At 44.0% G+C, this 144,179-nt stretch overlaps 4 protein-coding genes across 12 annotated transcripts; 3 read left to right on the forward strand and 1 right to left on the reverse strand.

Annotated features, from left to right (window-relative positions):
- Nucleotides 1-19,387: 19,387 nt before the first annotated feature.
- LOC142498850 (uncharacterized) lies at nt 19,388-40,060 on the forward strand. Of its 5 annotated transcripts, XM_075607442.1 has the most exons (8): nt 19,396-19,440; nt 19,727-19,778; nt 21,630-21,803; nt 24,992-25,048; nt 25,283-25,417; nt 30,212-30,369; nt 35,270-35,377; nt 36,281-40,060. In XM_075607442.1, exons 6-8 carry the CDS (start codon nt 30,216-30,218, stop codon nt 37,513-37,515), a joined length of 1,497 nt encoding a protein of 498 aa, XP_075463557.1. In that variant the 5' UTR covers nt 19,396-19,440; nt 19,727-19,778; nt 21,630-21,803; nt 24,992-25,048; nt 25,283-25,417; nt 30,212-30,215; the 3' UTR covers nt 37,516-40,060. The 5 variants fall into 5 exon arrangements, with proteins under 5 accessions (XP_075463553.1, XP_075463557.1, XP_075463554.1 ...); XM_075607439.1 differs by lacking the exon at nt 24,992-25,048 and having other exon boundaries at nt 30,243-30,369; nt 36,281-40,053; XM_075607438.1 differs by lacking the exons at nt 19,727-19,778; nt 24,992-25,048 and having other exon boundaries at nt 19,388-19,440; nt 30,243-30,369; nt 36,281-40,053.
- A 2,197-nt stretch (nt 40,061-42,257) lies between these two features.
- LOC142498847 (embryonic protein UVS.2-like) lies at nt 42,258-117,749 on the forward strand. 3 transcript variants are annotated; one of them, XM_075607436.1, is made up of 18 exons: nt 42,258-42,498; nt 44,972-45,080; nt 45,257-45,443; nt 46,894-47,007; nt 83,834-83,861; nt 84,402-84,461; nt 84,762-84,821; nt 102,124-102,183; nt 104,435-104,569; nt 104,671-104,788; nt 105,444-105,622; nt 106,255-106,336; nt 106,536-106,663; nt 106,845-106,960; nt 111,173-111,398; nt 112,652-112,770; nt 116,345-116,567; nt 117,363-117,749. In XM_075607436.1, exons 3-18 carry the CDS (start codon nt 45,339-45,341, stop codon nt 117,374-117,376), a joined length of 1,767 nt encoding a protein of 588 aa, XP_075463551.1. In that variant the 5' UTR covers nt 42,258-42,498; nt 44,972-45,080; nt 45,257-45,338; the 3' UTR covers nt 117,377-117,749. The 3 variants fall into 3 exon arrangements, with proteins under 3 accessions (XP_075463551.1, XP_075463550.1, XP_075463549.1); XM_075607435.1 differs by lacking the exon at nt 44,972-45,080; XM_075607434.1 differs by lacking the exons at nt 42,258-42,498; nt 44,972-45,080 and adding an exon at nt 42,737-42,803.
- Nucleotides 54,365-66,761, reverse strand: LOC142498592 (taste receptor type 2 member 4-like). The gene is made up of 3 exons (XM_075606800.1): nt 66,010-66,761; nt 57,151-57,307; nt 54,365-54,424 (listed from the first exon to the last, which is right to left on the reverse strand). The coding sequence occupies exons 1-3, from the start codon at nt 66,759-66,761 to the stop codon at nt 54,365-54,367; spliced, it is 969 nt and encodes a 322-aa protein (XP_075462915.1).
- An 11,316-nt stretch (nt 117,750-129,065) lies between the features above and the next one.
- LOC142498852 (cholinesterase-like) lies at nt 129,066-142,227 on the forward strand. Of its 3 annotated transcripts, none has more exons than XM_075607450.1 (5): nt 129,066-129,412; nt 131,089-131,268; nt 135,983-137,498; nt 139,829-139,992; nt 142,076-142,227. In XM_075607450.1, exons 3-5 carry the CDS (start codon nt 135,988-135,990, stop codon nt 142,084-142,086), a joined length of 1,686 nt encoding a protein of 561 aa, XP_075463565.1. In that variant the 5' UTR covers nt 129,066-129,412; nt 131,089-131,268; nt 135,983-135,987; the 3' UTR covers nt 142,087-142,227. The 3 variants fall into 3 exon arrangements, with proteins under 3 accessions (XP_075463565.1, XP_075463566.1, XP_075463567.1); XM_075607452.1 differs by lacking the exon at nt 129,066-129,412 and adding an exon at nt 133,183-133,242 and having other exon boundaries at nt 131,239-131,268; XM_075607451.1 differs by lacking the exons at nt 129,066-129,412; nt 131,089-131,268 and adding an exon at nt 130,104-130,205.
- The last annotated feature ends 1,952 nt before the right edge of the window (nt 142,228-144,179 follow it).

A 144,179-nucleotide genomic window follows, 5' to 3' on the forward strand; every position in this document is an offset into this window, starting at 1 on the left:
GGGCGGGGAGCTAGGGAAATAAGCCCCTGATTAGAATAATATCCACCCAATGGGCAGGTATTATGGTGCCCCTCAGGTGAGGTGGCAAGGAGAGATTGGGTGCAGGTCATTGTTCTCCAATGACCTGCACTCAAGGATAAGGTATAGGACTGGAATTACATATAAACCAGTGTCAGTCCTATACTCAGGGTCCTTGTGTCTTTTTTTTTATTATATCTAAGTCGTGTTCAATTTAACCCAGATATTTTGGTGTGTATTAGTATAATCTATCACTAGCTACCGTGACAGGGGGGAGTCTTTTTTTTAATTTGTATTAAGGGTCTTGGGGGTATTGTTATATGTATTGGGGGGCTTGGGGGAATTTGTAAATGTATTGGGGAGGGCTGTTTCTTTTTATGTGTGTATGTATATATGTATATATATATATACACACAGTATATGTATGTATATATATATATATATATATATATATATATATATATACAGTATGTGTGTGTATATATATATATATATATATATATATATATATATATAGTCAGATAAGGCAGTTGGCACTCCAATAGGTGCTGGTAAGCCACAGGTGCACGTCCCATATAGAGAATGTAGTTATACGTTACCGTTCCAAGGATTGGTAAACAAGAGACAGCACTCAAAGTTGAAAATCAAAGTGTATTAGTGAAAGCAAAAATACATCCAGAAACCCAACGTTTCGGTCCTACAGAATGGGACCTTCCTCAGGGGAATACAAAGGTATTCCCCTGAGGAAGGTCCCATTCTGTAGGACCGAAACGTTGGGTTTCTGGATGTATTTTTGCTTTCACTAATACACTTTGATTTTCAACTTTGAGTGCTGTCTCTTGTTTACCAATCCTTGGAACGGTAACGTATAACTATATATATATATATATGAACAACAAGAAAAGAAAGCGCCCGATCCTAGTGCAGCATGAAAAAATACAATTTAATAAAAATGAATAAAACCAACAAATGCGAACTCACAAACACAGGATAAATAAAAGCATATAATGAGTATACTCATTCGCCAACCGCCCACGATGTGCCTTGGATGGCGCGCCCTCTCTTTGTCTAGGTTTTCTCAGCTCTTCTGAACCGACATCCAGCAGGGGATACAGGAAACAGCTCAGCTCACTTTTTATATTTGTATTGTTCACTGGCATATATTTGTGTTCACAGCAGCTTTTTAAACATTGGCACTCAGCATTTTATTATAACATATTGCATGTATTTTTATTAGTGTGAGTCAATCATCCATATTATTGTTGCATTCACCCTTGCCATTTACCTTTGCTATATCCACTTAATACAATCAATTGGTAATCAGTCTGAGTTTACACCTGAGGAGCGCAGTCTATTCTTTGTTTGTTATATATATATATATATATATATATATATATATAGTAAAACACACAGAAATATCGCTCAACACTGTAGGTCAAAGGTGTCCAAAACAACTGTTAATACGTAATGTAAATCATACTCAAACAGTGGTGCTAAAGGTTGAAATAATATTTGAACCACAGAGAAAGCAACCTTATAAGCAACCTTATAGTGTGTTTTACTATATACCCTCTTTTGCTTTCTCTGTATTGCAAATTCTTAATATCAGCTCCACTTTTTATTATATATCCCTTGTTTTCCTGAACCCATAACCTAGCTAGCATGAATTTTAGCGCTCAAGATGAGCAGAGAATTGCGAGTGCCAGAGCAGCATTTTCTATTTCACGCTCAGATTTGGTTGAGACGAAGACTGACATCTCTACCTCTGGGGTTCCAGAAACAGACGTATTGAATGCATTTAAACATCTGTCACCGAGGAGGTTACGTAGTTGGTGGAACCGGACTGCATTAGATAATTACCTCTCCCGTAAAATTATTCCCAGAGGCTTGAGAATAAAACTCTTTCCTGCCTTTGAATTTACTGACAATTCCCTCAAAGACCGTTGGGAAGCAACGTTAACTGCATGCTGTTTGGAATTAATTACAATTCTTATTGAACATGACAAACAAATGCTAACAGAACTTACTGACAAAATTGAGACGGCTAAAAAAGAACTTAATAGTGTGACATCCACGCTTATTGATAAAGTGGAAAGTGAGCTGGTCAAGTATGAGGAGGGTCTAATTGACTATAAAAAGAAAAAATTTGACAGAGACATCACTGACTTTGATAGAAAACAGGTGTACAGGTGGAACAGAGGCAAGGGTTCTAAAAGGGCAAGACAACAGGCCCGAGATGTCTCTCTGTCCTCTGATGCTCTCACAACCGATATAGACTCGTCTGACGTTGATGCGCCACGTGCCATAACCTCTACAGCCAATACTACCGGTCCCTCGTATACCTCTTTTTTAGACAGGGGCTCACGCCCGAAAAGAGGAAGAGGAAGACAAGGCGGGGAAGGAAGACAGTTAAGAGACAGAGAGACATTCGGTTACAAACCACAATACCAGAAACGGCGGGCCTGGTAAGCGAGGAACTAAATATCATCAATCTCTCTGATACCATTCTTTCAGAAGCCCAAATTAGAGTCCTGAAAAAGGGCTTATCCTTCTCGCCCACAAGCCACATGGATAAATTTGAAGTCATTAAAGACTTAAATCTCTTTTGCCGCAAATTATTACTCCATAAACATTTTTCCAAAACCCATGATTTACCTTTGGACTCCTCTATATCTGCGATGTGGGATAAAGAAGAATTACAGACTTTAGACAATGTGGATGCACTCTTAGAAGAACAAGAACTCATTAACATCTCTACAAAGGACATTCTGTTGCGTACAAAACCCACATCAACATTTTGCCCTCCTATTCAGAGTTGCTCATCAGTCGAAGTGTTTGCCGCAGCAGTTACTGAGGAGGTTCTGAGGTTACCAACATGTCTTGGGCCAAAGAATTTGGGTAAGGATGAATGGCTCTCCATCAAAGAGTTACAACAGATCCCCTCTGTGGTCATTAAACAATCTGATAAGGGGGGTAATGTTGTTATATGGCCTCAGAGTATGTATGAACGTGAGGCGTACAGACAGCTACACGACACTTCGTGCTATTCTGAGCTTGCTTGTGACCCTACATTGAGATTTAAGACTGACTTAGAACGCATATTGCATAACGCGCTAGACAATAAGACTATTACTAAACACAACTATGATGGCCTGTTGCCCAAATTCCCCGTGATCCCCACTTTCTATTTACTCCCCAAAGTTCACAAGAATGCTTCCCGCCAACCAGGTCGTCCAATTGTTTCAGGCATAGGGGATTTATGTGAACCCGCCTGTCGCTTCCTTGATTCATTCCTGTGCCTCGCTGTTATTAATTTACCCTCCCACTTACGTGACACGATGGAGGTGCTGTCCAGGGTCGACTGCATCACTGTTGACAGGGATACCATCCTTGCGACCTGTGATGTGGAGTCCCTGTACACTTGCATCCCCCATCGTGAGGGTCTCCTAGCATCCACATTTTATCTGTCTATGCAAGACATCTCGGGAGACCTTCTTGATTTTCTAATGGATTTATTACAATTCATACTCACCCATAATTATTTTATTTTCAAAAATAAATTTTACTTACAAGCGAGAGGCACGGCAATGGGAGCGGCGTGCGCACCCTCCTATGCCAATTTGTTTCTGGGCTGGTGGGAAAGGGAGGTAGTCTTTTCAGACCTTCACCGCCATTTCAGTGACTTGGATTTATTGTGGCTGAGATACATCAATGACATCCTGGTAGTGTGGCATGGCACCAGTGATGCATTTGCAGATTTCATCGACGCACTCAATCACAATGAACTCAACATCAAACTCACTCACCTCTGCAGCCCCATATCCGTAGTGTTCTTGGATGTCAGGATCAGCATTAACTCGTCAGGTATGATTGAGACGGATATCCACCGCAAAACCACCGCGACCAACTCCATCCTTCATGCTTCTAGCTCTCACCCCCAGCACCAGATATCAGGGATTCCACGTAGTGAATTTTTGAGATTAAAAAGAAACTGTTCTTCTGATGATATATTTCAAATGAGAGCAGCAGAATTTAAAACCAGGTTCTCTAATCGTGGATACACCAAATCACAGATTCAAAAAGGTTATAACAATTCTCTCAAAGTAGCCCGTGAGAGTTTATTACAAGCCAGACCCAAATACAAAGGTAGGAAGCAAATAAGATTTGTCAGCACCTTCAATCAGCAGTGGTCAGACCTAATGGGCATCCTTCAAAAACATTGGGGGATCCTTATGATTGACCCTGAACTAAGGAATGCACTTGGCGATCATGCCAGTTTGGCAAGTCGCAGAACTCCTAATTTAGGGGATAAGTTAACTCGCAGTCATTATGCCCCCTAGGCCAATCCTACCTTTCTGTCCCAGAAACGCAAGCTGGGTTTTTACAAATGTGGCATGTGTTCTGCTTGCAGATACATGCATCAAACGTCTACATTTGACAATTCCAATAAAACACACATGTACAAGATACTCTCTTTCTTAAATTGCAAGAGCAAGGGAGTGGTATACCATCTTGCATGCCCTTGTGGCCTTGCCTATGTGGGAGTTTCGCTTCCGTGTACTAGAACACACTCGCAATATCAAAAATGCACAAAGAGATGTAGATTCTTGCAAAAAGATCAGTTCAGTCGCACGCCACTTTTTGCGCTACCATGGGTCCGGCAGTGCGGTCCTTTCTGCGTTTGCCTTCGACAGGGTCTCTCTCGGTGCACGGGGTGGTGACCTTGAGAAGGCTCTGTTGAGGAGGGAATGCAGATGGATCGTACAACTGGGTACGATGATACCACGTGGTCTGAACGATTATTTGGGCTACGCCATGTTCTTATAAACATTGACCCTCTGTATTGATTTGTTTTTCCATATCTGGTCTGAAATGCTCTAATTTTTGGACTTTTCATTTTTGTCTTTTTTCTACATGTTTATGCTGTGGACCAGCATTCATGTTCAGGTCTGCTGACCTGCGATTACCTGTGGAAGAATTCAACTTCATCTTCAAAAAATTTATCACAAATTTTGAAGAGCGATTTCCTCTAGTCGGGGCCTCGTTGTCTTTACAAGGACCATCTACATATCAAAACTCTTAAAAGGATCTCCATAATTGGATTACATCTATGCTACTACACCATTCTGCGAGTACAGTTGGTACAGATGACATCTCTATCATGGCTTTTCCAGTCCACATTTGGAACATTCCATGTACTGTAGAACACTTTCAAGTTTGGATTCTGTATTATGGCCACTCCTATGATATTGTAGCTTCTGGGTACAGTTGTATGATTTTTTGGCCTCTCCTAGGCTAGTCCACACGCTGCGTTACCATGCAGGTTCTTGTCAGTGTACGATTGCCTTATTTAGATGTAACAGGCATAGGATTCGCAGACTTCTATGCGACAAACATGGCCCTTCAAGATTTGCATATTTAAGACAGCACAATCATTGAATTTGTGATTGTGCTGTCTTAAATATTGAGACTACCTGTGCTTTAGCATTTTCACTGTACTGACAATTTGTATAGAATGTACATTTTGAATATTAGCATATGTATATTTGTTGACTTATTATTAGAGATTTATACCATGCTTTCATTCATAGCCTTGCCGTGGTTATAATCTGCACAAGGGATGGACTATTGATTTACCTATGCATACGTCAGCAGTTATTATCTATGGCTCAACAATTATATTTTATCTCGCTAACTGCTTATATGTACATAATACTGCTTCCTCTGTTACATTATGTCCTTACAGTCACCAGTCACCTTGGTCATATGTATATGATTCTACTGATTATTTTCAGTTATGGTATCCATGGTGTTACGACGTCACCTGTGTCATTTCTAGACTGCATACTATATTAATATGTATGCTTTATTGGGGCTAAGGACTGTTACAGGACCGATATAGCCCATTATTTCAATCAAAATCTCCGTGGTAGCCTCCTGCGATCAGGGCTGGTGCCCGATTGACAATATAGCTTTGTGGTTCCCTTGGCAACAGTGCGTCATGATGAGTTACGCACGATGACGTCATCACGTCTCATTGCGCTTGCTATACGGCTTGCTGTGTGCTCTAATATACCTATATGAACGTTTTATCGGGGCAAAGTACACTTACAGGACTGTTATGGCCCTCTAGCTTTATTATCAACCATCGTGGTAACCCATTACGATCTGGGCTGGTGCACGATTGACAACTATGACTCGTGGTTCCCATAGCAACAGTGCGCCATGAGGAGCCACGCATGATGACGTCATTACGTCACACTGCGCTTCTAATACGGCTGTCCCTGTGTATATCACCTGACTTGACAGACCAATCAGGTCTCTTACTCTGTTTTCCCAGTAACCGGGCTGCAGTGTTTTAATGATTGTACGCCCAGCTGTCCCAGCTGTTCGGTGTTCTAACTTATTTTGGTGCCATTTCTACTCCTCCTCTATCTACTATAAATGCTAGCCCATTTCTCCCCTCACCACTCCCCGAAGACGGTTTCTAGTCGAAACGCGTTGGAGTGGGAGTCTGCTGAGGGGGGCCCTACCTTCAACCCCTGGACATAAGGCTCTGACTTGCTTTTTCACTCGTGATACCCCTACACTGAGTGGTGATGTATATCTCACATGGCTACTTGTTTTATTTGTGTTTCCACTCCATGCAAACTTTCATGATGATTGTACAGTATGGTGACTGTTCTAATTGTGGACACATCTATTGTTAGTGTGGGTCCTCACTTTACAACTGTGCTTATACAGAGCTCCCTGTGTTATGTATATGTCAGATGTGGTTTCATGTTTAGACCCTTGCCTTCAGGTTTACTTTGTGTGGTAGAGGGAGCCCCCCTCATCTTTTTAAACCTCATCGCCTGTTTTAACTCACTTTAATAAATATCTTTTGTTACACTTTACAGGTATGTCTGTGTGCTTCTTATAAGGTTGCTTTCTCTGTGGTTCAAATATATATATACACATATACTGTATATATATATATATATATATATATATATATATATATATATATATATATATATACACAGTATGATGTTTGTGTGTATATATATATACAGAAAATGTGATGTGTGTGTATATGTATATATATAGCAACTGTAAATATTACTGTATGTTCATTTGCATGTCTTAGACAGGTCTGCAACCCTGTCTTTCCCCATTATCGCCCAGCATACAGCGCTTCCACTGCAGCAAGGGATTCTGGGAAATGACATGCAAATGAGCACTCAGTGCCACCTTTTGTCTCAAGCTCGTATTACACAAGCAAATCCTCAAGCCAATGCATGCTGTTTTAAACACAGCTTTTAGACAGAGGCTGGGATGAGATACAAAGCAATTGAACCCACTCACAGACATTATTAATGTTATGGTGGGTAAAAAAAGTGACAAAAACCCTCCACAGCCACCATAACCTTAATAATAGTGGTGATTACCTAGTCTAGTCTCAAACCCGCTTAGCCATTAAGACCAACCTCACACTGATGATACCCATCAAGGTTGAAACATGTCTGTGAGTGGGTTCAATGGCTTTGCATCTCATCCCAGCCTCTGTCTAAAAGCTGTGTTTAAAACAGCATGCATTGGCTTGGGGGTCGTGGAAGGCTGAAACTTGGCCACTATTGCAAAGGTCCACCGGCATGAGGACCTGGCAAATTTCAGCCCGCTCAGAAATATATATATATATACTCCCAGTAAGATATATATGTATGGGGGGTTATAGGTATTGTTTTTTTTTTTATATGTATTGGGGTTTATTGTATGCATTTGGGGGCGGGGGTTATATATATTTGGGGGTGGGGAGTGAGAAGCAGGGGAGAGAAATACATGCAAGGCAGGAGAGTGAAACGGAAGGGAGATAAATACGTGGGAAGGGGTGGGGGAAAGGGGGCTCGTGAGGTGTGAAATGGGGGGGGTGGCGGGCAATACCGCCGACATGGGGGGCCCTGCTTAAAATGTTTGTCCCGGGCCCCACGATTTCTGTTGGCGGCCCTGATTAACACTATATAAGAAGCACACTGTAGACAATCGCTGATGGTAACTAAATTGATGTCACTGTACTATGTCAACAAGTACCAGGCACACAACGGGGGGCTCATGTTCATTAAACAAGAAATAGGAGTTTTTCCTTCATACTGTAGCTCGTTAATGTGTTAAACTGTTGTAATCTAATCGGAAACACTGAACTCAAACTTCATAGTAATGTTAAAGTATAGTTCGAAGCTTGTGTTCCTCCTTCTGCTGAAACGCACCCTCAAACACGAGAACGCCGGGTTTTTTTCAAATTAGTTTTTTCCAGTTCTCCTAGTGACCATCCTTAATCAGGAAACATGTTATGTCTCAAGCACTTTATAACGGGCTTATCTTCTCCACTAAACACCATGTTGTAACTATGCGCTTGATGAGGTCATCGCGCCGTCACCAATTCCAAAGGATATTTATTAGATTATCAAATAATTCTATAATTGTAATAATCTATCGTGACAGACGTGTAAGTGCAAAAAATGTAATGAAAATGTAGTGAGTTTTTTCTGCAAGATATGATGAGAAAGGAAAAGGGTCCATTTTTTTCTGAACACAATGTATATGTGTGTACACACACACACACACACACACACACACACACACACACACACACACACACACACACACACACACACACACACACACACACACACACACACACACACACACACACACACACTGCCTCTTCTGTAAAAAAAAATAGGTACACACACACACACACACACACAGCCTCTTCTGTAAAAACAAATAGGTACACACACACACACAGCCTCTTCTGTAAAAAAAAATAGGTGCGGGTACCCGGCTGAGAGCTTGGCGGGGGATTGGTACCCAGGAGAAAGTGTGGGGCTTCTTACCTTCTGCACCTCATCTCCTCCAGCGATGTCGCAGCATCAGGTGACGTCACATTGTCATGGCGACCCGTCGTCACAAGCAGAAGATGAGGAGAAGGTATGAGAAAAAGGTCGCCGTACGTCACAAAAAAAGCTATATACTGTATACACAATTAATTTATTTTGTATGTTCTTAAGAATGAAATACTGTACCCTCAGGGTGTTACAGACACCTCTGTTCTCTAGTATAATTTTGTAACAGATAAACCAGTTATTAGGTGTGAAGAAATACTGTACATAGAGAGCCTCAGGAAACTAGAAACACCCTTCTTGTTTTGTTACAGGTAATGCCACGCTACATAACATAGACACCAGCTGTTGAATTCTACGTGACAAAGAGCCATACTTTCATCTGCACAAATCCAGATCAGAAGACAGAATCATGGCCATGGGAGTCAAACATGGAGATTGATTGCAAGGTCAAAACCATTAGTTTAAACCTCTACTAATGTGTGGACCAACAAGGATTGAAGAGATTAAACCAGCATACATACAGTACCTGTATTCATTGTTTATAGGAATAATTTATTTTAGAAGCCATTAACTTTATGATGTATTACTGTTTACCCACTCCCAAAATAGAAGCCATTATCTTTATGATATTTATGATGGATTACTGTTAACTATATTTCCGGGAATATTGGAGCACCCATTCAGTCTACATATTCTATATTGTAGGAAACGTGTTAGTATGTGGGTGCCAATGAATGGTTAGAATTAAGGCATTGTGCAAATGAAAATTCTTATTGTAATAATATTTATGTATGTGCATGTGTATATCCTCTGCACTACATGCATTGTATACAGTATATACAGTACCGTATATATTTGTCACACATATTATATATATTATACAAATATAGAGAGTTAGATATCTACTGTAGATCTATATATATTTAGATAGAGATATAAAGAGAAAATGATTGCTTGATATATAGCCAGACAAATACATTGATATGCAGTTAGACATGTAAGTGATAATGATTATTGATACTTTTTAAAGAAATAGTACAAGTGATTATATATAGTACAGAGGATTACTGATAAATTATATCTGTGTATGCTATATATTCACTTAACATTTTATGTAATGTATTTAGGCTGCGCTTATACAGTAGTGCCAGCAACAGCGACGCGACGTCGCGTCAAAACAAATGTCGCGTGCGTTTATAGTAGGCGAAAACGGCTTGGTCGCGATTGCTGGAAGTCACTTCAATTTGATTTTTCCAGTGACCGCAGCGTGACGTCAGCATCGCTGTCACAATAAGCGCGGCCTTAGGCTGAGTCCCCGCTGGCGCCGAGCGCGCTTATCTCCTTAAATCTTTACCTTCCCGTCCAGCCTCACACGGCGCTCTTGGTGCTTGGGGAGACAACGGAGTTTGGAGCTCAGAGCAGGGTTACATGACCCTGCTCTGACCAATGGGGAGAGAGAGGCAGTGCTGAGCGGTGAGATGCAAAGGGGGGTTGGGGGGGGAGCGGAGAGATGCAAAGGGGGGGTGGGGGGGGAGCGGAGAGATGCAATGGGGGGGAGGGGAGAGATGCAAAGGGGGGTGGGGAGAGGAGTGAAGAGATGTGAAGGGGGGGGCGGAGAGATGTGAAGGGGGGAGCGGAAAGATGCGAAGGAAGGGGAGCGGAGAGATGCAAAGGGGGGAGGGAGCGGAGAGATGAGAAGAGGGGGGGAGCGGAGAGATGCGAAGGTGGGGGAGCGGACGGATGCGAAGGTGGGGGAGCGGAGAGATGCGAAGGGGGGGGGGAGCAAAGAGATGCAAAGGGGGGAAGCGGAGAGATGAGAAAGGGGGGAGCGGAGAGATGCGAAGGGGGAAGAAGCGGGGTGTGGGAGAGGGGAAAAGGGGGGAAGGAGAGAAGGGGGGAGAGAGGGAGGGGGAGAGAGAAAGGGGGAGAGGGAGGGGTTGAGAGAGAGGGGGGAGGGATAGAGGGGGGAGAGAAGGGGGGAAGGAGAGAGGGGGTAGAGGGAGAGAGGGGGAGGGAGAGAGGTGGGAGAGGGAGGTAGAGAGAGGGGGGATGGAGACAGGTGGGAAGTGGGGAGAGAGAGGAGGGGAGGGGGAAAGAAAGGAGGGAAGGGGAAAGAGAGGAGGGAAGGTGGGAGGGAGAGAATGGACACACAGAGACAAACACACAGAGACAGAGACACACACACAGCCCCGATCCAGCCAATGACACGACCCCCTTCATAGCCATGACCCCCCCCCCCCTCCCCCTCCTGCTCTAAAATTATTTCAGGACAGCCGTACGCTCATGGTTGGAGAGTTGGTGACGTCACCGCTCTCAAGCATGAGCGCGCTCAGCTCCAGCAGGGTCTCAGCCTAACAACAGTGACCAATGACTTACTCACAGCAAAGTCTAAGGCTGGGGCCATGGTGCCTTCGCCCGCGCGGAGACTGGTCAGTGAGCGGGTGCTTACCTGGCCATGGTGGACGGGCCGTGGAAGGCGTGCCTGGGTGCGTGCTGAGGGGCGTCACGGAGCTGGTTCTCCCTCATTGGGCGAACCGCTCATGTGACGGGCCTGTCGCGCCAAGAAATCAGTTTGAACTGATTTCTTGCGCAATGCGCGCCCCCTCCCACTTTTGCGCGCACGCCGCATGGACGCGAACACTGGCTTAAGGCAGCCTGTTCACTTAGCATGTCTGCAGTACCATGGCCCCAGCCCTAGGGTAATTTCTCACTTATTCACCTGAATCTCTCTGCTGCCTGACACTGTTGAGCACCCCTTCTCCTGCACACTCTTCACACTCTTTTCACTCGCTTTGCATTCTTGACACTATCTAACTGCAGTGTTTCCTCCCCTGGTACCTCCTCCTCTCCACTATTACTTTCTGTTGAAGTCTCACAAGGCTCTGTCCTAGGCCCTCAGCTTTTCTCACTCTATAGCTCTTCTCTTGGGGAAATAATACACCTGTATGCTCACAACACCCAAATCAACCTCTCCCCTTAAACTCAGTCTTGTGTCACTAGCTGTCTCTGGCTCCTTCTTCCTGGATGTCCCGCTGCTACCTAAATCTTAACATAACAAGTACAGAACTCCTACTCTTCCACTGTCACCCCTACCCCCAAATTCTCCCTCAACGTAAAGAACGGCGTCAACAACCCAAGCCAGATAGGTGTCATCTTTGACTCAGTCTTTGTTTTAACCTCTCATTCGATTGACGCCACTCCAATCCATCCAAAATGCTGCTGCCAGATTCATTGACCTCACTCACCCAATCTTCATTTGTTGCTCTACAATGCAAACCCCTACACTGTCTCTCCATATCCAGTGACATTAAATCTTAGCTATGCCATACAAAGCCCTAAACAATGCTGCCCCCTTTCACATCTCGGCCTTCGTCTCCAAATACTCCTCTCATAGGACTTTCCATCTGTCCATGACATACAGTATGCCTCTTCCCTCACCCCCGCATACAAGACTTCTCATGTGCTGCACTCTATTTCTGTAATTCCCGACCAAGCTCAATCAAACTCTTCCCCAGCGTTCAGAAAACTACACTCCTTATGGTATCTCCCTTTCGCTGTACCACAAAAATAAGATGTTCAGGGGAAAAAGGGACCCCTTTCCTTTTTCTTTTTGCTCAATCCACATGACAATGTGTACAATTGTAGGACTGTTGTATAGATTAACACTATATAAGAAGCATTGAACATATGTCCCCTGCACTCATAAGTAAAGAAATGTAAAAGACACTAGTATGCATCCACTGCTTATAAGGTAGAAAAATATGCAACAAGGTAGAAAAACTAACCAGACTAAGCTGCGCAAAGAGTAATAACACCACGGAAAACAGGTATCTTAGAAAAACGTTTCTTTCTTTCCAGGAAGGTAAGTCAGATGTCCAGAAAAAGGAAACTATGGGGAAAAAAAAAAGAACTAGGAAGAGGAAAAATCTATTGGCAGTATGCCAGAAATATAGTCCATGACAGTGGGGCGCACATAAAAAAATCGTCAGCAGGTACTAAGCATTAAGCAAATTATCAGTCAAATAAATGGGGACAACATTCAGGATACAAGATCCTTTCTTCTGGCCCATTTCCACGCATAGTGAAAATAAATCCGTTATGTCCCTCCTCAAAAAGTAGTGTAGTGGAAGACAGTCACTGTGTATATGTCTGGATATCTCATTCCCATGTACTGAGATTGGTGATGCTGGTTGTCACTCTATATATACTGTACTATATAGCAGGGGTGCGCAAACGTTCTGCGCTGCGCCCCCCCCCTTACCTTTAATCCGGCGTCATGGGTCATGTGACGTCACGTCATTTGATGCCGCATTGCCATGTCGACGTGTCACCCGTTCGCTGAATTCAGGTAAGTGAGTTACAGAGGGTTCCAAAAAAGTTTGCGCACCCCTGCTATATACTGTAGGAAGCACAATGTAGACAATCACTGATGTTAACTACATTGATTTCTTCGTAGCTCGTAAATGTGTTAAACTAATCTAATCTGAAACACTTAACTCTAACTTTGTAGCAATGTTAAAGTATCGTTCAATGTATGTGTTCAAAATGTCCTACTACTGAAATGCACCCTCGAAGACAAGAACTCTTTTGTTTTACAGTTGTTGTTTTTTTTAAGTCCTCCTAGCGAACGCCCTTTATCAGGATGATTTCTATGTGACGGGTTTTGGATCATAATTCCTGCTCTGTCTCAAGCACTTTATAACGCGCTTATCTTCTTCGCTAGATACCATTTTGTAACGATGCTCTTGATGAGGTCATCATGTCGTCATCAATTCCAAAGAATATTTATTAGATTATCAAATAATTCTTAAATGTAATAATCTATTGTGACCGATTTATAATTGCAAATATTTTTATGATTTTCATGATTTTTCTGCAAGATATGATGAAAAGTGAAAATAGTCCTGTTTTTTCTGAACATATATATATATATATATATATATATATATATATATATATATATATATATATATATATATATATATATATACTGTATATAGATGATATATAAACATTCAGCGCAACACAGGATTAAAAATTCTAATGGTGGTCTCGGTGTGAGAGGAATGAAAGCACTGCAATTAGGTAGGCAAATGAACCCTACGCGTTTCGTCTCTACCGAGACTTCCTGAGGGATATAGCCATGAGGAAGTCTCGGTAGAGACAAAACGCGTAGGGTTCATTTGCCTACCTAATTCTATGAATAGCTACCCTGCCATAAAGACCATAAAGACCACACTTTATTAGTGCCAATAGTTCTTACAGAGCATAGCGAAAAGTGATCCACCAGCTGTAAAAAATAACAGCTTCTGACCAAAATCTCCTGCATTGCATTGAGGTCACTACCAGCTGATGAGGGAGCAGAAACAGCGCAAAAATTCGATCTACGGACCAAGACAGCTGATCCGCAGCGTTCCCACGAAGAGGCAGAGACGCCGGGACTCGCGGCTCCAAAGTAGAGCTGGGATTGTTATCCGATATGCCTGTAACTTCTGCTACATTGTAAGTAGCTTTACACCTTTGCATGACACATTATATTAAACAGTACTTCACTATATTGGCCTCTTTTCGTTATTTACAGAATCTACGTCAGGATCCTCCATTCTGGTGATTCTTTATTGCAGTGCTTTCATTCCTCTCACAGAGACCACCATTAGAACTTGTAATCCGTGGTGGGGAATCAGCCTGTCGGCGTATCTCTCACTGCTCCTAAAACGCCTGCAGTGAGAGACACGCCGACAGGCTGATTCCCCCCCACGGAGCCAAAGCAGTGTATCTTCAACATCTGAGACGAGATCTCGTGAGAGCCGAGGCCACGTGATGCGGAAGTGACCGCGCGAGGGAACTGTACTGGTAACCGGCGTCCTTCTATCACCGAGTGTGAGAGACTCGTTATTACTCTCAACTGCTTATATGTAACTCACGGAATGTGAGTTGGATACCTATTTTGTTATTTTATTAACATTTTATTAAAAGGTTTTACACTATCCTTGTTTCTCCTTTTTATCCCCTACCTATTCTCTTCATGAGATCTATCTGTCAGGTACATTCTGAAATACAGGTACACCGCGATTGCTGTGGAACATTGTGCAATCAGCGACCTTGAAGAAAGAAAGATCCCAGGCAGAAACATACAAGTTCTGAAAGCAGAGTTCCTGATCCCAGAGTGGATAAAAGGCTGTTACTTACTTTATTAAGTGTAAGTGCATATCTCACCAATTAATCATCTGAATTGTATAGATATACTGCCCTATGATGTTTCTTTTTCTCTTTCCCTATTTATTTGCGCCTAGGTCACTTTCCAATACAATTTCCAGGCGGCAATTGTGGAGCCGTGGACCAAAGTGGCAGCAGTCTGTAGGGTTAGTTGGTTTTAAAGGGTTAATACCTCTCGTATATTGATTGAGTTGGGCGTGGTTTTTATTTATTACTGCATTAACAATTTGTTGAGAGTTGCGCTGTTTGTATCTTGTTTATATATATATATATATATATATATATATATATACACATATATATATATATATATATATATATATATACACACATACAGAAAGAAGAGTAGCGCTATCAGTGTGTTTGGTGCGTTCTAAAATAGTGCAATAAAAATTTGTGTTATGTAAATCGGTGATAACGTGAAAAGTAAAATGAAAATAAAATAGCAATTAGAAATAATAATAATATATATATATATATATATATATATATAACAATTTAAGTTATATATAAATAACACAAAAAAAGTAGAGATGGATGAAACAGTGTCCAATATAAAAATAAAAATAGAACAGACCAGTCCAATGTGTGAGATGAAAAAACAAGTCCAGAAAAGTTTATTCCAGTCACTGTATGGGGAGGCAGCTTCAATATGATCTAGCCAGATCAAGGGAATCTACAATAACAAAAGAGAGAAGCGCCAGCTCCCTAGCCTAATACTGTATGTAAAAGACACAAATGTATTCAAATTCAAGAGGGGCCGCCAGGACATGCACTCTCTTCAAATATATAAAAAACATTCATGGGAGACAATCTGTAAAATTCCAAAACCATGGAAGAGGAAGGTGCAGCCTTGAAGTCAGAGCAATGATGTAGATATGCAGGCATATATTTATCAGTATAGATGTCATCAGATGAGAGGGGGGAGGGATGGTGCTCTTCACTACAGTGGTGGTGTAACTGTATCCACAGAATCACCCCTCGTAGCACTTGGAAGGGACTCTCAGCGTCACAGCAGGAAATCCACACTGTGTATCCAATGATCGGAGTGCCGCCCCAGCCGTGTAGATTGCATAACCTCTCTCCTTTCACTCTGTGCCAAGCAAAATCGCCAGCTCTAACCCACGTATGGCTGCTACAGTGTCCACATACACTCTTCCTGGTTTGCGGATGACGTCAGTGCATCATGCGTCACGACGTCCGACGCGTTTCGTCACCTGAGTGACTTCTTCAAGGGATGATTGGCTGACAGCCTCTCTGTATATTTATACCTGACCAGTGATAATGCCGGATTGCTACCCTGAGGAAGGTCCCTGTTGAGATACCGAAACGTTGGTTTTGGTGTCTTGCGTTATCTTTAATGCAGTTTTTTCTATACCACTGTGTGCTGTCTCTCTGTCACCGGACCACCGGACCAGTTCTGGCTACTCTGGTAACTATACAAGTTTATTATCTGCTTTATGGGACAAGCATCAGCATTTTGAGAAGGCCTGTGTGCAACACTGTTATGCTATGGACTATATATATATATATACATATATACACACACATATATATATATATATATATATATATACATATATATATATATATAAATACACACAATGTATTTATTTTGTATGTTCTTAAGAATGAAATACTGTATCCTCAGGGTTTTACAGACACCTCTAGTCTCTAGGATAATTTTGTAACAGATAAACCAGTTATTAAGTGTGAAGAAATACTGTACATAGAGAGCCTCAGGAAACTAGAAACGCCCTTGGTTTGTTGCAGTTAATGCCACGCATTATAACTATTGAATGCTACGTGACAACAAGGCATGCTTTCACCTGTGTCATCTAATCCAGATCAGGAGACAGAATCATGACTGAGACACTGATGGAGATCATAATAACTGAGCCCCCTGTGCTAAGCAGTGATATCCGGAAAACCTGACCTGTTGGTGGCCCTTGAGGACTGGATTTGGCCACTCGTGAGTTAACTCATGTAGTGCAGGAGGGGCCTACAAGCACTGAAGGGGTTAAACCAACAAACATATTAATTGTTTATTGGAATAACTTACGTTGTAGGATACATTTTAGTATGTGGATGGAAATGACTGGCTAGAATTATTAAGGCATAGTGCAAATGAAAATCCTTATTTTAATGACATTTAAGTAGGCATGTGTATATACTCCCTGTACTGTATGCATAGTATACAATACATACTGTACTGTATACATTTTTCATATATTTAATATATATTACACATTCAGTGGTTTACAGAAGTATTCCCCCCCCCACCAATAATGTCGTTGTTGAATGACAAATAATGTATGCCCATTTTTTAAACTATCTATTTTTATTCAAAGCTACAAAGCTGTAATTGTTAAACTGAACACTGTTATAGGAGGAGGTTAAATGTCAGCAAAGTAAAAGAAAACTGAAATTTACTGTTTGCATTAGTATTCAGCCCCTTAAGTCAGGGGGTGCAAACTTTTTTCCCTGCGCCCCCCTTCCAGCAGTTCCCCTCTCTCCACACCCACCACCCCATCCACCCCCCACCCTCGCTTACCTCGGCTCAGGCGTTGGCTTCCGCGTCATGACGTCACATGACCTTGCAGCGTCATTTGACGCCGCGTTGCCATGGCGACGCGTCTAAGAAGCCGCCGTAGCCAAGGTAAGGTTTAGAGAGGCCTTTGCTGCTCCCCCGTCCCTTAATTTAAGTGCCTTCGGGAAGTGCGCGGGGGGCCTCTGAGACCCCCCATGTTGGCGGGCCTGGTCATCAGCTGTCTCTCTGCTGCTTCTTCCTGGATGTCCCACTGCTACCTAAATCTTAACATAACCAAAACCCAACTCTTACTCTTCCACTGTCACCCCTACCCCCAAATTCTCTCTCAACGTAAAGAACGGCGTCAACAACCCAAGCCCACAAGGTGCCATCTTTGTCTCTGCCTTTGTCTTAATTCCTAAATTCAGTCCTGCTGCCTTTACCTACAAAATATTGTTAGAATACAATTTTTTCTTACTCGGTTTCACTTACAATTTGTATTCACTCATCATGTCCCGCCTCGGCTACTGAAATCTCCTTCTAGTTGGCTAAAATGCCATTCAACTGTCGCCACTCCAATCCATCCAAAATGCTGCTGCCAGATTCATCTACCTCACTCACCTGCTCTTCATTTGCCGTTCCACAATGCAAACCCTTACACTGGCTCTCCATATCCAGTGACATTAATTCCTAGCTCTGACATACAAAGTCCTAAACCAAGGGTGCCCAAACTTTCTGCACTGCGCCCTCCTGCCAGCTCAGTCCCATTGCTCGTGCTCACCCTTACCTAGGAAACGGCGTCAAATGACACGAGGGATCATGTGATGACATGTGATGCCGCAGTGTCATTTGACGTGCGTTATGGCGACACGTTGCCAAAGACAAGGTAAGTTACAGAGGCCTCGCGTGCTCCCCGGTATTTAATTGAAATGCTTTGGGGAAGAGCGCGGGGCCTCTGTAACAGCTGCGCCCCCCAAAAAAAATCCAGTTTGCGCACCCCTGTCCTAAACAATGCTGCCCCCTTTTACATTTCAGCCTTTGTCTCCAAATACTCACCTAATAGGTGTCTCCATTTTGTTCATGGCCTATGCCTCTCCTCTCACTCCCGCCTACAAGACTTCCTACGCGCTGCACCCTATGTCTGGAATTCCCTACCAAGCTCAAACTCTTCCCCAGCATTCAGAAAACTCCACTGCTTATGGTATCTCCCTACCGCAGTACCGCAAGGACAAATCCTCCATCATATCCGTATTAAAGCAATGGGTCGCACCAATATATTGTATATTTACTGCAGACTGCTGTCGTAAATGGCTATGTGTGCTTAGTAAGTGTTCTTCAGACCTTACTCTTAGTATTAGAGGAGGTTGGGAATGAATAGACAGGTGTCAGACACAACATCTTACATATTGAATAAATAGCACAAATATTCTTGAAATTGTGGTGTGAAAAACTGGCTTCAGCTGGTTATTTTAATGTGGGTCAGAGAGAAAGTCCCGGTGGGATCTCTATGACATCTAACACATCCCTGCTAAAGTCATTCATCTAATAGGGAGGAGGAGTCCATGTGACAGCCAAACGCTGTGCGCTGATTGGATGAGGGCCGTGTCATGTTAGCTGCAGCTGTCCCACCAGGGCATGCTGGGAGTAGTAGTTCTGCTAGTAATGCCCTGCCATACTGCTCTAGGCAGCTAGGACTACATGTACCAGAAACCCTCGAGCCCAGAGCCCTGCATTGGCTAGTGGGCCCCTCCATTCACATGCACTCACACACAAAGGGCTCAGGAGCTGCAGGTAGGAGCTGCTTTTCTGCCCTTTTACATATATAGATTACAGCAGCTGATCTAATTTGGGTTTATTTAATATATTTTATATAATGAGTGTTAACCTCTCAGCTGCCAGAGGGCCCTAAAACACACAATGTGTGTATGAAGCAGTTGCTTTGCAGTATTAGCACACAAAGGGATTATAATGTACATAATGAAAATTAAAATGTAATCTATGGGACGTGAATGGTAGGATAGGGACCCCTGTCCTGCAGAGTTCACTGTCTAATCTTGATATCACATTTATCATATAGGCTTCCCTCATGAAGACATTGAAATATATGGACTTATATACAATTAATGAAGGTAAATGTTATACATAGAGTGGGGGTGCCTGATCTGCAGAGCTTGCAATCTAATCTTTATATAGTATTTATCATGTAATCAGCACTTTGCAGGTTTAGCACAGACAGGGATTATAATAGGAATTATAATATAAATAGTTATATATTGGATTAGAACGTCAAAAGTGTGTGTGTGTGTGTGTGTGTGTGTGTGTGTGTATCACAGTGTAGGCTTAGCACACAAAAGAATGATTATATTGTGTCTTGAGATTTCAAGGGATCAGAAGCAGATCCAGGTCTAGAAGAGCAGGAGATGATTCGGGCAGCAGCATTTTGAAAGGATTGTAAAGGAGAGCGGTGGGAAGCCAGATAAAATAATGTTGCAGTTATCAATATGGGAGCGAATGAGGGCATGCATTAGTGCTTGTGGTTGAGGAACAGGAAGGGGCGTATCTTTGCAATGTTTGCTAAGTAAGTATTGGCAGTATTTAGTAACAGCGTTAATATGAGGGGAGAAAAGGAGGAGTCGAATGTAACCCTTGGCAGTGCACGTGGGACATTTGGTGTGGATGGAAGTGTTATTGACTCTAAAGGAGTAAGGAACAACGGGGCATGTTTTGGAAGAGATAATGTGGAGCTCGGAGCTTAGACATACTGTATTAAGTTGGAGGTGATGGAGGACCATCCAGGCACAGAGATTGCTGATAGGCAGTCTGTAATTTGTGATGACTATGCAAGTGTAAGGCCAGGTGCAGATATAGTTGCGTGTCATCAGCATAGAGATGATGGCTGAAACCAAAAGAGAGAAGAGTAGGGGGCCTAAAACAGAGCCTTAAGGTACACCAGCAGAGAGATCCATAGAGATAAAGGAGGAGTTAGCAAAAGAGATGCTGAAGCAGCAAGTAGGAGGAAAACCAGGGCAGTCAGGCGAGGGATGCCAAGAGAGTGAAGACTATAGAGGAGAGGTGTGGTCAACAGTATCAAGAGGAGAGGGAAGAAAAGAGTTGTTTTCTTGAGATTTTGTAATATGGAGGTAAATAGCTACTTTGGTAATTGTGGTTTCAGTTGTGTGCAGTGCGGAAGCCCAATTAGAGAGGGTCTGGTAGGTTATGGGAGTTGAGAAAATGAAGTATGCGTAAACAAACAAGACGTTCCAGAAGTTTAGAGGCAAAAGAGAGACAGAGCAAGTAAAGAAAGGGAGGTAGGGGTGTCAACAACAATGCTATTCTTTAATATTAAACAAGAGCGCGCAGACAATAGGTTGATCTAGAACAGAGTAAAACTATATGTAGATCGGGTGCACGGGAACAGTGGGCTTTCCCTTAAAAAGTCCCAAATAATCTACGAGAAACTGCATTCCCAGCACTCCCTTGTTATAAATGCAAGCAGTCATTAGTGCGTTTAATAAGGTCATTATCTTTAATCGCAAAGGACCACAGAAATGGTCATATCCCACAGCCAAAAATCAATAAATGATATATATAATTTGCTGAGAGTTCCTATCAGCCGATGGATCAAACTCACAGATGCAGAAAGTAACTGGCAGATGCAGGAAAGAGTCATGAAATCGTCTTAAAGAATATAGTACTTATCATGAGTAGCAGAAACCCAAAAATAGTGGTGGGTTAAAAACAAAAATACATTCTTTTAACAAACAAACAAAAACAAAAAAACCCCAGTAAGAGTCTCCAAAGAGATATAATTTGAATTAATTACCAAACGAAACAAAAGCATCCAAATCCTTGATTTTTTTAGCATGGTTACATTTGTTTTAAGGAAGAGCCCATTCTTTACAAAATGTTGGTTCGAGGTCCGCTATCGAGATTGCACCTTTAATGTCTAGTAAGTTTAGAATGGCTCTTTCTCCATATAGGATTATAACACAGCAAAGGAGATTGCTGTATCCGTTTTCCGTCGCCTAGGTTGAGTTTCCCGTGCTAGAACATCTGCTCCGGTGACAATGCAGAGTGCAAGCAGTCAGATGGAGCTGCTGGCAGAGAGGATTGTGAAACACGCAGTCGCGATCATCCACTTAATGACTGGAGAGGTGAGGCTCATGGGAAAATTGTTGTGTAACTTAGTTGGTATATTATTAAACTTGATCAGGGATGGAAAAGTGCTGAGCAGGGCCAGCTTTAGGGTAGATAGATAGGCGCGGTCGATTAGGGCACCAAGCAATTGGGGGCATGCTGAAGGACCGCACCTATTAACCTATCGATCTACCCAGGACCGGTTTAACCATTAGGCAAACTAGGCGGCCGCCTAGGGTGACAGAACGGGGGGTGGTCTCCATCTAGTTCACCTGATGCAATGTTCTAACAGGCAGGGGATTTCCCAGAGCAGGGAGAGATGGGCGGAAGCTGGGCAGATTCCTCCATCCTGATTGGCTGCTGTTGGGTAATGCAGCCAATCCGGAGGAGCTCTCAGGAGCCTGAGGGTGGCGGCAAAAAGAAGGAAGCAGCATGGGCGGGGGAGAGAGGTGTGCCCGTGTGTGTCAGTGGCGGGGAAGGTAAGAGATTGTCAGAGAGAGTGCAGTGGGGGGGTGGGGGGTGGAGGGAGATGCGTTAGTGGGGGGTGGAGAGAGCATCAGTGGGGGGTGGGGAGAGAGCATCAGTGGGGGGTGGGGAGAGAGCATCAGTGGGGGGTGGGGAGAGAGCATCGGTGGGGTGGGGGGAGAGCGTAAGTAGTGGGGGGGAGAGAGCGTCAGTGGGGGGAGAGCGTCAGTGGGGGGGAGGATTGAGAGCGTTTGTGGGGGGGATTGAGAGCGTCGGTGCGGGGGGAGAGATTGTCGGGGGGAGAGGTGGAGAGAGCGTCGAGGGGGAAAGGTGGAGAGAGCGTCGGGGGGGGGGAGAGCATCAGTGTGGCGGGGGGGGTGGGAAGGTAGTGTCAGTGGGGGAGCACCCTAAGGATGGGGGTGGGGAAGGGTACTAAATGATTTTACACAGGGCGCCTAAATAGCTAAGCCCGGCCCTGGACTCACCTAAAAATATCATCCTGGCTCCTATGTTGCGGCGTTAGCTTAGATTGCAGGGCTGTTGAACGCGGCAGTCACTGACAGATCAGTCAGCACTGCGCTGCTTAGCCCTGCGGTGGTGGGGGAGGGTAGTAACGCTCTGTTACTATGCCCCCACTGCTTTAATTTTTTACAACAAGCTAACTTGTGGGGACTGTGGGTGTGTCCCAGATGCATACTGGCACGCACGCTGACACGGAGGGGTTGTTACAGTACTTCGCCCCTCTAACACACTCTGGCGCCTAACAATTGTCTGGCTCCTAAGTTCACCCATGTATACAATCCTGTGGGTTCAACTCCTGCCTGGGCCACTATTTTCCTATGCCCAGGACATACTTGCAATGAATTAAAATATTGAAATACAATTTCTTGACCCCTACGCTGCCAGTGCGTTGTGGCCTCTGGCAATGGAGGGGTTAAAAATAAATAATGGTACTACTTAAAAGATTTCTGCTCAATTAGTGATGGAGTAATGCGACCTTGTTCAAACAAGCCAGGGGTTCAGTGGAGATCCTGAGACAGGTTGTTACATTTGAATGCAGCATTATTTTCTGTAATTGTGTCTGCCCCTTTTGCCCATAACAGAGTAACATGCCAAAGAACCCCATTTCTGAAGCAATCCCTACCTTAGAAAGAGGGGGGGTCTGTTGCTTATCACTTGTATTCATCTTATCTATAGTTATCGAGACAGAATTGAAGTATGACACGCGAAAGGAGAATTCCCCCCAAATTGACCTATTTTGAAAGTGAGCCTAATGTCCTTTCAATTATATTTTAAACATTATTTATATTTTTTCCTTAGCTGTTGTTTTTTAATATAATTTTTATTTATTCACATTTTAATCGGGTCTGTAACTGTGTCATACACCTAAAAGATAAAAATATGTTAAGCTGTTCATGCACTGTCTTTATACATAACTAGCTTTTGTGCCCGGGGAATGTAATATTGAATACATGTCCCACCCCCCCCTGCTGCCGGCACATCTCCCCGGCCTAGAACCCACCCCCCCCTCCTGCCGGCACATCTCCCCGGGCCTGGATGTAGTGCGGGGTGAGATTTGTGTCTGTCTGTGTGTGTGTCTCCACCCGCTGCCGGAACATGTCCCCGGCCCAGCCCCCACCCCCCTGTATGCGGCATATATCCCGCGCTGCTGTAGCATGTCCCCTCGCTGCCGGCACATCTCCCCGCCTCCCTCCCCCCCCCCCGTTGGTACATCTCCCCTCACTGGTGGCACATTTTCCTGCCCCCCCCCCCCCCCGTTGGTACATCTCCCCCCGCTGCCGGCACATGTCCCCGTCCCCTCCCAGAGCCCCGCTGGCAGATCTCCCCTCGCTAGCTGGCAGATCTCCCGCCCCGCTGGCACATCTCACCCGCACATCTCACACCACACACAGAGACACACACACACAGCCCCGATCCAGGCAAGGACACGCCCCCTCCCTTAGTAGCCACGCCCCCGCCCCCCGCTCCTGCTCTAACAGATTTGGTGGACAGACGAGGGAAACTTAGAATGTCCATAATTTGGGAGGTGAGTCACATTGGAATCTCAAAATAGTTACGTTGACCTACAAATCCACAGCAGAATGTCCAGTGAAAGTTTTGTTGTGCTACGTGGTGCCGTTTCTGAGATTTCGATGCTTCTGACATACAAACAAACAAACGGAATCCAACTTAGAATTATAGTATAGATGTATAACCCTGTTCACCTAATATCCATGTATTTGTAACCATGTATCTGTCATCTTAACTCTGTGCCCAGGACATACTTGAAAACGAGCGGTAACTCTCAATGTATTGCTTCCTGGTAAAACATTTTATAAATACATTTAAACAGGCCCATTGCTACATGGCAAACTCTGTCGCATTTTGTAACTTGCTCCAACCTCTCAGGCAGCACAAAGCTGTTTCCCAGGAATAATGCAAATATGTGTTCTTATCAGGAGCTTCTCCGAGAAGGATGTTTGCTGTCCAGTAATGTCACAAAGTGAGAGGGGATTCATTTCAGTTTGGGGCTCATTTTTAGGAACAAAACACGTTGTTTAAAAATTAGTGCTTAGAGGAAAAATCTAGGAGTAGAAACAGACCCTCGGTTATACAAGTGTAATAAAGATATCTTTAACAAATACAATTCAACTTCCTTTTCAAGTCTCTATCCCTCTGTGTAGGACGAGACGGAATGTAATTATAGGCTACTAATTTATACGTTATGTGGCCCATGCAGGTAAGGAGAAAAGTCTGGAGCGATTGCTGACAAGAGTGAACAGGGGAGCCCGACTTAGTAAGAAAAATATTACATAGTTTATTGAATCATAGAACAAAAATGAGATAACGTCCAAAGCGACTTCTCACGTGTTGCACACCGACCATGGTGCTTTTTTAAGGAGGGTCCATGTAGTCTATCTCTCATCATAGTCATGATTGTTACAGTGAGATAAGAGATATGGGTGGATGTTTACAGTTTGAAACACAAAGAAGTGATCTGCGTACATTGAGTCTTTCTTTTGCACTATAGGGAGACACAGAAGACATCAGTGGTACATCAAGCCTGTCCGTTTCATCAAAGGACAACAGGAGAAATAACGACAAGCTGGTCATAGAGAGGATTGTAGAACATGCTTCACAGATCATCCATCTGCTGACCAGCAAGGTGAGCGCTGGTAGACTATAGGTAATACTAGGCTTTTCTCTACTGGGTATGTATGGGATAGGAACATCTGCTTTTAGATGATGGGCTCTTACTTGAGTCTCTGATAAGGACAGATCCGATGTCTAGAAAGGGAGGATTTGTGGCAATGGAAGACCTAGGCCAAGAAGACTTGGTTAGAATAGACCTGGTTTGAGTAGTGTGGATGGCGATTTCCTATTGAGTATAAAACATAGTTTGTATAAAGAAGTGTTGAGTACAGTGCTTCTTGGTCAGAGCACATTCTGGATCAAAGAGTTGAAGACTCTGAAGGTCGTTATACCTTTTAATGGACCAACATGATATTATAGTTCTTGATAAAATAAATTATAGTGTACAGAGCATTTGGAACATCACAGGTCTCTTAACCCATACAGCAAGTGGAACCATTCGATTCGTTAATACAATTAGTTTAGAGAGAGAAATAAAGCTGATATATAAAATTAATTGTATATGAACTGAAGTGGAATTAAAGAAAGTTGAAAATGTTCATGAATTTTTTATTTTAATGAAAAATCTTTACGTAATATAGAAATAAACAGTTAACAGACTGTTGTACAATTTGCGAAGGCAAACACGATCTTAGCTTGCATTAAATGGGTAATGGATGGAAGGGAAGTAAACATAATCATGCCCCTTTATACAGCATTAGTATGTACTGTATGTATACAGCGCCATTTAATGTACATAGCGCTTCACAGTAGTAATACACTGACAATCATAGAAATAACAAATAATACAAATAACAGATCATGGGAATAAGTTCTTCAGACATAAAAGTAACATTTCGGAAGAGGAAGTCCCTGCTCCGAAGGGCTTACAATCTAATTGGTAGTAGGAAGAACGTACAGACAGTAGGAAGGAATTCTGGTAAGTGTGTCTGTAGGAGGCCAAGCTTTATGTATCATGTGTATAGTATTAGCCACAGTGCTACTCATATGCTTCTCTAAGCAAGTGTGTCTTAAGGTGGGTCTTAAAGGTGGATAGAGAGGGTGCTAGTCGGGTATTGAGGGAAAGGGCATTCCAAAGGTGTGGGACAGTCAGTGATAAAGGTTTAAGGCAGGAGAGGGCTTTAGATACAAAGGGGTTAGAGAGAAGACATCCTTGAGCAGAACGCAAGAGTCAAGATGGTGTATAGCGAGAAATTAGGGCTGAGATGTAAGGAGGGGCATAAGAGTGTAAAGCTTTAAAAGTGAGGAGAAGAATGGAGTGTGAGATGCAGGATTTGATCGGAAGCCAGGAGAGAGATTTCAGGAGGGGAGACGCTGAGACAGATTTGGGAAAGAGTAGAGTGATTCTGGCAGCAGCGTTTAGGATAGATTGTAGTGGAGAAAGGTGATAGGCAGGAAGGCCGGACAGCAGGAGGTTACAGTAATCGAGACGGGAGAGAATGAGGGCCTGAGTCAGAGTTTTAGCAGTCGAGAGCAACAGAGTAAAGGGCGTATATCTGTAATATTGCGGAGGAAAAAGCGACAGGTTTTAGATACGTTTTGAATGTGAGAACGTTTTGAATGTGAGAGGAGAATGTGAGAGAGGGCGTCGCCCCTGAGACAGCAGCATCAGCAGCAGACTCCGCTCCCGGCTTTGATACTAACAGACTGCTGCTGCTCTTAGTCAGTGCCTACTGTGCTGAGCTCACTCAGCAACGAATCAGAGGGCTGGTTCTTGCAGCAGCTTCTGCTGCTGTACTCCTCAGCTATTGGCTGCTCTCCCTTTATATGCTCAGCTATTGCTGCTGAAAGTTGGCTGAGCATAGAGACTGTTTCCTTGTGACGTCGTGCTAGACGCAACCACCTTGTATTCTCCTGTCTTGCCTGCTGCGCTATCCTTATCTTGCAGTACTATGGAAACCTCGGCTTACCTCTCAACGATCTTGTCTATCTCCAACCCTCGACCACAGCTAGTGACCCCAATGATCCATACCTCCTCCGACCAACGACCATGGCAAGTAATAAGACGATCCTCCCTTCTCCAACCCTGACCCGGCTACCCATGACCACGACTCTGCATTCCAGACGCGATCTCGAGGCCTTAGGTCGGTGTTTCTGTATCCCCACCTCAAAACCAGAAAAAAGAAAAAGTGCCGGAAAAAGCGCTTACATATAATGCATAAAATATATGTGTATACTCAATGTGTTAAAAATAAAATTAATCTTAAACAAGAGTACAAAGAAGCTCACATGTATGTGTGAGGTAGGCAGCCTGGCAACGCTGACTGAACAAAGTCAGGAAACATACAGGGAAAACAAATACAGACTGGCGCCTTGGAGAATAAAGTCCAACAAATATCCAGATACACTGGCAAGAGCTATGCTCCTTGTGGGACAGTCCTGTTCATCCGGGTCAACCTTGTAACTTCGAAATATATGGAATAAAGCACAAAGATATTACATAGTGTATACTGCTGTAAATATAGGACAAACTAACATATAACACTAATGAACAACACTGACTGACAAAGACAGAAAACAAACATTTAACATACAAACACAAGGCATAAACACAATTTTAACTATTTTATTAAAATATAAAATGGACACAATATATCCATAAAAAGAAGAAAGTTCTCTGTTGAAGGCGATCTGGTGGTTAAAACCAGAATCCTACTTGCAACAGGACAAGTTAAAGCTTGCATGTGTGTCCAAATCTTTAGCAAGGCAGCTGCTATTCTCCGCACAGGCGTCTGCAGCTCCTGTGGCAATGCTGTTTGTGTGCTCTGTGAAGGCACACGCGGGGTGGAGGGGCTGCTCCTGGATGCTGGATACACAAGGGCTTCAGCTGCTGTACAATCACTTCCTCTGGTAGCCGTGACCTCTGACACTACATGTTTCATGAAAAGTCACTTCCTCAGGTGTATCGTGTAATTACCTGTCTTTGGCAGCATGGAGATCATAAGTTATTTTAGTAAGGGCTGTTTCAGTCGAGTGAGCAGTGAGGAAGCCACATTGTAGAGGGTCTAGGAGAGAATAGGTGTTGAGAAAGTGGAGCAAGCGAGAGAATACAAGACATTCAAGGAGTTTACAGGCAAAAGGCAGGAGGGAGACAGGTCGATAGTTAGAAAGTAAAAGAGAATGGTGAATGGTGCTTACAATTACATGTATACTCTGTTGTTCCAGTAAAGCTGAATGTATTTAGAATGCTGCCTGAATGTCCATAATTAATGAATCCATATAAAAACAGTCCACAGGGGAATATAGACCTAATGGTGTCCACTTGACAACCACAATAATTGGTCTCTGTATATTCCTTCCCAGGTGATAAATAAAACATATAGCAAGGCTCCAGCAAAAGGTAAATATATCTGGCCTCTTGCCCTTTACCTTCCAGTGTTGATCCGGACAAGGCAGTCACTTCAGAGTGTGCAGTCCTCAGGGATAGTTGCAGCAGATTCAGTAGGAGACAGGAGCACAGCCAACATCCAGATAGAAAAAATAAAGAATCCCAGGGCAACTTCAGATAAAAATAATAGATTTATTAGGATAAGCTCACAATGGTGGTGAAGAAACGCAAGGTTTTGGGCACCACTCCTTAGAAACATTATGGAACTAGACACAGTGCAGAGTAGACCCACCAAATTAATAAAGGGAATAGATAATGTGACTTATGAGGAGAGGCTATCAATTTTAGATTTGTTTACATTAGAAAAGAGGCGTCTAAGAGGGGATATGATAACTATATACAAATATTTTCGGGGACAGTACAAGGAGCTTTCAAAAGAACTATTCATCTCAAGGGCAGTACAAAGGACACAGGGTCATCCCTTAAGGTTGAGGAATGGAGATTTTCACCAGCAAAAAGAAAGCGTACATTTCAGTAAGGGCCGTTAAAATGTGGAATTCATTACCAATGGAGACTGTGATGGCAGATACAATAGATATGTTCAAAAAAAGGTTGGACAACTTTTTAGAAAGGAAAGATATACAGGGATATACCAAATAAGTAAACACAGTAATCTGATTGCCGATATTTGGAGTTAGGAAGGAATGTATTTTTCCCCTTATGAGATCATTAGATGATGTCTCACCGGGGGTTTTTTTTGTCTTCCTCTAGATCAATATACTGTAAACACAAAAAATATATAGGATAAAGTATCTGTTGTCTAAATTTAGCATTGGTTGAACTTGGACATATGTCTTTTTTCAACCTCATCTACTATGAAACTGTATACATTATTTAAAATAAGAGAGAATTATTATCTATGAATGTATTTACTGTATTTAACTATAAATGCCAAATATAAATTGGCAGAATAAACATGCTTCTGTTGAGAGGTATAAAATAATTAAATAAAAAGTATATTCTGAATGGGGATTACCGCGGTGTGGGATTATGAGTCTCCAGAATCATTTTGTTGTAATATATATTTTGATCCTATCTTTTATTTACTATAAATGATCAGATCAGAGGACAACCATCATTTGAAAATATGAACATATGTCTGAACATACCGTCCAAACATGAACCTTTTCTTCCGACGTGGCAGATTACAGTATTTTTCCAGTTAATCTTTTTAACATTTAAAGGGAGGAGTATATAATACAAAGCATAAACAAACCTAGATATGCAGTGCTTCCTAAAATCAAAATCAAATCAATTACATGTTGAATGGCTTATATAAGATTACCAAAGTTTAGGTACTGTTATGTACATGAATATCTCTCATAACTTTCCCATTATAAAGGTCATGGACCACAACTGGTCTCTTCTTATTAAGGACCAATAATGCTACTAGTACTCTACATTACGCTTTATTCTCAGACTGATGGCTGAGTCCTGGAATCTGTTTCAGGCGCCAATATTCTCAGACGATCTCAAAATCTGTTTCTCGGAGGAGAAGAGGGAGAGATTGGGTGAAGGACCGAAGACGTTTTCCAGAGATGTGACGCTGAAAAAACCAAGGCCCCTTAGCTCAATGGGTAAGAGAGACGTTTACATGTGACATTACATTTACTCCTAGACCTCAGATTCACTAAGCTGCTTTAAATCAGTGGAAAAAATGATGTTATGCCAACTTAAACCGGAACGGGCGTTAGTTTCGGCCCATTCACTAAGCTAATTGTATGCAGAAAATAACTTCTGTGAAGTCATCAGAATTTGTTTAATGATAGTTCAAAATAGCACTTGTATGCTAATATTAGCTACTATGTCTATATGCAAAACTAATTTATCTGATAGAATAGGAGGATCCAATGCGCACTCACATCCAGATGATATAAAAATAAGAGAGAAAACACAATAGTGTAATTCTGTATGTATTCGATATAGATAGAGATGGTAATGCACTCACATTTAGTAAGGTAAAACAGGCATCTCGGTTAATCAGTTTAACCAAACTGTAGTAGGGAAATGTCAGGAGTCAGGATACTTCTTATATGGTCTCCGACGGCAGGATATTCCCAATTTCTCGCAGGCAGCAGGATATTATGCGAATATAGAGAAATAAACACACATAGTGTAATACTGTATATATAGATATAATTTCTATAACCATATAGTGTATCAACTCACATTGTGTATAAGTAATACGCCTTTCGGTTGTTAAAGTAACCAACTTTTGATGTCGTCTGGAATCATAGGGAAAATCCCAGGCAAAAAGAGGAAAAGTATGCAGGAAAAGGTAGAACAAACTTTATATAAATAAAAAGCACTTACAGAGCTGAAAACATAAAATTAACCCAAGGTAGTCCAAAACATGTAACCCCACTCTCCGTAAAACCTAGTGCTGGCCATGCACCCAGGAATACCACACTGAGGGGGTACAGAGCTTCAGACAGCTCCTCAAAATCTGTAGATAGTCAGCAGCTGGCTCTAGAAGATTGCTTCAACGCGTTTTGTCCGAAAGGACTTCTTCAGGGGGCTTTTTATTAATTTATCTGATAGTCAACTTAACTAATAAAGTATTGAGAAGTCTTCAGATTCATTAGCATCCTCTACCTAGCTAGAGATAACTGTGTGAATCCCTGAGTGTTTTTACAACTAATCTACTCTTCTCCGGGAGCAATACAGTTCACAGAGACCCACAAAGACATATTTAGTACAGGGCCAATTCACTTGTATACCTCCAAATAGTCGCCTATGTTCCACCTGGTGGGATATCTGGGAAATATATTCCAATTCTTGAAATTCGCATTTTTCTTGGGGTGTGTCACCACATGGAGTATGGTGGATTCTATATGGATGAATGTAGGTAAATGGGCCCTATACTAAATAGGTATCTCTTCTCTCCAGCAAATGCCATATGTCGGTATCTGGATGGGAGTAAGACCAGGCGTAGGTATAATTGTAAATAACGTTAAATGATGTCCCATCCCAGGGGTTCTCAACTTCAGTCCTCAAGACCCCTGTGACGGGAGGGGGCAACCTGGCTCACATATAAAGGTTAAGCCAGGTTTCGGTTACCCCTGATCCGTGTATATGGGTCCAAGAGAGTTAGCTCTTGGGTCCAGTAAGATGAAACCATGTATTTTCTGTAACCATATTCCCATATACGGTCCCCTGCAGGGTTGTGGAATAAGAATGCCAAGTAGGGTTGTGATTTCCCCCAGGAGATAGCTGCAGGAAATGACTTTGGGAGCAGGGAAGATTATTAGGGAATCCCTATAGTCAGACCCATGTGTATTTGGGCAGCAATCCACTGTATGCAATCAAACAGGGATTTCTGGTGAGTTTTAAGCGGGGTTTTTGCGGAGAAAGTGGTGTCAGAATGTGCATATCAGGTCAGGGAGCAGAGTTACCGTTCCGCGATAAATGTATCCGACAATCATGCCTGATTCTCGGATACTTGCAGGCACATTGTCCCGGCAATGTTTCCCCTTAAAAACGTAACCGCGACTCACCACTAGGGTACCCTGCTTCAGCATAGCTCAGAAAGGTGAATGAGGCACAGGGATGAACAGGTATCCCTGTAGCTGATGGAATCCCTAGGTTAAGGGGGGTACTCCGGTTAGTGCCAAGGTTTTCCAGAACCTGTATTGGGTTTGTGGGTGCCCCAACCGAATATAAGGTTCCCCAAGGTTTTTACTTTATTAAAGTATGGTTTATAGGGTGTTATACTGTATGTATAAAAATCCATGCAGTCAGCCTAAGCATTTGCATAGGAGCCAGGATGTCTGCCTAGCCATCTGAGCTCAAAGAAGACCCAGGATGTCAGAGGTGTCGGGCCATTTGGTAGCAAGGAGGGGCAGAGGAAAAGGCCCCACAAGCCATTTTGGTTCTCCCAGACTCTGCAGAGCCTTCCCCGCAGATAGCCATGCCCCTTTCCCTGACATCATCAGCCAGGTGGGCCCTGCGCTGATTGGCTGGTCGGAAAGTTTCCCACGCTTTGAGTCCATGGTAAACCATAGGACACGGTAGTCTATAAAGGGGGGCTACCGCACTCAGAGCTGCGGGTGTCTCAGTGTCTATCAGCCTTTTCAGACTTAGAGATAATCTTGGGACTGGTCCAGTGAAGTGCCGGTAAGGTTCCCAGGGGCATTATGGTGCAAGGGTTTCCTAACCAAGCTGAGGACTGGTTCTGAGGAGTAAGGTTACTGTTCTAGGCATAGTCCAGTGACGTGGAGTGAACAGGGTAATGCCTTTTGCTGAAGCAGGCGTCCTGCAACTAGGAAAGTCTAGTTCTCAACCCCCAGACCCCAGTAAGTGTGTATATTCTCCGTATTTTGTGTTTCTGTGTGTTTCCGAAGTCTTATCCAAATAAACCTCATTTTATTTCACTGCCTTGTTTTGCCTTGTGACTGATCCCTTAAATATAAATGGTGTTAAAAGACCTGGTCTACCGTGACAACCCTCCCAACAGGTCAGGTTTTAAGGACATCCCAGCTTCAGCACAGGTGGCTCAATCGTGGGGGTTCTTGAGGACTGGAGTTGAGAACCTTAAAGGAGCTTGGTGAACTGGGATTGAGTGTCTTTTAGCCTTATTAACTTCCTATTCACACTAATGTTAAAATTAATGCTACTGTTGTAAAGGGAGCAAACCCAGGCAACGTCATGTTTTTTGGCTTTGGTGAATACAGTGTTATGAATGACGGGCGGTCGCTTATGTTAACATTAGTCCGTGTTGATAGTAAGAGCGACGGCGCAAGCGCCGAAACAAAATGCCAGAAGGCAATGCGTACGGCCATAGTGCGTATGTGCACAAGAGCAACAAGGCGGCCGATACTTGGTCAGACAACATTTTTTGATTGTCGCACGACGGCCAGGTCATGTGCGAGGTTCAGCCAATGAGGGCGAACCGCTCACGTGACGTCACGGGCCCCAAACATTGACTTAGAGCTGCTCTTGGTCGCGTCTCCTTCCCCAGACCCCACAGGCCACAGATCGCCTGTGCAGCAGGCGCACGTGCGCCTACTATGTACAGGGCCTTATGCTAATAGAGCCTAGGTGGCCATTTTCCAAGCTACATAACATGCAGTAGGTGACGGGAGAGGTCAAAACGTAGGTCTCCTGAAAATGACTATTTTAAAAGTGCACATTACCAACATTATTTACATTTTTTCGTACCCGTTTCTTTTTTTGTTTCATCGACATTGTTCTTTAAACAAAGCCTGCCGCAGAGAGTTCGCGTGCTGTTTAACCCTTTGTGCGCCGTCGGATGTAGCTACGTCGTCATGGGGTTTGGTACACCATGGGGCCCATTGAAGTAGCAGCTACGTCATCATCTGCCGGCTCGATTGTCTAGGGTAGAACTCGCCAGCAGAGGAGCGGAAGAGAAGGACGACTCCTCTTCTGTTCCGTCACCAGTGAAGAAGATACTACGGGACTACGAGGGCCGGCAGGGCCGTGGCACTCATGGGGTTAATATCACCTGCTTTACGCCACCAGAACAGCTGCTACATATTATGTATTAGCTGGTGGGAGAGTTCAAAGGAAGAGGTCGTGCATGAAGCTGGATAGTGGGAGTCCCGGGGCATTTGAAGAAGTACTTCACAGAAAGAGTGGTCGATTTGTGAAATAGCCTCCCAACAGAGGCAGCAGAAGCTAAATCAGGAAGGGAATTTAAAAACATGCTTGGGATAGACGTTAAGGTTACGCTAAATCTGAAATCTAGCAAAGGATCAAAATGATTTGATGTTTAACAATGCAGAGGAACATGGGCAGATTAGGTTGGCCAAGTGGTTCTTCTTTGCGGTCAGATTTTATGTTTCTATGATCCTTTAGGGAAAAATGGAGTCAAGCACACCAAAAATAGAAAGCATTCAATCCCTGATGAAGGTGCTGTAAGCACCGAAACGTTTGGTGCTACTGTGACTTATTTTAGTCATTAAAATTACCCTTTTTGCTACCCATTGAACACTTTCTATTTTTGGTGTGCATGACTCCATTTTGCCATGATTATCACATCCTAACCAGATTTTTTTTTCATAGCACCCACTCTTGATACTTTGTATTGCTTTAGACCCATGGTAGGGGCATCCCAAGTGGCTGGACCTGATTCTTTATTTTTTATAGTACTCTATGATTCTTTAGGAAGTACTGTATGTGGAAATTACCCGTTTGGCCCGTATCTGCTCTGTTTGTGCATGAATTCTGTATCTAAGGCTGTCATTGTTTTCATCTCAATACATCTGCCAAGTCTGAATTGTCATTATCTCACCTTATCCCTGGGTTGTGATCTTCATCTCAACGAACTAAAACAACATATTTATTGTCGAGGTTGAGTATTAATTTATGCAGGCTCACTTATCATTTATCATGTCTGAATCCTGGTATTACACACGTCTGAGAACTTGTGTATTAGTGACTTGGGAAACAGATACTGTACCATAACACTAACTATTCTTCAAATCCGTAAGAACTAAACTAATTCTTCATTGACAGGTTATGTCAAAAGTGAGGATGATGATGATGAGGAGGAGGAGCAGCAGCAGTGTGAGAAGAGCGATCTGGATGATGAGGAGACAGAAAGACAGAGCGAAACATGCACAGGTCGGTGAGGAACCGACCTTTTTTAAAAGAAAGGAACATTTTGTGACGAATTAAACAATTAGAATCTAATTGTCTAACTTAAAACTAATGATGCTAATGTCAAATATCTGGTTGCTTTGTTTTATTTGGAAGTTTAGCAATATAGAAGGATTATGAATTGAAGGAAATATTTTGTGCCCCCCCCCCCTCCAACCCACCCTGTACTTACTGTAGCAGAGAGCCAGTGCTTCCAAGAGTTTTCTGTGCATACTCCTGTTGAACCCACAGTGGCATTAGACACAGGGAACAGCCAGAGGAAATCAAACCCCAAACTGACGTTAACAAAGGATTTAAAAATACACGTGTCAGATTTAGGTGAAAAGGTGTCAATCACCCAGATGTGCCCCCTTAAACACTGTCATTAGTAGATTCTGCACAGGACAAGGACAGGGTTTGAGCTGTTCGAAAAGAACCAGATGCCGTGGGGCTTGGTAATGGATCTCAAGACACACACCAGCCTTCATTTTCTTATGCAGCACTGTAGTGTACACAGTGCTGTAAAAGGTGTTTTTTAGGTACACGTCCCCGACACCAGATGCACAGAAAGAAATAGGGATATACCCAAAGTCACACAGAACCAGGTTAACCTGCTTCAAAACACATCAACTTGCGGTTAGGGTATTGGTTTTGAATGCACAAGCGTGTGGGTTTGATTTCCCCCTGAGCCACTTTACTCTGTGATGTTAGATATTGCAGGACTCCCTATTCCTGGAGCTATTGTACATGTGCTCGCCATGGTTGAGAAGATACTTTAGTGTATCTGCCCCTCGTAAAAGAAATATAATAAAATAATAATTCAAGAAAAAGGCAGTGACATCCTTAAGAAACATTTTTTTTTATGTGCTGTCTATTTCTTTCCTACAGATGGAACCCAAGGGGGAGATATGCAGGATATAAATGACTCGTCGCTTTACCGACCAAACTGGAAAATTAAATATAATAAAGTTTCCCAAATTTACCATGGAAAACAAATCTGGAGTTCATCTAAACCAAACAGAAAACAGACGAATAGTTCAGAAAGCTCACCAGAGGAATCCATATCCCGTGAAAGCCAAAACCTTCTGTATGGTCGAGATCGAGAACATATGTCGGGTGCATCAGTTCTTCAGGAGCAGTGCATAAAACGGAACACTAACACAGTGAAAATCCACAAGGGGGTTCAAGCAAAGAAGTATAAAAAAAGGGAGTTTGGTACATTGAAAGAACCATATGATGGTGCTCATCAAGAGATCATTACAATGCAGATTCCAGATACATATACAGAACGTGGGAAAACCTTTATTGGCAGCTTAGGTAACAACCAACTATCCCATGCACAAGAGAGACCACATGAATTTCCTGAATGCGGAGAAAGCTTTAGTAGTATCTCCCGTCTAGTTAGAAATAATGCAGCCCACGCTGTAGATAACCTCTCTCCAACCACTGATGGCGAGGAGAGCTCAGAGCTAGCTGACCATCAGGGAAGTCACAGTGGAGAAGTGCCCTATGCCGTTACTGAAAGTGGGGAAAGTTTTGTTATAGAATCTGATATAATAAAGGTTCCGATAACCTACAGCGGGGAAAAGTCCCATATCTGCAGTGAGTGTGGTAGCGGGTTTGTCAGCAGCTCAAGTCTTCTGAAGCACCAGATAATCCACACGGGAGAGAAGCCGTATACCTGCAACGACTGTGGGAAAAGTTTTAGCTTTAGTTCTAGTCTCATTAGGCACCAGCGGGTTCACACAGGAGAGAAACCGTATGCCTGCAATGAGTGCGGGAAAAGCTTTAGTATCAGCACAACACTTGTTAGACACCAGAGAGTGCATACAGGAGAGAGACCCTACGCCTGTAAAGATTGTGGGAAGAGATTTACCTGTAACTCACACCTTGTTATTCATCAGAGACTCCATACCGGAGAGAGACCCTACACCTGCATTGAATGCGGGAACTGCTTTAGCAACGGCTCCGATCTTGTTAAACATCAAAGAACACACACTGGAGAGAGACCGTATTCTTGTGATGAGTGTGGTAAATGCTTCAGTATCATCTCAAATCTTATAACACATCAGAAAGGACACAAGGGAAAAGGTCACTGTAAAAAGAGCCCTTTACAAAAATGAAAACAGGGAACACGGAGCACTATCCAGAGAAATAATGGTCCAGAGGGGACTACTTCATATAAAAAAGACTTTATTGGATCATACAAGAAAACAAACTCCTGTAGAAGTAGGGGAAACACACAGCGTGTTTCACGCCTAAAGCGCTTCATCATGGTGTCTGACCAATAACAAAAACTGAATGCAAAGAATAGACGTCGGTTTACTAGAAGGTGACTAGACTAGAAAATTTACCAATAAGAGATGACTAACTTCCCAAGGCAGTGGTCAATGTTTCAATAGGGTTTATTGTCCCAGTGATATACTGTAACACTAGAGTCTCACTCAACTTTATTATGTATGATGGATTCATTAAGGACTTGATAAGAATTCATCATATTAGCAACATGTGGAGGCCAGAAGATATGACCATCATTGCCATTTTCTGCATTCTTGACAATCCTTCAGTATGGACCAATGTCGGCTTGATGGATCATTTGGCTTAAACTGGTATAGGTCGCTCTTGTGATCACGCTCTATATGGTCACCCTAATACAGAAGAAGACTACAGCATGCTCTTATTTTCATTAAAACATAGGCATATTTTATTATCCTCAGGTTAAAGACATTACAGAAACGTAGGACTAATATTTCAGTCATGTCCGCATCATGCAATGAACGTATCACGAGGATCTCAAAGAGAAAGGCACAAGGTAGTATTTCTGGTAACTAGAATGATTGTAAATACTATATGAGCTAGATATATACTGGACACTATATTAGAAAACAACAGCTTAACATTATAGTTTAAACCAACTCAAGTTGCTAAAATGTTGCATGTTAAAAGCATGACATTAGGAAATGTAAAAAAAAAGTTGGAATTAGTATTTGATCAGTATTGTCTCATACTTGTTCTTGTGCTAACGATTTGGGCAAATGATCACATATTGTAAGAGCAAGAATCGGTTATCTTCAGGAGAAAGGAGGAGGTGTTGTGACAACTGTGGCTCAAGTGTTGCGGGTTACTTACACGCCATAATCTGGATTAAATCAACCTGTCTACCAGGACATACTAGAAAATGAGATGTATATCTCAATGGATCTTCTCCCGACAGGAAGCTGATTGCAAGCCAACATCATCATGGAAAATTGGCTCACTTGTAGGCAGCAGCTTGGAGGCCATCTTTGCCAAGGCAAACACCTTTTTCTTAAAGGCCTCTTCCTAAGTAACCAGGGAATCCTATTGTGGTTCTACACAGGGAGACTTCTTCACTAATGCCCAACCAAAATGGCATTTGAAACCTTTTTGTTTTTGTTATTGTGTAGATTCTTTTATATATATATTTTAAAGATTTCTTCACAAAACTGTATAGTGGGATATCTGTTTTCACCTCTAGTTTTTTTCCCCTGCTGACTGATTTCTTTTTTTTTTTTAAACGCAGTATTTTATTCCTTGAAATTGAGCACACAATTTAAACTTAATATGACTGTAAGGCCCCAGATTCACTAAAGGATGCTAAGCTTTAGTACACCTTAAGTCCTATTCAAGCTCCCCTTTAGTGAATCTGGGCCGAAGTGACATTAGTAGACCTCAAAAAACCTTATCTGACAAGGTGAAGATAGGTCTGATAAAAATGCTTTGCGGTCTCCATGGAATGCTGTGCCGACTGGTGAGGTGGAGAAAGTGAAAATAAACAGCAGGAGTTGCCATGTGGACAATCTACTGCAGGTTTCGGACCTTTTACAATATTAATTAAAATAGGGGAAAAGAAGGTTGGAAATCTGCTTTAAAGGCCATCACTGTCAAAATAGGTCATAGGTAGGATGGGGATCTGCACCTTTTCAGTATGCATGTCATTTTTATATTCTACTGGCGACGAATGCAGATAATTATAACCCAAAGGGACTACATGCATTTCGTATACCAAGTAAACATTCTAAGAATGTGTAGCATGTGCGTATGTTCAACGTAGTGTGCCCTATTAAAAAAATAAAGGTTAACACACAGACCATTAATTGTAAACAATAGAGCAAAGCTGTTTAAACCCCTTCATAAAAAGGTATCTACTACTGGACGTTTACCATAAAGAAACAGAAAGGGAAGAAATATTTTTCAAAATGCATCATTGAGATATAGATATATAGATCATGTAGCCATTAAAGCGTTAAAGGGTTAGCCTCCCAGATCTAGTATAGTGGCCATCCCTGTTGTAGGTGGATTATGTTCGCATATAAATAGTAAGTTTCCTTAATAGGTAATGGGACTGCCCTGATCCAGCCACAGTTGTCAGTCCCCTAACATTCTAAGAACTGTATTCCCGGATAGCCAGTCCTGGTTATTGTTTGCTGCTAATGTTCAATAAAAGACTAGTTTTTATACAAATGTTTCTGGTGCCATTTCTGAGTGGTTTCTCCCCAATACTGCCCTGAAACTGGGGATTAGCAGCAGTCAGACTACCTGGCAGCACCCATGCCTGCATCAGTATCCAGTAGCCCCGGTGGCTACTGAACACACACCAGCGATCCCGTCCACCCACAGTGACACTGAAGACTGCCCCTGGTACTACCCGCTTAGGAGTGACCATACCCAAGCGCTCCTCCCGATCTATATTTCCTGCATTGCACCTCTGACCACTAGGCTACAGAAACCAACATTCATACTGTAAATACATGCACGCGCGCACAGGGAGTGCTGCAGATCTAAAACGCACCCAAATAGCCACCTTAATTCTTTCAGTACCGGATCTCCAAAGCAGGCCATGCTCCACCACTGATGACGGAACAGAAGAGGAGACATCCCCCTTCCGTCGGCCATCAGTTCAGATCGCTTCCTGATCTGCAGGACGCGATCTCCCCTAAGACGAGCATTTTTTTTTTGCACAAAGTTACTACATGGTGGGGCACCCCCGAGGGCCAGAACCCATTATGTAGTAGCTAAGGGTTAAATGAGCATTTTTATTTCAATGTCGCCCGAGTGCTGTGGGAAATTTTAACCAGCATGTTGCTCCCCCAGCCATGGCGGCTGCCGGCATTTACGGAGGTATCGCGAGAAGCAGGTTTGTCACCAAGCTGAAATGAACGTGTTTCAGCTCCGATGACCCCCTGCTTCCCACCAAATATAGGGTGACCAGATTTACAGAAGTAAAAACCGGGACACATTAAAAAATATATTTTTTGAACAATTGACCACCAACTGCGCCCAGTCCCCTTTCTGTCTCTCCACACACACACACACACAATCCCTCCATTCTCTCTCCCCCCTCCCTCCATTCTCTCCGTCATCCCTCCATTCCCTCCCGCATCCCTCCATTCTCTCCCCCTGCCCCCATTCCCTCTATTCTCTGCCCCTATTCCCTCTTCCTCCTGTCTCTCTCATCCCATTCTGCGTCTCTCGCCCCATTTTGTGCACCTCTCGCCCCATTCTCTGTCTTGACATTCTGTTTCACCCGATTCAGTGCGTCTCTCATCCGATTCTGTGTCTGTCTTCACATTCTGTGTATCTCACCCCATTCTGTGTGTCTGTCACCCTATTCTGTGCGTCTCTCACCCCATTCTGGGTGTCTGTCTTCACATTCTGTCTCTCACCCCATTCTGTGCACCTCTCCCGCCCCATTCTGTGCACCTCTCTCGCCCCTTCTGTCTTGACATTCTGTTTCTCTCACCCGATTCTGTCTGTCTTCACATTCTGTGTGTTTCTCTCACCCCATTCTGTGTGTCTCTCACCCTATTCTGTGTCTCTCACCCCATTCTGTGTGTCTGTCTTCACATTCTGTCTCACCCCATTCTGTGTGTCGCTCTCGCCCCATTCTGTGCGTCTCTCTCACCCCATTCTATCTTTACACTCTGTGTTTCTCTCTCACCCCATTCTGTGTCTGTCTTCACATTCTGTGTCTCTCTCATCCCATTCTTTGTTTCTTTCTCACTCCATTCTGTGTGTGTCTCTGTTCACATTCTGTCTCTCACCCCATTCTGTGTGTCTCTATGTTCACATTCTGTCTCTCACCCCATTCTGTGTGTCTGTCTTCACATTCTCTCACATCCCATTCTGTCTCTCACCCGATTCTGTAGGTCTCTCTGTCTTCCCATTCTGTATCACCCCATTCTGTGTGTCTCTCTGTTTTCACATTCTGTGTATCACCCCATTCTGTGTATCTGTATCACCCCATTCTGTGTGTATCTGTATCACCCCATTCTGTGTGTATCTGTATCACCCCATTCTGTGTGTATCTGTATCACCCCATTCTGTGTGTATCTGTATCACCCCATTCTGTGTGTATCTGTATCACCCCATTCTGTGTGTATCTGTATCACCCCATTCTGTGTATCTGTCTTCACATGGTGGGAGAATCCATCTTGGGCCCTGGCAGCAGACACTGGAGGATCTCACTGCTGGTCCTCATCTGAAGCTAACCCCGCCCCCACGCTCCTCTGAAGCTAACCCCGCCCCCACGCTCCTCTGAAGCTAACCCCGCCCCCATGCTCGTCTACTGCCACAACTAGACCCGCTTCTGCTCTCTTCCATGCCGGCCCGGCCCCCACACTCCTCTCAGCCAGCCCCACCCCACCCTCTGCAGTTGGCCCCGCCCCACACTCATCTCGACCAGCCCCACCCTCTGCAGTTGGCCCCGCCCCACACTCATCTCGACCAGCCCCACCCTCTGCAGTTGGCCCCACCCCCACCCCCCTGCCAGCCCCACCCTCTGCAGTTGGCCCCACCCCCACCCCCCTGCCAGCCCCACCCTCTGCAGCTGGCCCCACCCCCACCCCCCTGCCAGCCCCACCCTCTGCAGCTGGCCCCGCAGACCCGGCCTCCGCTCTCCTCCCCACCCGCATCCTCTGCTCTTCAACTTTGAAAACCGGGACATTTTAAAGAGTGTCAGATCTAGGTTTACTTCCGGTTTGACAACCGCGGGGTGATCCGGGTCAGTTAGAGTAGAGGGGTTTCTGTGGATCGCGCTGTGTCGGCGGTGTGAGGGGATTATATTGTTCAAGTGGCTGAACTGAATTGTAAGTTTTTATGTTACTGTGTGTTTAAATAAATGTGAATTATAGCATACTGATAGGACAGCCCTTTTGCCTACGTGAGCTCTGTAAACCAATCAGAGCCTTTGTGTTCCAAGCCTCCTTCTGAATCTCCTCACTGATTAGCTGGTGAATCTCTGCATTGGCCTCTGGGAGTTGTAGTCCTTCTGTTATTGTAATGCTATACTCCTGACATACATGAGGACTACAAGTCCAAGACTGCCCTGCGGAGGTCACATGCACCTTCCCTCCCGCAGACAGCCTAATAAAAGCAGCATCCTTATTCCCAGGTGGGTGTCCTGTGTCCAATAGATCTATGATTGTAGAAGACCCTATTAGAGATAAATAGTTGATACAGGGGTATGAATCAGACCGCCTGTATGGTGCAATCATAGGCAGTTGATTCTAATTCCCCTGACTCAATGGGTTTTTAAACAGCAGAGCTAAGAATGGTGCATGGCAGAAGCTATTCATAGTTCGTTTTGTATATTGGAGAACCAATCTATAGCTTATTGCCTAAATACAATTAGAATATACCCACTTAACATCTGACTTATGTTACTTCTATTGACCAGATAGTAATAGTTGGTTAAATAACCAACAAGATACTGACTGCCTCTGCAGTCTACCAAATTATATACACATGAAACCAGAGTTGCAGTTCTGGCAAGGGTATGAATCAACCTGTCTGTACATATGTAGTACTAGGCAGGTGATTTTTATTCCCCCTGGTTGATCGAATAGACACTACCTAACTCTGCAGTCTCGAGAAAGTCTCCGCAATTAATTCTTGGAAACATGGTTAATAAAGAGATAGACCCTATTTCAGTTGTTTGCTCTGTACTTATGTAAATATGAACACAGAATGGCAGGGGTATGAATCAACCTGTCTGTATATTGTGTAATATTAGGCAAGTGATTCTGATTGCAAATGGTTGATCAGCTAGACACCGACTGACTCTGCAGTCTAAACATATCCCCACAGATAATACCTGGAAGTTTGGTTAGTGGAGAGATAAATCTTAGTGTAGTTATTCACTCTGTAATTATAAAAATATAAACACAGAGTGTCAGGTCTGGCAAGGGTATGAATCAAAATGCCTGTACATTGTGTAATACTAGGCATTTGCTTCTGATTCCCCCTTACTGCGAGTATCTCCACTGATGTCTCTGTTACTGCTTAGTGCAGGAGATGCTGCTGTAGCTGATCAGTGTGTGAGAAATGAGTGCCGCGCAGCAGGATCAGATCACGTCTAGACGCGTTGTGCAAATCATCATTATCGATTTTACGCTATGGAGTCCGCGCTGTCCAATTTTGTTCTACATATATAAATATATAACAGTGGGGGGGAGGGGGGGGGGGGCAGTTGGCACTCCGGTAGGTCTAGTATGTCCTGGTGCTTGTCACATAAAAATAATACAACAAAAAATTTAGATCCCTAAAAGAAATCAAAAAACAGCACCCTGAAGAAGGTCCTCCTGTTGGACCGAAACATTGGTTTCTGTGTGCCATGTTCCCAATACAATTTCTTTGCTTATCATATCTGAGTACCGATTCTTGATTTTCTTTTAGGGATCAAATTTTTTTGTTATATATATATATATACATACACCATTAACAAATATACCATACCTAAAATATTTTCCCCATGAAATTATATGTTGATATGAATTGCATTTGGAAGTGTTCTCTGGAGTACAAGGCAGTTATCCTGTGTACCATGATATTGTTGATAGTATAAGCTGAGAAACAGGTGCATGTGAGCTTGGAGGGTAAAGAGTGAAAGTGGAAAAGAAACTCCATGGTATGAAGGGAATCTGTGTCTTACTGATTTACTAACAAGTCATTTGATGAGATGAGCCCTGTGTCCTATTCAGTGTGACAATGATACGCACGGCACACCAAAGATTTTAGTACATGTTCCATAAGTATAATAGATGACGTCCATACAAATACACATCTCGACACACAGAAAGTGTAACATGTACCATGGTCAAGTGGGGACCAGCAGAGGTTTAGAAAACATTTTGGGGCATCACAAACACCATCATCAGCTCTTTATCAAATCCTATAGATTTTGTACTCCTGCAGAATGACGGACAGGAGTGAACTATACCCCACCTAGTATCTTCCTGTCATAGTATTATAAGGAACGTTTGGTGCATGGAGTCCATCCCTCCATCTACACCAGGAGTGGCCAACTCCAGTCCTCAAGGGCCACCAACAGGTCAGGTTTTAAGGATATCCCTGCTTCAGCACAGGTGGTTCAATCAGTGGCTCAGCCAATGTCTGAGCCACTAATTGAGCCACCTGTGCTGAAGCAGGGATATCCTTAAAACCTGACCTGTTGGTGGCCCTTGAGAACGGGAGTTGACTGCCCCTGATCTACAGGATGGTTAGAGACTTAGAGAGAGAGAGAGGGGATATCAAGCACAAAGTCTGTCCTTTCCCTTATAGCAAAGATTCCTAACTTTGGCGGGACCCTGACGTGTGGCCAAGAAACTTACACGGTGTAGTCAGAGATCCAAAAACCAGCAACAGAATAGCTGGACATAGAGTAACACAGGTAATGATAAAGAGAGAAAAGTCAGTTTCCCTGCATCAATAATCCAACAAATATATCCCACTGTCCTTAGTATTTTACAGTGGAATATTTATTGTGGCCTAATGACAAAACTATGGGGAACCCACTACACTATAGAATGACAGAGATAGACATGGTCTTGTGTTTCTCTTCTGTAGGATTCAATCATCATTAAGTACTCCAAGTATCTTACTAATTGAGCTGGTTGCCAAACACTGCTGCAAGGGCCACTGCCCAACCATGGAGAGTCTGATGAAGTCACCTGGGAAGAGTAACAGCACAAAGCTGCTGACGGAGAGGATTTTGAAGCACACCTTTTCTATCATCCACCTGCTGATCGGAGAGGTGAGAGCTGCAGGAGATCATACCAAAGTAATCCCACCATGAACCTCCTCACTGCTGGAGAGGCCGGAAACATGCTTCTTTAAAGAGGCAATCCAAGCAGCACTTATTAAAAAATAAGATTTTTTTTTTTTATATGCAGCCTTTGATTACCTTTATTGATAACTGATTAACTAAGCTGCCGATCAATTAGCTCTTCCGTGATCGATTAGCAAAGTTCCTGCTTCCCTGGGTTCACTTAGTGGCCACGTTTCAGTCAATCATTCAGTCAGTGTAACTCAGCAGCTACAATGTATCCTTGTAACATTGCCTATTGTTCCAGTTTACAGCTCAAACTGCTGGGAACGTTTGCCCCAAATGATCACAAACGGGAAAGTGTTGCAAAGATCTTGCACTGCTTTTGAGATGTGCAAAAGCTTGCTATAAAAATGAAAGGATGCTCAGTGTATTAAAACTCATTAAAATGTATAAAGTTGTAGTAAGTATTATCTATTATTACAGAACTGATTTATTAAAAAACAAAACAAAAAAACAACGTAGGATATTGCTTGGACTGCTCCTTCAAGGGACAGTTGAATTGTAAGAACTTTTAGCTGGGCAGAGATCTAGTTTGAGGCAGAGGGGCCACAGAGTCCAAGAGGACTCGTAAATAGAACGAGTCAGGAGCTACAGGAGGGAGGGAGGAGTTGGGGGAAGACAGATCAAGACCAGTGAGGGAAGAGTTGGGGGGAGACAGATCAGGACCAGTGAGGGAAGAGTTGGGGGGAGACAGATCAGGACCAGTGAGGGAAGAGTTGGGGGGAGACAGATCAGGACCAGTGAAGGAGGAGCTGGTTATATAGAGTTCAGTGCTAGAAATGGTTAATTAGTGTTCAATGTCAGCGAGTGCGTGTTTTATTATACATGGCGTTTGCCCTGCCCCTTTTTTGCTTTAGCCACACCCATATTCTGTGCGCTGCTAATGCATTTAGAATGGTACAGTAGTTGCTACTGCTGGCGCGTTGTTGTGGGTGTCTTGCTGCAATGTGCCTCCGGCGGCAAGAACAGTTGCTACATCTGTATCTTCAAGCTTATTCTTTCCATCATACAGCCACCTTATCACACAAATGGGAGGAAGCTATGTTCTATTAAGTGTGTCCTCCCACCACATGATAACACAATGACATATAGGCCAGGAGTGGCCAACTCCAGTCCTCAAGGGCCACCAACAACCCAGGTTTTCAGGATATCCCGCTTCAGCAAAGGTGGCTCAGTCATTATGACTGAGCCACTGATTTGAGTCACCTGTGCTGAAGGTGGGATATCCTATAAATATGGGCTAGTGGTGGCCCTTCAGGACTGGCGTTAGCCACCCCCTGACAGAAAGTAACCGTGACTCAGTTTTTCTCACCCACTTCTTTTACATAGTGACAGAGGAGACTACTGGTCATCATATAATAATCTATTACTGCAGGGAATCACAGAGGCAGCGACGGAGGAAACCACGGGTAACAAGAGGGGCAAAAATCTGCTGACGGACAGGATTGTAAAACACGCATTTGCAATCATCCAACTGTTGACTGGAAAGGTAATGGCGCTTAAATATAGCAGATACAATAATAACCTGTATGCTGTGAGACAGAGCTGTTACCACTTTGGTTGTTGAATTGACAGAGTATATGATCTGGAGTAACTAAAGAGAACGTGGGCGAATAGGTCCCTAAGCTGCGAGGAAGAGGGAGAGATGGCCCATGTGTAGAGAAAGTGCAAGGGGTTCCAGCCCGGGAACTTTAGCATAAAGGAGCAAGAAACAGTGAGTGAACATTGTCAGTGGAGACAACCCAAGGACCAGTGATGGAGCATTTGGACAGAGAGCTGCTGTTTTGTTACATTAGTTTAGTTTTAAATTGTTTAGGAGATATATTGATATCATATTAACATCCAGACGGAAGAAAGAGATCTTTGATTAAGCTGAATATAATTGTTCATTTAGAAAGTCAGATAAATACATATGTGCACAATGAGATGTCTTTCAGGAAGGTCTGTTGGCCAGTAGCTTACAGGGCCTTTCCTCCGCTAAAAGCAAATATATCTCCTTATTACTACACATACTGTATCACACATATGTTCATAAAATTCAAAGGCCAAATGGTGTAGGAAAGTGTGGTAAGGGATTTTACCATCATTGTATTTTAGTTAAAAGTTTTCTGTAATATAAATTTAGATGAAAACTGTGGTGCCCATCTTATCTTATCTTATATTATATATTTGTGAAAGCACTGTATGCCTGTCTGCATCTCCTGTGTCCCTAGGGGAAATCTCATTGGTCCCTTGGGCCGCCCGCCCCCGCACCTCTCATTGGCCTGAGGCGGAGTGACGACACACACACACTCTGCGCGGCGCTCATCGGGACCCGCGCGCACCTCCTCCTCTCCCCGGGTCTCCCGGTTTCCCGCGCTTTTTCATCCCCTTCCCCCCCCCCCGGCGCCGCTACAGTCAGCGGGGGAGCGGAGCGAGCGCCCGGGACACAGCGGGGGACTCTCAACCCCCCCCACCCACACACACAGAGCACTGAGCGGCTCACCCCCCCCCCCCCCGGCGCTCCCCCCCCGGCGCTCCCCCCCCACACACACACACAGAGCACGCGGCTCTCCCCTCACACAGGCCGCTCCCCGTCCCAGAGGCCTCTCCTCCGGCTGTCTCCGCCTCTCCTCCGGCTGTCTCCGCTTCTCCTCCGGCTGTCTCCGCCTCTCCTCCGGCTCTCTCCGCCTCTCCCCGCGAGAGGCACAGCACCTCCTCACCGGAGCGTCTCAGCCTCTCCGCGGAGGAGCCCGAGGTGGAGGAGGAGGGCGGCCGGTACCCGGAGGAAGAGGAGCGCGGCCGTGTGCAAAGTGAGTAAACGCAGGGGAATGGGTTATTTAACGCGTCCCTGACTCCCCCTGCCCTTTGCCCCCCCTGCCCTTTGCCCCCCCCCTGCCCTCCTGCCCTTTGCCCTCCCTGCCCTTTGCCCCCCCTGCCCTCCCTGCCCTTTGCCCCCCCTGCCCTCCCTCCCCCTGCCCTTTGCCCCCCCTGCCCTCCCTCCCCCTGCCCTTTGCCCCCCCTGCCCTCCCTCCCCCTGCCCTTTGCCCCATCTGCCCTCCCTCCCCCTGCCCTCCCTCCCCCTGCCCTCTGCCCCCCTGCCCTCCCTCCCTCCACCTGCCCTTTGCCCCCCTGCCCTCCCTCCCCCTGCCCTTTGCCCCCCTGCCCTCCCTCCCAATGCCCTTTACCCCCCCTGCCCTCCCTCCCAATGCCCTTTGCCCCCCCTGCCCTCCCTCCCAATGTCCTTTGCCTCTGCCCTCCCTCCCCCTGCCCTTTGCCCCCTGCCCTCCCTCCCCCTGCCCTTGCCTCCTGCCCTCCCTCCCCCTGCCCTTGCCCCCTGCCCTCCCTCCCCCTGCCCTCCCTCCCCCTGCCCTCCCTACCCCTGCCCTCCCTCCCCTGCCCTCCCTCCCCCTGCCCTCCCTCCCCCCCCCTGCCCTCCCTCCCCCTGCCCTCCCTCCCCCTGCCCCTTTCCCCTTTGCCCCCCTGCCCTTTGCCCCCCTGCCCTTTGCCCCTCTGCCCTTTGCTCCTCTGCCCTTTGCCCCTCTGCCCTTTGCCCCCTCTGCCCTTTGCCCCCCTGCCCTTTGCCCCCCTGCCCTTTGCCCCCTGCCCTTTGCCCTTTGCCCCCCTGCCCTTTGGCCTCTTGCTCCCTGCCCTCTTGCCCCCCTGCCCTCCCTGCAATCTTGCCCCTCCCTGCCCTTACCCCCCCGCCCCTCCCTGCCCTTAGCCCCCCCGCCCCTCCCTGCCCTTAGCCCCCCTGCCCCTCCCTGCCCTTTGGCCCCCCTGCCCTCTTTCCCCCCTGCCCTCTTCCCCCCCTGCCCTCTTCCCCCCCTGCCCTCTTGCCCCCCTGCCCTCTTGCCCCCCCTGCCCTTTGCCCCCCTCCCTGCCCCCCTGCCCTCTTGCCCCCCTGCCCTCTTGCCCCCCTGCCCTCCCTGCCATCTTGCCCCTCCCTGCCCTTACCCCCCCGCCCCTCCCTGCCCTTAGCCCCCCAACCCCTCCCTGCCCTTAGCCCCCCTGCCCCTCCCTGCCCTTTGGCCCCCCCTGCCCCTCCCTGCCATTTGGCCCCCCCTGCCCCTCCCTGCCCTTTGGCCCCCCCTGCCCCTCCCTGCCCTTTGCCCCCCCGCCCTTCCCTGCCCTTTGGCCCCCCCGCCCCTCCCTGCCCTTTGGCCCCCCCCCGCCCCTCCCTGCCCTTTGACCCCCCCCGCCCCTCCCTGCCCTTTGCCCCCCCGCCCCTCACTGCCCTTTGCCCCCCCCCGCCCCTCCCTGCCCTTTGCCCCCCCCCGCCCCTCCCTGCCCTTTGCCCCCCCCCGCCCCTCCCTGCCCTTTGCCCCCCCGCCCCTCCCTGCCCTTTGCCCAAACCCCTGCCCCTCCCTGCCCTTTGCCCCTCCGCCCCTCCCTGCCCTTTGCCCCCCCGCCCCTCCCTGCCCTTTGCCCCCCCGCCCCTCCCTGCCCTTTGCCCCCCCGCCCCTCTCTGCCCTTTGCCCCCCCGCCCCTCCCTGCCCTTTGCCCCCCCGCCCCCTCTGCCCTTTGCCCCTCTGCCCTTTGCCCCCTCTGCCCTTTGCCCCCCTGCCCTTTGCCCCCCTGCCCTTTGCCCCCTGCCCTTTGCCCTTTGCCCCCCTGCCCTTTGGCCTCTTGCTCCCTGCCCTCTTGCCCCCCTGCCCTCCCTGCAATCTTGCCCCTCCCTGCCCTTACCCCCCCGCCCCTCCCTGCCCTTAGCCCCCCCGCCCCTCCCTGCCCTTAGCCCCCCTGCCCCTCCCTGCCCTTTGGCCCCCCTGCCCTCTTTCCCCCCTGCCCTCTTCCCCCCCTGCCCTCTTCCCCCCCTGCCCTCTTGCCCCCCTGCCCTCTTGCCCCCCCTGCCCTTTGCCCCCCTCCCTGCCCCCCTGCCCTCTTGCCCCCCTGCCCTCTTGCCCCCCTGCCCTCCCTGCCATCTTGCCCCTCCCTGCCCTTACCCCCCCGCCCCTCCCTGCCCTTAGCCCCCCAACCCCTCCCTGCCCTTAGCCCCCCTGCCCCTCCCTGCCCTTTGGCCCCCCCTGCCCCTCCCTGCCATTTGGCCCCCCCTGCCCCTCCCTGCCCTTTGGCCCCCCCTGCCCCTCCCTGCCCTTTGCCCCCCCGCCCTTCCCTGCCCTTTGGCCCCCCCGCCCCTCCCTGCCCTTTGGCCCCCCCCCGCCCCTCCCTGCCCTTTGACCCCCCCCGCCCCTCCCTGCCCTTTGCCCCCCCGCCCCTCACTGCCCTTTGCCCCCCCCCGCCCCTCCCTGCCCTTTGCCCCCCCCCGCCCCTCCCTGCCCTTTGCCCCCCCCCGCCCCTCCCTGCCCTTTGCCCCCCCGCCCCTCCCTGCCCTTTGCCCAAACCCCTGCCCCTCCCTGCCCTTTGCCCCTCCGCCCCTCCCTGCCCTTTGCCCCCCCGCCCCTCCCTGCCCTTTGCCCCCCCGCCCCTCCCTGCCCTTTGCCCCCCCGCCCCTCTCTGCCCTTTGCCCCCCCGCCCCTCCCTGCCCTTTGCCCCCCCGCCCCCTCTGCCTTTTGCCCCCCCGCTCCTCCCTGCCCTTTGCCCTCCCCGCTCTTCCACGCCCCTTGGCCCCCCCACCCTTCCACGCCCCTCCCCCCCCGCCCTTCCACTCCATGCCCCCTGCCCTTCCACGCCCGGGCAACGCCAGGTATATCAGCTAGTAATGAATAAAAACAAGTGATTATATGAAGTGTGCTGAATTTTTGATAATGATCTCTGATCTCTACTTAGATTATTCCTAACCTTTCAAAGTTGGTTTTATCGTAACTTCTTTGTTTAATTCATAAAGCAGTTATATGCCTTTAACATTGGTACCTACATGCACAACTGTGCTTAATTCTACGGCGTTATTTATTAAACTGTGATGGTGAAATCAATGCAAGTTTCCATGAGACAGTGCCCCAATTGGCACTACAGCAGTTTTAATGATTAACCCCCTATGTGCATGACTCTGCTTTTGACTCTATATGCATGAATGCTCTTTGATTAGTGCTACTCTCTCATACATTAGTGATTGTTCTCCATTTTCCTCCTTGCATCCAGGGAGTTCGTTTTTCCTGACATGTTTTTTGTCATGTAAACTTTGGATTATTTTAATTGTTCTTCTTTGGACTGCCCTAATTTTCATCTCAAACGGGAGATCCACCAATATATGCTAACCAAGGTTCTAAGAAGTGTATTATATGTAGACTTCCTTAGGTATACATCTCCCGAACCTCTCAAAGATGGAAACCACACAAGGCAGTGTCAAGATAGAAAAGCATCATATTCAGATTTGTAAATCTATTTAAATTGAGACCATCTCCAACTCTTTTGAATTTTGGATTTAAGCTGAAGCAATGCATGTTAAAGAAAACATCCCAATGCTCATTCTAACATGGCTCAGTATTCATTAATATAGTGTAATATTTTCCCATTCTTGTTTCCTCATAAAAGAGGTTATTTAGTGGGCCAGAAAATGTAGATTGTCATCACTTTATGGTAGACCTCGCAGCCTTGAATCTGCTGATGGACTCCTGCTGGAGCAGAATGAGTTTGGAAATCTCTGTTTTGTAGACATCGGTGACGCTTGACGACATTGAAGCCTCATTATCTCAGGAGCAGTGGGGGTATTTAGGAGAAGAACAGAAGGAGCTTTACAAGAGTCAAATACTGAGGAATTACCAGATCCTCTACTCAATGGGTAAGAAGAGTTTTTTGTCAAACGTTTAAAGAATTGGTGTAATCCCTCTTGGTTACAGTCTGTAACGTTGCTGACTGCAACCAGGGTACGGACACGCAGGGCAGAGGTAGGAAGTGATACACTGACCTTGAATCTGAGGCCTGGGATGTAGGGGTAGTCAGGTCTGGTTCCGGGTCATGGCAGGCAAGGATAGACAGATACAAACACAGGCATGGCCAAACCAGGATCAACGGCAGAGCTAGACAGGGACAAGGTACAGGGTATTTTGAACGAGCAAAGACAGGGAGCAACTGCCTGCTATTTAAAGCCTAGGAGCAGCTGCTGGCAATTGAGGGCCAGAGAGAGGCTGACTTCCAGTAGTCATCTTGGGTAAGGCAAGATAGTGACCTGATCCGTCGGCCATTTTGGTAAACTGATAGCACCTTTAGGCAGAGATTATACTGTGTGCTTGAGCACGCCCGGCTATCAAGCGATGTCTGCACATACTGATTCAGTCAATGGGGGGGGCGTGGCTATGACGTCACGGAGCTAGTTCGCCATGATTGGCTGAACCGCTCACATGACGCGGCTGTCGTTTGAAAAGACAATTTTTTTTGTCTTTTCAAAACGTGTACGTGTCATCGCGATCCGTCGTGCGCACGCACTACGAGCGGCCTCTAAGGAACCTGCAATTTGTACTTGCCCTCGCACACAGTATGATCTGAGCCTTATACAGGCTCATACAATGTAGTGGGTTGCTAAGTATCTCCTTAATGGCTATTTTTGTGGGATCCCTGAACATTATTGCTGCGTGTGTGGATGACAAAAGAGAAAAAGGAGTATCCAGAGCGGCAGCAAAAACAGCAATAAAGATATGGAATCCCAGGTCAGAATGAAGCCTTTATTCTTGCATACAAAATAGACAGACAATGTCTATGATCTCCCTCCTATGCATTTGACGCCGCAAGGGACCTTTGCCAAGGAATTAAGACAGTTGGCTCTATTGTATAATCATTGCAGGGACAAACTGAATAGATCTGACAGCACCTCCCACTTTAATGTCTTATTTAACACAAGTTTATTAAGCAATCCATTGAACAGTCTAGTCACACACATTAGGTTCCTCTGCAAAATTTGCATAAGTGTTGTTTCTTCTACTCCTCTCAAGCAGATTATTGGTCTGCAAATGGAAGTGCACAAGAACAGTCTCACAAACCGCTTCACTCCCCAGAAGGGACAAAGGACGATTCCAATATTGGCCATGGAATAAATGACTGTAAGATCTCATGCGCGAGAAACTCTGCAATCAAACCAGCTGACAATATAACTCTGGGTCGAAGACAAAGTCCCACAGTCACTGATGTTATTTTGAAAGAACATTTAGGGGTTATCCAAAGTAGACTGGATTGTAATTCAAAGTGCAATGATGGAAATACAGAGAGTGTAGACCAAAACATGCATGTACAACAATATGAGTGCAGTGAACTTGATAAAAGCTTTTGTGACAAAGCGTATGAAGATGATGCCCACAAAGGAGAGAGATCTGATAATGCATGCACTGAATGCGGGAAAAACTTTAGTTGTTCGTCACTACTTGTTGCACATAAGAAGAACCATGTAAGAAAGAAACTGTATTCATGTACTGAGTGTGGGAAGACTTTTAATCTGCGTACAAGCCTTGTTAAACACCAGAGAACCCACACAGGAGAGGGGATGTGTGCATGTACTACGTGTGGGAAGTACTTTAGCTGTTTGTCGCAGCTGGCAACACACCAGAGAACTCACACAGGAGAGAGGCCTTATTCATGCGCGCAGTGTGGGAAAACCTTTAATCAGAGCTCAAATCTTGTTAGACACCACAGGACACACACAGAAGAAAGGCCATACGCATGCAATGACTGTGGGAGAACTTTCCAAAATAGCACCACACTTGTTACGCACCAAAGAACTCATACAGGAGAGAGGCCTTATGGATGCAACGATTGTGACAAAAGCTTTATATGCAGTTCTAATCTTGTGGTACACCAGAGAACACACACGGGAGAGCGACCGTACGCATGCGCTGAATGTGACAAGAGCTTTACTTGCAGCTCAAATCTTGTTGCACACCAGAGAATTCATACATGATCATGACCACTGTACTTTTACAGAATACTGGTTTATTGACCATGTAGAACATGTAACCCAGAATGAAGTCAGAGTACAATTATATCTTAACCTCTTTAATTTCCGACTGCTTTACAATGTATTTCAGATCCGTTTCACTCTAAAACGCACATGCATCATTGTATTAAGGTAAAGGTAGGCTTTAATTAGTAAATATGGAGGAAAGTACACATGAAGAAGCGACCTGTAAGGTGTTGTACACTGCACACACTATTACCTCTATGAAGAATGTGGTATACTGGATTCAGCTATATGCACGCTCTAATACTGTATGTCGACAAGAATAATGTACGTACTAAGGTGAGTTGTCCTGGTGGCGAAGCACCGGACAAACATCCCATTCCGTATTTACTGTAGATGGTTTGCATGCCTGAAACATATATTTTTTGCTCACAGTTTACGGTGTCCTATTTGAAATAAACTTTATATATTTGCATAAGATCTTGTCTCAATTTGATGTTTACCTTTTCTTTGGCCTTTATGCTGTGCTGTCCCAGGGGCATCAAATGTATGAGACATGATGTAAAAACCTTTACATGTGTCTTTGACTGAGCCACTGATTATGCCACCTGTGCTGCAGCAGGAATATCCTAAATACCGGTCACAGGTGAATTGTACTTTAACACTTTTACCTTCCGGGATCAATTCACTAGGCAGAACACGGTAGTGGAATAAAATGAGGTTTATCCTGGTGAGACCAGCAGACACAGAATGATACACAAAATACAGTAGAATACACACTTAACCGGGGGTCTGGGGGGGAGTCTCTCGGAAGGATTACCCTGTCCACTCTTATGTCCAGAAACTTTACAGTACTTCCTCGGGGAAGATACCAGGCTATACCCACTAATTGCGAACAAGGCAAAAGCTGGAACTTGGCCGCAAACTCAGAACTTGGTCTCAGCTAAGCAGGCTCCTCCGGAAACTCTGTGCCAAGTGCTTTGCTATTCGGAGAAAAGCTCTTTTGAAAAGCCCGCCAGTGCCTCACCGACCCAAGCTCCAAGGAGTCTGTTTCTCTGATCGGCCAGTCCCCTTACATAGACCTCACTGTTCTATATTCAATATGCAGAAGGGGCTGGCGACCAATCAGAGAACGGATCGTAGCTGTATCAGCCAATCAGCTGGAGGCTCACCTGGCTGTACGTGTCAAAGGAGGGGGCGGGTAAGGATGCCGGCAAGCGGGAAATTTGAACTGGCCAATGGGAATCATGCCTACCAACAACGGATTCCCAATGCCAGCCCCATACCGCCCGCTGGGTAGGCTCCACCGAGTCTGGGCGAACAAAGTGTCTTCCCCGTGTGGAATATTCAAATATATCCATTGTTTAACCTCTTATAAGCTGTATTTCAGAAGAAAACTAATTGACTAAACAGAAAGGTGTATACTATCTACGATTACATTAAATTGATACATATACAATATAAATAAATGCATTGATTAGTAATAGAATGACTGTAATAATATGCAGGTGCTGGACTCCATTTAGAATAAATCAATAAGAGAAAGGGTAATTAATATAGCCGCTGCCTAAGATAGAAAATATTCAAATGATAAATATAATTAATGTTTTACATCCATTAGTTATAATATAATTTAGCATTGAAAGAAAAATTATTTGTGGATTATAATATTTATAGTGTGTTTGAGTAATGACGTTAAATTAGTGTTGAAGTGGATTAATATGATTAGTGAAGCCAGAGTGTAATAACAACAAACTATAAATGTGCTTTAATCAATAAAAATGAACTAACAGTCTAAATGTATAGAAATGATTTATAACGGGTTGCTTCATTGATGGGGGCTCAACTCCAGTCCTCAAACCCCCCCCAAACAGGTCAGGTTTTATGGAGATCCTAGCTTCAGCACCTCAATCAGTGGATAACCTTAAAACCTGACCTGTTGGAGTGTGTGGGGGAGTTGAAGCCCCCTGCCCTGGAGCGCCCTTGCGGTTAATTAGTTATCCAAATGTTCCCAATGTTTGTATGACTTGCCACTCCAAAAATGATGTTTTAAGGATCCACTCCCATCTATAATCAAATGTAACGGATGATAGTGATCTATTAAACATGTTACACCTGGGGGGGAGTATAAGCATTTTTTTTAAAACAATTTCTTTGTATTCCTTTGCACCAAAGACTTCACATCGAGGGAGGATGATTAACGTTTGTCTCACAGGCACGACAACCATACATTCAAGCAAATTACGAGAGGGCATATGAAAAAGAAAGAAGAGCAGTGAAATCCACCAAAACTTTGCCTATCAAAAACAAATATTTCTACTTGTATGATTTTTCTTTTTTTTTTAGATGCTATTAATATCCTGGTTTTAATCTATTAAACATATCACGGCCATTAACGAAATGTAGTTGTATGCGAGGCTGCACATTTAGTGTAGCTGAAAGTTAATCTTTCAAACGTCAAAAGATTATCCCAGAGCAGACTCAAATGTCAACTTTTTGGCATCTTAGGGGATGCTGTAGTCATTTCTTTTTAACTTTTGGCCATGTGCACAGATGGCTGCATTAATGTGACATATCATTTGTAGAAAAGGGATATACAGTACAGTAGATAAAATAGATGAATGTTGAAGATGGCTCATTGAGAGTCCTACTCATATTAAGCTTCGGGTCACCAGTTACCAAAAGTAACATTTCCTTATAGTGATTAGTCACGTACACTCAGCCAGCTGCTGAATGATTTGCTGCTCTTGTGCAGGAACAGTAGTGTAAAATGGTACAAAGTTTCTTCTCCAGCTGGGTGTTTCCTTTTATTAAAACCAGAGAAATTAGTGCGGGGCAAACAGCAAAGGCAATAATTAAATATACCCATACATTTTCCATATTTAGACTAAAAATAAGTATTGCAATATAGAAGAGAATATTTAGTACCAAGAGGCAGGACAGAGTCTTGGCTGCACGAACATGAGCTTCCACATTGGGACTTCTAAAACCGTCAGCATTGTGTTGCATTTGTTTCATGTGTCTAGAGTGAGGTGAGGATGGTCAAAACAGAGCTGAAGAACAGTAGAAAGGCCATTGAAGAGACTGTAGTATATATACAAATTGTGAGATTACAGTTGCCGTGCAACTTAAAAGGGTTAGACACATTCAGATGGGAGGCATGGACTGTTGTATTTGATGATGTTGTTTCCTGTAGGCACCATGCAATGGGAAGACCCACCACAAAGGACCCCAGTACAGATGGAAGGAGAAGCCATGGTAACATCTTGGGAAAGCGCCTTTGTAGATACATGTAGAATCCTTGGTTGATGTTAACAATCTTCAGGCAGTAGTACACACAGAGCCAGGTGGAAAACCAGAGACTGCAAGATACTAGAGTATATAAACAAATAAAGGTATTCTTCTGTGTCAGCCATTTCAATTGAAAGGCAACATTGGAAAGCCTCTGTAAAAAGTTAAAGACACTGATGCCAAGGATCAGCTGGCTGCATGAGCTTAGCCTCTTGTTCTTGATCCAGTCCAGTATAATAATTATAATGAACATGCTCCCTAGAAATGTAACCATTGTTCCCATCCAACTCAAGGCCGGTATGACTATGCCCTTCATGTTATACTCGTGGTGACTTCTGAACACACTTGTGTCGCTCGCTCTTCCCTTTGACAGTGACTGTCTGATGTGCACTCAGCTCATCTTAATTATTAATCCTGGAACCTTAATACCCGAGTGACATTTGATTTATTTGAGAAATGCAAATGTGGTGTTGTGTTTTGAGCTATTTTAATTCCCTCAGACAGGGTAGGCAAATATTTTCTCTGTTCCGAAAAATCAGAGTATTTGGTAGCTATATCTAGTAACAGTATGTAATGGAAAATGATACTCTAGTTCCTATTTGACCTATGATTTCAGCGGATGGCTCTTACTGTGTAGCATATATGTGTACATATTCTAGCATTTCATTTTATATTCGTCTTGAAAAGCACCTGCTTTGAACAAAAGCGATATGTGCAACAAACTACAGATGTTGCTCCCTCATATAATACTCCTGACGAAGCCGAGACACAGTTTGGTAACTGAGGCGAAACGCGTAGAGTTATACCAGTGGACCAATTTTGGTCTTGGAGACGATCCGTAGAAGCAGCTCTGAATGCAGTGACGTCACATCTTGCAGACGGGCGCGCAGAAGGAAGCTCTGGTCCAGGACGCAGAGCAGTAGAAGCCAGCAGACTGACCTGAAGGAGGCGGTGAGCTGTTTCGGGAGATCCTCCATTCACAATTTGTGATACATGCTTTTAACTTTTGTGCAAATTGTAAGTGCGCATTTTTATTGTGTTTTTCAAATATAAAATATCATATTGATCGCACTATGTAGTCTTTTCCCTCTCTCTATATACACTCTGCTGACGGAGAATCGTTAGGGGGGTACTATCCACAGACATCTTCAAGGGTGGCAACCCAATTTGCCAACTGCTCATTATATCACCTTGCTCCTGTGAGTAGATCAACCATAGGAGCCAAGACATAGCCTTTATAACCATATAACACCTGACGTCTGCACTTAAATTGTATATATTGTTCTCTTATCTCCCCACATGCTCCCCCTGGATGTTTTGAGCAATACTTAACCCTTGGAACCCGTGACACAGGTCCCACCAGTGAGGTTTGAGCAAGGGGTTGGATTATTAATCCTATCTGTACCACCTTTCTATTACATTCTACATTAATTTCATTCACGAAGTAGCGCCTGTTTTTTTCACTCTTTTCTAGCTCCCTCATATAACACATCATATCCCAGTATACATTATATATTAGATTATCACAGAGTTTACACAGGATAATATGGTGCAGTATTTCACACCAGAAAGAACAATAAAGCCCGCTACATCTATGTTTTCTCAGACTGGCAAAACTACTAATGTCACGCCATGCGAAACCTCAATGCTATGTGAATGGTCATGAGTTGGAGGAATTCAATCCAAGTTCCACTAGAACCCCAGCAAACATACTGCATGGGGTAGCTTCACAAAAGGGCAATAGCTGCTCTCTTGCATTAATTGCTAATCATTTGCACAGCTTTTAACATGAAATCACAGCTATTGCACTGTGGTGAATCTCCCCCAAAGAATAACCATTAGAATAAGTGTTACACAAACACATTCTTTCACTTTACCCATCCATGACTGTGCTAAAACTTCAAACATTATTCCCTCGTTGGCGGCTCAACTCTAACAGGCATAGTGTTTGGAACAGGAGTCGTGTTAGGACTCCTCTGACTTTATCCCTTTGGACTGATGATCAGTTATTCGCTTGTCACCCTACGACAGGGCCTCCTCTAGTGGGGCCCAAGGTGACATGCAGGCAGCGGGCCCCTCCTTGAGGAAGCGTCATCCCTCCTCCGGTAGCATTGCGATGTCATTATGTCACCGCAGTATGTGACGTCGGTTCGCCATGTCAACACAATGCTGCATGAGAAGGGGTGACGCTGCCGCTCCGGAGAAGGTAAGAGCACGCACCTTAGGGTGAGCAGCGGAGAAGCGGTCCTGTGCCAGACTGATGACACCCCAACTCCTTGCTCCAGCTCTCTCCTCTCTTGCGGAACTTGGATCCCGGCACCGACAGGAGCAGGTAGAGCGGGGTCCCCTGAAGGCAAGAGCCCAGGGCAACCGCTGAACAGAAGAAAGGGAAGTACCATTGCCTCTTTATGACTCTGGGAACGAGCCTGAAAATGGGGTTCATCCCCGAAAAGTTACCCCCCTTATTTAGTTTGCTCCTTCCATGTTTATTCCCTCCTTCCCTGCATTTAATTAATTACTCCCTCAAGCTTTCTCACCCATGGGACTTTCTACCCAGGTCCCTGAACAGAATTGCTGAGATCCAATGCCTCTAGGCTGATAAGTAGCACAGGAGGATGACAGCTGGCGGTGGGAGAAGAGGACCGAGGACCACCATGTCAGGGTGGCAGAGGCTTTACACGGCGAGTGGCGGTGCCAGCACCATGTGAGCAGCACAGCCACAGAGGAGCTGCGCTGTAGACACCGGAAGTCAAAAAGTCTTCTGGATTGGACCACTTGGGAGCGCTCCCCAGCGCGGATTGGTCCCTTTTTTGTCTGGCGAGTAGCATTATTTATAATTTATCGAGCCCTTGTTATGCCTATATAACGTATTGTGGAATTCATGGACAAATTTGGGACAAATAAGAGTGCGTTTGAGATCTATCAGTATATCATGAATAAGTACCCATTCTACGCAAAAACACCAAACCAAAGAGGCCGGAAGAATTCTATTCGACACAACTTAATAATTAATAATTTGTTTTATGAGAACACTGTGCCCTGGCAAGAGGGGCGCATGCTGGGCATCATTGATGGGTATGTTCGATGGTAGCAACTTTCAAAGGAGAAAGAGATTGATTAATACACCTTCCCGAACCGATCCCTCCAAACTGCCTCCACCCGTGTCCCTGCTCTGACCTGAGTTCCTGACTCCACCCTGAGTACCTGCCTCCACCTGAGTACCTGCTCCAACCTGAGTACCTGCCTCCACTAGAGTACGTGCTCTAATTTGAGTACCTGCTTCAGCCCGAGTATCTGCCCCAAAATCTTCCCCAATTAAAATGTTAATTAAAGCAGGTTTTACCTGTCGCTTTGGGTGTATCTCACAGGTCAGGTGTATAATCCCTTCAAGCGACTTCCTCAGGTAACAGTCTCATACAACTCCACATCTATATACACCTAAGTGCACCTGACTATATATATATACAGTGTTCGACAAATCACCCAAAAATCTACTCGCCCAACCAAAAAATCTACTCGCCACCTAGTCCCGCCCCCAACCCCCGCCCCAACCCCGCCCCCAACCCTAGTCCCGCCCCCAACCTCGCTTTAAAATTAAATATATCAATAAAATACATTTAATAAATTCCTAGTGAGAACAACATTTGTTTTTGACATAAATGTATTTATTGTATTACATTATACTACAATTCGTCCTGGTTACGTGTGTGTGTGTGTGTGTGTGTGTGTGTGTGTGTGTGTGTGTGCGTGTAAATGTCGGATCTAGAAATAAAAGCCAGGTGTGAATGACTAGTTTCCTGAACCCCTTAACCAGTGTCTGGACGTCCCCGCTTCACAATATCTAAAACAGCAATCCCGCCTGGATCTTACCTGATCCGTAGTCCCTCAATGTCCAGGTACCCTGATTCACCCAATGAAAACAATACAGACCGGCGCCTTAGAGTCCAAATATGTGATATATAAAAGTCCAATGGATGGCTTGGGATATCCAATAAATGGTGATCTAGTCCAGTGGACAGCAGGTTCCTCAGCAGCAAAAATGTTATGACATGCAGGGGAGACAAGAGAACAAGATCATAGCGTAACAAAGTATGGTTATAACAATTAACACATAGACATAGACAGATGAGCACACACAACACTAAACAAGTAGGCTGACTAATACAATAATGATTTAATGAACAAGATAAAATAACAGCAGGCTGGTGATGAGCAGGTCTAGGATCCGGTATGTAAAACCGGAATCCTACTTATTCATTATCTCCATAATTCCCTCTGATAAATCTCTATACCCACACTGGCTGTTTATATATATTTTATGTAGTTGGTGTAAACTATCCTATAATACTATAATTGCCAGTATATGTTGTTCAGTTAAAAATATCCCTTATATTTATATATATCACGAATACTTTGTAGTGTTTATATAACTGAATGCTGTGTGTATCTAGTTGCTCTCTTTCTCAATTAAGCAGTAACACATGATTCAGGTAGTGTTAGGAGCTGCTATATGCAGCGATTCTAATTATATATGACACTGACAAGAAATAAACAATCATGTTCCACGTAGTGAAATTAGTTTATTAAGATTGAGCCAATCATTTTGGGGAGGTACATATAAATACCCTGGTAGGGATTAGGTAATTATTAGCAGCCCCTGACGAAGCCCAAGTGGAGAAACGCGTAGGGCCAGCGTTGATTTGCAGCAGAGAGAGAGACACGCCGAGGAGCCTGTGTGGAGAGACATTCACGAGGAGCTCCGGCAGTGATCCCCTGCATTGGCAGACAGTGAAGCTCGCGAGAGCCGGGCCGCGTCACACACCGCGTCACACGCCACGGTCGATCACGTGACACGGAAGTAGCGGAGATTGCGGAGAGGACTGGTAACCGGCGCTTCTACACGAGTGTGAGAGACTCGCTAAACACTCTCTACTGCTTGTTATTTACTCACAAAATGTGAGTTGATTACCTATATTTTATTGAGTCTTTTTTAGATTAAAGGGTTTTACACATATTTTGTTCCCTTCCATTATTTCCTCCCCATCCTCCCCCCCCCCCCTCTTGTGAGATCCATCCATAGAGATACGTGAGTGCCAGAGACAAGAAGTGCATGCAGCAGCTGCAGCTGAGTTTCCGTGGAGAAGAAATCTGGAGATCCAGCAGTTAAAAGAAGAAGACCTTTAAAGCTACGTTCGCGAGTCCCTTAGAGGATTACAGGCTCATACTATCCAAGCGCATACCTTACCATCTTAAGTCTATGTATTATTAGATATACTGCCCTATGATCTCTTTTTGTGTTTTTTCTCTTCCCTGTCATATTTGCGCTTAGGTCACTCTTCTACATATATATATACCGGCATACCCCGGTTTAAGGACACTCACTTTAAGTACACTCGCGAGTAAGGACATGTCGCCCAATAGGCAAACGGCAGCTCATGCATGCGCCTGTCAGCACGTCCTGAACAGCAATACCGGCTCCCTACCTGTACCGAAGCTGTGCACAAGCGGGGAGACTATAGAGCCTGTTACAAATGCGTTATTTACATCAGTTATGCACGTATATGACGATTGCAGTACAGTACATGCATCGATAAGTGGGAAAAGTTAGTGCTTCACTTTAAGTACATTTTCGCTTTACATACATGCTCCGGTCCCATTGCGTACGTTAATGCGGGGTATGCCTGTAGATATATATATTTCATTTCCCAGAATCCCTTGCTGCAGTGGAAGCGCTGTATGCTGGGTGACAATGGGGAAAGACAGGGTTGCAGACCTGTCTAAGACATGCAAATGAACATACAGTAATATTTACAGTTGCTTTATGCTTTACTGTGGAGGGTTTTTGTCACTTTTTTTACCCACCATAACCTTAATAGTAGTGGTGATTACCTAGTCTAGTCTCAAACCTGCTTTGCCATTAAGACCAACCTCACACTGATGATACCCATCAAGGTTGAAACATGTCTGTGAGTGGGTTTAATGGCTTTGCATCTCATCCCAGCCTCTGTCTAAAAGCTGTGTTTAAAACAGCATGCATTGGCTTGAGGATTGGCTTGTGTAATACGAGCTTGAGACAAAAGGTGGCACTGAGTGCTAATTTGCATGTCATTTCCCAGAATCCCTTGCTGCAGTGGAAGCGCTGTATGCTGGGTGACAATGGAGAAAGACAGGGTTGCAGACCTGTCTAAGACATGCAAATGAACATACAGTAATATTTACAGTTGCTTTATGCTTTACTGTGGAGGGTTTTTGTCACTTTTTTACCCACCATAACCTTAATAGTAGTGGTGACTACCTAGTCTAGTCTCAAACCTGCTTTGCCATTAAGACCAACCTCACACTGATGATACCCATCAAGGTTGAAACATGGAGAAAGACAGGGTCTGGAAATTCGACATTAAGGTGACACGCAACCTTAACTCCCTCCCCCCATCCCTCCCTCATGCTTTGGTGATGTCATACATGTGCAAACATGACATCACATATGACATCAATGGTGACATCACAAATGACAACAGCAATTGTAAAATTGTAACAAACATACAACATATTTTAGAATTAATGACAAATAACACAAAGAAAACTATAACAAAGGCTTGTGTTTCAAAACTGCCAAAAGAGGAACTTTATTTTATACAGTACAAGAGAGCGGCAATTGAATTGTTGTTAGACAAAATTGCATTGTAGTAAAATATTGGGCCAATTGTTGACAAAAAAAATCCAAAAAAACCCTTGTATATGTTGGAGGGGTTATATACCGCGTCCTGAGAAGCTTGCATGCAGGGGCCAATCAGTTGTACTCATGTGTGAGATGTCTGGGTTTTTCGCCACAAGAAGTAGAATTGCACATGAGCTGATGAGCCTGTGATCAAACTGCTTTTGCAGAATTTCAGCACTGGTATCGCACAGCTTCCTTCTTTCTGTGCAGGTAAAGGCTCTCAGGACACAGTGTTTAGTCCCTCCACCACCTAGAACCTAATAATCTGAAATTACTTTCAGTATTTACTATTGTGATAAAGTGGTTAAAACAAGGAGAGTTATATGCCTACAAACTGTATGCTAAACTCTAATTAGCGAGACTAATCCATTGACTTCACTAGAGTCCCGTCCTAGAGGCATTTACACAATAGTCCCTCACTGTGTTAAGATCTAGTGGGTAATTGTACATTCCCATACAACCCCCTCCTATCCAGGCAATAGGTGCATCTGGGTTAATAGTGGCTCATTATTGTCAGTATTGTAATTGAGTTGTGATATTATTTTTACCTGTATAAACGGCTTATTGCTGTAATTAAATTGTGTGTGTGTGTGTGTGTATGTATGTATATATATATATATATATATATATATATATATATATATATATATATATATATATATATATATATATCTGTATATAAAAAAGCAAAATGCCTGCACTCCTAAGAGACAGTTACAACAAAGGGCACAAGGAAAATAGGAATAGTGCATATTTTATTTGCAGGTAAGATCAATGTTTTTGTTCAAAAATGTTAAATTATCAAAAATGTTAAAGGTCTCACCGAGTACTGACACAGCGATCTGACATGCATATAAAATATGCCCTATTTTTTTTTTTTACCAAGACAAGTGTGCATGGACGTGTGTGCGTGCATATAGTGTAGCTGGGGGAGGTCTTACCTTATAGAGAGCGGCCTTCCTTCTACATCGTCGCGTTGCCATGACAACACATCATAATGCTGCAGGAGGAAGGCCCCGCTGCGGGCATGCTGCCGTGGGCCCCACCAGAGGTAAGGTCGGCCCTATAATGGGGGGGGGGGGGAGAAACCTGCATCAGCTGGGAGCAGTGCTCAGGTGCTCAGTTACTCAGTCATGATGGTCGTAAGCAGAGAGTACCTATGTCTGCTCAGATAAATGAACTTCATATAATGGACTGCATTGTGATAAACGGGTGGATACTCATATCTTTCATATGGTCCACTTGCATCACCGTAAAAATGTGCTAATCCACTAATTCTCTTAATGTTCTCGGCATAGGTTGCACATAAATTTGTATGTCTCACTTTATACTAACTGCTGCGACCATAGAGACTGGTGACGACGTTGAAATGTTTTTAAGTGAATATATTGTTTTTTTATTTTATCATGTTAAGCACCTTTTGTGAGGGGGGTTGATGTCATCATAGGTAGAGATGTGTTGTGTTTTATGGGCTATAAATCTTTAGTATATTATATATTACATTTGAATAATCAATATATATTTCTAAAATAAATGCATATCTTGAATATTTTGTTTCTGGATGATCTTTTGAGTGCTCTTATAGTTTTCAGGGTTTTTTTTCTTGGTGTTTTGTAAACACCTCCATAAAAACACAGCGTCAGCCTATTGTTAGGATATTAGCTGCCCTTGTGCAGGAAAAGCAACATAATATTCTTGCAAATGTCTTCTTCAACTTGATGTTTCCTCTTATTAAGACCAGGGAGCTGGGAACAGGATAAAAAGCAAGGGAAATGTTGACAATGTTTTTCCAGGTGGCTTCTTTATCTTTATAAATTAATATGACCAAGGTCAAAAAGAAGACGATATTAATGACTAAAAGGGAGGTTAGAGTCTCGGCTGCACGAACAGGAGCTTCCATTCTGAAACCATCAGAACTTTGTCGCATTCGTTTCATGTGTCTGCGGAGAGAGATGAGGATGGCAAAAACGGAGCTGGAGGACATTAGGAAAGCAAGTGAAGAGGTAGCAACATAAATTGGTATAGTGCAACACAATTTGCAGTTTTTTTGAAAGAACAAATCAACGGTGGCATCTGTGGTATTTGGTGAAAATGGTACCTGAAAATCCAACGCAACGGAAAGACTAATTAAGCAGGAAACCAGTGTAGAGAGAATGAGAAGCCATGGCAACATCTTGTGGAACTTCCTTTGTAGATCGATGTAGAATCGTTGGTTGATGTTCACAATCTTCAAGCAGTAGTGCACACAGAGCCAGTTGGAAAACCAGAGATTGCAATATATTACAGCCATAAAAGAAACAGAGAAGGCTGTTCCAATAAGATGTAAATGCTCTGGTATAAAATAAGAGCACATCCTCAGGGTCCTTTGTAAAATGTTTAAGACACTGAGACCAAAGATAATCTGGTCAGAGGAGCTTAGTCTCTTGTTCTTGGTCCAGTCCAATATATTGACTCCAAGTATGAACATGTTCCCGATAACTGCAGATAGTGAAACTGTCCACTCAATGGTGTGTCTAATTATATCAATTGACATGTTACTTTGCTGATGTTCTTTTGATTCCTTTGGATGGATTGTTGAAGTATAGCTCCTGGTCACATTCCTGTTCTCTTCAGCCTCTGCATTTGGGTCGAGTTAATACTACTTAGAAAGCTTGATCCCTTATTGATATTTGATTTGTATAAAACATGCAAATGCGAGTAACGTGTTCTGAGATATCTTTATCCTCTCGTTCACATCATGCAAAGATGTTCAGGACTAGGTGGCATCTGAATACTTGGCACCGTGATAAGAGTCAGAGATGAGATAAATTACAAACAACAGCCCCTTCACCTTTGCAATGTAAAAATAGCATCTTACTTATCATCAGTAGTCACCATAACTGGAACAGGTTTACTTTGTAGTGACCTTATTAGCCTAAAAAACCCCCAATATTGTGTTACAGTACGTAGCGCTGTTACCAAGGGGAGTCTTATTCATGTTAACCTGACATCCTATTTTACCATCTTTTTTTGTCATCAGTGGGTGTATGTGACACTCCCCCTTTCCAAATCAAAATGTATATATACATCAAGTACTGTATTTATCCATATACTATTAACTACAGCTTGAATTTGTATCTACATTATATTTATCTCTGTTGGATACTCTTATGTATATTCATCCCCATATGACATGTCATCTACATTTCTCCTTTATTTATGGTTTTGTTTCAAAAGCAGTGGTACTTCCCAAGAACTGTTCATGTTACATTTAGTTTTTTTTAATCGTTCATAGCAACCATCTTATTATTCCAATCATATGGGTACTCTAATTGCGAATGAAAGGTATTTATAAGCCTTGTCATGCTAAGAAGTCAACCACCTCAGATGTAATGAGATTTGACTCACGAAACGCGTTAGGTGTGGCGTGCAGGCACTTTGATAGTAGCAGTCTGGTTGCAGGCATTTAGCAGGCTCCTGAAGTCAAGAAGCGACATCCTGGTTGACATCATCACGTCGCGACCAAGCATTCTCACATCTGAGCATCGACCGACAGAGATTATTTATTTATTTCTAAAATGTTTTACCAGGAAGTAATACATTGAGAGTTGCCTCTCGTTTTCAACTATGTCCTGGGCACAGAATTAAGATGAGAAATAATACATGGTTACAAATACATAGTTACATAAGTGAACAGGGCATACATTATATACAATACATTGCATGCACAGTTAAAGAAAATATATATTATAGGCGTATGTAACAGTTACAGACCAGATTAAAATGTGAGACAGCTTTAGTTTTGAAAGAAATTAGACTGGTGGTGGCTGTGAGAGTCTCCGGGAGACTGTTCCAGTTTTGGGGTGCATGGTAAGAGAAGGAGGAGCGGCCGGATACTTTGCTGAACCTTGGGACTATGAACAGTCTTTTGGAGTCAGATGATCTCAGATGATAAGTGATGATCAATCTTGTTCTTTCTTTGAGCATTTCGCAGTGATGTGTGTTGTAGTTGCATTGGAGAACAAAACTGCATATTGAATTGTAGAGGGTATCAAGTTTGCTGAGTTGGGTTTGGGGGGCTGAGCCATATAGTATGTCCCCATAGTCTATAATTGGCATTAGCATCTGCTGTGCAATACGCTTTCTGACCAGCAGACTTAGGGAGGATTTGTTCCGGTAAAGTACACCTAGTTTGGCATAGGTTTTGGATGTCAGGGTATCAATGTGCATCCCAAATGTTAAATGGGAGTCAAACCACATGCCCAAGTATTTAAAACTAGTAACAGGAGTTAGGGTGGTATTAGCTTTGGTTCTGATCTGGAGTTCAGTCATTGGAAGCTTTAAAAACTTAGCCTTGGTCCCAAACACCATTGTTACAGTCTTGTCAGTGTTTAAAAACAGTTTGTTTTGGGAAATCCAATTTTCAAGTCTCAAAAAGTCAGACTGAAGTATGTGTTGAAGGTCAGAGAGGCTATGGCTGTGTGCATATAGGATTGTGTCATCTGCATACATGTGTATTGAAGCTTCCTTACAAGCTGTAGGAAGATCATTGATGAACACTGAGTTGGAGGCTGAGAACATTGGCACAGCAAGAACGCCAAGGACTAATAGGTTTTATAGAACTTATGCCTGGAAAGTGCAATCATTTAGAACTTTTTAAACTTTTTCCAAATAATAAAACAATAAAAAAGAAGGAAGGAAGCTGTGCCATGCCAGTCCTGAAATTCTGCAAAGGCAGCTTGATCACAGGCTGTGGAGTTCTACTTCTTGTGGCGAAACACTCAAGCCTCTCACTTACAGTACAGTATGTGAATACAACTGATCGGCCCCTGCAGGTAAAGCCTCTCAGACGCAGTGATCAGCACCTCCACCATCTACAACATGCGATTTGCTATATCACTAATAAGCTGAAATTGACTATTGGGATACAAGTGGTTAAAACAAGGAGAGTTATATGCCTACAAACTACAGTATATACTTGACGCTAATTAGCGAGACTAATCCATTGACTTCACTAGAGTTGCGCCCTAGAGGCATTTACCCAATAGTCCCTCACTGTGCTAAGATCTTGGGCCTCTTGGGAGAGAGGTCACGTAGGACTCTGCATGTTTCTGGACTTTTCTGAGGAACAACCCCCTCCTATCCAGCCAATAGGTGCATCTGGGTTAATAGTGGCTCATTATTGTCAGTATTGTCAGTCTTGTGATTCACATATTTTGCTCATGAGCTTATTTTATAACCTATGTTTCCCCCTGTTTATTTGTATCTGTCTTTATCAATATGAATATGTATGTATTTGAATGCTATTTCACCATATAGTATTGTTATATGAGTAGTATTGAACTTTCAGCCTCCATATTAAGATCCAGGGGTAGTATAATCAGCGATTGATTGAATAAGCTCCTTGTATAGGTTGTTAGGCAAACGGGAGGGCATATACATCACTCCCCAAGAGCTACTCTGCATAATCCTTTGAGAAAGTCGCTTAGTAGTGATGAAACACGTCAGGACCCTCCCATAATATCACGACGATACGATGTCATCACGCAGGAGCGCGGTGTGGCTGAAGGGCCCTCGGAGCAGATATTGATAACCGTGAGTTGGAGACCCTCTGTGAGCAGCACTTGGAGCAGTATTTGGAGTTCCCCGAGTATGGCTCGAGTGTTCTTCTGGTACCAGCAGGCTGCTATATACAGAGAGGACCCTTACCGCGGACTCTACAGTTGGTAGTGATTTTATATTCACACATTGCCTGATTTTTATCTATCCTTGTGAGTGAGCCTTTCCCTCCCCACCCTCCTTCATTTGTTCCCCTCATTAAATGTATTTTTTACGCTATGGGGCGTGCCCTTTCTCTTCTCTTTTTAAGTTTAGCTTTGGATGTGGTTCATCCATCTGAAAGCTTCCTTGTGCCCCTCTCCCTAAGCTTCTCTGATATCAATTGGACATTTTAAGAACTGGTTCATGTTTGTTTTATGTTGTGTGTATTGTTTGTCTTACATATTGTACGTCATGTATATATCACTTGTAACGGGTATTCCCTATGAATACAACCGCTACTACCTGCTGTGCAACCTGTGTGGTTCTCAGGAGCCTAAGCCTCCGCTTGGGGAACCTGGGGTACATGCATGCTATACATCTCGTGGTGCAACGCCTCCACCTGGGAGGGATTCCACCGGAGTGGAAGAAGGCCCTCACAGGAAACAATCACACAAAGCGAGCAATATAAAACAGGACTGTCTTTACTGCATATCATAACGTATATCATCACATATCAACACAACCTCCATGCGCCACGGCGGACGCTAACCACTCTGTGCCATGGCGGACGCTAACCACTCTGCGCCACGGCGGACGCTACCACCTCTAGGCGTCACGGCGGACGCTAACCTCCCACAGAGTGATCCCACCCCATGTCCAGTAACCCCCACCCAAATGTCTCACACCCCCAAAGTCAAATACCACGGTGCATGTGTATGTGTGACTGCGCAGCCACTATGTCTGGTGATAGGCCTGGTTGGTGCACGTGAGTTGCAGGTTACCTGCCCGGGCTCCAGCCACGGGTACCGCGATATCACTGGAGATCCGCCCGATCCGACGTTGTCCTCCACACCGCGTTGGGTGAATTCCAGCGCGGATAATATCACCTTAGTCCCAGGGTCTTTGATGGTGTTCTGAGCCCAGAACCCACCTCGCAGGGCCGCACGGATTCAGCACTGTGTCCCTGACTAAGCAACCAATTAATGGGGCAGTGTCCCTATCTAGGGCCTGTCCCTAAGCTCCACAAACTACTAGGTGGCTCAGGACCTAACTGGGACCTTGGGGGCTGCTGGCCTAATGCAGAGGGTCACTGACCCCTGCATCCACCTCTTACCCCTAGCTGGTCCGGATCCTGACTGTCTGCGTGCTGCCAAAACCCTGCGAAATGTATCCTTATTCCTGCAGGGCCATACCTCAGCCCTATTGGCTCCCTGGGGTCATGTGTCTCTGCCCCTATGCACCCTGGGGGCTGGCAGTCTCCTCTCGCGCATGCGCGAGCTATCTGGGGCCTTCCCGCGCTGTCTGTGTCACTGCGCATGCGCAACAGACCTAGGCATGGCGGCGCCCTGCTCCTTCAGCCGGCCCGATCGCGTCCCCGGCAACCGGCCCGCTCGCCGCTCGCGTCCCTAGCTACCAGGGATTCCTCTCTACTCGCGCGCCGGCCCCCCCTCACTCCCTCGCACACAGCGTCTGGCCAAAAGGGAGGAGGGGGTCAGCCACGACAGGGGGGACCTGGCTACACACTATTGTAGCAATTGGACAAAAACACATTCACATCTTGTACTCTAATATATTTTTATTATCTTTAATCACTATCACATTTAATATACTGTACACCTATTTACTGATTATTTATATAGAATCAACTGGCGCTACTATTTTTGCTTTGTTTATACAGTATATACTAGGTGTGTAGTAACCAGGGGGATCCTGATGACAGAAAAGAGACAGCACACCGCAAATATACAAAAAGATGTGTATTATGAACACCAGGCAGCCAATGTTTTGGTCCTCGTAGAGGGACCTTCCTCAGGGCGGTGCCAGGTCATTCCGCTTCGAATGCAAGTACAATCCAGGTGTTTTGGCTGTTAAACCATTTGGTTTGTCCCTTGTTTTTAGAAGTGATTTGCAATAGTGATTACCATTTTTTTCTCACATTTCATTCCGCTTCTTCTGGACACGTCAAACCGTGTGGTTCGGCAATTACAACTTGAGAGCTACTGACATAAGAAATAGTTGTAAGACATGAAGATCCATATATCTACAGTTTATATCTAGTATATTATGGAGATGGCAAAAGGACGAACCCTCAGTTCCAATGCTGTACAAAAAAAGGCAAGTAGTCAGGATTCCTGCTTTAATCTTTTTGCTATATTTAAGTTTTGTTCTATATTTTTTACAACAGCAGAGCAATATTAATTCAATTAAAAGTAAGAAACTGGAGCATAAAGTAGTATATTTAGAGTTAAAAAAGGAAAGAGGATATAACATTAGATATAATACAATAATCAGCAGCTATATAGTTATATGTTAAATACTAATTACCATTTAAACTAGAGCAAATAAAAATATCACTTGTAAGCACATTCACACATCTCAGACAGGTCTGCGGCCCAGTCTTTCCCCATTATCACTTAGCATACAATGCTTCTGCTGCAACAAGGGATTCTGGGTAATGAGCGCAAATTAGCACTCAAAGTGTGTCACTCTTTACTTCTTGTCCCTTTTAAAATGGACAACCCCAATAAGCTTATGCCTGCCATGTTACACACATTTTTTTTTAACACATCCTGGGTTGAAGAAGCAAAAATATAGAAAGTATTCAGATTCCAATATGTCCACTTTGGGAAGCAATTTATCTGATCCTGGCTCATGTTTGCAAAGCTAAAGAGTTATTCTGTAAGACACCTCTAGTGAAGGGGCCATAACGTGTCTTTCTGCCCTGGTGTCTTATGGAGTAGGGCCAACTATTAAATAGGGCCGTTGTCTCTTTACCCATCAAGATGACATTATTAAGAAGACCATTTTATCTAATTAATTTAGGAAATGGAGACAAGTCATCTTAGTCCAAAAAATATTACAGGGTTACTGAGCTTGAACAAGAACAACAGCATTAAACCCAAGCCAATATCTTCTCCAGCTTGGTGTTTTCTCTATACTGTATGCCCAGAGGACCAAAGACGCACAGGAAACACGATAGTAATGACACGTTTCCAGATGTATTCCTCTCTTTTAAAAATCAATATCTTTCCAATGGGTTTCGATTATTATGGTTCCTAATGGTACAATCTTTAAAGAATACTTGACATTTAGTGCTTAAGAATATTTACGGACACCTTATAAGTGTGGGTAAAATGTAAGTGCACCCTCTTTATATAGGAGCTATTTATTTGGATAAACATACCTGGTCAGTATTATCGGTTAGTCCCTCATTGGGGATTTTAATAATCACTGTAAATATTTTCACAATGCGTCGTTGTCAATGATAAATAAAACGTTATTATTTTCATTATATATTTTGTTTTGTCCGTGTTACATATTAGGTGTATTAAATACCTTTTCCTATAGGAATAATGAGATCCCTTATGATTACATCGTATAAAAAACCCCATTAAAATATGTACTTTGAGTGCAAAATATAGGGACCTGATGTGAGAGCTATACCTCACATACAAAGTTATTGAGTAACAAGTAAAAACATCAGCTGTGCGGCGTAAAATCAATTTACATTGTGATGGGAGAGACCAAGTGTTGCATTTGGTGACGATTTTTCTGGTAGGTCCCATGTAAAGACCCAAAACAGCACCTCAGTGTAAACTGAGACAGTATACAGACAGAATAGATGTTATAGCTATCAATTACTGACAGAACTTCCAAAGTCACATCACACAATGCCTTATCGGGGAGCAACTTTGGAAACTCCCGCTGTAGTTGATAGCTATACCACCCATGCTAAGGTGCAATTTGGGGCCTTAAAAAGAGTGCAGTCCCCACAGCAGCTCAGGAACCTATCATACTGCCTGGGAACCACCATTAATTAAAAACATGTGGGGCGAACCCCCTGTTGGGAATCATTGGTCTAATCCAATATATTCAAAACAAGAATGACAATGTTCCCTGGAACTGAAGACCCCAAAGCGACCAAGCCAGTGCTTACTATGACAGAAGTGGCTCCTATACCACTGTGCTTCAAACTAAGCATTTGCTTTTGCTTTGCTCACACGTTATTCTACAATTTCATCTACTAAGAAAGCTTGATATGTAATTATACTGTGATTTGTGAAAGATGCAAATGACATCTGCATGCAATCAGATACCTATATTTCCTGGTACATAGTTTGCAAATATTTTCTCTGTTCGGTAGGATCGGAAAATTGCAAACAGGAGTCCCTCAAGTTTGAATATTTTAACAGTCAAAGCAAGAGAAAAAGAGCTCAAAGTTATTGTACCAATATTGGTTGTGGAGAAATGTAGATTTGTTGTAGATTGTGATACCTGTTAGGGGACAAACAATTTTTTTTCTAGATTCATTTATACTGTACAGAGCTTTCCAAACGTTGTAGGTTTCTTCTTCAAGGGGATCACTCCATGGGGCAGATTCATTAAGTGCTAGTACAGGTTCAGCGCACCCAATCGAGTGTTAACTCCCAAGTCGATGGAGTTAACACCGGACCAAGTGCACTAACCAATACCGGCGCTTGATTAATCTGCCCCTAAAAGGCATTAGATGTCTCAATAATAGTCATTTTTTGTACTTTTATAGTAATATTTGTCTTTCAAACACAACCTTTAGAGTGTCCTAATAATGGACTAGGTACATCAAGGGAAATTACTAGTTTTCTAGGGGAAAATTAGGCGGACTTCTCCGAGTGGAGCTCCCTCCAGTTTCTGGAATCCGGACATCAGTGATGTCATCTCCAGACAAGATGTGCTTTTTATGGTGTTGATTTTCTTTGATAAATCTGGTGATGTTTTTGTTTTTTTTGGACAAGTTTAACTTCTGATTTGTAGCCTGAACACTTTAACCAATAGCCCTTGCAGAATTTCCCTTGTGTGTGTAGTTTTTCAAGAGCAATATGAAATAGACAATATCACATTTTATGTTAAATATTCACAATATTAGTTGTACTGCTTCTATATTCTTCCTCTCTTAAAATTAGAAAGAGAAATATATCAAATATATCATTAAACATGGCTGTTCAGCGTCACTTACTAATGTGTCTGAATGTAATTTTGCTATGCAAACATTGGAGACAAATGCTTAAGACTACTTAACAAATCCTGAAAGTTACATCGTGAAATATAAATCCACCTTCTATAGCCAGGAGATCTCAGCAAAGACAACACAAAGAGTCATAACAATCTGGTTAAGAATCACAATAGATAAACAAGGGAATAGGTCAACACTGTCCGGAGGAGATCTTTGTCATGGCCCAAGTGGAAACTCAAACTGAGAGAATCCCTCTCAGAAAAACACACCATCAGCCTATTGCTTGGATATTAGCTGCCCGTGTGCAGGAGAAGTAACATAACATTCTTTCAAATGTCTTCTTCAGCTTCATGTTTCCCCTTATTAAGATCAGAGCGCTGAGGGCAGGATGAAAGGGAAGAGCAATATTGATAAAGTGCATCCATCTATCTTCTGCTATAACAATGTACAGAATCATAATAAAATAAATGAAGATATTAAGGACTAAGAGGGAGGTTAGTGTCTTGACTGCACGAACATGAGCTTCAACACTGGGGCTTCTGAAACCATCAGCATTGTGTCGCATTCGTTTCATGTGTCTGTAGAGAGAGGTGAGGATGGTCAAGACTGAGATGGAGGACATTAGGAAAGCAATTAAAGACAATGCAACATATATTGGTACTATGTAACAGGTTGTGCATGTCAACAAATCCTTATGGTTGGCATATGTAGTGTTTGGTGAAAATTCTTTTGGATTATCCCACACAATGGAAATCATCATTAAACATGAACCCAGGGTCGATAGAATGAGAAGCCATGGTACCATCTTGTGGAACTTCCTTTGTAGATCAATATAGAACAGTTGGTTGATATTAACAATCTTCAAGCAGTAGTGCACACAGAGCCAGTTGAAAAACCAAAGGTTGCAATATAATACAGCCATTAAAGAATAAGTGAAGACAGTTGTAACAAGATGTAAACGCTCTGGTATAAAATAAGAGCACATCTTCAGGATCCTCTGTAAAATATTTAAGACACTGAGACCAAAGATAATCTGGTCAGAGGAGCTTAGTCTCTTGTTCTTGGTCCAGTCCAATATATTGACTGCAAATATGAACATGTTCCCTATAACTGCAGGCAGTGAAACTGTCCACTTAGCAATATCTGCAATTATATTAAACCACATGTTACTTTGTTGATGTTCTCTTGATTCCTTTGGATGGATTGTTGAAGTATACCACCTGGTCAAATTCCTGTTCTCTTCAGCATCTGCTTTTGGGTCTGGTTAATACTACGTAGAAAGCTTGATCCCTTGTTGACATTTGATTTGTATTAGAGATGCAAATGCGAGTAATGTGTTCTGAGATATCTTTATCCTCTCGTTCACATCATGCAAAGATAGGTGGCAACTGAATACTTGGCACCGTGACCTGAGATGTGATAAATTACAAATAACAGCCCCTTTTCGCCATTAGCATTTAAAAATAGCATTTTATTTATCATCAGTAGTCACCATAAGTGAAACAGGTTTACTGAGTAATGATTTTTTTAGCGCAAACATTCACAGTATTATTCCATTTGGAGCCTCTTGTTCATATTTACCTGCTGGACAAAGTAACAAACACACAGATACCCAGCAAGCTCTCAGAAACCCCCCAAAATTACCACAATATATATATATATATATGTATACAAGTGTCAAAAGGAGTGCTCCTGGGCGTGGTTAATTGTATAAAACTAGAAACAAAGAAGTCCAGAGCAAAATCCAATGTGACAAAAATACACCCAGGCGTTAAAGCTCACCCCTCCCCACTGTCCAAGTAAGCAGGTTTTCTTTTCATGCAGCTGGTGGCGACAGGTTCAATACCAGGACCATCCTTCCTCTAATTATAGAGGTAAAAAAAGGATTTTAATCAGTTAGTGTTAGGACCTGCGATATTATGGTCAGGCCTTGAAAGTGGCTCGCAGGCTTATACGCTTTGGCCAAAGGGTTAACTAAATTACCCTTTTTCAAGAGATGGTTCTGTGCAGAGGGGAGCAGCTCTTGGGCACCCCATCAAGCGCTCGCCTTTGGGTCGACGCAGATGTGATAAAAGTAAATATAGGGGCAATGGAATTCTCTGAAGGGTTTGTAATCTGATTGGCATATACAGTAGCACTGACCATATATACAGCTGTTTATAGAGTAAGCATATATACAAATGAAATGACGGAAGATGCAGATATTTTGCCCCAGCAATAAAATTATACATAGGCAACAAAATCTAATTATACATAACGAGAATGGAATCTCTGCCCTGAAGAGCTTGCAATGTTAGTGACTAGTAGAAAAATGTGTTAAGTTTAAACCTATCTCTGTACAAATAAACTTCTCACTAAGATTTTCCCTTCCACAGAAAAGACAGAAAATAAAAGGGATTAAGAGATATTATAAAAGGATGAGAGCAGGTGATAGATAAGTAAGTATGGTGTATAAATGTATACACAGATTATACAGTAAGAATAAAGACTTTTAAATACAAGGGAATCCAGATATACAGATGCAGCCACGAGTATTCGAACACTTGCCTTGGAAAATCTGGGGCAATCTTCCAGTAATCGTATTAACTCAGCGGGGGTCCCTGGCAGATAGATATAGTTGTAAAATTGGTACAGGGGATAAAAGGGCTGGTGAGTTTCAGATTCAAATAGAGAAGCTTTAATATCACCAAACATCAGCGAACGGCAGCAAACAGCTCACACCCTTTAACTGCCCTTGGGCTGCGCCAAAGGCTGTCCACCTTTGGGGCGACACAGATTGAATGCAACTGAAAGTTTCTTTGTGAAATATAATTCCACCTTCTATAGCCAGGAGATCTCAGGAAAGACAACACAAAGAGTCATGACAATCTGGTTTAGAATCCCAATAGATAAACAAGGGAATAGGTCAAAACTGTCCACTGGAGATCTATGTCATGGCCCAAGTGGAAACTCAAACTGAGAGAATCACTCCCAGAAAAACACACCATCAGCCTATTGCTTGGATATTAGCTGCCCGTGTGCAGGAGAAGTAACATAACATTCTTTCAAATGTCTTCTTCAGCTTCATGTTTCCCCTTATTAAGATCAGAGCGCTGAGGGCAGGATGAAAGGAAAGAGCAATATTGATAAAGAACATCCATCTATCTTCTTCTATAACAATGTACAGAATCATAGTTAAATAAATGAAGATATTAAGGACTAAGAGGGAGGTTAGTGTCTTGACTGCACGAACATGAGCTTCAACACGGGGGCTTCTGAAACCATCAGCATTGTATCGCATTCGTTTCATGTGTCTATAGAGAGAGGTGAGGATGGTCAAGACTGAGCCGGAGGACATTAGGAAAGCAATTAAAGACAATGCAACATATATTTGTACTATGTAACAGTTTGTGCATGTCAAGAAATCCTTATGGTTGGCATATGTAGTATTTGGTGAAAATTCTATTGGATTATCCCACACAATGGAAATCATCATTAAACATGAACCCAGGGTCGATAGAATGAGAAGCCATGGTACCATCTTGTGGAACTTCCTTTGTAGATCGATGTAGAACCGTTGGTTGATATTAACAATCTTCAAGCAGTAGTGCACACAGAGCCAGTTAGAAAACCAAAGGTTGCAATATAATACAGCCATTAAAGAATAAGTGAAGACAGTTGTAATAAGATGTAAACCCTCTGGTATAAAATTAGAGCACGTCTTCAGGGTCCTCTGTAACATGTTTAAGACACTGAGACCAAATATAATCTGGTCAGAGGAGCTTAGTCTCTTGTTCTTGGTCCAGTCCAATATATTGACTGCAAATATGAACATGTTCCCTATTACTGCAGGCACTGATATTATCCACTTAGCAATATCTGCGATTATATTAATCCACATGTTACTTTGCTGATGTTCTCTTGATTCCTTTGGATGGATTGTTGAAGTATAGCACCAAGTCAAATTCCTGTTCTCTTCAGCATCTGCATTTGGTCTGGTTAATACTACTTAGAAAGCTTGATCCCTTGTTGACATTTGATTTGTATAAGAGATGCAAATGCGAGTAATGTGTTCTGAGATATCTTTATCCTTTCGTTCACATCATGCAAAGATGTCCAGGACTAGGTGGCAACTGAATACTTGGCACCGTGACCTGATATGTGATAAATTCCAAACAACAGCCCCTTTCGCCATTAGCATTTAAAAATAGCATTTTATTTATCATCAGTAGTCACCATAAGTGGAACAGGTTTACTGAGTAATGATTTTTTTAGCGCAAACATTCACAGTATTATTCCATTTGGAGCCTCTTGTTCATATTTACCTGTTGGACAAAGTAACAAACACACAGATACCCAGCAAGCTCTCAGAAACCCCCCAAAATTACCACAATATATATATATATATAGCACTCTCTTGAGAAAGGTCCTGTGTCTAGGACCGAAACGTCGGTGATTGTGCCAGTTTTTTCTTCTAATACACGTCTTTTGATATTCCTGAGTGTGCTGTCTCTTCCTTGCTTTGTGGCCCTGGGATCCTGGATCTACCTGGATCTACCTGGTAAGGAGTCTATTTATATATATAAATATACAAAAAGCAGGACAACTACGTAGAACTAGAAACCAGAACTGACTCTTCAAGACAGATACACAACCTTAACCCAGAAGAGCCCACAGCCTGCCATGGAGTTATAAACCTGTCTGATTATAAACTCTCAAAACCTGAGACCTCAGTTCTCTCCAAGGGACTAACATTCTGTCCCACCACCAAACTGGATCAATTCCAATTATTCTCAGACCTAGAAGAATTCTTCAGGAGACTACGACTGAAAGAATACTTCCACAAAAAAGAGAGCACCCCCATAATGACAGAGAACAACAACAAGAAGAAGAACACGTACTTCACACCACCAACAGGACGCAACATCATACTTGACAGCTACATACAGAGCTTAAGATCACAAGTTTCCTTACTAGCATCAACACAGCAGAAAAAAACTATGTATAACCTATCCCCCATGGAGAGATCTGCAATCAAGGAACTGCGAAACAACCACAACATCACCATCAAACCAGCAGATAAAGGAGGCGCAGTGGTGCTTATGAACACAAATAAATACATAGAAGAAGGCAATAGACAACTCACAGACAACACCTACTACAAGAAACTCAAGCATGATCCAACCCAGGAATATACAAAGCAACTCATGAATCTCATTCAAACATTCCCTAACCACCTGCAACCACAATTGAAGCAACTAATACCTGACAACCCAGGAGTTGGGATCTTCTACTGTACATGCTTCCCAAAATCAACAAACCAGGAAACCCCGGCAGACCTATTATAACAGGTATGGATACACTCACGGAACAAATATCAGGCTTAGTGGAGAATATCCTCAGACCTTTAGTCAGAAGCACCAACAGCTTCATACAAGATACCACAGATTTTCTCAATAATCTTAACAACATCAACCAACTACCATCCAACACACTACTAGTTACCATGGATGTAGAATCCCTTTACAGCAACATCCCCCACAAGGATGGTATTGAGGCATGCCTGCATTTCCTTACAACATTTCCCCTGGATCAGAAATACAGCGCGGATGTAATTACCAAACTGATAGAATACATCCTCACACACAACTACTTCAGCTTCAACAAGGAAATGTACCTACAACTAATGGGGACTGCAATGGGTACCAAAATGGCACCGCAATATGCCAATCTTTTCATGGCAAATCTTGAACAAAGATTCCTAACTACATGCCTCCACAAACCCTACAAATACTACAGATACATCGATTTATAATATGGACAGAGGGTGAAGAAAACCTAAAACAATTCCATGAGTCCCTAAACTCATTCCATCCATCAATAAAACTCAAAATGGATTATTCTGCAAACCTAATAAACTTTCTAGACACGACAGTAACACTGAAAGATGGGAAACTACACACATCTGTATACAAGAAACCAACTGGCAGATGCAGTTACCTCCACAACTCCAGCTTCCATCCCACTCACACCAAACAAGGTATCATACACAGCCAGGCTATAAGATACCACCGCATATGCTCTGACACTGAAGACAGAAACAGGCATCTCACAACCCTGACCGAATCGTTCAGACAGAAGGGATACAAACCAAAGACTATTGCCAAAACTATTACATCTGCACTAAAAGCCCCACGAGAACACCTGCTACAATACAGACAGAAAGAACCTACCACACGCATACCACTAGTGACCACATACAACCCTACCCTAGAGGGAATACGAAAAATAATCAAAGATCTGCAACCCATGCTGACAGAGGATGCGACATTAAAAGAAATCTTTCCCAAACCTCCCATTCTTGCATTCCGGCAACCACCAAACCTCAAACAGAAATGAGTCAGCAGAAAACTTCACAACGATTTTAAAGACATGAATAACGGCACAAAACCGTGCAGCAACACACGCTGCAAACTCTGCAAACATATTTGCCAGCATCCCACAGCCAGTCACAACCATAGAAATTCAATGTTAAAGGATCATACAGCTGCACATCCACGAATACAGTGTATATGATTCAATGCAACAAATGTGACCAAGGTTGCTACATTGGGGAAACCAGCCAAAAATTACAAGGAAGAATGAATATGCACAGACACTCTATACTCCATCACGAAGAAGGAAGATACTGCTCACCTGTGGGACATCACTTCTCACAACCAGATCATTCCATAAATGATTTAAAAATCAAAATCCTCAATGGAATGTTTAAAAGCACCCAAGAACGGGAAACATTTGAGCTCAGAATGATAAGACTCTTTGACACCAAAGCCAAGGGACTTAATGTGGACATGGGTTTTCTCACACCCTACCAAAATTGTCTGTAATTATCCTGCTTGCCTCTATTCTTATCCACACTTTCTCTCCCCCCCCCTGCATCCCTTCCCCTCCCCACTTTTCTTTGACACTGTCCCTTGGCTTCAAACACTTAACACCCTATCTTATCTACAGTAAATATCTGGGTTTTTTTTCTCTACACTGTTTTAGCATTGATTCCTATGTAAATCAGTATTGCTGACCTGAAGAAGAGAGGAGAACTCTCGAAAGCTTGTCCTATGACATAAATTGTTAGTCCAATAAAAAAGGTATCACCTAATACTGAAGAACTCATTTATTCTGCACTATATATATATGTATATAAGTGTCAAAAGGAGTGCTCCTGGGCATGGCTAATTGTATAAAACTAGAAACAAAAAAGTCCAGAGCAAAATCCAATGTGACAAAAATACACCCAGGCATTAAAGCTCGCCCCTGCCCACTGTCCAAGTAAGCAGGTTTCCTTTTCATGCAGCTGGTTGCGACAGGTTCAATGCCAGGACCATCCTTCCTCTAATTATAGAGGTAAATAAGGATTTTAATCAGTTAGTGTTAGGACCTGCGATATTATGATCAGGTCTTGAAAGTGGCTCGCAGGCTTATACGCTTTGGCCAAAGGGTTAACTAAATTACCCTTTTTCAAGAGATGGTCCTGTGCAGAGGGGAGCAGCTCTTGGGGAACCCCATCAAGCGCTCGCCTTTGGGTCGACGCAGATGTGATAAAAGTAAATATATGGGCAATGGAATTCTCTGAAGGGTTTGTTATCTGATTGGCATATTCAGTAGCACTGACTGGCTGCCCACCTTTGGGGCGACACAGATTGAATGCAACTGTGGATTCAAAGTCCTTTGTCTCCCTGGCTCATTAATATTCCAGAGGATGGAGTTGACATTCCACATAGTACAAGCAAAAGCAAATGTTAATCCTTAGCACGCTGGGCAGAGGGGAGCAGCTCTTGGGGAACTCCATCAAGAACCCCTGCTATGTTAATCCGATTACTGTGAGATGGCCCCAGATGTTCCAAGGCAAGTGTTCGGATACTCATGGCTGCATCTGTAATATGGCACCAGTAATAAAATAAAGGTACAATATCATCTCTATTGATCCTGTATGTAATATGACTTTTGCATAGTACTATGTGTACAGTATAAACCTGTTTCTGTACGCCTGATCTTCTTGCTGAGATTTGCACCTGTACACATTTGGTGTTTGCCCTAATATCTACTGAACTTTGGCCTGTTACTCTTTCCAAACACTGAACACAATAGTGTGGTATGCATTGAAAATGCCAATTTCTCTTGGTTTGGGGCCAAATTGTACCATGGAAAATCATTTCTAATGAGAACTGAAGATCACTGTCTATAATAATCCCCACGTCACACATCAGGAACCGGCCAGCCTGATTCTACGGCAGTAACGGCCGTGACTAGAACCTGGGGCATCTCTTCCAGTCATTGGTATCGCCTGAGAACTCTCATTCTGACTGCTGATTGGTTGAGGTTTTGACCCATTAGTGGATATAAGGAGCACCTCAGGTTGGATGAACATAAAGCAACAGAGAGACGAGAAGCAGATATTCCTCACAGGACAGAGACACAGAGAGATCCTCACACAGCTACAGGATGGATGTGAGAATCTCCATCACTATTCTAGTGTGTCTGATGGGACCTGCCATGAGTTTTCCTTTACAGGTGAGACACTGAGCTAATGATCACATTCAGAAAACAGTCTTTGCTCTTCCTTGCCCTTAAACTGATGCGTGAGACTTACGTTGATCGTGCGTCTCCTGCCATCCACATGTCATGTATTTTGTTCCACAATTTGTTGGTTGATTTTATGAGGCAGGGATAACTAAGAATTATATGTGCACAAGTTTGAATGATTGGTTAATGCAATAATTAATAGAGTATCATGTAGATGTTTATCCAAACGTAAAAACATGTTTCTTTTGCAGACTTTCTTCCCGAACCTTGAAAAACTTGGTAAGTGACAGTCAACTTTCATAACAGACGCGTTAAGTCTCTCTTTTTTGTCTGTCTCTCTCTTTCCTTTTTTTTGGTCTGTCTGTCTCTCTTTTGATATCTATTTTTCTCTGTCTCTTTCTCTGTTATTTCTCTCGCTTTCAGTCTCCCTCTCTTTTACTTAATCTCTCTCTTTGTTGGCTTCCTACTATCTCTTATTTTGTCTCCCTCTCTCTAATTTGGTGTCTCTCTCCTTTTTGTTCTCTCTTTATTGTTTTTTCTCTTTTGATCTCTCTCTGTCTCTTCTTGGCCCTCCTCTCTCTTGGTTTCACTGTATGAAATGTTTAAACCTATTCCTGCACCCCATATCTTCATGCTGAGATTTTCACCTGCACACATTGGTGTTTACCCTAATATCACTCTCTCAGTCTCCCTCTCTCTGGCTCCCTCTCCCTCTTTTGGCCTCTGTCTCTTAGTCTCTCTCTCTCATTCTCTTGTAGCCTTTTCTATCTTGGTCTCTCTTTCTCTGTTGATCACTGATTAGGTTCTCCTATTTTCCAGGTGATAAAGAGGCATCAGACACAAAGGACATCCTAAATGGGATAGCAAAATCAAATCCGGGTAAGAAGAGCAATGAGGTCTCTCCAACCCTCTGTCTCTTTTGGACTCTCTGTTTCTCTGCCTCCCTCTCCCTCAGTTTCAATCTCTCTCTCTCTCTTATTTGGTCTCTCTCTCTTACAGTATTTGGTCTCTCTCTTTTAGACTCCCTATTGAGCTCTCTCTTGGTCTCTCTCTCTCTCTCTTTCTATTTTGGCCTTTGTCTCCTGGTGGTCTTTCTTCCTCTTTCTGGCCTCTGTCTCTTGGTCTTCCCTCCCCCTCTCTCTTCATGTTGGTCACTGACTAGGTTCTCTTCTTGTCCAGGAGCTAAAGAGGCATCAGACACAAAGGACATCCTCAATGAGATAGAAAAATCAAATCCTGGTAAGGTCTTAATACATCAGTCCAAAATATAACAGTTAGCAAGAGACTTTGGAGAAGCAGGAACAGACTGTTACCTCAGCCAGAAATGTTGTTCTTTTAGACCAGTTGGGTGAAAACTATAACATCTGATTCCAGTAGTTCAAACATTAAATAATTATATATTAGGTCCGGAAAGTATCTTAGCTAATTTCTCCAACCAGGTCAAAGTAACGGGGTACATTATCGTACCTAAAGTTGCTTAGATAATGACAAACTAACTATAAGTGTCACAGGTAATAGATTGATTGGTAAATAATGTAGAAAATTCAACGCTCGTGCTGCGGATGTGTAGTAGATTGGAAATGTGAATCCCTTTGCAGCATGTGTGCGGAGCGTCTCCCCAGTAAGCTCCTAAATTGGGGTGACCCCCGGAGGGGGGCACCTTGAAAGAAAAGAAAAGAATGCACACAATGCGCACCAGGGATTAATAATAATGAATAAATTTATTAATAAAAAGTAACCGAGGGGATCCAACCCCACCTCAGTACATATGAGTCAGAGAACTAAGTGCAAATAAGGAAGGCCCAACCCTAAGGTTATTTGTTGCTATCCAATTAAACTAAGTCCATCAAACGCATAACACACAGTAAAACAATGAAATAAAATAATAAAACGACAGTGTTCAATATTCAAGATAAGTGAATCTTGAAAACCTATAATATAGTTAAACAGCTGTCTACAAATGGCAGGGGAGACGGAGACTTACACAGAAGCCCAGAACGGGTGCCGCGGTGAACGTATAGAGACCCGGATCACGCCACCGCAGAGGTCTAAACACCACCGGAGCTTCCAGCAAACGCCGTCTCAGCCTGTCAAGAACATGCGCAGAGTGACCTGTCGTGACCTCAGAGGTCACGACAGGTCACTCAGAGGTCACAACCACCTCAGAGGTCACGACAGGTCACTGCGCGTGTTCTTGACAGGCTGAGACGGCGTTTGCTGGAAGCTGCGGTGGTGTTTAGACCTTTGCGGTGGCGTGATCCGGGTCTCTATACGTTCACCGCGGAACCCGTTCTGGGCTTCTGTGTAAGTCTCCGTCTCTCCCTGCCATTTGTAGACAGCTGTTTAACTATATTATAGGTTTTCAAGATTCACTTATCTTGAATATTGAACACTGTCGTTTTATTATTTTATTTCATTGTTTTACTGTGTGTTATGCGTTTGATGGACTTAGTTTAATTGGATAGCAACAAATAACCTTAGGGTTGGGCCTTCCTTATTTGCACTTAGTTCTCTGACTCATACAGTATGTACTGAGATGGGGTTGGATCCCCTCGATTACTTTTTACTAATAAATGTATTCATTATTATTAATCCCTGGTGCGCATTGTGTGCATTCTTTTCTTTGATTGGTAAATAAATAGATTATAACTAGATTACAGTATAGTGTCAGGTAAATTAGTTTTCATTGCATTATATATATATATATATATATATATATATATATATATATATAAATATATATATATATTTGTGTCCAATAATGTTTTACTAGGGAAAGAGGTGTTGAATCCCTAAGCAAAGAAAAATTGACGTATACATTAACTACAAGGAATAATTCAGCTTTAAATAAACAAATGTGGTACAATTAAAAAAGCATTCATCCACTCCCAGGCAGTATTTCAGCCCCCTCAAAAACAGTGTTCAAAGGCAGCACAAAATATCCCTATTTGCTGATGATGTCATACTAACCCTCTCCAAACCTCAAATCTCCCTACCCAACCTTCATAAAGAACTCCATGAATTTGGACAAATTTCAGGATATAAAATAAACCAAGACAAATCTGAGGCCCTGAATCTAAGCCTGCCAGAGCCAGAGGTGAAACTCCTCAAATTAAATTTTGACTATCGTTGGAGCTCCTCCTGTATCAAATACTTGGGAGTTAAGATATCGAGGACTTACCAAACTCTTTACCAACATAACTATCCGGCACTGTTCAAAAAAATCAAACAAGATCTAAACAAATGGGGAGGATACCAAATATCATGGACCGGGAGGATGGTCTCGGTTAAAATGAACATACTCCCTAGATTGCTATATTACTTCCAGACACTCCCGGTCCCCATCCCTGGCTCAGAATTAAAGAATATTCAAAAATCAATTCTCCACTTTATTTGGCAAGGTAAAAAACCTAGAGTCGCCAAAACGGTTCTTCTGGCCCCAAGGGGGAGAGGAGGACTAGGAGTCCCAGACGTATCAAGATACTACCTGGCCGCACAACTGCGACAGGCGGTGGTCTGGAACGCTAGCCCGAAACAATGCTGCTGGCTAGGTATAGAAACACAGTATGCCGGGACGCCCTCACTGCCAGCTTGCCTTTGGTCCATGAGTAAGGAAGACATGCCAAGTAACAAATTCCAATTAGGCCCAATGAGACACACCTGGGAAATTTGGACGAAATGCAGATATAAATTTAAGCTCATGTCACCTCACTCCCAACTTACACCAATCCACAAAAACCCAAAATTCCCACCTGGATGTGAGCCCAGACAATTTGACCAATTTGAAACCAAAAATATCAGAGCAATTGTTGACCTCCTGAGCTTTGGGCAGTTCCTGAGTTTCCAAAATCTACGGACCAAATATGAACTAAGAGACCTAAACGTCTTCAAATACCTACAAATTCGGCACTTCACTCAAACACTATCCCCAACGTTGGAATTTCCCCCTCTCACTGGCTTTGAAAGGCTCTGCAGAGAGCCCGGCCATCAGAAAGGTCTTATAACGCAAATATGTGCAGAGCTTGAGAAAGCCTCAGAAGCTCCGACGCACGACTATATGCTGCATTGGGCAGCAGAATTGGACATTGTTATAGACCGAGAGGATTGGGAAAGTATTTGGGAAACAGCCTCAGGAACTTCCATATGCACCACAATAAAAGAGAATATTTATAAAATCCTGTTTCGCTGGTATCTTACCCCAGCCAAAATTAGCCAAATCTACCCACTGGCCTCCGACCTATGCTGGAGAGGCTGCGGTCAACGGGGGGACATGGCCCACATCTGGTGGTCATGTCCAGAAATTCAAAAATACTGGGAAACTATACATAATCTTATAAAAGAGGTCACAGACCTCACAATCCCAATTGAACCGCTGACCTACCTCTTGGCCAGGCCCTTAGAGACACTGGACCGACCAACAGGCAAATTAATCTCCCTTATTCTCACGGCGGCCAGATGTGCGGTGGCAGCCGCCTGGAAGAAGGTGTCTCCCCCCTCCAGACAGACGGTGATAAACAGAATTAATGATGTAAAAGACATGGAGAGACTGTCTGCATTTGTGAAAAGGTCCACTACCACCTTCAACAAAACTTGGGATCCGTGGTACACACGTATGACCCAGACCAATAGAACTAATACATAAATACAGCCCTGGAGGCCATCATAGGAGATGGCAAGTGTTTGGGCGGATCAGGACGAGGGGGTGATACACCCGCTCCCCCCCCCCTCCCACCCTCCTCCCCCCTCTCTTCTTTCTCTTTCATCTTCTTTCTGTTTCAACTCCATGCTACCCCGATTGACCCCGGAGGAACAGGGGGACGTGGAGTCTCTTTCTTTCAAAATGTTAAAAACTGTATTAGGCCACAAATGACCTGTTTTAACAAATTTGTTAACAATTATTATTGCCTAATAAAAATTTTTGGAAAAAAAAAAAAAAAAAAACAGTGTTCAAACTAAGTGTATTTGCGGCAGTGCCTTTGTGTGGGTATATCAGTGTGTTAATGTGTGTATCAGTGTGTCTGTACGTATAACAGTGTGTCTATGTATTAATGAACAATTGGTTAACTGAGGAAGAAGTTCATAAGCGACTTGAAAAATTAAAGTAAATAAGGCACCTGGCCCCGATGGCATACATTGTATTGTATTGTATGTCTTTATTTATATAGCGCCATTAATGTACATAGCGCTTCACAGTAGTAATACATGTGGTAATCAAATAAATAACATACATCCAAGAGTTCTCAAGGAGTTAAGCTCAGTAATAGCAAAACCATTATATTTAATATTCAAGGACTCCATTTCCATAGGCTCAGTACCACAAGATTGGCGTAAAGCAGATGTGGTGCCTATATTTAAAAAGGGAGCTAGATCACACCCGGGGAATTACAGACCTGTAAGCCTGACTTCAATAGTAGGGAAACTACTTGAAGGTTTAATACGGGATAATATTCAGGAATACCTAATGGAAAACAAAATTATTAGTAATAGTCAGCATGGATTTATGAAGGATAGATCTTGCCAAACTAACCTTATTTGTTTCTTTGAGGTAAGTAGGAATTTAGACCAGGGTAATGCAGTTGATGTGGTCTACTTAGATTTTGCAAAGGCTTTTGATACGGTTTCACACAAGAGGTTGGTGTACAAAATAAAGAAAATTGGACTCAGTAATAATATATGCACCTGGGTTGAAAACTGTTTAAAGGACAGACAACAGAGGGTTGTCATAAATGGAACTTTTTCAGGTTGGGTTAAGGTCGTGAGTGGAGTACCTCAGGGATCGGTACTGGGTCCCCTGCTTTTTTTTTTTTGTTTCAATTTTTTTTATTGTTTTGGAGAGACATAACAAATATATAGTCTTGGAATACATGTGATGTTTTAACAGTGTCACTTGTCCATACAACAAAGGGCATTAACAGGTCGTCATCATTACTGAAATAAAATATTTGCTATAACACGGTTTTTGAATAAGTGTGGTCTGTCTTCTTATTTCCGGTTGTGTTAGGGAAGCAGCTGCTTCCTTAGGCGTCTCTCATGAGCTTAACAAAGGAAAGAGAAGAACGTAGAAAAGAAGAAAAAGAAGGGGAGGGGGGGAGGGCAAGCGCATTTGTCTGGTCTTTCTGTATTTATTTTTATGGGGTCCCTAATTTCCTGGCCATATTTCCCAAATTTTGTGAAATTTGTCAGTTTTCTGGCTCAACTGTGCTGTGAGGAGCTACATCATCTTTATTTCCCTTAGTCTCCTTAGGACCGTCTGCCTAGAAGGCGCATTCACCTTTTTCCAGGCAGCCGCAATAACACAGCGGGCAGCCGTCATTACATGAGTTATCATCTTACGTTCTGCCGTTCCTAATTCATCTATTGGTTTGGCCAGCACCATGGTCAGCGGTTCCACCTCAACCTCCACCGCTAGGTACTCTCTGATCAATGTTTGTATCATGACCCAGAATACCTGAATTTTTGGGCAACTCCAAGAATATGAACCATATCTCCTTTTTGCCCGCATCCCCTCCAGCACAAATCCGGGGAACCGGGGAAGATCTTAGCCAGCCTGCTCGGGGTTAGGTACCAATGAAATAGAATTTTATAAATATTCTCTTTGATAGTGGTGCAGATTGATGTTTTTGCAGCTACCTCCCAAATGCCCTCCCAGTCTTCTCTATCGATCTCTGTATTCAGATCTTCTGCCCATTTGATCATATAGCTATGTTGGGAACAACCCGCTGATCGCGCCACGCCCAGATATATCTCTTAAATCAGCCCTTCACAGTAGTATCCTTTCCTACAGAGTCTTTCACAATTTGTTAAAGGTTTGAATGCCGAATCTTTGGAGACTGATTGCAGGTAGTGCCTGATTTGGAGGAAACCAAACACTGGTATATTTATGATTTGGTGTTTCTTCTCCAGCGCCTGGAGTGGTAGAATTATACCGTTATCTACAAAGTCGTCAGCTACCATCAACTTTAACGTCTTAAATTTATTGAGTCTCTGTGGGAGCCAGCCTGGGGGGAATTCAGGGTTATGGAATATAGGGGTTAGTAGTGTTGGACTGGCTGTCAGACCATATTTATCTTTATTTCTAGACCATATCCGCCATGTACATTTCATTGCTCCCAGTTTTAATGTTTCCAAGAGGGTCTCTCCTCCCCTCTCGGTCCACATAGCGGCCGGGAGAGAGAGAGGTCTCGTATAGGTAGACTCAAGTCCCACCCAGCAACTGGTGGTTGGATCGTTGTTCCACATTATTGCTTGTTTGAGTTGGGCCGCCAAATAGTATTTAATGATATCCGGGACTGCCAAGCCTCCGCAATCTTTCGGGGCTAGCATAATAGATCTAGCTACCCTGGGTATTTTATTTTGCCAGATAAATTGGAAAATTCTGTTTTGTATATTTTTAAGCTCCGGCATTGGAATATCTATAGGAAGTGTCTGGAAATAATACAGGAGCCTTGGTAGGATATTCATTTTGATCGTGGCTATTCTTCCTAACCAAGATATCTGGTTTTCGTTCCAGCTCTGGAGGTCCTTTGTTAGCCTCTCAAATAAGGGTGGGTAGTTATGTTTGTATAGCGAATTATACTCCCTTGTTATTTGGATTCCTAAGTATTTGATCTTTGTGGAGTTCCACCTATATTTAAAATTTGCTTGTAGTAATTTAACTTCAGAATCCGATAGGGTTAGGTTCAATGCTTCCGACTTATCCATGTTGATTTTATATCCCGATATTTTGCTAAATTTATCTAGTTGTCTAGTTGTAGTTTGACTCTCCTATTACAATTCCGTTTATGTTTTTTTCGTCTCTAATTGTTGCTGCCAAGGGTTCGATAGAGAGAGCAAACCGAAGCGGAGACAAGGGGCATCCCTGTCGAGTACCATTCTTTATGTTTATAGGGTTTGAGTCTCCTTCTGGGAGTTTCACTATAGCCGTGGGAGATCTGTATAGGGCTTTGACCCCTTCTAGATATGGGCCCTGAAATCCATATTTAAGTAGGGGTTGGTCTAGGAAGTCCCACCTAATCCTGTCGAATGCTTTTTCCGCATCCAAGCTCAACAGGATGGCCTTTGTGGATGAGAGATGTACATGGTCGATTATGTCTATAATTTTCCTAGTATTGTCTGAGGCCTGTCTGTCGGAAATAAACCCGACTTGATCTATATGTATCAGGCTTGGGAGTATGGGGGTCAGTCTATTTGCAAGAATTTTGCTGAACAGTTTTAGATCCGAATTAAGGAGGGCTATGGGGCGATAGTTACCACACTGTAGTGGGTCTCTCCCTTCCTCTGGTATGATTGCTAAATTAGCTTTAGACATAGATGGTGGGATGACTGTTCCTTCCAGAAACGCATTAAACATATCAAGTAGATACGGGGCCAGAACCGCCTTAAATTTTTGTAGTACTGATTGGAGAATCCATCCGGGCCTGGCGTTTTGCTGGGTTTTAATTGGGCGATTGCATCTATCAATTCTTCTAGGGAGATTTCTTTATTTAGGTCTGAGAGGTTACTTTCCGAAAGTGTCGGGAGTTTACACGCTTCCAAGTATGTATAGATAGCCTCCGCGTCTGATGATTTGTTTTTGGGAAAATTTAGGTTATATAATTTGTTATAATAGTCCGAAAATTCGTTCGCTATTTGTGTCTCACAAAGTGTCTTCGTACCTGATTTTGTCAAAATAGCTGATATTTGGGATTTAGCTCTCATACCTCGTAATTTGGAGGCGAGTAATCGGTCGGCTTTATTACCTTTATCGTAATAGTTTTGTTTGGTCCACCGCAACGCCCTCTCCACTTCATCCATTTGGGTCTGCTTAAATTCAGATCTAGTTTTGTCTAGCAATTTGAATAGTTTTTTCGAGGGATTAGTTTTATGTTTCTGCTCCAAAAGTTGGACTTTCTCCGCTAGCTCATTATAGAGTTTTTGCTTTATTTTTTTCTTATGTGATGCTATGGAGATGATATTCCCTCTGATTGTCGCCTTATGGGCTTCCCATAACATTGCTGGTAACTCTACAGAGCCCTTATTCAGGGTGAAGTATTCTCTGAGTTTTTGTTTAATCTCTATTTCTACATCTACTTGGTTTAACAGAGAATCGTTCAGTTTCCAATTGTATTGGTTAGTTCTATAGAAGGGGAGGGAGAATGTCAGCGAGACCGGGGCGTGATCCGACCAAGATATTGATCCTATGTCTGACTGGGAGGTTGCCAGGAAGATATCTTTAGTACCCAGAAAATAATCAATCCTTGAGTAGGTTTGGTGTGGGGGGGAGAAATAGGAGTAGTCCCGCTGCCCCTGGTGCTGTGCCCTCCAAATGTCTGTCAGGGAGAACTCCTTCATTATCTGTCTAAATTCTCTGGCATTTTTTTCCGTGACACAGGGATGTGGAGTCCCTGTGGGGCTTGTTCTATCTAGTTCCGGCATTGCTATCATATTTAGATCTCCTGCTAGTAACAATGTAGTTCGAGTTTGGGGGTCGATAAGGTCACATAGATCTCTTAAGAATTTGGCCTGGCCTTCGTTTGGGGCATAGATGTTAACAAGAGTGACATCCACCCGACAGGGTACCTTGGAGGATAATGTATCTCCCTTCTGGGTCAGCAGTCTCTTGTTTTAACAAGAATTTGACCGTATGCTTAAATAGGACTGCTACCCCTCTTTTTTTGTGGGGCATGATTCATAGTACGCCTGCGGAAAAACCCTCTGGAAGGTGTTTGGGGGGGCCGTAGTATTGAAATGCGTTTCCTGTAAAAACAGCATGTCGCCTTTTGTTTTTTTGAACTCTTGGAGGGCAAGTTTTCTTTTGGTGGTCGAATTTAACCCTCTAACATTTAAGGATATTAATTTAAGTGTCGTTTTAAGAGCCATTTATGGTTTTGGGGTGTGTAGTGCGTCCTACCTTTCCCTCCATTTTCCCACGATGGAGGGGGGACCTGCCTTCAGAGCTCCTCTTGTGATCTGCGTAGTTGCTTTGTGGAATCTCAGTGTCTGGACTTTCTGTTCGGCTCAGCTGGGTTTTGTCTCTGTTTAGCGTGGGCTGGGGGAGGTAGGTAGGGAAGGATGGGGGGGGGATAGAGAAGGAGAAAAAGAGAATAAGTGGGCGATATGTACGCCTCGTCATGGGTACCCCCACCACTCTAAGGATGGGGGGGTAGGGCATAGTGCCCCTTGAGAACCTCTCGGAACGTCCCGTCCGTGGACCCATTTGGATACACCCGGAACCCCCTGTGGTTAGTCATGTGGTCAACTGGACCTAGTTAAAAGGTAAATACGTTAACAAAGAAATGTATAACACGTTAACTGAACGTTTCCTGAGAATCAACATGAAGACCCGCCCTGTCCTTCAGTGCACTTTGGGTATTTATTCTCGATCTGGGTGGGCGCCTGCTCCCCGTATCTGGTATCTCTGCCCTCCTCTGAAGTCTATAATTCTCCAACTGGGACACCTATCCTCGATTCCATCTTAATGTCCTTTCCCTCGGTGTCTAGCTTCTCTATCTTTGGGGAATATATAGCTGGCTCGCATCTTAGGTATTGGGTATTACTACAACTGGGTTCAACCCGGGGCTATATTTTTTTGTGCTCGCATTGGTCTGCTTCGCCTACTTGCTTACTAGGTGCACCCAGTTGTCCCTGATCTGCGCCAGAGATTAAGTTTTCCTGTCACCGTGCTATGGCCCTACTCATTTATTGTGGAGTTGATGTGATGCTTCCCCACTAGATGGCCCCAGAGGCATGCAGATCTCGCCCAGGGGCTGCCGAAAGAATACTAGATACTCCTCTGCTATCTGAATCTGACTGGCATAGGTCCCCGGCCCTAGAACCAGGTAAGTGCCAACAAACCTTCCCCTCAGCCCCATCCCAGCCCCCCCTCCCCCAACCCCAACACCCGCACCCCCCCCCAAACCCCGCGATCACCCCCCCGAGGCCCATACTCAGGGCCTCTCCACCCGGCCCCCATCACGAGGAGCCGGAGAGAGCCGCGGCCACAGCCCACGGAGGGGGCAAAACCTGTCCACAAGCCGCATAGCAGGCAGCCCCAGGGGGGAGAGGACGGGGGGGAGGGCGCCCCCCATGCCCACGAACCCAGCGCCAGCGAGGGGGGTGGGAAAGGAGCAGGGCACTCCAAGCCCGGGTCCACGTGCTGCATCAGACTTTCTATTGCTATGGCCATACTTATTTATTATGAGGTTGATATGGTGTTTCACCACTAGATGGCCCCAGAGGTGTGTAAATCTCGTTTATGGGCTGTCAAAAGGATATCAGTTACTCCTCTGCCACCTGAATCTCCCTGCTGTAAATTTTAGGCCCGATACTCAGGCAAGTGCCACCATTTTAGATTGGATTCTGTTTAGGATGCATTAGTTCTGATTGCGGCACAGGCCCAACCCCCCAGCCCATTCCCAGCCCCCCCCCCAACCCCAACACCCGCGCCCCCCCCCCCTCGAGACCCCGCGATCACTTCCCCGAGGCCCATACACCGGGCCTCTCCACCCAGCCCTCAGTCCTAGGAGCCGGAGAGAGCCGCGGATACAGCACGCGGGGGGGGGGGGGGGGCAACCACGCGGAGGGGTGAGACCCGTCCACAAGCTGCAGAACAGGCAGCCCCAGGGGGGAGAGGAGGGAGGGAGAGGACCCCCCCCACGCCCGCGAACCCCACGGGGTGGGGGGGCAAAAAAAAGGGGGGGAGGGGAGACAGGGCAGGCCAAGTCCGGGCCCAGGCGCATCAGCAGGTAAATAGGCGTCAGGAACCCAGAGGCCCCCCAAGTCTCGTGCATCCTTAAGGACAGCGGCAGGATCCCCAGCGGCACAGTCCTCAGCGTCGCTGCATCCTCCTGGAGCTCCGCATGTCAGCAGGCCAGGCAAGTGCTCCTCTTATGCGTACTGCGGGTGAGACGAGCGGGGGGGATCCCCTACTCCTCCTCTGCTGGGACCCTCTGTGTGGCGATCCATTGTGATGCTCTCTGTGGTCTCGGCTGCTGGTGTTGGTGCTCTGTATTTTCCGCATCCGCAGTGTCGTCCTCTTCTCCAGCCTGTGTCAGACCCAGGCCTCGTAGGAACCGCGTGCAGTCCTCAGGGTAGGAGAGCGTATGGAATTTGCCTCCCTTATTTATCATGATTTTAAAGGGAAAACCCCAGCGGTATTTTACGTTGTTGTCTTTTAGCTTTTGGGTCAAAGGCTTTAGCTCTCTCCGTCTGTCAATGGTTTTTTTTGAGAGGTCACTGAATATTTCAAGTTTAGTGTTCTGAAACTGCACTGTGCCCTTCTCTCTGCTGGCCGTCAGGATCGCCTCCTTTGTCAGGTAGTGGTGCAGTTTAATGATGACATCTCTTGTTCTTCTGGGATCCGCAGACTTTGGCCCCAGAGCTCTGTGGGCACGGTCCATCTCCATCTTGTCGAGAGAGAGGCCTGGGACCAAATCCTTAAACAGATCTAGCAGATATGGGCGAAGCAGGTCCGCGTCAACCGTCTCTGGGATATATCTGATCCGGACGTTTTGTCTGCGGTCGCGGTTCTCTTGTTCTTCCGGTTGCTCATTGAGTGCCCGTATTTCGAACTGCATTCTGTTAATTTCGTCTTCTACAGATGATTGGGCATGTTCTAGACTGTCCACTTTATTTTTAATAGTGTCTGTGCGCTGTGAGAGGCGATTCATGTCAGTTTGCAGGGTATGCACTGCTTTAGAGAGATCGTCTTGGAAGCCTTGTCTCATCCTGGTGAACAGGTCTGCCTTGTTTATTTCCCTACACATACCGTCATTGTCGGCCGCACCGCCAGGCCCTTCCCGCGAGTTTGATGCGTCGCCATCTTGGAGTAGGCCGCAGCTCCCTGCGGGCCTCTGGCTCGTCGGGAAGTAGCTAGAGACGCTTTGTTGCGCCGGTTTCTTCGAGTGGTTAGCCATAGCTGGTGCCTTCCCTTGCTATTTGCTTCTATTTGGGAGCGTTTTGGGGTCCAGTAACCGCTATTATGTTATATTAGACTTTCAGGGGCTCGGGAGCTCTCCATCTATGTGTCCATGTGTGGTGGCGTCACCTGAAGTCCTCGGGACCCCTGCTTTTTAACGTGTTTATTAATGACCTTGAGGTTGGGATCGAGAGCAAAGTCTCCATCTTTGCTGATGATACTAAATTGTGTAAGGTAATAGAATCAGAGCAGGATGTAATTTCTCTTCAGAAGGACTTGGAGAGACTGGAAACGTGGGCAGGTAAATGGCAGATGAAGTTTAATACAGATAAATGTAAGGTTATGCATTTGGGATGCAAGAATAAAAAGGCGAATTGCACATTAAATAGGGATAAATTGGGGGAATCCTTGATGGAGAAGGATTTAGGAGTGCTTGTAGACAGCAGGCTTAGCAATAGTGCCCAATGTCATGCAGTAGCTGCAAAGGCAAACAAGATCTTATCTTGTATCAAACGGGCAATGGATGGAAGGGAAGTAAACATAATTATGCCCCTTTACAAAGCATTAGTAAGACCACACCTTGAATATGGAGTACAATTTTGGGCACCAATCCTAAGAAAAGACATTATGGAACTAGAGAGAGTGCAGAGAAGAGCCACCAAATTAATAAAGGGGATGGACATTCTAACTTATGAGGAGAGGCTAGCTAAATTAGATTTATTTACATTAGAAAAGAGGCGTCTAAGAGGGGATATGATAACCAGTGTTCGACAAATCACCCAAAAATCTACTCGCCCAACCAAAAAATATACTCGCCACCTAGTCCTGCCCCCAACCCTGCCCCTAATCCCGCCCCAACCCTAGTCCCGCCCCCAACCCTAGTCCCGCCCCAACCCCGCTTTAAAATAAAATATATTAATAAAATACATTTAATAAATTCCTAGTCAGAACATTCGTTTTTGACATAAATGTATTTATTGTATTACATTATACTACAATTAGTCCTTGTTACGTGTGTGTGTGTATGTGTGTGTGTGTAAATGTTGGATCTAGAAATAAAAGCCAGGTGTGAATGACTAGTTTCCTGAACCCCTTAACCAGTGTCTGGACGTCCCTGCTTCACAATATATAAAGCAGCAATCCCGCCTGGGATCTTACCTGATCCACAGTCCCTCAATGTCCAGGTACCCTCATTCCCGCAATGTTATACATTGGAGGGGATGTGTTCCCTACCTGTCTTCTGGGTTAGGGGGGATTCCGATGTCTTCCGTGTGAAGCTTGAGTCAGATCTGGAAGAAAGCAGTATAGGTTATTTCGGTGTAGTATAGGGCAGTTAAGATATATAGGGTAAATAAGATATCCAGATCGAGAGTGTGAGAGAGAGAGTTTGAGAGAGAGAGTGTGAGAGAGAGAGTGTGTGAGAGAGAGAGAGTGTGTGGGAGAGAGAGAGTGTGGGAGAGAGAGTGTGTGGGAGAGAGAGAGAGAGTGTGGGAGAGACTGAGTGTGGGAGAGAGACTGAGTGTGGGAGAGAGAGACTGAGTGTGGGAGAGAGAGAGTGTGTGTGGGAGGGAGAGAGTGTGTGTGAGAGAGAGTGAGTGTGTGAGAGAGAGTGAGTGTGTGAGAGAGAGTGAGTGTGGGAGAGAGAGAGAGTGTGGGAGAGAGAGAGAGTGTGGGAGAGAGAGAGAGTGTGGGAGAGAGAGAGTGTGTGGGAGAGAGAGAGAGTGTGGGAGAGAGAGAGTGTGGGAGAGAGAGAGTGTGTGGGTGAGAGAGAGAGAGTGTGGGAGAGAGAGAGTGTGTGGGAGAGAGAGAGTGTGTGGGAGAGAGAGAGAGTGTGAGAGAGAGAGAGAGAGAGAGAGAGAGAGAGTGGGAGAGAGAGAGAGTGTGGGAGAGAGAGAGAGTGTGGGAGAGAGAGAGAGTGTGGGAGAGAGAGAGAGTGTGGGAGAGAGAGAGAGTGTGGGAGAGAGAAAGAGTGTGGGAGAGAGAGTGTGGGAGAGAGAGTGTGGGAGAGAGAGTGTGGGAGAGAGAGTGTGGGAGAGAGAGTGTGGGAGAGAGAGTGTGGGAGAGAGAGAGTGTGGGAGAGAGAGAGTGTGGGAGAGAGAGAGTGTGGGAGAGAGAGAGTGTGGGAGAGAGAGAGTGTGGAAGAGAGAGAGAGAGTGGGAGAGAGAGAGAGAGTGGGAGAGAATGTGGGAGAGAGAGAGTGAGTGTGTGTGGGAGTGTGGGAGAGAGAGAGTGTGGGAGAGAGAGAGAAAGTGTGGGAGAGAGAGAGTGGGAAAGAGAGAGAGAGTGTGTGAGAGAGAGAGAGAGTGGGAGAGAGAGAGAGAGTGTGGGAGAGACACAGAGGGGAGAGACACAGAGGGGAGAGACACAGAGGGGAGAGAGGGTGGGTGACACACACACACACACACACAGAGGGTGGGTGATACACAGAGAGAGAGAGGGTGGGTGACTGACTGGGTGGGTGACTGACTGGGTGGGTGACTGACGGGGTGACTGACCGACTGGGTGGGTGACTGACTGACTGGGTGGGTGACTGATTGACTGGGTGGGTGACTGACTGACAGGGTGGGTGACTGACTGACTGGGTGAGTGACTGGGTGAGTGACTGACTGACTGTGTGAGTGACAGGGTTACTGACTGGGTGGGTGAGTGACTGACTGAGTTAATGACTGACTGACTGACTGAGTGAGGGACTGGGTTACTGACTGAGTGACAGGGTGAGTGACTGACTGACTGGGTGAGTGACTGACTGGGTTACTGACTGACTAACTGGGTGAGTGACTGACTGGGTGAGTGACTGGGTTACTGACTGACTGGGTGAGTGGGTTACTGAGTGACTGGGTGTGGGAGTGACTGGGTGTGGGAGTTACTGGGTGACTGGCTGACTGGGTAAATGACTGACTTGGTGAGTGACTGGGTGAGTGACTGACTGGGTGAGTGGGTGACTGACTGGGTGAGTGGGTGACTGACTGGGTGACTGACTGGGTGAGTGGGTGACTGACTGGGTTACTGAGTGACTGACTGGGCTACTGAGTGACTGACTGGGCTACTGAGTGACTGACTGGGTTACTGAGTGACTGACTGGGTTACTGAGTGACTGACTGGGTTACTGAGTGACTGACTGGGTTACTGAGTGACTAACTGGGTTACTGAGTGACTGACTGGGTTACTGAGTGACTGACTGGGTTACTGAGTGACTGACTGGGGTGGGTGATTTACTGGGTGTAGAATGGGATCAAATACATTAGGAATAACTGTAGACAGCATAAAAAATTGTTACAGCAGGGTGGGGGGGATTCACACACACACACACACACACACACACACACACACACACACACACACACACACACACACACACACACACACACACACACACACACACACACACACACACACACCCATGCATACACATATACACACACACACACACGACAGGGGGAAGAAGAGGAAAGGCCGCGCGACCGAGCACCACCACTGCCCCGCTCGCCAGCCCGTGACCACCTCCAGCCCCGCGCGGAAAGCCGGGACAGGGAGAGAAGGGGGAACACCCCCAATACCATCTCCTGCCCTGCGCGGGATCGTCCGGAAGCCGGGGTAAGCCGGAACAGGGAGGGAAGGGGACACACCCCCACTATCATCTCCTGCCCCGCGCAGGGATCGGCGGGAAGTCAGAGTAAGCGGGGACAGGGAGAGAAGAGGGTGAACACCCCCACTACCATCTCCTGCCCCGCGCGGGAAGCGGGGAGTAAGAGGGCTTGCAGGGAAGGAGCAGAGGGGCCGCAAGATGGAGGATTGGAGAGGACTTACTCTCCAACAGATCTCTGGCCAGAAAGAATGGACGCTCGTTGGGGGCGGGCTCATATAGAGCCTGGCCGCGCGCCCACAAAGCCTGGGAGCGCGCGCCAATCAGCAGTCAGGTAGGGGGAGTTTTTTTTTCTTTTCAGCGCGAGCAGGGAAAATTTCAGCGCGAGCAGGGAAATTAAAAAAAAAAAAACCTGTGCTGCTTGGGCCAATATTTACTCGCCCGGGGGTTAAATCCACTCGCCCCGGGCGTGTAAATTTATAGGATTGTCGAACACTGATGATAACTATATACAAATATATTCAGAGACAATACAAGGAGCTTTCAAAAGAACTATTCATCCCACGGGCAGTACAAAGGACTCGGGGCCATCCCTTAAGGTTGGAGGAAAGGAAATTTCACCAGCAACAAAGGAAAGGGTTCTTTACAGTAAGGGCAGTCAAAATGTGGAATTCACTACCCATGGAGACTGTGATGGCAGATACAATAGATTTGTTCAAAAAAGGTTGGACATCTTTTTAGATGGGAAAGGTATACAGGGATATACCAAATAAGTATACATGGGAAGGATGTTGATCCAGGGATTAATCCGATTGCCAATTCTTGGAGTCAGGAAGGAATTAATTTTTCCCCTTAATGGGGTTTTTTGTTTGCCTTCCTCTGGATCAATAAGTAAGTATAGATATAGGATAAAGTATCTGTTGTCTAAATTTAGCATAGGTTGAACTTGATGGACGTACGTCTTTTTTCAACCTCATCTACTATGTAACTACAGTATATAAATATAGACACGGATGGATAAAGACTCTAGTGCTAAGGCAATTTGTTAGATTTGGCCTAATCTGTGATGCTTTGAAAACCTAACCAAACGTACAGTATGTCACATACTTACATAGTAGATGAGGTTGAAAAAAGACATACGTCCATAAAGTTCAACCTATGCTAAATTTAGATGACAGATACTTATCCTTGTTCTTACAGTATACTGATCCACAGAAAGGAACACAACAAACACAAGTGAAATATCATCTAATGATATCTCATAAGGGGAAAAATAAATTCCTTCCCGACTCCAAGAATTGTCAATCAGATTACTCCCTCTATCGGCATCCTTCCCACGTTTACTTATTTGGTATATCCCTGTATACCTTTCCTTTCTAAAAAGATGTCCAACCTTTTTTTGAACATATCTATAGTATTGAAATAGGATATTAATATGGATTTTAAAGGAAAGATGTTGGATTTGCTTTAGTTATACATGAAGATGCAGTTATATCTTCCAAGTACAGATCCAAAGGACAGTGATTGAGGTGCAATGGTCCTAGTGGATACAGACGACCACTATTTTTTATTTGCAATCCCGTTACCACTATTTTTTTATTTACACACATATAGTTCAACTGACTATTTGAAGAAAAAATAGTCTATTTTAGGAAGTCCGTCTCACTTTCTGCTTTCTAAGTATAAATATTGTATAGATCTGTCTAATATATGGTCCAAATAGCTTTTCCGCAGTTAAACAAATCCAGATTTTTTTAATACCAGACACAGTAACACTAATTATTATACACCCCCCCCCCCCAACCACTGCCAAAAGATCACATTGCGTTTCATAAAGACATACAGTAGCGCGTGACATTGTTCCTCCAGGTTACACAGCGTGCCCCGTTTATAACAAAGAATAACGAGTTTCCAAAGGATTTAATGTCAGTGTTGGTGAATAACACAATATAACGTACCAGAGGGAACAATGTCGCCGGCTTCACCTGTAGGTAATATATATATATATAGATGATCCCAGTTAATATTACAAGATGTGTAATTGACTTCTCTGTTATTTATAGGAGCTAATGAACCATCGGATTCTCAGGACATCTTCAGCATGATTGCGGAGGCAAACATAGGTAACAATACGTCACTAACAGCAGCCGTACAATGTGGTGTTTGATCTGTGTGAAGTATGAGGGTCATAAGGGAACCGGGAAGAGTCTGAAAACAGCATTGTATGTTTGTGGTTCTCAATGACAAGTGACACATTGCGCTGTGCACCGTCTGTGCATGTGTAATATACCGAAAAAACAGGTCACAAATATAATATGTATACGAATACTATTTTTCTTATACAGCAGTGTGCTTAGAGTTTTGCAGGCACAATAAGTCCCTGCCCCATAGAACTTACAATCTAATTTTGGTGCCCGAGGCACAGGGAGATACAGTAACGTGCTCACACGAGCAGCTGACACTGGGATTTCAACTGGGTTCAAGGGCAGTGACTACCATACTATATTCATATATAGCATTAGCACTAAGCTGCTTCCTCAGCCCATCGTATATTTATAGTAATATATTGGGGCACTAATTTATTTCTGTAGCTGTTATTGCTTGTAATGCCTGTAAACCACTTCAAGGATCATCTGTGAATAGTGCCCGGAGGTACGTGGAAATGGGTTATTATTGGTTAAAAGCAGCGTAATAGGGGAATGGAGTATCGCTGCTTTCATTTACAAACCTGCTGTTCCATTTCAGTCCTCGAGGACCGCAAACAGTCATACTGAGCCACTAATTGAGCCAGCTGTGCTGAAGTAGGGATATCCTGAAACCCTGGCCTGTTTGCGGCCCTCGAGGACTGGATTTGTGCAGACCTGGTCTAGAGTATACTATTTACTTTTTGTCCAATTAAATCTTAGTTTTTTTCGTTTCCATGGTCTTTTTATTTCAATAAATTCACACCCCATAATACGAACCCTTATTAGTGACACGTGTAAAAAGGTATCCATGACATGGGTAAACGAAGACTAAGATAGCAGCATACAGCAGTCACTGATGATTGTAAGCTGGATGGTGTGATCGCCGGGGCTTTCGCTCTCACAGAACAGCAACCGCATTCATACAGAGAGAAGAGGGAAACATAGTGTGTACCTGGTAACACTAAAAATTTATAGAAGAAGCATAGAAATGTGTACTCACAATGCAACGTGTGAGCACATTCACATAAAGGTTTCTTGGATATCAGGCAGCTACATACACGGCTTGGCAGTTGGAAATGTCCTCCGCTCCACTCAGAAATCCCCTCCTCGAGGGTGCCCCCTCGTCCGGATAGATGGCGTCTGACGTCACTTCCTGGCCTCGGAGTGACGCCTTTTCCGGTAAGGACGGGAAGATCAGGGGGTATGGAAGACTCGCCGAGCCGCAGCAGCAGTGCCTCTGGGGTTGGAGCAGGCTATCAGACCGTCAGGTTATGATGCAGCTGTACTCTGATAGCCTGCTCCAACCCCAGAGGCACTGCTGCTGCGGCTCGGCGAGTCTTCCATACCCCCTGATCTTCCCGTCCTTACCGGAAAAGGCGTCACTCCGAGGCCAGGAAGTGACGTCAGACGCCATCTATCCGGACGAGGGGGCACCCTCGAGGAGGGGATTTCTGAGTGGAGCGGAGGACATTTCCAACTGCCAAGCCGTGTATGTAGCTGCCTGATATCCAAGAAACCTTTATGTGAATGTGCTCACACGTTGCATTGTGAGTACACATTTCTATGCTTCTTCTATAAATTTTTAGTGTTACCTGGTACACACTATGTTTCCCTCTTCTCTCTGTATGAATGCGGTTGCTGTTCTGTGAGAGCGAAAGCCCCGGCGATCACACCATCCAGCTTACAATCATCAGTGACTGCTGTATGCTGCTATCTTAGGCGGAGGAATATATTATTCAACTTTACATACAAAAAACGCTGTTTTTTATCCTGCTTCTTGTAAGTAGGCGATCCGTAAGAGCCAAGTTTCTTCTTGAATTCTGACCCATAATTGTCCATAAGTACTACACTATGATTTGTTATTGTATGTTTTTTTCTGGGTGTTCCTGATGATCCTGCTCCCTTCCTGTCCTGGATTCATACGTTTTGTGAGGGAATCAGTGTATATTCCCTGGAAGGTTGAGAGTTTCTTTCAGTTACACAATATATCATTTAATATTATTTAAATATCACTATCACTGTGTTTTAGCGCCACACTGAATCACTGGGTTTTAAACGAAGACTAAAACAGGTTTAGCGATGTCACTGTCACCTCTGTAATAACCAACACAATGACTAGATATCTCGGGAGGGTACACACTTTGAATGGGATGTGACGCTCCGGCCTTTCTTTTCATTGCACATCCAGGCAGTACGCAGCTGATGCACCAGGGGGACATCGCCATTAAACCAGGTCGTAGTGCCACCAAGTGTCCAACCTGCATCTGGCCAAGATCTTCTACGGGGAGTGTCATCGTTCCTTATAACCTCTCCTCTGATTACAGTGAGATACCACTTCTGTGTTAGACTGCCATTCATTGACTCCCGCTCTCCAAGCCAAACTTCTGCTTACTGATCTGTCCTTCTCACTCCTTCCTCACGCAGATGCCGAGCAGATCTCTTTGTTTAAGTCGGCCATGCAGGAGTTTGAAACCTTGACCTGCGTGCGCTTTGTACCTTGGACGACAGAGAAAGACTTCATCAACATTAAGTCTGAAAGCGGGTAGGTTTTGCAGCACCTCGGGATAGGCGCAATGGATCGCTAGGTGGTATCTAGAAAAATACTTGGTTCAGTTTTTCTCAAGAGAAGACAATAAAAGCCCCAAATCCCATCTCTCACAGTTCACCCACTTGGGCCAGACTCGGATGCATCTATCAGCTATTTAGCCAGCTAAAATAAAGCAGATGGAGCTTGCGATCACCACGATCACAGCTTAATTATGGACTCATTGTCTCTGACTATATTTATCATTTTAGCTATCCATTCATATCTGTCCATCGTGTTCACTGTATTTATCTCATCTATCTTTATTTTGTGGACACAGAATTCCCTTTCCAAATCAAGACCATCTTTTCTGACTCCCTTTCTCTGTTACTAACAGTGTAAAGCTGCCTGCCTGATCGTGCCTTCAGTTTATAGGGTTTCTCCCTTTTTCTACTGGCTTTTACACCACAAAACAAAATTCCTGACTCCTAATTTTTTGACTTAGGATAGTCCTTTTTTAAAGCATGGGAATAAGTAAGGTCAAATCATGTACTTCTATACCAGCCATTGTTACCTGATTACATTACTGAGCAGTGGATACATGTACTACTGGGAAATGTGTTTTTCTATGAACCTGTATGGACATTGTCTATTTGTTCTATGTCTTCTCCAGCTGCTGGTCCTACGTTGGAAGATTGGGTGGTGCACAGTCTGTGTCACTGAGTAAAGGTGGCTGCATGCAGAGAGGAATCATCCAGCACGAGCTAAACCATGTCCTGGGCTTCTTCCATGAGCAGTGCAGAAGTGACCGTGATAACTATGTCAGTATCATGACCCAGTATATCGCACCAGGTAAGGCACAGGATGCTACCTGCTCCATTTGCTGTTACAGAATATGTCAAGAAATACTATTGTGATATAGCGTGCGAGCATCACCCTAGAATTGTATAGAAGTCTGTTATGGTGTGAGGTATACTGAGAAATGTGCTGTTGTATCTTTTATATATGTCCACACCTACTGCTCATATAGACCATTCTTCAGAGTTCAACATTAGCGACATGCATTGTGTTAATAATTCATTATTCCACTCTTCTGCATCAAATATAATAAAACATTGGTCCTAGAGTTGGGTAGATGTGCTACCTATTAATATACCGGTACCTACAAATGTTTTCTTCATAGATATGCCAATGTGTACAGATCTTTCCAAAGCTCACGTCCCTTCTTCATGTACTTTATGCATACACTCAGTAACATCTACGAAGATATTGTCGGTTAATTAAAAGCTATGACAAATCTGCATCAAATGTAACTACCTTTTTCGTCATGTTGTAATGTTTTATTTCAGAACAATGTATCTAAGCTTATATCTAGATACGCAGATCCTACAAGCTAACAGTGCAAGAAACTCATTTAATTGTTCATCATTTGAGCATTAGACCTATTCTCTATCACATATGTATCTGCTTTTTTCCCTTTACAGAAAACCTTGGTAACTTTGTGAAATATGACACTAATAACCTGGGCCTGGAATATGACTATACGTCAGTGATGCATTACCCAAAGTAAGACCCCATACATTCTCTCTGTGTCTATACTATGATACATATTAGTGGGTAACTGTACCAGTCAGTGACTGATGCTCACCATTTCTTGCTGGAGCTCGGCCATTTGCTCTGTAATGTTGGTGTGTAACGTTTTGATGGCACCCGGAGAAGTGAATGGCTTCATATGTTCTCATGATGAGATATCTCTCTGTTTCAGGTATGCATTCAGTAACACGTCTGGAGAAGCCACTATATTACCCAAACCTGACGCATCTGTCGCCATTGGACAGAGAGATGGACTGAGTATTCTAGACATCTCTAAAATTAACAGGCTGTATCAGTGTGGTGAGGATTCAATGAGTTTTATACTGCATGGAGTTATGGTAACTTGTCTTATTTGAGGATGAGGACATTGAATTACTAAATATTGCTCTTATTTTATCTGCCGTTGTAGAATGAAAGAAAACATATTAATATTGTCCATCTATCTTTATTAACATTAATATTCACCTATTTTGTTTTTCAGGTGTCTGTGGCACTTTGCTCTCCACCATCAATGGGACTATGACCTCAGCCAACTACCCCTCTGCATATCCTAATAACGCCAACTGTGTTTGGTTGATCAGAACCCCATCTGGGCAGGTAACTCATCTAACAGGCATAATTCATACAGCAAATAATTTGTAGTATTGAGTTTTACTCCCTTTAGGATGGTTAGTAACATATACAGTAGGTTGTCTTAATAGGTAATAGATTCACCCATACAAAATAATGTATACAGTATATTACATAGGACAATTCCCAAGAGCTTAGAGGAAGGTATCCTATCAGACATCAGAAAAGTAAGAGTAGATTAGGTAGAAAAAAAGACATTAGTCTATCAAGTTCAACTTTTGTTAAATTCTATTCAGGGGAGAATCATCCTATATTCATATTGGTCCAGAGAAAGCCAACAAACACTCCCAATTTTGTCTCATAAGGGTCAACATTTATTGCTGACCCCAGCAATGGTAATGAGATTTCTCCCTTGATTAACGCCCTACTTATGTTGATCTTATCCATGAATACCTTTCCAAAAAAGATGGCTAACCTTTTTGTAAAGATATCTACTGTAGATTCCATCCTAGTCTCCATGGTACTCACTATAAAAAAAATCACTGTCTTTTGCAGCTATTGACATCTTGTTTCGTCTAATCTATAGGGGTTATTTTGTGGCATTTGCACTGTCGTTGGGATGAAATGTTCTTTTAAGATTGCTTTGGATATATATGTAATTTAATCTGTAATCCTATCACCTCCTCGACTTCTCTGTTAGCATTAACAACCCTAATTAGAATAGTCTTATCTCGTTCATCAGATCTTCCATCCCCTTTATTAAAAGTGTTACTAGAGAACAGTACAAATAGTGTAGAAATAATCTCTTTATCTATACTATAATTCTACGTTTTCCGTTTGTTTGTATGTCAGAAGCATCGCTATTTCACAAACGGCACCATGTACATGTAGCACCACAAAACTTTCACTGGACATTCTGCTGCGAATTTGTAGGTCAACACAACTATTTTGAGCTTCCAATGTCACTCACCTCCCAAATTATGGACATTCTAATGTCCAGCAAATCTCTTAGCACAGGAGCAGAGGGGCGGGGGGCGTGGCTACTAAGAGAGGGGGCGTGTCCTTGCCTGCTTCAGTGCTGTGTGTCTGATGGGAGATGTGCGGGGGAGATGTGCCAGGGTGGGGGGGGGGAGATGTGCCAGGGTGGGGGGGGGGGAGATGTGCCAGGGTGGGGGGGGGGGGGAGAGAAAATGAAGTGAGGGGAGGGGAAGAAAACGGAGTGAGGGGGGAAGAGAATGAGTGATAGGAGGAGAAAAAGGAGTGAGTGAGGGGGGGAGAAAATGGAGTGAGTGAGTGGGGGGGGAGAAAACGGAGTTAGTGGGAGGGGGAGAAAACGGAGTGAGTGGGAGGGGGAGAAAACGGAGTGAGTGGGAGGGGGAGAAAACGGAGTGAGTGGGGGGGGGAGAAAACAGAGTTAGTGGGGGGGGGAGAAAACAGAGTTAGTGGGGGGGGGGAGAAAATGGGGTGAGTGGGGGAGCAAAAATGGAGTGTGTGGGGGGGGCGAGAAAACGGATTGTGTGGGGGAAAACGGAATGGGGGGAGGAAAACAGAGTGAGTGAGGGGGGAGAACATGGAGTGGGGGGGAGAAAATGGAGTGAGTGAGGGGGAGAACACGGAGTGAGTGAGGGAGAAAACGGAGTGAGGGGGGGAACGGAGTGGGAGAGGGACACGGAGTGGGAGGGGGGAGAAAGGAGAGAAGGGGGATAGAGAGAGAGGATAAGGGAGAGAAAGGAGAGAGGGGATGGGGGGGGAACAGGGGGCCAGGAGAGAGGAGGGGCAGGAGAGAGAGAGCAATGGGGGGAGAGAGAGGGCAATGGGGAGGGGAGTGAGAGGGGAGGGAAGGTTGTAGAGGGAAAATGGAGACACAGAGAGACACACAGAGAGACACACACACACAGAGACAGACACACACACAGATACACACAGAGACAGACAGACAGACACACACACACACACACACACATACAGGCACAGAGACAGCCCCCTCCCCTAATAGCCACGCCCCCCGCTCCTGCTTTAAAAAAATTGCAGGACACTGATCGCCCATGCTTGGAGAGCTGGTGACGTCACCGCTCTCAAGCATGAGCGAGATCAGCGGCAGCGTGGCCGCAGCCTAAAGCAGCGCGGGGAGATGTGCCTGCAGCGGGGGGGAGGGGTTGGAGGGCAGGGAGATGTTCCGGCAGTGGAGGGTAGGGGGGGCGGGGAGATGTGCCAGCAGCGGGGGGAGATGTACCAACGGGGGTGGGGGGGTTGGTGGCAGGAAGATGTACCAGCGGTGGGTGGGGGGAGAGGGAGATACATTCCCCGGGTACAAAAGCTACTATGTTTATAAATGAACTTTTCTCATTAAACAACTGTTCTCAAAGCTTATGTTACAAGACAATCTATGAGCATGTTTACATTTCTGGGACAGGTCTACAAACCTGCATACCCCTTAATTACACAAAATATATCTCCATTGCATTCTGGGTAATGACACGCAACTGAGCCCTCACAGTGTGTCACTCTTTGCTTCTTATCCACTTTAACATGGATAAGCATAGGCTTGCTGTTTTACACCGATTTTAAAGCAAAACCTGGGTTAAAGAAGTGCATGACCAGTAAACCTACTCACAGGCAGCTAACTCAACCTGTCTTGAGTTTCACCAATCTGAGAACGATTAATGGCTATGCAGTGTGAAGCAGGTCATGGTTACCAACCAGGTACACAAGTAAGTTATGGTGAGAGGTGAGATGGAGGGGTTTTGCCACTTTTTTAGTCACCCTAACATAGTGGTATACCTGGTTTCAAGGAAAGATACTGTACATTAACTTATGTAACATACATTTCCTATATGCGTTGTCAATAAGGATCAGACTTCCACTGAAATACAAAATGTACAAGACAAAAAAATTCCCATATTTACTGCTTTCCCAAATAGTGTCACACAAAAAGATAAGTTAATGTTTATTCAAATTATATGTATATGTAACCCATGTTCCCCCCCCCCCCCCGACATAGATACCATATCTAGGGTGTAGTGAGGGCTGGCTACATGTATGTAGGTGGTGCATACCTGCCAGTAACAGGAGGGCCTGAGTCTCCCGCGGTGATGTCAGGGACACAGGACCAGGCTTCTGGGGTATATGCCTCCATCTTCTCCTTAGCAACGGTGCAGCGCCTCCATTCTCTATAACTTCCCAGAATGTGGGGTAAGACCCTTATAGAGAAGAACCCTGGTCCCAGGGTGAATGCTCCAGAACACACACACAGTCTGATGTAAAACCGCAATGTCTCTTTATTGTCTCTTTGGGGCTTACACACAGCAGTTCATCACAGCAGCAGACTTCCGCGTGTACCAGTGTACTCCTCCTCTCCTTCCCTCCAGTAATGTCTCCAGACAGGATGGTCTGAATGGGGCCTCAATACCCCTGCCTCAGCCTCCACCAGGGTAGGCCCTGTGGGTGAGGCTAGATCTCTTTCCCCTCACACCCTGAGCAGGTTAAGGGCATTGGTCCACCTCTATAGGTCTGTCCTTGTCTCCTCTCGGTCCTACTGCACTTCAGACCACACGCACTCCTCAGCTCCCATCTGATGCTCCCAGACTGACCAGCTGCCCGCTCAGCTGTCACAGGGTCATCTCTCCTTTCTTTGGGCCAGCAGACACACTGCTCTCCAGATACTCCAAACTCTCAGCTCTGCACTCTTCCAGAGCCGCACTCAGAACTCTCTCTCTTCATCACCAAACTGACAAGACTCAACTCACACACACACAGGACAGCCCACTAAATAGACACAGCCCTGCCCCCTATGATGTCAGCAGGACCTCCCCTCTGTCTAGCCTGCACAGAGCTCAGGGGCCTGCCTCTACCACAGAGGCGGGGTTTGGTGAGGTGGAAAAAAACCCATGGTCACTACTGGCGCCTGCCCTTACCAGGGCTTACTCCAGTAGTAGAAGGATAAGTAGCCCGTTCTGTTTACAGGGGGCTACATATATACTGTATACTGTGTATATATGTGTCTATCTATCTATCTATCTATCTATCTACTTTAATTGTTAAATATCAATAAATAATCATTAAAAAAAGAGAAGCACTACAGCTATCTATTAGGGAATTACAATACAAAGCAGCAGATTTATTTTCCAAGAAAGACATAATGAGGTATAAAAGATCCAGAAATTATTCAATTTTGTTGATTGGTCCATGTATGACAAGAAGTTCGAAACAAGTAATTAATTGCACGTGTTTTATTTCCAGGTTTCCCTGAAGTTTGACGCCTTTGATGTCCAGTCCTCTCCAGACTGCGTCTCTGACTACATTAAGATTTACGATGGTCCCAGTAAGACGTCCCCTGTGTTACTGGACAGGACGTGTGGCACAGGACAGGTCCCTCTAATGATCGCTTCCACTAACCAGATGCTCGTTGAGTTTGCCAGTGATGCGGCTGTTACAGCGACCGGCTACAAAGCTACATACAGCTCAGGTACAATTGCTCAATGCTTCCTGTGCTGCTGCTATAGACTAAGGAATATGAGCCATGTTAACTAAGTGGTGCTACACTTTCTAACGCCAGAAAACACCTTACAGCTCAGCCACCTTAATGGGACTTCTGTCAGAGCACCACTTAGTTAATATGGACCTAAATGTCACACCCCAACTAATTCCAGTCCCAGTGAGAGTGATCCAGGCCGGTCTTTCTTTAGGTCACACTCAATTATATCAAAGTTGCTAACAGACCAGCCAATGGGAATACAACACCAGGACTGGATCACTGTCTACCATCTAACTATGTATTAAGTACCCAGAGCAGGCTATTTGTCACTAAACTTATTAAAATGGTAATCTAGAATAAGTATTCATTAACCCCATCACTGCTACATCTTAACGATGAAAGAGCCATTACAAATGGTAGAGAAGATGTTATATCGGTAAGCACTTTTCATTTTATCACAGCACCAACATAAGTGGAACTAGGGACATGATAGAAGGCAGACGGCAAATGTTCTGCACACACCATGTTTTTCTGGAACCTTTGGAGCCAGAAGGGTTAATTGTGTCCTCTCCCACATATAGCTACTGACCCCTAATGCCTCCACCTGAAGCTCTATAACCACTGCACAAATGTACTAACAAACACTGATACACACAGTATATACACATTAAGAGATTGTGGTCATGTGTCTCAGTGATGCACATAACCATAATAAAGACTGATATATACAATGATATTTATCCTTATATAGCGCTGTACATTTCTAGGCAGAATAAGTCCTTGGGCTAAAGAGCTTACAATCTAATTTTGGTGCCCGAGGCAAAGGATGATAAAGTAAATTGCCAAAAGTCACAAGGAGAACTGACACTGTGATTCAGTCCTGGTTAACCCACTTCAAAGGCAATGGTCTTACCTCCAAGCTCATAATATAAAGATAGATCTGCACATAATAATAATAATAACTTTTTTTCATAAAGCATTTTTCTTCCAATGGGACTCAAAGTGAGTCACAATTACAGTATAGTGCGCGGTACGCAGCACACAGGATTGTTAGACACAGTCCCGGCCCAGAGGAGCTGACAATCTAAGATTTTGGTGCCTGTGTACTTGCACATGTACACACAGATGCTTATATACTGCTGACACCTAGGATCCCAAGGCTTATTTTGCTTACATGGGTGATACGCCCTTGAATTACATACAGCCTGTAGGCAGCTTCCCCTATTTGTTCTATCTTCTTGCAGTACAATGTGGTGGAGCTTTCTATGCCCCAACACACAACTTCACCTCTCCTGGGTACCCTACCGGCTACTATCCTAACCTGGACTGCTCCTGGATAATCACAGCCCCTGCAGGATACAAGGTGAGTGAGCAAAGAGACATGACCCTTTGCGAAATCTCCACCCATAATTATTGCCTTCTAAGATATATACAGTGTGTGTGTAAATATATATATATATATATATATATATATATATATATATATATATATATATATATATATATATACATACAACAAAAAATAACCTAAGAAGTAGCGCCTGTTTCGTACCCTGAATATGAAGCTGATATAAACATAGAGGACTAGCTAACTATAGGCTAATTAAATATATACCTATCAGGGCAATACAAGATTAATAGAAGGTAACATGTGTGCATATAACCTCTAGTCCCAAAAAAACATAAACTAAACCATCTAAATAATATAACTCATATATTTAATAAAAATAAACATAAAAATATGGAAAAAAAATATATATATAAAAAATTCCTTTAAAAGATCAATTGAGTGAGTACAGTCCAGTTCCAAAATGTATTCCACCGAGGCGTCTGCAGCCCGAATAAGGGATCGTATATATATAGTGGCAGGATGACACATGATCAGTGAGGATACAAACAGTTTGCAGCAGGAGTGTAAATCCCTTTTGTTTATTTTGTCCATAGACTTAAAATAAATGACACTAAGGCCTCGGACATGGTCAGCGCTTACGCGCTGACCCGTGCTGAGGCGCGCTGGTACTTACCAGTGAGCCCCTACAGCCGCAATGAGAGCGGCTTTAGTAGGGGCTCGCCTACGCTTCCGCAAGCGCGCGGAAGTGTAGGTCTTAGGGAAATTTTAAAATCAAGAGCTTGCCGGAGCGCAGAGCCGGTCATGTGAGCGGTTCGCCCAATGAGGGTGAACCAGCTCCGTGACGTCACTGGCCCGCCCGCCGACACTCCTCCGCACGCCAGCAAGAAACTTGGCTGAGGCCTAAGGCAAAGTAACACACAGTCAGGGGGCTTAGGCTCCCTCAGTCAGCGCGCCCGCACTGCAGACAGGCGGGGCGCTGACAGACACAGACCGCGATATGCGGTCTGTAGGGAGCAGGAGCCGGAGCAGGAGGGGGGGCGGGAGTGGGAGGGGGGCGTGGTTTGAGCGGAGGGACCCGCTACCCAACCCCCCTCCCCCCCGGCTCAGTGTAAAGCCATATTCTTCTAGTGAAATGCAAGAAAATATTACTGCTTGCCCCTAAAATCCTGCAATCACTCCACAGCAGGGCACCACCTGAGAGGCAGACCCCTGCACAGAGGGTCAATGTTACCCGCTACTCCCCCCTCCCTCCACAGGCTCGGGCTCCCGGGCTGCTGGAGGGAGCTGCTGCGGGCTGCCCTACTCACACGCTGACGCTGACACACACACACATACACAGGCACTCGCACTCAGGCACACACATACACACACACAGACAGGCACTCACGCACTCAGGCACACACACACACAGACGGGCACACACAGACAGGCACTCACGCTGCTTTCCCTCCACACTCTCCTCCCCACTCCCCGAAGCCTCCCCTCCTCATTGGCTCACAGCCACACCACGTGACGCGTTGCCGCTTGGGATTACAATTCTCTTGAATCCCCTAGCAGCTGACGCGTCACAGCGTGTAGTGAGCTGTGCAGCCAGGGGGGACTGGGACTTGCTCGGGAGGATTCCCCTGCTGGTAGGGAACGCTCGTGTGGCTGCCCGCGCTGCCGGGCGCAGCGGGTCCCAGCCCTAAGGCCCCGTTGCACGCGTCCGCACAGCTGTCTTGCTTGCCGGCGGCGCGTGCAACTCACTGCACCGCGATCTGCGGTCTGCAGGAAACCTTTTTCGGAGCGGGGGGGGCGTGACCAACAGGTCGGGTGGGCGGGGCCATGACAAGAGGGGGGGGGCGGCCATGACGTGTGTCCGTGTGCTGGAGTGACATATCTCCAGTTTAATCGGGTCCCGTCCACCGCCCCCCCCACACCCCCCTCAGTTTGCCCTGAAGCGGGGCCCCGTCCCCCAGGCCCTGCATGTAAATGAGTGTGAGGACAGTGTAAATACATGTGTACCGCTCCCTGCAGCCTCCCTGCTCCCCTCCTCCTCCTCCTCTCCTCATTGCCAGGGGTTCCCCCGTGCATCTGCTTACACTGCAGACTATGAGGAGTCAAAAAGCCGGCAAAAAAAAAAAAACAGGCCGCCTCCCTACGAGCTCCTTCCCTGCTCACCTCCTCATTGGCTCATACGCGCACCACGTGACGCGTCAACGCTCCAGAAAACCTTCTTCTGGTAGCGCTGGCCGGCTGACGCGTCACAGCACGTAGTGAGCCACGGAGGGAGGAGGCTGCGGGGACCAATGGATTGCAGGTAAGGGGCTGGTGGCGCACGCGGCCGCACGCACCACCGGACGCAGCGGGACCGAGCCCTTAGCTAAACAAATTAATGTTTCTAGCTACCATTACTGGCCAGCTAAACTGGTTCCCAGTTAAACACCAAATTGTGTAGCAAAAGTGTAATTGGTAGTCCTTATTCCCGCCGACATTTTTCCCAGGGGAAGGTGTCTGCTCTCCGTCTGTCAGCGGCAATGCGAGTCCCCTCCCCCTCTCTCACACACTCCCCCCTCTCCTGTCCTCCTCTCTAACTCCCCCCCATCCACTACTCTCCCTTTCCCCTTTCTTTCACTCGTTCCCGCCTCTCTCTCCCTCTTTCCCTCTCTTTAACTCTCCCGCTCTCAGTCTCCCCTTGCTTTCACTCTCCCCCCTTTCTCTCTCTCCAGTTTCTTTCACACTTTCCCCCTCTCTCTCCCCTTTCACTATTCCCCACTCTTTCTCTCAGCCTTCCCCCTTCTCTCTCTTACTTGGTGATGGTGCTACCTGTTGGTTCACAGGAAGGACCTAAGCATACGCCGGAGTTGTTTGGGGATTAACAGGACAGGCTTTCAGTGCTGGGTGGTTCTTTCTAACTGGTACAGCGCCTCCATTTCCACAGGGCCTGTAGGAATTGGTGCAGTCCCCTGTGGAAAACATTCACTCCCTCCCTGAAGAATAGTGCAGCCTCAGGCAGGACTATATAACAGCAACTTGGTGTTTATTTCTTCACAGCAGTATACAGCAGCACATCCCAGCATACTCTGTCTCAGAAAGAGAGACTCACTTCCACTGGACCCTACATAACCCAGCAGGAGATCACCTCGCAGCTTGCTGCTCTCTTTGTCCCTGGACTCAACCCCCAGGGCTTGAAGCCCCAAAGGTCTATCCCTGACTCCCATACACCCTGGTGGACTATGGGGTGGCTGATCCCACTCCCATGAGGGAGGGGATGGAAAGAGAACAATACCTGGCTCCTCACTTCCAATTCTTCACAGAACAGACTAGGATTTGGGCTGCATCCCATTTTGTATACAGGGGAGGGTCCTATGTCTGAGCCCCTGATAGGGCAGTACTCAGGCCTTAGGCCCACCCCCCTGTCACTCAAGGGAGTTGTTTACTGCAAGAGCATGGGCAGATTTAACCCTAACACTGCCTGTGCTGGTACCAGGAATTACGTGTTAGGCCAGGGGATATCTTGCTACACTTATATCACACTCATTTTTTGACTTACGTTATGCCTGATGACTGACCAATGTCTCTTCTTGCACCTGCTCCCCTCTCACAGGTCTCATTAAATATAAGTGACTTCTACCTTGAGTTGGAGATGTCCTGCAGATATGACTACCTGCAAATTTACGATGGAGATAAGACCACTTCCCAACTCATGCGCAAATACTGTGGTTCTGTGACTGTCACCATCCTGGTCTCCACAGGGAACTCCATGCTGCTCAAGTTCCATAGTGACTACTCCGTTGAGCTGAGAGGTTTCCAGGCTTCTTACACCTTAGGTGAGTATTCCTCAAAGCTTTCCTTTTGGTCTCTTGTTTTTGAATTGTATTATCAATGACAATTGATGGAGTAGTGTAATTATTCTTCATCCACAGCTATAGTATAATCAGAGGTGCCTGAAGATGCATTAATCTCTGGGCTCAATAGATCAGTGCTGACTGTAAGAAACTCAAATAACAAGCTTTATACATGTGTAGTGGATCAGATTGAGGCAAGAGAGAATTTTTGCTCTGTGTTAAAGATTGCACCAGATTTATACACATCCCTTTGTGGGCTCTACTCACTAAAGTTTGAAAGCTCTTAATACAGTCCTCACACTTCTCACACACTTTGCATGAGTCCCAGGCATTAGGACTGTGTCTTACAGTCTCATGCAACATGAGACAGATCTCATGGGACTGGGAAACTCTGACACACAGTTCTAACCTTGCCCCCATATATCTTAAGCCCATCCCCATCACAGACCCGGACCCCACATGTCATTACCCTGCCCCCGACATCACAGGGTCCTGGCCCACAAATGTCATAACCCTCCCCGGGCCGATTCTTCCCTCCTCCTTTCGCTGCCATGCAAATCTCATGCATGTGTTAGGCCCCAATCGTAGGCTCCAGAGTAGGGGATGCTTGACAGCTTTGTTATTAATTGTTAATGGCCTTTAACGTGAATGGCCCAATTGATAGTGAATATTGCACACTAGTGAATGAAACCTTATGTATGACAAAAATGGTCTTCATTTGCTACCAGCGACTTCACATTAGCGACCTAATTCTCATTTATTTTTCATTGACTGCAGTGCCGCCATCTTGAAGGAAAATGGAAAGGAATCCACAACTGCACAGTGTGCCGGATATACTAAAGCATCCCAACTCCACCCAATGAGATGCCTCTGCAATCAAAGACCATGCTCCGATGTTACAGACCCTAAACCTTCTTACTTTCAACTTATCAATACGTAAATCCTATTTTAAATTTCTCATAATAGCTTTCCTTTTTGTCTTTTGGAATCATTATTATATATTATGGTGCTACAGATCTTCTTCATAACATAAATCCTGCTGTCTAACAGTAACACCCTTAAGGTATTGCCATTCTGATTCTGATCTGATTATTGTTAATCGAATACTGAAGTGTCAAATCGTGTACTAATGTTAAACTTTTAATTAACGTTTCAAAAATAAAAACCTGACCCAGAGAATGTTTGTGGTTGTAAGTTTATTTTAAATAAATCTGTTTAGGATTCTAGTTACCGTAAATTCCGGACTATAAGCCGCACCTGAATATAAGCCGCACCCATTGAATTTTAATTTTTTAAATTATTTTGAACATAAATAAGCCACACCTGAATATAAGCCGCAGGTGCCTACCGGTACATTGAAACAACATCAACCCCCCCTGCACCACACATCAAGCCCCTCAGCACCTCACATTAACCCCTGAGCACCTCACATCAAGCCCCCAGCACCTCACATTAACCCCCAGCACATCACATCAACCCCCCCTGCACCACACATCAACCCCCCCTGCACCACATATCAAGCCCCCAGCACCTCACATTAACCCCCCAGCACCTCACATTAACCCCCAGCACATCACATCAACCCATAAATACCTCTGCCGTCCAAGCAGGAGTGCACGCACGCTCTACCAAGCTGCAAGCAGGAAGTGTCTCAATGCTAGAGCGCGCTGCTACTCTGCGAGGGGGAGCGCGGGCTCACGGGGGATGGTGACAACAGGCTCGCGGGGATGGTGACAGCGAGCTCGTGGGGGGCGTGGGAGAGTGGACTCGGGAGGGAGGGGGAGAGCAGAAAGCGGGAAAAATTCATATATTAGCCGCGTCATTGTATAAGCCGCGAGGTTCAAAGCGTGGGGAAAAAGTAGCGGCTTATAGTCCGGAAATTACGGTATGTGTCACGCCTGTATGCCCGCAGACCTGGCAGGACTCCAGTTCTGAGGTGGGAACGGTATTACACCACACACCCACAGCAGTGGGAGCAAGCCCGGAGTGTGGTATAGCATTGCTGGGCCTGTAGAGAGAGTTGTTATTAATACTTGCAACGTCCGTTGGTAATAGAATAAGAATGGTCGTGTCCATGTGCCAATGTCCAGGAGTCCAGAGGGTAGAGTCGTCAGGGTACAAACCAGGTCCGAGGGTTCCAGAGAGCAGCAAGGTAGAGTTCGTAGCAAGGTTCAAGGGGTACAGAGAGCAGGGTAGTCCAGGACGAGCAGGGGTCAAAGCCAGGGAAATCCAAAGTACAACACAGGAGCAGGATACAGCAGGGACACAGAGGGAGCACAGCATAGGTCAGCACACACAGGGAAACAGGAACTATGCAGAGCGAGGAAGAAGTGGACAGGCAGGGTTTATAAAGGAAGACACACCAATAGGAGAGCGGGGAGGAGCAGAGAGAGAAGTGGGAGACAATAGGGATAGGTCAGGAAGAGAAGATGAGGAGACAGAAGGGGCAGTCAGGGGAATGGCCTGCAGGGTTTGGGAGGAGGAGTCAGGAACATGACAGACCAGATAAGAGGAGCGTGTGCGCGCCCTCTGTAAGCTGGGGGTGCGCGCGCACAGGCTGTGACACGGAGATGGCCCGCAGGGACTGAGAGGAGGGAGCAGAAGGGTGACAGAGCCCAGAGGAGGAGCGTGTGCGTGCGCCCTCCGTGAGCTGAGGGAGCGCACGCACAGGCCGCGTCACCAGGCGCGTGGAGCGCTGCGCCACAGGCACCCCGCTGGAGGAAGGCAGAGGAGTGGACGGCTCATCCAGGGAAGGTAACGTGGGCACCACGGGAGTCAGGGAGCGGGAAGCGTTATTGCAGGGGCTCGGGGACCGCGCGGGCGCGCGAGACCTGCGGAGCATGCGCTGAGGCAGAGGGAGAGAGGTAGATGGAACGGGGCAGGAGTGGGGAAGGGCAGAGGGATTGACAGGAGATGGGACAGAGGGACAAGGAGGGGAAGGAATCCCCTGAATCGTCACATTATGTACAGCAAATAGAAATATCACTTGTGAGCAAATTCACATCTCAGACAGGTCTGCAACCCTGCCTTTCATCATTATCGCCTAGCATACAGTGCTTCCACTGCAGCAAGGGATTCTGGGAAATGACATGTAGGTGAGCACACGGTGTCATCTTTTGCTGCAATGTAGGCATCTCTATAATTGGTAGGAGGGGGTGTGGTGGTTATGGTGTTATTTAAAGATGCCACTCCCGCTATCTAAAAATAAATTAGTTGTTTTCCTTTCCATTCGAAAATGAATCCATCACACTTAAATGGGAATTAGTTAAGAATAACGCTTGAATTTAACAATAAAAAATTAAAGGAAACATAACGAAACTTCACCCAGTGCCTATCGGAGTTCCAATACAGTATGTGTTTCAAAATGTTGTTTTACAGTATAAGGATGCATGACTTTGCTGACCAATAATACAGAAACAAATATATATGAATATTTTATTAATGGATCAGTCTCCCAGCTCAATTTTTAACCCACCCCCCTTTTTTCTAGGTACTGTATACTGAGGTATGTAGAGTTATCAGTGTCTTATATGTACACATCTCATGCTCATACAGATCATTCTTCAGAGATTAACATTAACGATATGCATTATGTTAATGAGTCATTATTCCACATCATTGGTCCTAGAGAAGTGTTGATTCATAGGGGCCTATTTAGGTAGCTTCGATAAGTGACTTATCGACAGTTTTGAGTACTTTTCCAGCAAGTTTGCATGTGCAGCTATTTAGAACGCTCTGATAACATGCCACTTAAAAAGGACGTGGGTCTGTAACTTTATAAATAAAACATAGAGGCACTGCGAGTGTGAAAATAACAACCCGCATCTCCACTCCCCCCCTTTTCCTTCCCCAATACTACTTAACCCCCATTTTATTTTGTTCTGTAAAATGCATTATGTGATATATGTTAAATATCATGTGAACCCGTCTTGAAAATGTTAAATAAAAAGTAGCAAAAAACCCCACTTTTTAGTAATTTGAATTTTTTTCCCACCTTGAAACAGTGTGTGTGGAATAAGGGGCGGGTTACATTGCATTTGGATTAAAGACACACTAGCACCACCTATCGTTACAGCAGAGTACTAAGGCAGCCACAAAACTCAATTTTGCAGCCGTGGCACAGTCGCGATCAAAGGGCCGCATCATGCAAATGAATGCCGGGTTTTACACTTGGTTTTACGTGGTACTGAAAACAGTAAGTCTGTGTACATCTGAACCATACCTAATGCAGCAACAATACACATTACACTGTACAGTGGTTACCCTGTGAGTGGCAGTGAGCCTACCAAGGCCATCACAAGGAGTCACCAAGTAACCACATTGGCACCAAGGGCATTGACAACACAGGAAATATAACACTTATCTCATCCACGACGTGGTCACTTGGTCACTGACCCAACCATAAAAAAAATGCCCAACACCCCCCCCCCAATAATTGAAGTGAACTGATGGCCAAACCATAAAAAGCCCCGCCCCCCCCCAAAAAAACAAATGTCAAAAAATGATCGAATGGCCAGATGGGATCTAAGCCACCCGCCCCAAAAAACATAAAGTAATCCATTGCTTGATTGCCTAAGTCAATAAATAAAGGGCTCATGTTTGTACATTGTATCCATTGTAATATGGAGGTGTTTAGGTATGGTGTTGTGGGGGTGGGTGTTGGGGGTAGGTGCCCCAGGGGAGGTTAGGTCCTCCAGGGGTGGGGTATGCCATTGAGCAGGAGTGGCCAACTTCCATGCTCATGGGCCACCAACAGGTCAGGTTTTCAGGATATCTCTGATTCAGCAAAGGTGGCTCAACCAGTTGCTCAGTTGTTGACTGAGCCACTGAATGAGCCACTTGTGCTGAAGCAGGGATATCCTGGAAACCTGACCTGTTCGTTGCCCTCAAGGACTGGAGTTGCCTCTGCTGCCATAGAGGTTAGTAAGGCATTGCATGGCAATGCTTTGTTGGCCTTTATGACATGCGAGGAAGTTACGTAAATAGTTGAGCGTATCACCCATTTAATTAGCACAGCAGACATGAAGACATACTTGATACATGCCTCCATAACCACTATGGTTACTAGGGATTAATTATTTCATTATTTAATATGCCAAGTATATATAACATATGAATACAGTATGTCCCTGGTATCTTTGGTATTAAACGTCACGGCTGCCACCAGGGGGAGAGCCAGGACAAGTGGCCAGAGATCAGACACAACATCTGCGTTCGGTTGCCGGGCCTCTGATTGCCGCCGGTTCCCGGCTCTCCCCAGATGCTGTTGGCCTCTGTCCCGCATAGGGTCTCTCTCTTGCGCCTATTGGGGTGGATTATTGTGTGGGTGTTGCCGGGGGGTGGGGGTGGAGGAGAGAATTTGTGAGAGGGGAATTGAGGGAGCAGGAGGGGGAGGAAAGTGTGAGAGGAGGGAGGGGGTGTAAGAGATGGGGTGAGGAAGAGAGAGGGGCGAAAGTGAGTGAGGAAGAGAAGACTGAGAGACAGAGGGGGAGGGGAGAGAATTACATGGGCAGGGGAGAGAGCAACGATGTGGGAAAGGTGGGGGGATGGCTCGCAAGACACTGAACACATTCTCTCACACACACTGATATACAGTACCTACAGACACACATTCACATAGAATAGACACATTAACACACTGATACACACAAGTGCTCTAATACAGTTTAAACACAAACACACACACAGCCCCTGTGAGCTCACAACCCATACCCACCACACTATATATATTTGTGTCAAAAGGGAGTGCTACTGAGATTGTGACCTCAAGTAACTGTTTAAATGGCATGTCTGTTATGCACCTGTGAATGACCAGTCTATTAAAACAATACTCTCTCCACTAGAGAGGTTAGGAGAGCTGTTTGCAGGTATAGTAGTGTCAGGAGAGGATACCTGGTTAAGAGAGCTGTTTGCAGGTATAGTCGTATTAGGAGAGGATACCTGGTTAGGAGAGCTGTTTGCAGGTATAGTAGTGTTAGGAGAGCATACCTGGTTAGGAGAGCTGTTTGCTGGTTTAGTCGTATTAGGAGAGGATACCTGGTTAGGAGAGCTGTTTGCAGGTATAGCAGTGTTAGGAGAGGATACCTGATTAGGAGAGCTGTTTGCAGGTATAGTAGTGTTAGGAGAGGATACCTGGTGTGGTTTGCAAGCTTAAAATGTGTTGGCCAAAGAATTTAACTAAATGACCATCACCTATGAAAAGATAAACAGATAAGTATTTATATCTGTAGACGGACGTTCACAGAGGTACACACTTGGAGTCGTTTATAATGTGAAATTATAATAAGGCTTTATTGTGTCTTTTCCTTTTCATCAGGAAATTCATCCAAGCACAGGGGGGGGGGAAACAAAGCTTCTATTCACTTGGGAGTATTTCTAGTGAAACACTATGCAATAATTCACATCTCCCTTAGTCAAGCAGTTCTCGCAGCCCCAAAACATATAACATGAAATAAGCAGATATAAGCAGTCTCTTAAGAATAAAAGTCTTATCTGTTTCTTGGAGGGAAAATCTCACTTCCTGGTTCAGCTTCAGGTGCAGTAGTTTTCCCTGTGTCTTGAAATCAGGTCTGCTGTGCAGAGCTCAAGACTGGTCAGCTCCAAGGGTCAGCTCTCAGTCAGAGCTAAAGAGTCACTTCCTGTCTTAACAGACATGTTTTTGTAAACAATCTAATCAGGCAGGTGGTGTTTAGTAACTAACTACCAGAGGTTAACCACCACACTGGTGGATTAAAGGCACATTACTGAACAGGGATAAGTCCCCTGTTACATACCTCCCCTGTTTGTGGGAAGCTCGGGCTTACCACGGCCAAAGCCCATCCTTCCACTCTCATTCTTGATATCTCTGTGACTTGAATGAGAGTGGATGGAGGAAGGGAACCCTCAGTCCCGTTGGGATTGGAGCCCTTTCTCCAGTTTATTCGTGTCTCCTCCTGAAGGTGTTTGAGATTAGCACCCCTCAGTCGCTCGAGGAGGACTTTCTCCAAGTATAGTCTCTTTTCTGCGTGCGCGGTCATGAGATTTCCCTTGCGTCGGGTGCTCGTCCCATTGTAGGCATACTGCATGGCAGCAGTTGCAGAGCGTTTAAATACAGCCCCTTTTAGATTAAGTTGCAATTCCACACCCACTTCCAGAGAATGTCCCATCTTTTCAGCTTCATCAGCTAAGGATTCTTCTGGTTTTAATTCAGCACGTGTACCTTCTTTTGTTGCCTGCTGGGTGGCTGAAGGTTTTGCTAGTGCTTGTTTAGGTGGTTCAAATTTTGCAACCTTGTCTTTTAGATGAGCGATATTCCCAGCTCTCACTGTACCCTTGTCTTCATGGGTTTTTGAGGCTGTGGGATACTGACGCTTAGTCAGGGTCAATACTTGTCCTTGTAGGACTGTAACCTGTTTTTTGAGTGCGTCTTGCAAGTCTCTTCTCAGGCAATTTCTCTGCATGCTTTGCTTTCTCTGAGCTTGCCTCCACATTTTTATTGCATTGTGAAGCACTATGAACTTCTTTGCTTGGGCCACAGTTACTTGTTTCAGTTTCTGGACCTTCTTGTGCTCCCTTCTGTGCCTCGTCACTTGGGTTCTAAGCTTGGCTTTTAGCGTTGCTTTGGTGATGCTCAGGGTAGCCTTCAGTTTCTCATGCTGCTTTGCGGGTACATACACTGGCGACACACTTTATTCGAGCTTGGCTAGTCCCACGAATTCGGGTATACCCGGGTGTATTGAGGTTTGTGACTGTTTTCTGCCCGAGTGCATTGAGGTATTTTCTAGGCAGGGATTGAAGCATTTTATTCCCGCTGGCTGCAATACTGCACAGTGTATATATATATATACTGCATTACAATTCATGAATTTATGTAATCTGGTAGACACGCGAAGCATTGCAGCCTATTAAATCCTAATCATTATCATTTAACAGATCAGCCGCCCGTCAGCCAGGCACGAACCCAGGCTGGGAAGGCAAACGCAACGGGGCTTGTCAGAGGTGAGGAGCGGCGCATTCCAGGTATCTGCCAGGTACATACTGGGTATTTGCTCGAATAAAGTGTGTCGGTGCAGTACTGGGTCACCAGACGTTCCTGCAGCACTTGAATTTCTTTAGCAGCCTGCATCTTTTCTTCCTGCAGCGTTTGCTGCTTCTCCTCAGCATACTGGATGTGTGTACGCAGACCTTGCAGTTGGTTCTGCAGTCGGTGCTCTGCTTCAAACTTTTCCTTGACTTCTTCTGTCAACTGAAAATTTTCTTCTTTCAGTTTTAAGTTTTCTATTTTTAATCTTGAATTTTCTCTTTTTTCAGTGTCTGTATTCTTCAGGGCTTCTTTGCAGTCCTCCTTCCATTTACGCACATCTGCTTTGAGAATGACCATCTCCTGGCGTGAGACTTCCTTCTCTAGGTTGAGGGTCTGAAGCTCCTTCTGAGAGACTTAGAGATCTGTATCAAGATTACCAATAGTTTCTTTAGTAATGTCCAGCTCCTCAGTGAAGGGTAGAAATCATCAGGAAGCGCAAAACATGTGGGATACAAAAACAACAAACTGATGGTGCAGTATTGTAAAAATTCGGTGATAAATAAATGGCAAAGTCTATGTTCTGAATACTCACAAACGTGAGAAGTAACTGGACCCGTAATGGTATCTTTAAACTGTAAAGTGACAGCCAGGTATTCAAATGGGCACAACACTCTCATCAGGTACACCTTTACCGTGGGCCCTTAGGAATGAATAGAACCGGACATAGTGCAGACTGTACACAAAAGTTTATAAAAGTAAGTAAAATCCAATGAACTCACATGGTATTTGAAATAAACAAGCATATAGATCAAAATAATGGATCTCTGCGGACCGGATGAGTGGTGTCTCAGCTGTTCCTCTGTACTGGCATGCGTATCACGGATGCGTCTCACCGAAGACCGGAAGTGACGACATCCGCTTCCAGAGGTTCCGGTTTAGTCTTGTAGCATCACTCTACGCGTTTCACCTTGTCGGTTTCTTCAGGAGTGATGTTGCATAGTGGGTAAGAAGTATAAATACTCTAACCTCTACTCTCATAGGTGGAGAATAAATTGGATCATGGAAACAATTAACTATAATAGAGAATGCCAAATAATGCTAATCTAATACAAGCGGATCATAAAATCTATGCACAGCTCCTCAGTGAGACTGTGTAGTTCCTTTCTGGAAACTTCAAGGTCTGTGCGGCAGCTGTTGGTCTCATGATGTGAGGCATCCAGTGCTCTGCGGAGTGTCTGAACCCCTTTCTGAGATATGTCCACTTCTATCTGGATACTGTTGACCTCCTGTTGTGAGGCATTCAACTCTATGCGCAAAGTGTGAACCTCTTGCTGGAAGACTGTCATCTGCTTCAGTGCCTCCTCATACTTCTGCTTTAGCGTAGCCACCATTTTGTCAGATTGGCTCTGCTTTACATCCATGGCGGAAATTGCAGCCTTTGCAGTATCTAGCTCAGTCTTGAGATCCTCCAATTCGGTCTTGGCCGCAGAGTAAATTGCGAGCACAGTCTTCTGTAGCTCAGCATTATTTTTTTTTCCCTTTCCAATTCTTCACAGAACAGATCACAGTCATGCCTGGCAATTTTCAGGGCGTCTTCAGCGCTGGTCAAGGGATCGTCACTCACTGGTTCCGGCTCCACTTCCATGAGATGGTTGGTTGAGGGTTCCTCACTGTTGGCACCGGACAGACACTTCTTTGGGGTACACGACTTCTGCCTTGGGCCCCTTGGATATTCTGTTAACTGTGGGACGAATTCTCCATTTTTTCTAGGCTGCAGGGCAACTCGGTCCCCCTTTTTGTCCACAGGATCTGCGGACGTGTCTGTTACTTCCACGGTAAGTGAAGAACCGCTTTTCTTTTTCTTCCTTTTTGATTTGGATGACACCGTCCCTTCAAGGATACTGGGGTCTCCATCTTCCTTTGAAGTTTTAGCAGCTTCATTATATATGCCAGGCTTTTCTTGCAGCTGCTTTAGCTGACAGAAATATTCGGTGATCCACTGCTCCCGCTCCTTCTCCTGCTGATCATATTCGTCAAAGGGAGCGGTCTTTTCGGTTCGTGTCGAGTTCAGACACCCCCACCATTCTTGGGGTGTTTTGTGGGTGTGACTCGGTTCAGGTCCCCCGTAAGAGATGTCTTCCTCTTTATTGGACTGGAAGGGCCACTCTTCCGTGGGGTAGGGTTCATTACAGGAACGCTGCATCTTGTCCTCCATTTTTAGGCTATCAGGTGTAATTTCTTCCTGACCTCAGGAGGCGCTATTGCAGCTGTTGCCACTGTATTTGCTAGAACCCCCAATTATGGTAGTCCTACAGATGGGCATATTTTTCTTGTAGAGGTCGTAGCTCTCACAGGCATCTCTGTAGACTTTTCTTTCTTGGGTAGTTTTTTTTTTTTTTCAATATCAGCAGTACTGTGCATGCATTTTCTTTTATCAGGTATACAAGATTGTGCAGTTGCTAGGTAAAAAAAGTCTATTTGCTATACACCATTTATTTGCTAGGTGCAATTCCTCCGCTTCAGCAACAGAATTTGGTTTTCTGTCTGAGTTCAGTTATTTTCAGTCTCATCTTTGGGTATTATGGCATTCACACTTCACACTTTGGGTGTCTGTTTTGCTCCCAAGATAATAGGCATACTTTTTTACTTGCAGAAAAAAAAACATTCTTTGCAGTGGACTCAACACTCAGCAATTGGCTTTGAAAAACCTTTTCCTTTATAGGGCAATTTTACACTCAGCATTTGTTTGCTAAAAATTCCCCTGCTTCAGCACAGTCTTGTATCAATTTTCACACTTTTCTGCATATACTCCATTCACAGCTGGTAGCCCAATGCGGTGTGGCAACCTTTATTTGCAAAATCAGTACCACTCGTGGGTCACCATCTGTATTCACTGCTTCAGCGAAACTTTTTGAAAACAACAAACACCTATCCCTTTTAAGGGCTGACTCACTTCTTGAACCCTGACTATGGCTGGAAGGCAAAACCCCTATTTCAATGACCATATTACATTTGTGATAGGCAAATAAAGTTTTAGCTGCTTCAGCAGTCTCTCTCCTCATGGGATTGGGCAAAGAGTCCATCTGTGGTTTTGTAAGTTTCAATGCAGTGTAAGTTTCAGTGGTGTGTACACCTTTAACTCTGCCTCTGCTGCATGAGAGGTTTTTTTTTTTTTCAAGTTGTTTAGACTGTTTGTAGGCAAAAAAGCAGAACAAAAAATTTCACATAAAAACTCCGGTCCTTTTTAACTACAAGGACACCTCTTGTCCCACCAAATGTAGACGGACGTTCACAGAGGTACACACTTGGAGTCGTTTATAATGTGAAATTATAATAAGGCTTTATTGTGCCTTTTCCTTTTCATCAGGAAATTCATCCAAGCACAGGGGGGGGGAACAAAGCTTCTATTCACTTGGGAGTATTTCTAGTGAAACACTATGCAATAATTCACATCTCCCTTAGTCAAGCAGTTCTCGCAGCCCCAAAACATATAACATGAAATAAGCAGCTATAAACAGTCTCTTAAGAATAAAAGTCTTATCTGTTTCTTGGAGGGAAAATCTCACTTCCTGGTTCAGCTTCAGGTGCAGTAGTTTTCCCTGTGTCTTGAAATCAGGTCTGCTGTGCAGAGCTCAAGACTGGTCAGCTCCAAGGGTCAGCTCTCAGTCAGAGCTAAAGAGTCACTTCCTGTCTTAACAGACATGTTTTTGTAAACAATCTAATCAGGCAGGTGGTGTTTAGTAACTAACTACCAGAGGTTAACCACCACACTGCTGGATTAAAGGCACATTACTGAACAGGGATAAGTCCCCTGTTACAATATCATTTATCATATTTGATGAAACACTAAGGCTTTTTGTCTTTCGTTATATTACAGTTTAAACACAGACAGACTGGTGTATACAATGATATAAATAGATTTGTACGTCTACTACTGCTATTAGTGTGAGGATTGGACTTCGTTGCCGCATCCGCAACGCATTGGGTGACGCCCCTCGCGCGTGTACTGCGTGCGAGTGCCGCAATATGCGTGCCGACACTGACCTAGGATCCGCCGCCGCACCATCTTCCACGATGCAGCGGAGGGCGCTCCTCTCCAATACACGGCGGCGCTGCAATTCCAGAAGTACACGAGGGGTTAATACTGTCAATGACTCCTCACCTGCACTTCCCCCTGCCCCTGCCTGTCAGAGGACAGAATATGTCTAAGGGGCGGCTCTGTTCATTACCTTGCAGCTGTGTGCGACCTCTACCATTGGCTGCCTGCCCTTTAAGTACTGAGCCAGTTCTCCCACTAACTGGCTGAGCATAACCTCCTGTTTGTGTACCTGTGCTTGTGTTTGTTGTTCTTTGCTGTTGTTCTTTGCTATTGTTCTTTGCTGTTGTTCTTTGCTGTTGTTCTTTGCTGTTGTTCTTTGCTGTTGTTCTTTGCTGTTGTTCTTTGCTGTTGTTCTTTGCTGCTGTTCATTGCTGCTGTTCTTTGCTGCTGTTCTTTGCTGCTGTTCTTTGCTGTTGTTCTTTGCTGTTGCTGTGCCTTGCCTGATCTTCGTTTTGACCCCTGCTCGTACCTGGACTTCTCTCATCTGTGCCCTTGAACCTCGGCTTGCTCCTGGATTCCCACTCTCTCCTCGACTATGGCTAACGGATTACGACTACTCTCCTCTCTCCAACCCCTGACCACGGCAAGTACCACGACTTACCCAAACTCTCCTACCCTGACCTGGCTACACGACCCTGACTCTGCGATCCGGACCTGGTCTCTTGGTAGTAGGGCAGCGGTTATATACATCCCCACCTCAGCCTCGCGGTCTAAGTCCTGTTTGTGGTGAGCAACGTTACAATTAGTTAATTTTATTCCTACATGGGACTGCACTTTTTATAATCCATTAAAAAACTTTATAATAGTAGTAATGTGCAGTTCTTTGGGGATTATTTGCACAAAGAGTACGGAATCTGAGCAGAAAGAGGGATACTGGCGTCCTACAGTATGACAACATATTTGCACCATAGTATATAGATGACTATAATTCATTGACTCTGGACCTACTGTTTAATAGTTTACAAACTGTGATTGGGAATTTTTTTTTGCATTAATTGAATATTATTTAAAGAGACAATCTCTCCTAGAATCAAGGTGAGTGAACAACAGTTGCATGCCAATTAGGTTAAATGTAGGTGATTTATATATTTTGTGGATAGAGCTGACAGTGTACATGGTGCTGCAGGTACCCTGTCCTGCAGAGCCCACAATCTATATTTTGTGGTTCAGGCTCAGAGAAAAGGTCACTTGCCCGTGTTCAGAAGGAAAGTTGGCACTGGTATTCAGACTGGGTTCATGCGTTTTTTTATTTATTATTTATTAACCTAGGTTTGAAGCAAGGGGTCTCTGGAGCTGAACCAATTATTTCCAGCTGCCAGCTTCCCAAGATACAGACCTACAAAGTGGGTGCTGACATCTCTACAAAGTTTAAAGCTCCTGCGTCACGCGGGCCAATAGGAAGCTGCACCCGATGACATCACGGCTTCCTATTGGCCCGCAGGACGCGGGAGCTTTGAAACTCCACCATTACAGAAAACCTGCTGGCCGAGCAGAGCGACTATCAACATCCCCTACAGAGGTAAGTATCTCAGGAAGTCCCAGAGCTACAATGAATGTGGTCCAGCCCCGGAGACCCCATGCTTCAATCCGTGGATTACCTCTTTAATAGTACTGTACATGGATAACATTTTTTTCAATCTTTTTCTAATCTGGTTTTGGTTATACGACTATTTGTCAATCCTCAGATCTAGATGTAATGCTATTTATTTGTTCTCTGTTTGCAAGTAATTATTAGGCTATCTTTAATCAAATAAAAATAAGTCGCTGATAAACATGAAGTCAGCAGACGCAGAGGATACCAAAACATTATTTTCTTACAGGATACAAATAAGTGAAATTGTTACTTTAAGGGTGATAAAATAATTGTAACGCAAATGATGTGTACGTTGCTTTTTAGGCTTGTAATACAATGGACCTGCTTCTCCACTAGTAACAAACACCATGTTGCCCATCCCACTAACATATCATTTGGATGATTGTTTATCTACAGGTATGGCTAGTGGGCCATATTTACTCAGCAATGCTACTCCCTAAGACAGATTGCTCTACGGGTAGATAAATTAACCCTTTATGGCACATTCAAGTGAAACGACTCTAGAGTGTTTTCCGGCATGCAAGGTGCCTTATGGAGTAACACTACTTAGTAAATATGGCCCAGTATCTCTTGAACATCATTGCTGTGTAACTAATGGTTGTGTCACAGTGGTCAGTGCTCTGACCTTTAACTTCCATTAATCATTACACTTTAGACAGTTATTGCTATATATATACTGTGTGTGTATATACAGTATATACTTTAGATATCCAAAGATTTATATTAATGATTATACAGTTATGTGTACATGATATTGCAAGAGCTTGTTAAATCTGCAATCTCTCTCTCTCAGTGACTTTTAAAGCAGAAATCTCTTTTGAATCAATTCCATTTATTGTGTAATAACATTTTGCAACCTACATAAGTGAACTTTGTGTGGCGGCTTTAACTGGTTGAAAGCATTAAAAGGAGGAGTTTAACTTGCCCTTAAGTTACTGGAGACCTGCAATATACTGTGCAGCTGCAAACACATGTTCAGAGCAGATTGGTAAGTACGTTAGCTGTAGGTCCTCTTTAACTGTAATATTAGAAACCAATGCTTTACCAGTCAGCCCAGATCACAGCAAATTTGGGACCAACAGATGTTTCAAGACTTACAATCTCCCGAGCAACGGCTGAAAAAGCTTAAGGCTACGCTTAGAGTACTTGCTACGGCGACTACGACGTAACACAGCGCCGTAGCGAGTACATGCACTCCGTCGCGGGTGCCCATAGTGGGCGCGATCGGGATTGCCGGTAGTCAAAGGATTTTGTCTTTTTCGGCGACCGCCGCGTGACGTCAGCGGCACGTGAGCGGTTCAGCCAATGAGGGCGAACCGCTCACGGCCATGCCTCCGTCACACCCCCCAGTCACCCTCTGGTCCCCTGGAACCGAGTGCAGAAATCGCTATTGCGACTGCTGACGTCACGCGTAGTATAAGCGTAGCCTAAAGCCTTTCAGCTTTCTCCAGTGCTGAAAACAGTACGTTTTGCGACATCTGTATGAGTTCTTCTCTAGACTGTAATATAAATTGAATCAGGGAAGTCATACAGGGCAGATATTTCATTAGGCACTTACTTTATTAATGTTTTCTGCCACTTATAGCTACTGACCCCTATTCCATCACCTGGTGTCCTTTTACCACTGTACAAATAGCCCACAATAATACACATGGAATTACATTATTTTGTTACACTGACACACACAAAGGCTTTGATACAGTCTAAACATAGACACACTGATGCATTCAATCACATGCACAGATGTGCATGTGTACTGTACAAAGCTATGCTCACATAACTTATAAAGGCTGTTATAAAGGCTTTTTTGCTTATACAGTATTGGCATATACCTCTGCATTCACTGTGTTGGATATACTGTTATTTAGCGTTTCACTTAATCTTTTTGGGAGTAAGTATGCAACACTACAAAACAAACAAACCCATTTCAAATGATGAAACATTAAACCATTAACATTAAAACATTCATTAAACTGGAAATAATGAATTCTATAAAACAGCATAGAAACATTCAAGAATGTCCCATACTAGTATTTACTCTACTTTGCAAACTGTTATACTTTTTCATTTTAAACGCAGCATGATGGGTCTGAATCAATTTTGAACGAGACAGCTGTTTCAAAGTTTGTTTGTAATAGGAATTTGGTGCTGTGTTTCAATTAGATTTTTATTTCAAAACGTACCTTGCATTGAGAACCCAAATCCAGCAAAGTAGTGTGTTGCAGGCGCCTCTGGCATGGAAGGGGTTAATTCCCAGCGCCGCGTAGCTGCTTAAAAATGAAATGACCCACACTGCAGGCTATATTTGCTGAGTCCCTGGTAGGAGCAGGGAGACTTAGGAAGACAGCAATACACGTACGCGTGAGTTGTGAAACGTATTTATGGATAAATCAGATTGCGCTAAATGATCACTATGGCTAGACCAATTTGAATTAGTGACACACGCTGACGCGTTCAAGTGTCAACCCCACTTGGACCAATGTGAGCTAATGACTGATGTTTTTTCTATGGGTTATAGGGTCCGTCCCACATAGGACCAGAGTGAACTAATTACATTGACATCTTTAATGGGTTAAAGCTTAAATCCCATATAGGACCAATATCACATAATGACAGTGACATATCTAAGGCCGCGAACATGATGCCTCCAGCCGCGCTCCTCTGCGCTGACGGTCAGGCCCGCCTGCTCAAGCAGGAGCTTTTGGTGTCCTAGCAGGTGAGGCAGCGAGCGCACTTGGGAGGCAGGGCGGGAGGCGGGCTAGTGCGCCGCAAACGTTTAAGTCACGCCGCCGACGTCTGCGTCACGCCGCCCTCATTGCCGTTGGCTGTTTGCCGGTCACGTGACCAGCTCTCCGCTCCCCTCAGCGCTCGATCTTAAATTTGCCTTTCTCATGATCTTCAGTCCGCCTGCGGAAGTGTGCGGAAGCGCTTCCTAAAGCCGCCCTGATACAGGATGCCGGGGGTAAGTGCGCAGCCTCAGCGCGGGTCAGCTGTGTATTCCTAACTATGGCCCCGGCCTTATGGGTCATAGTGTCAGTTCCACATATGACCAGAGTGAACTAATAACAGTGACATACTGTACAGTATATTACTAAACTTAATCAGGTACTGTGTGTGTAATGACATTATTCTCAAACATTTTAATGTATGCAACAATTAGCTACAAACAAACATACACAAAAAAGAGCGCAAAGAAAGACTGAAACAATAAAAAATATAAATCACTTTATCAGTTTAATTAACAAGTTAAAAACATACATTTCTAAAAAAATAAAATATGATAGTACATCATACTCAAACGATCTCCCCACGCCGGGCCCTCTTACGTCAGTGCGCGCCGGGCCTCTCTCTCATGCAGACACGCTGGGAGCAGAGGATAGATTACTTCCGTCGCGCATCGACATCAGAGGGCCCGGTGTGGGACAGTTAGAGAATAGGAGGCCCGCAGCTGGGGAGAGCCGGGGTCCAGGGGCCACAATAGTTTAGGCCTCAGCAGCCACCGGGCCCCCCGTAGTCACCGGGCCCGGGACTCCTGTCCGGCTGTCCACCCCCTCCCGGCGGCCCTGACGCAGAGGTTCTGGTGGTAATAACTGCGATAACCGGGCAGTGAGATGGAATTAGCAGGACTTCACTGCCGTTGGACACGAAGCAGATACTGTCCTAGCTTGAACTGTTAGGTTGCTTGCAGCGTCCTCGTGGGAGGGGGGGGGGGGGGGGCGTCAATCATCAGAGTTTCTGTGTTGTTTATGACAGCCTAGAGATTCTTAAGCCAACTCCCTGACGAAGTGTATGGGACACGAAACACGTAGAGGTAGTGTGGTCATCAAGTTGTGACGTCAGAAACAGTGATGACCGACGCCTGATGCTCCCACGAGGACGCTGCGAGCAGCCTAACAGTTTCAGCTGGGACATTCTCAGCTCCGTGTCAAGCGGCTGCAAAGTCCCGCTAATTCCATCTCACAGTTATTCACCAGGTCGTTGGCGTGGGGCGATCATTTGAGTATGATGTACTATCATCTTTTTTTTTATATATATATAAATGTAAGTTTTTAACTTGTTTATTGAACTGATAAAGTCATTTATATTTTTTATTGATTCTGTCTTTCCATGCGCTCTTTTTTTTGTGTGTCTGTTGTTCTCTTGTTTAACCCCGTTGATCACGGGACAAATTTGAGCAGCAGGAACTACAGTGTTTTGGATATTGGGAGGATATAGTTTGAAGATTCTGTAATCAGCGCACACACAATTTCTTCTGTTTAACAATTAGCTACAAGTATAGTGTACAATAAACAAATAGGGATATGTTTATAATACATTAAAGTAAACATAGGAGAAAAGAAGTTCCTGTCCAGGAGAGCTTACAATCTAAGAAGTTTGTTGGGAGACAGACATGGAAAAAATAGTATATGGATGTGCAAATGGTATAAGCTAGAGCCGTGAGGGTAAGTGAGGTGCAGACTGTAGTGAGCTTGTGTAATATTACAATGCTATGGGAATGCTTCAGTGTAACAGTGACATTTTAGGTGGATTCTGGAGATGAGAATATATATATATATATATATATATATAAAAAATATATATATATATATATATATATACAGTATCAATATATATATATATATATATATATATATATATATATATATATATATATATATATATATATATATAATAAAGCAGAAAATAGCCGTGTTAGTCCAGTTGCGATAGTGCAGAATAAATAAGTTCTTCAGTATTAGGTGATACCTTATTTATTGGACTAACAATTTATGTCATAGAACTAGCTTTCGAGAGTTATCCTCTCTTCTTCAGGTCAGCAATACTGATATACAAAGGATTCAATGGCTAAAACAGTGTAGAGAGAGGGAAAAAAAACAACAGATATGTACTGTAGATAAGGTACAGTATATATCTGTTTTTTTTTCTTCTCTCTCTCTCTACACTGTTTTTGCCATTGAATCCTTTGTATATCAGTATTGCTTGACCTGAAGAAGAGAGGATAACTCTCGAAAGCTTGTCCTATGACATACTGTAAATTGTTAGTCCAATAAAAAAGGTATCACCTAATACTGAAGAACTCATTTATTCTGCACTATCGCAACTGGACTAACACGGCTATTTTCTATTTTCTGCTTTATTTTATATATATATATATATATATAAGTAGAAACGACATGCAGTGTATTCAGTATATTCAAGTTCAATCTCCTGTTAAATCTTATTGTAATTCTAACTCTTCCTCCACTAATATATATATATATATATATATATATATATATATATATATATATATATATATATATATATATATATTGAAACACAAAACATAAATATATATATTTATATATATATATTTATATATTAGTGGAGGAAGAGTTAGAATTACAATAAGATTCAACAGAAGATTGAACTTGAGTATACTGCATGTCGTTTCTAAAACCTAAACTGCTGTGTTATGGTACTTTGTAACAACTGCCATAAATACAGGTACCTCTCCAAATTCTACCTCCTGCCTTCTTAATTTGGGAAATTATTTGAAAATTACAGCATAGGTTTAGTGTACTCAATCTCAGTATGCTGTGTTTGCTGATCTTTAAATATTAGGTACATACCCCAGTCAATGTCTGATCATTTCTATATGTTTAGTATGCATTAATATAACAACTTTCCCTAACAATCTGATATGGTCTTTTGCCTTATAGACATCATGATGTTAGAACCTGGAAGACAGGGGAGCACCTTCTTTAAAGTATGTGTCCTTGTGATGTCTGTTCTTGTGATGAATACCCAAGCGGAAGATGAGACCATTATTGAAACAAAGCAAGGGAAGGTTAGCGGAACCCACTTATCAGTGTTGTCTGGTTCTGTCACAGCCTATCTAGGAATCCCATATGGAGAGCCACCAACAGGTGAACAAAGGTTCAAACATCCAGTGCCTCGAAAACCTTGGCAAGGCATACATGAAGCCATCACGTTTGGCAACTCTTGCTACCAAAGTAGAAATGAAGTCTTCACTAAATTCCCTGGTATAAAAATGTGGCTGGTGAACAATGACATTAGTGAGGACTGTCTCCATCTAAATGTATGGGTCCCATCAGCCAAGCCAAAATCTGTCTCAGTCATGGTATTTATCCATGGAGGAGGGTTCATATCAGGAACAACATCTTTAGATATATATGATGGAAGCGTACTGGCATATTCTGAAGAAGTGATCGTGGTATCAATGAATTATAGAGTTGGAGCACTTGGATTCTTGGCTTTACCAGGGAACAAGGACGCTCCAGGCAATGCAGGTTTATTTGACCAGAGATTAGCTCTGCAATGGGTTCATGAGAACATTGCAGCCTTTGGTGGAAACCCCCACAGTGTGACTATATTTGGACATAGTGCTGGAGCAGTTTCTGTTGGTTATCATATGATTTCTCCTGGAAGTCATACTTACTTTACAAGGGCTATCATGCAAAGTGGGTCCCCCTCTTCAGACTGGGCCATTCAGTCTCACCAAAGAGCAAGAAAATTGACTGTAAAATTAGCTGAGGTGCTTGGTTGTCCTCTAGATGATGACGATACGGTAATGACTTGCCTACGAAGTAAAGATCCAAAAGAATTGATTAAAAATCAGCTTTTAGCTGAGACTACACACACATTGACACATTTCATTCCGGTTTTAGATAACGATTTTCTAATTGACATTCCAGATAATCTAATAAAACAGAATTTAAAAGATACAGAAATTTTATTAGGAGCCACGAAGGATGACGGAAACCCATTTTCTTTATTGGGGGGTCCTGGATTTAGCTTAAACCATGAGAGCTTGATTACCATGGCCGAGCTGGAAGAAGGACTGAGGCTATTCTTTCCTTCAGCCGGTGAGCTTGGTGTAGAATCCATCCTGTTGCAATACACAGACTGGGAGGATGTGGACAATCGTGAGAAGAATCGGGAGGCCATGGAACTTATCCTGCGAGACTATTACTTCACTTGCCCAATGAAGTATTTTGCCAACCAAGCTGCAGATCACAGAAGTAATGTATTTTTCTATGAATATGATCATCGCTCATCACAAGAGGTTTGGCCTGAGTGGATGGGAGCCCTGCATGGTGCAGAATTAACATTTGTGTTTGGAAAACCGCTGATTGAAAATAAGAATTACACTAACGCTGAGCACTTGTTTAGCAAGAGGATGTTGAAATTCTGGGCCAACTTCGCAAAAAATGGGTATGAAATGTTGAAATATAACTCGATGTTATACATGTGTTTATGATGTCAATTTTAGTTCAGTAGACTAATGAAGTAGAAAGTTGGTAGACTAGTGGTACAATCTATTTGTGGTATGCAGAACATTTTATTAGATCTTCAAGCCAATGTCTTACTTGAGAATACTGGCAAATAAGAATGAACACCCCTTTGTCATCCTTGATTTTGGTAGTGGAGGAAAGTCGTCCACTTATGGGACATTCAATACAATTAACATTGCACCCTGTTTTCCACCATGCACAAAGTACTTTTTGGTAAATCTGTGAGCTTTATACAGTTGGGGGTAAAAAATGTTGGGTTAGTAAATGGAAGCAACACTTTTTAATTGTTCTGGTAATGATAACCTAGACTTAGGTTATAATCACAGAAGCGCAACACTAATTTGAGTGATTATTCATTGGGGGCCAGAGGATGAAGTGAGTAAGAAAAGGTACAAAACTTGGTAAACAAGGCTGCAAAACTAATTTTTGAAAGGCTTATACTGTACGTACAATATATAGGTGCAAACAATACAGAGAGAAGGGCCTTTTTTTAAATAAACTATTTTTTCTTTAAAAATAAAATGGCATTTATGTTTCTAAACAGAGCAGTGCTACCCTAGGTCTGTATTTAAAAAAGTTGTAGTACTTAGCACCCCCCTAGTGCAAGCAAACTGTGCCCACTGTTGGGGGCCCAGTCCTTTATGGGTTAGTGAAATATATAGTGGGGTATATTTGGCTTTCATCCTCAAAAAAACTGCCCCAAATGTTGGCAACTCCCAGTACCCATCAACCTATCCCCAATCTAAGCTAAAAAACCCACAGCTTTAACAGGCATTATTATTCCCTCTGGTGCATTATGGGGGAATATGTTGGCATATTCTGCACCAATACTGCCATTGAATCCTATGGAAACAGTGATATTTTGCGTTATAAGAGCTATGTTGAGTGATACCGTATGTACTGTGTGTTGATTTGGTTAGATCATGTTTAAGGGATTGAGCATGAAGTATCGGGGATAAAGGTCCTCGAACGTTCTTTTCTCTGATTCTCTATGTGCATTCTCTACTTTAAAGCTGCAGTTCAAGCAATATCCTGCATGTGTGTTTTTTTTTTTAATAAATCAGTTCTGTAGTAAGAAAAAATACTTTTAGCATTTTCTGTTTTAAAAAAAACAACTTTGAAAGACCAATTTTCTTGTATTCTATTTTAACAACCATTTACTAAGGCACTGCCCCTTCATGTCCTGTCACAAGCCCTGGCACACCCCTTTGTCAGCCCTGCCCTCCCTCTAGCACATGTCAGTGCAGGAGTGCTCGTGAATATTCATGAGCTTCCACTGAGAGACAGAAACACAATCCCTATATTTAAAGATGTCGCCAAACATCGCCCATCAATACATGGAGAACGACTTGACCGGCAGCTATACAGTTCTTTAGGTAAGTAGAGATTGCCCACATGAAACTATTGAAGTAAAAAAAAAAACGGGTGCTTGAACTGCAGCTTTAAGAACATATACATCCCATATACCGTAGATTGTTATATGTTATGTTATCACTATGAACAATGAGGCTGGACACATCTGTACAATCTCCTTGAAGTAAATCTGCAGAATACGCTGTTGTGTACATGCATATTCATTATACCTTTTTAAAGGACTGACATGATAGTTCTGCATATATTCATGTGTACAGTACATGAGATTTTAAGTTCTAAGTCACTTTAATATGAGTTATCAGGTTACAGTATACAGAGGCGCCAGCCTTTATTCTAAAACCTCGCCCGGCGTACAGCTCTGAATACCGGGTCACGACGCGCTATGTTTTCCAACCGTATAGCAATTGACTCGGGTTTCTATCGTTTTTTTTATCGGGAGCAGAATCCATTTATCGGGCGCAGAAAATTGTATTTTAGCAATGTCTGCAATACCGTCTACTCCATTATCAACACATGGTACATACTGTACCACTTAACATTGTACTAAAGTGACTTGGCCATCTTAAACTAACAAATTAATTTAAAGGTGCTATTCCATGATGTAGCCAGCCAGAAAACATACTTTTATAAAGACTTGGCTTCCCTAAACAAATCTAAAAATGTTATCATGAAAGATTTGCTTGCTTTCATATTTGGGGAACTTACAAGTTGAATTTATTATTTGTGTTTTCTTTACCCAGAGCCCACTCTGTCCTGTTTAGAGAGCCAATTAAGACAAGGAGAGGGAGATATAGCCTGCTTTATCTATGCAAACGCTTGTTGACCAAGAGGCCTAAATTTGGATATAATAAGTTGCATTTTGTTTTTTTCCTGCAGATCTCCTAATTGTTCTGAGGAAGCATTTATTTGGCCTCATTATACAAGTACAGACCAGAAATATGCAGTACTGAAGGTGGACGGTGCAGAAGTTCAGCACAAACTGAACTGTCGCCATTGTCAGTTTTGGAATTCCTACTACCCAAAACTTTTGAAAAAACTGGGTAAGTGAATACAATAGATGTTCTGTACAATGCTTCTAGCTCAAGCACTGTGTGTATATAGAGATTTCACACCAGAAATTATGCACACATGTTGGGTTATTCATTAAACTGTGATAGTGCCCTGATCAGTATTATCGTTGTTTGATGAATATCCCCTATAGTTACATATTGTACATACAGATGTAGCAGCCATTATTACTCTCGCTATCATACAGTAACGCAAGATTAGTTAACAAAATTGCACGGTTTTACTAGAACTAGTGGCTCAATTGAATTGCAAATCCAACTATAATGCATTAAAACCAGCAACAGGTAAGCTGTTATCGTGTGATAGAGACAGTAATACATCTGTAATTGATGCGGTAAAAAAAAAAAGTCCATTGGTTTCACTCAATCGTATATTCTAATTGGCTAAGAAATTTTATTTTCATTCATTATTTATTTATAAAATGTTTTACCAGGAAGTAATGTTTTCATGTATGTCCTGGGCACAGTTATAATGACAAATACATGGTTACAAATACATAGTTACATTAAGTGAAAAGGGCTATACAATACATTATATACAAGATATTGCATGCACAGTTATAGATAATATATAAATGTATATATATATATTAATGCATATATATATATATATATATATATATATATATATATATGATAGGCATATATAACAGTTACAGACCAGATAAAAATGTGAGTCAGCTTTAGTTTTGAAAGAACGTGGACTGGTGGCGGCTGTAAGAGGAAATCTTCAGTGTGGATCACACAGATACTGTACATCTCATAAGAAAAGCTGACTTTCCGTAACATGCTCAAAACGCCATTAGTTTGTCTGCTTGAAAGAACACCCTCCAGTATAGACTTTATTGGAGATCAAAGGGTATACGTACTGTATGAAAACAGATGTATTGTATTGTATTGTTTGTCTTTATTTATATAGCGCCAAAAGTGTACTCAGCACTTCACAAAGAATACAGTACAGGGAATTATAATTATACAATAAGTACAGCAAAATCAGACAATAGGAAAGGAAATCCCTGCCCCGAAGAGCTTACAATCTAAGAGGTTTAATGGGAAACTTACAGAGACAGTAGGTGAGGGAGTAAGCGCTGTAGATGGCAGTGCTTGGTCACAATGGGTGGTAGGAGTGGCTGAGTGTGGGACAATAGCCATGAGTGCTATGTTTGCTTTCACTCACGGTTTGTAGGTCAGGGTTGTGTGAACAGATCTGGTTGGCTAATGTATCAGCAGCAAAGCACATGATGTCTTGGCACGTACTGTACAGTACATGAGAGTGAGCACGGACCATGGGAGAGTTTTTTATGGAGAGTTACACCATTAAACCTCTCCTCAGACAGGATCTTTTCCTGACAAAATATTTGCTGCTCTGAAATGTTAGTGTTATACCTCTAGCTGTGAGCAGGCTGTAATGAGCTTTGTTTAGTTCACAAGACCTGTGCATCTTCCCTTTATCTTCTGCATTTTAGGACTGTGATAAGACAGATGAACGTTTAATATATTTTAGATGTCATCCCCCAACTACATATACAACAAGGGGTCTATGTATCAAGGCAATTTTCATCCTGCACCTATGTATTAAAGTACATTGCTTCAATGTTGCCCCGACTGCCCCAACTCGTGATTTGGGGAATGTCGGTAGGGGGAGCTGGGGAGGCGTTACATGGTACACAGTTATGTAATGAGATATATCACATTCAGCGTCTTTGTGCGCCATTCTTTACCCCTTTTATTTGCCATTAAAAAACAACTGTATTTAACATTCAGCATCAGATGTAAGAAACTGTTCTTACTGTATATATGTTGCAACTCTGCTCCAAAAAACAGAGCAGTTCATCAAAACACATTTTCTCTGCGCTGATATATAAACCCCAGTGTGACTGGTTGTTAGCAAGGAATATTTTCTCAATGTTTCCTTTTATTCCTGCACTTCTCCCTATATGTACTATACCTGTATTATGTCTTGTATAATATCTCTTTGAAGTGCTGCATTCACAGTTGGCCCTATATTAATAAATATATCCAATAGAGTGCTTAACTCTCATCCTATGTGTTGCAGGAGAACAATGATGTTGGAAATAGTTGCCATAGGAGGGATCAAATTCATGCAGATCTCCACCTACTGAAAGGAATAATCGCACCAAAGTAACAAATTACAGAATGTGTATTATGACAAAACTATCAAATGTATAATAAAATATTAACAAGTAATAGCAAGCAGCTGATATGTAAGGTCTTAAATATTGCATACTGAGATCCCCTGTATGGCTCTATTTTGCTTGTTCAGATATAATATAGAACATCTGTGGAATTCAGTGGTGGAAGTGGTGATAAGCAATGTAGGGGTACTTTGTGAATCTTGTTTTAGAAATCTTCATCAAATATATCCTTTTAATTAGGGAGGGAGTATTAGGGTTAGAAGAATAGGATCTGTAAGTGCATAAGTAAAATAATAGTTCTTCAAGTTGAATAACAAAATAAAAACAAAAGACACACCAAGCGCACCAAGGATTAATACACACTCATAGATAACCAAGTGAATAAAACCATCTGAAATTATTAGCGTGTACACAATTTAATAGACATTACAAATCTAAAAGAAACCACACATACACAAAAGTGCAATACCCACGCTGCACTGCAAGCCCAATGAGTAGCACATCTAACAAAACCATGGGTCACACACCTATAACTGCAGCAATGTAAATGGCAATAAGATAGATCCCAGGTGCCGTTGGGCTAATAACCACATTAATCTCCAGCACAGAACTATGCAATACTAGAGTGCCCACGGAACCCGGAGATCTAATAATGAGAGGGGGTGTGGGTGGAACTGAGCCAGAGAGCACAAGCAGGAACAGCTAACTGGCGCATAGGTTAGCACCCCCCTCATGGTCGCATACGTACTCCATGGGTGACTAATCTGGGGATAGGAAAAGGGAAGGGGAAAGGGGAGCTCCCGCGTCAGCAAAGTAAGGATAGTATTTAAATCAAATAGCACACAGACTGGTGCAATAGAGGATATATACTATAGTGACAACATAAACAGACAGACAAGTTCCTCCTTGAATGCACTCAGAAAGGTAAATCAGAGTTGTATGGTTGATAACATTAAAAACCTTTTAATCACCAAATAGTAAAAACATCTTGTATAGAGGGAAATGGTAGAAATAGTCCACGGCCAGTCCCTTTAAACAAACCAAGAAAAAATCTTCCCATGTGTGTATATGGAAGATAATAAATGACAATACACCACCTAGATGTGGGCTACAAAAAACTGCAAAGTCTCGCCAAAATGTAACTACAGACTTGAAAACCAGTCCTGTTGACAGGAATTCTATTGTCAAAAACCAACACACCTATAAAAAAGTATGCTGATACTGGATCTGAAGAGGCGGTTCATATACAGTTCGTGGGTCATGGAACCCCTACACACGTATAACTAGACCACAAAGAGTTGGGGTGTATGTCAACTCCAGAACAAAAATGAAGTCAACAAAAGATGTGATAAGTAATACATATAACATAAAATAAAACCACCTACATAGCTATTGACTACGTGGCTAGTGAGTAGTGACCTCTGCGTAGGGCAAGCACAAAGCGTGCTCTGCTAATGCCCTGAGGCACGGTTCAGTGACCGTATCCAGTTATAGCTACTCCATGGGTGGAATGAAATCAAGGACTTATAAAATTGTCCTCGGTCCATATTATAAATCATCAATGTATTTGTGTGTGTGTATGTGTGTGTGTGTGTGTGTGTGTGTATGTATATGTATATGTGTGTGTGTGTGTGTATATATATATATATATATATATATATATATATATATGTATGTATATATATATATATATATATATATAATTATTATTATTATTATTATTATTATTATAATCGGGAGTTAGTATTAGGATCTGAAAAATATAGTACTCCAGGCTTGTGAATTTAAAAAACAAATCCATACCTGCTTGAAGCATCACACTTCAATCACTGGGTAAAGACAGAGACTTAATCTACAAGTAAAGGAAATGGAGGTGTTTATGTATGCACTTTTATTACTTCCGAGTTATTCCAACTATGTAGGAATTACCTGCTGACCCTGAGTTTTTTTAAGACATTTTCTCACGTCTTTGCTTCTTAGTGTGTAAATAATTGGGTTAAACAT

Source organism: Ascaphus truei, chromosome 7 (genome assembly GCF_040206685.1).
Source record: "Ascaphus truei isolate aAscTru1 chromosome 7, aAscTru1.hap1, whole genome shotgun sequence".
Classification (NCBI taxonomy): Eukaryota; Metazoa; Chordata; class Amphibia; order Anura; family Ascaphidae; genus Ascaphus; species Ascaphus truei.

Bases quoted from the DNA above. Each gene is read 5' to 3' on its own strand.
- LOC142498850 (XM_075607438.1), top strand. From the start codon at position 21,717: ATGCAGAGTGCAAGCAGTCAGATGGAGCTGCTGGCAGAGAGGATTGTG. The intron at 21,804-25,282 runs GTGAGGCTCATG...TTTGCACTATAG, and splicing joins TCCACTTAATGACTGGAGAG to GGAGACACAGAAGACATCAG. The intron at 35,378-36,280 runs GTCGGTGAGGAA...TCTTTCCTACAG, and splicing joins ACAGAGCGAAACATGCACAG to ATGGAACCCAAGGGGGAGAT.
- LOC142498847 (XM_075607434.1), top strand. From the start codon at position 42,751: ATGCACCTTCCCTCCCGCAGACAGCCTAATAAAAGCAGCATCCTTATT. The intron at 84,462-84,761 runs GTAAGAAGAGCA...CTTCTTGTCCAG, and splicing joins GATAGCAAAATCAAATCCGG to GAGCTAAAGAGGCATCAGAC. The intron at 106,664-106,844 runs GTGAGGATTCAA...TTTGTTTTTCAG, and splicing joins TAACAGGCTGTATCAGTGTG to GTGTCTGTGGCACTTTGCTC.
- LOC142498592 (XM_075606800.1), bottom strand. From the start codon at position 66,761: ATGTTCATACTTGGAGTCAATATATTGGACTGGACCAAGAACAAGAGA. The intron at 57,308-66,009 runs GTTGAAGAAGAC...ACCTCACTCTAG, and splicing joins TTAATAAGAGGAAACATCAA to ACACATGAAACAAATGCAAC. The intron at 54,425-57,150 runs GTATATTTAATT...TGTGCGTTTTAG, and splicing joins TAAATATGGAAAATGTATGG to AGTGAAACGGATCTGAAATA.
- LOC142498852 (XM_075607450.1), top strand. From the start codon at position 135,988: ATGATGTTAGAACCTGGAAGACAGGGGAGCACCTTCTTTAAAGTATGT. The intron at 137,499-139,828 runs GTATGAAATGTT...TTTTTCCTGCAG, and splicing joins GCCAACTTCGCAAAAAATGG to ATCTCCTAATTGTTCTGAGG.